General features: G+C 33.3%; 8 protein-coding genes and 1 pseudogene across 11 annotated transcripts; 7 read left to right on the forward strand and 2 right to left on the reverse strand.

The window, feature by feature from the left end:
* Positions 1-18747: 18747 nt before the first annotated feature.
* Positions 18748-20422, forward strand: PCAP1 (plasma-membrane associated cation-binding protein 1). Its single transcript, XM_086421538.1, has 5 exons — positions 18748-18905; positions 19077-19194; positions 19295-19384; positions 19467-19551; positions 19859-20422. Exons 2-5 carry the CDS (start codon positions 19084-19086, stop codon positions 20194-20196), a joined length of 624 nt encoding a protein of 207 aa, XP_086277664.1. The 5' UTR covers positions 18748-18905; positions 19077-19083; the 3' UTR covers positions 20197-20422.
* A 9036-nt stretch (positions 20423-29458) lies between these two features.
* On the reverse strand, positions 29459-31599 carry NANA (Eukaryotic aspartyl protease family protein). Its single transcript, XM_086421288.1, has 2 exons — positions 30898-31599; positions 29459-30365 (listed from the first exon to the last, which is right to left on the reverse strand). The coding sequence occupies exons 1-2, from the start codon at positions 31473-31475 to the stop codon at positions 29558-29560; spliced, it is 1386 nt and encodes a 461-aa protein (XP_086277414.1). The 5' UTR covers positions 31476-31599; the 3' UTR covers positions 29459-29557.
* Positions 31600-33393: 1794 nt separating this feature from the next.
* LOC147388364 (pentatricopeptide repeat-containing protein At5g06540 pseudogene) lies at positions 33394-36452 on the forward strand (annotated as a pseudogene).
* Positions 36453-41008: 4556 nt separating this feature from the next.
* Positions 41009-47454, forward strand: LOC147388365 (mediator of RNA polymerase II transcription subunit 22a-like). Its single transcript, XM_086420165.1, has 3 exons — positions 41009-41186; positions 41955-42020; positions 47099-47454. The coding sequence occupies exons 1-3, from the start codon at positions 41034-41036 to the stop codon at positions 47333-47335; spliced, it is 456 nt and encodes a 151-aa protein (XP_086276291.1). The 5' UTR covers positions 41009-41033; the 3' UTR covers positions 47336-47454.
* Positions 47455-47828: 374 nt separating this feature from the next.
* On the reverse strand, positions 47829-52490 carry BAM3 (Leucine-rich receptor-like protein kinase family protein). Its single transcript, XM_086420164.1, has 2 exons — positions 49616-52490; positions 47829-48564 (listed from the first exon to the last, which is right to left on the reverse strand). Exons 1-2 carry the CDS (start codon positions 52251-52253, stop codon positions 48230-48232), a joined length of 2973 nt encoding a protein of 990 aa, XP_086276290.1. The 5' UTR covers positions 52254-52490; the 3' UTR covers positions 47829-48229.
* A 31141-nt stretch (positions 52491-83631) lies between these two features.
* On the forward strand, positions 83632-88868 carry CYCA1;1 (Cyclin A1;1). Its single transcript, XM_086421714.1, has 11 exons — positions 83632-84105; positions 85453-85834; positions 85936-86072; positions 87093-87185; positions 87268-87401; positions 87493-87568; positions 87658-87734; positions 87820-87853; positions 87934-88083; positions 88170-88304; positions 88443-88868. Exons 1-11 carry the CDS (start codon positions 83926-83928, stop codon positions 88512-88514), a joined length of 1470 nt encoding a protein of 489 aa, XP_086277840.1. The 5' UTR covers positions 83632-83925; the 3' UTR covers positions 88515-88868.
* A 17330-nt stretch (positions 88869-106198) lies between these two features.
* LOC147388368 (Serine/Threonine-kinase, putative (DUF1639)) lies at positions 106199-111682 on the forward strand. 2 transcript variants are annotated; one of them, XM_086420962.1, is made up of 5 exons: positions 106199-106449; positions 108394-109005; positions 110407-110815; positions 110923-111000; positions 111224-111682. In XM_086420962.1, the coding sequence occupies exons 1-5, from the start codon at positions 106442-106444 to the stop codon at positions 111275-111277; spliced, it is 1161 nt and encodes a 386-aa protein (XP_086277088.1). In that variant the 5' UTR covers positions 106199-106441; the 3' UTR covers positions 111278-111682. The 2 variants fall into 2 exon arrangements, with proteins under 2 accessions (XP_086277088.1, XP_086277087.1); XM_086420961.1 differs by lacking the exon at positions 106199-106449 and adding an exon at positions 107245-107291.
* An 11860-nt stretch (positions 111683-123542) lies between these two features.
* Positions 123543-129930, forward strand: LOC147388369 (isocitrate dehydrogenase [NADP]). 3 transcript variants are annotated; one of them, XM_086420539.1, is made up of 16 exons: positions 123543-123701; positions 125923-125966; positions 126083-126192; positions 126546-126583; positions 126697-126774; positions 126866-126919; positions 126997-127098; positions 127289-127380; positions 127487-127590; positions 127763-127831; positions 127928-128043; positions 128195-128229; positions 128325-128467; positions 128600-128722; positions 128812-128901; positions 129624-129930. In XM_086420539.1, the coding sequence occupies exons 1-16, from the start codon at positions 123653-123655 to the stop codon at positions 129631-129633; spliced, it is 1257 nt and encodes a 418-aa protein (XP_086276665.1). In that variant the 5' UTR covers positions 123543-123652; the 3' UTR covers positions 129634-129930. The 3 variants fall into 3 exon arrangements, with proteins under 3 accessions (XP_086276665.1, XP_086276669.1, XP_086276666.1); XM_086420543.1 differs by having other exon boundaries at positions 128812-128893; XM_086420540.1 differs by lacking the exon at positions 129624-129930 and having other exon boundaries at positions 128812-128905.
* Positions 129931-135225: 5295 nt separating this feature from the next.
* LOC147388370 (seed maturation protein) lies at positions 135226-135731 on the forward strand. The gene has a single exon (XM_086421682.1). The coding sequence runs from the start codon at positions 135245-135247 to the stop codon at positions 135503-135505; it is 261 nt and encodes an 86-aa protein (XP_086277808.1). The 5' UTR covers positions 135226-135244; the 3' UTR covers positions 135506-135731.
* The last annotated feature ends 7824 nt before the right edge of the window (positions 135732-143555 follow it).

Raw genomic sequence — 143555 nt, forward strand, 5'->3', positions numbered from 1 at the left:
CAAACACTCTAGCACATGTTACGCATTTAAATGTAGTCACTTTTAACTGGAATCAACACAACAAAGTTACATTTGGATTTTTTGCTTTACACACCACTTTAGCTATATATCATCATCTCTTTATGGGTTAGTTTTTTTCATATTTAATTTTTGGGAAATGTGTGCTTGCCTAATATTATTAATTCGAATTAATTAATATCAATCGCTTACTTATTTTCCAATAAAGATATCACTCAACTCTAATGAAAGTTTTCTTTCAACTAACAAAGAAAAGAAAAGAAAATGGCCCTCCTCCCCTTTCAAATGGTCTTTCAATGTTGTTGGTGGTTAATGATTTTTTAATACCTAGGGAAATGGAAAAAAAAGTTGTTTTTTCGTCATGGTGGATAGTCAAGGAATGACTTGGGATATATTTTGTTCCAATATTTAAGGAAGGACCAAAATTTTGAAAACTTATTTAATCTTAGGGATTTGATCTAATACCACTCTCAACGTTAATCACATGTTTTTGTGATATAAAAAGACAAGGGTGTATTAGTCTTTTACAAAATATAGCATTTAAGTATTTTGAATTAAATATCTTTTTTTTTTTTTTTTTATAGTAAATGCTTTGACAATCAATGCCAACATAATAAATATATTTATTGTATAAAAGATTAATATGTCCTTGTCTTTTTCATTAAAAGATAAAATGAGAAGGGTTATTATTGAAAAAAAAATGTTAGACAATGCTAAAGTCCCCATGAAATCTTAGACATCAGCATTCCCCATATATATATATATATATATGGAAATGTTCAACACCCAACACTTTACCCTACGCTTTACCAATGTGTTTTGTCCTACATGGGTTAGAAGTTTTGGAATGGGCTAATTTTTGGTGAGGATGATCTCTACGATTAGAAGATCATCCTCACCAAAAATCAGCCCATTCCGAAATTTCTAGTCCCTTGTTTACAAGTTGAAAAATCGTAGACCGTCCATTTTTTGTAAATCATTTTTTATGGGGTTAGAAGTTTTGGAATGGGCTGATTTTTTGTGAGGATGATCTCCTCACCATAGAGATCATCCTCACCAAAAATTAGCCTATTCCAAAACTTTTAACCCATGTAGGACAAAACACGTTTGGTAAAGCGTAGGGTGGCGAATGGGACCCATATATATATTTGGATGCATGCATATGGGTTAGGATCGTTACAATGCTTTTTACACCACCAATGGGATGTTGTCCATTTTTTCAATGCTTTCTACTACACTGTCGAATGCTGTTGGATCATGTGAAATGGATGACATTCAAGCAATATAAAAAATGTTGTAACAGATAGTTATCTCTCGAATATATATATTCTTTGGATATATCAGTGATTTTTAAACATATGCATTTGATTGCCTCCAGCGTGATTATATATATCCAAAACTAGAAATCAAACATAAAAATTACTCAACTATAATGATAAATACTTACCTATCAATATGATCTTTTGGATTTTAGTCTAGTAAGAACTTTTGCAAATATTCAAATATTCAAACCTCAAGAGCAAGAGCATGATAGGTTTTTTTGGGAGATGCACAATGTGATTGAATTTTGGGTAAAAAAGATAATGGTTTTCTACAAAAGTTAAAAATAATTTAGCAATAGAAGTTGAAGAATATGAAGATAACAGATTTTGGAAGAAAAAATAATCAAGGTATTGGCGAGATAGAGGTCGAAGATGAGGGCCTTTAATTTAGATCATTTTTTATTAGTTCATATGAAAAGAATGAGGTGTACATGAGCATGCATTTGGTATCAATTTGAAAACCTAGGGATATCTCAAATATTTACGAAACTATGAAGGGTTTTGATAATTAATCACCCTAAATTAATTTGTGGGGATTAGAAGAATATGTAACAAAGTTGATAAAATTATGGATGAAGATATTTTTTTTCTGAACTTGGTGAAGACTTCCAAAATACTCATAAGATTTTTCTACAAAGGACAACAATACAAGCCTTAAGCACCATTGGGGCTTTCCATCAAACCAATAGTTGAGATGGGAGTGTACTACTATTGACAATGGATTCCTAGAAAAATGAAAAATAAATCTCTAGGAAATCTGTGTTTTTCACCACATCCCAATGATATCTTGATGGAGAGCCACAAACCTTGTTTGAGGTTAAAATTTATAAAACAACATTCTCGAAAAATTCAAGTTTCTTTCTATTACTTGTGGGTAACAAAATATAACTATGCATGAGGTTTATAAATGTGTCACCATATCTAAAATCACGAGATGAACATAAAAATCAAAGGATGTCTGCAAACCATCCTATTTACTTCAAAGTGTTGGGATTTGTTGACTCACTGAAAAATACAAAATCACGATAAGCTCAACTTAAACCCACAACCTCAAAGTTGCTTTGCAGTGTGTCAAACCAATTGAGCTATGGGTCTAAGCCCAACATTCAGGATATAATGTTATTCGATAGATACCCGAGAATATAACAAATAAAGATTGATTGAGGGTTGTATTGAACACAAGGTCCTTAAGACAATTTTGTTCCCGCAATTTGGTACCCACGGATCAATGAACAATTTCTCCTAGGATATAACAATCACACGACACTTCAATGTACACGTCTAGCGAACCCAATGCTAAATTTATACTTTCAAGGAATATAGATGAGAAATCAAAAGGCAAGTTAAAATAGGAGAGAAGAGAAAATTTTGAAAAAAATAAAACTAAGGTCGAAATGACCTATTTATAAAATAGTAAGAGACATGGTGTCTCTTGAAAATAAAATATTCTAAGAGACATTATGTCTTTTGGAAAAGGAAAGATGTCTCTTAAGAGACAACCCAAAAAACCAAAAGAAATGTCCTTACTGGATGAACAAGCACCCATGGAAAACGTGATAGGAATTAAGGGTATACCCCTTCAAAACAAAATCCAAAGTAAGCCCAAGCCCAGCAAAAGGGCCTGTCTCACACACACGTGAAGCCAAATTGTCAAAATTTGCAACCTCCCCTTGTGCATGCATCGTTTGCCTGCACACGCATTAATGATTGTTTAGACCAATGATTTAAATCCTTCTTAAGCCCATGCGCCCCCTTGCACGTGTGTGCGCTTATCCAAATCTCTCTCTCATATTCACTTAAGTAATATGAAAAGTTCTATATAAGATCTAGACAAATTTTCTTTTTCCTATCCAATGTGGAACTAAAGAGTTTTACTAATAAACTTAATAGTTCTACAAGCCACATATAACAAACCATGGCTAGTAGGGGTCGTTTGGAGTCGATTTCTCATTCACCCAAAGATGATTTTTGACAACTAAAAAAATGAAATTATTATCTTCAATGAGAAGAATAAGTTCACAAGTGGTCCCGCCTCAAACAAGGTATGTGATCCACTTAAATTATAGCTCAAATAGACCCACTTGGTCACAAAAATCTGAAAAATTCTCAGATTTTTCCAACATACAATATATATGTTAGAGATACATGTTTTATCCTAATAGTTAAATTTTGTATTAACCAACCAACTCCTCCAAAAGACTGATCTATTAAAAAGGGGAGAACTATAAATATAAGAAAATCACAGGGTTTAACTGAGGTATGACACGTCCGATCACAAGAGTATAGGATCATATACATTCAACATTCCCCCTCACCCATAAGTGTGGAAAGAATTGAACCCATGATTTATACGAATCTAGCGCTCTAATACCATGTTAGCCAACCAACTCCTTTGAAAGACCGATCTATTGGAAAGGGGGAGAACTAAGAACATAATTGTGGAGGAAAATATACACTCTTGTATATTAATTGTTAGAATTTCATGTTTTCTACCAGTCATTTTTTGAGGAGTCATGGATCTAATCTTTCACTATAAACAGACCCAAGATGGGTTGGTTACGCACATGGTAAGGCTGACACCACTTTCATTCTATATGGCTCCAGATTGACACTTGACACTATGTATTTGTATACATTTATTGAAAGATGTATTTGTATACATTCACAGTTTTATAGGTGTTAAAACGTATTATGTTCATCCAAAAATTTGCACGATTGTCCTTTCTAACTTCGAGCTGGAATGATATCAATGTCACATCTTTCTCGAACAGAACCTCATATGGGATACTTGCAAGCCTTGGGGTGCCGATGAAAAGATATTTTCCTTTTATAAGATTATTTGGCTCCCAAGTCCCTTCACTTTATCCAATTTAGCTCGATTAGGTATTTTAAGCCCACATATATACCAAAGCCCCTAGTCCTACCAAAGTATCATTGGTCCAAAGAGTCCTTGAATCCACAGTGATGAAGCTCCTTTTGGCCCAAAAAATTTGGACCATACCCACGATCAAGTTTCTTTTTGCTTTTTGAATTGGTCATCCCCCCCAAGATACCCCAAACCTCTGAATCTCCAATAATCAAATTCCCTTTCTATGTTAAGCCTTTTAATCATGTATGATAAAGCTTAACTTGGCTCAAGATTCTTTATTTTATCTTTGAGTACAATTCGACACATTTCGGTCTAACCTAAACCGATCATGGCCAAATTGAGACTTATTTGGCTTGAATTATTTGCTCCTCTTCTTTTATGCATATGGGCATGCAATTCATCATCTTTTTTTTTTTTTTTTTCCTTTTCTTTGATAATTGGGTATCCCTAAAGGCAGCAGACCTGGCTTATATCTGAGCTTTGCCTAGTCCATAACCATGGTCCCGGAGCACGTGCAATGTCCGCACATAACACACACCAAGTAAAGTGATCCGAAATTACCTTTGAGCCAACCCCTCACCATGAGTTTTGAGGGATGGTGTTAGAGTAATGGACTTGCATGTACTTAGAAGATCATTCATCCTATTATTCTCTAAAGTATGTATATGCACACGTTTGTATGATACCTCTTTCATACTTCAATCTATCACGACGAAGTGAAAGTTTGACCCCTAAGATACCCAATTCGTTGTCATCGTGAAGGGAGCAAATAATGTTTAAAGAAAACATTGACTTAAATGTACATAAAAGATCATCCATCGTATTCTTCTCTAAAGTATGTGTGTGCGCACGTTTGAGCAATACTTCTTTCATTCTTTAGCACATCACATCGAAGTGAAAGTTTGACCCAAAGATACCCAATTCGATGATTGTGTACCAACTACAAATCAGCTCGATTGAATCAGTTCGTGATACAGTCAGCATTGGGTTCGTGAAATGAAGCGAACGTTGCCAAATTATCAATTACGTCATTTTTCTTACTTACCCTTCCATGTAATTACAATATCTAAGACATCTCCCTAAGTTTTCCAATTGATGGCCTTGGTCTTTATTGATAGACAATATTAAATGACCAAATACTCTCATCTTCGAGTTATAATTAAAATAACCTTGACTTTTCTTTAAAAGGTCAGTCATCTTCAAACTCTTTTTTGCCTTACCCTTCACTTCAAGCTTCTATCTAACCCTACAAATCGGATGGGTTCAATTAGAGTGGTGAATTGCAAATTGTGAACCCAAATTCAAATTGAGCAAATCGACAAACTTGGTAACATAGGTTTGACCTACACTAAAATTGCGAAGTTGTAATTTTCTATAAATACATTTTTTAAATCGGTAAGCCTGTTTTTAATGAGTTCAATAACTCAGTGCTGGCGGGATTTGAACCCAAGCCTATAGTTTCTTCACCCAAAGACTTTACTAACTAAGCTAACTGGCACCTGCATTCCTATAAACATTACTTCCTAAATATTCCAAAATTTTCACTAATGTTTCTACATGTAAGCCAAAATAAATATTATATAGTAAGTAGTCATCAAAATAAGATAAAATATTATAGTAAGTGGTATTGTACACACTACATCATCTTCTTATAAAGATTAGAATAAGAATTATAATTGCGATTATGATAATTTAACTTATAAATTAGGATTGAATGAGTGTAACATTTCATTAGTTTTCTTCTATTCAGACCTTCTTAGGTCAAGGTATTACATATAACTATTAAAAGAATTATTTCCATATCATACCATGATTACTGCGCTGGCAAGTTGCCATTAATTCCCAGATATAAAATTATTTTGGATTTACATTTTCAAGCATTTGGTGATTAGTTGATAGCAGATAAAATACAAATCACAGATACAAAAGATGGTCACCAATGGGGGTCCAAAATTTTCTATCCAGAAATGATTTACAACTATAATAAAGACTTATCCCAAAGATTAGGTTTTCTACTTTATATTTGTTCTAATTGGAGTTGTAACTGTCTTTCATTGAGCATGCCCATATCATCTTTGCTAACTTTTTCTTAGTTTCGTAACATTCGATTTGTTGTGGATTGGATGTCGAAAAACCAGCAAGTGGGGCTTAGTCAAGTCAAGCAGCGAGCGGTGCTTTCAGAGAGAAGCGAGCCATGTTAGCCTCTTTTATTTGTAATTTTATTCTTTCCTACTATTTTCATTCATCCATCTCAACAGCCTCATCTCTATTACACTCAATTTATTAATATAAATTTTTTTCTTTTAAATCTGATTGTTATGCATCTATTACATAGCAGTAGTCTAGAAGCTTGCGCATTTTTAACGATCTTACTCTGATTTGAACTTCCCCAATGCACAACCATCAATATCATAATTGCTTTCTCAATTGCAGAAAAGATCCCTTCGACCGATCAAGATTGATATACTATAAAGATTAAAATAGAGAAAACAAAGAACACAAAGAGATATACATGATTCAGCAAAATTACCTACGTCCACAGGCGGCGATGATAATTTTTTATTGATGAAAACTGCAAAAATACAATATCACTTTTAGGGCTTCTGAACTTGGAATATATATGGCATCCTAAGGCAAAACACGCATTTTTAATTATGAAAATGTCCCCAGAACCCCGGCTATAAGATTTTCTGACACACCCCCTCTGATGTGGTATGTGCTAGTACCATAGATTCTTTTCCTCAAGATACAATTATATATCCCAAGCGAAAAATCTATGGTTTTAGCACATGCCACATCGGGGTGTATGAGGGTGTGTGTCAGAGGAATCTTCAGAAAATTACGACTCCAATTTACTTACCCTTCCTGTCATCCAGTCCAACATCCAACATAAGGGCATCAATAGGTAAATTCCTTAAACTCTCGATACAATGACCGATAACCATTTTTGTAATAAATAATTATATAGCAATTTTGATAAACATGACTGATTCAATACTTTCAACAAAATACACTGCTAATTTTATAAAATACCCTTTTGACCATTTTCATAAAAATCATTAAAAAGAAATGTAAACAAAAATAGTAGTGTTGAGGTCAGACCAAACAGGGCCTAGATTCAGTCAAGATGTATTAGGGAATCTCATAAACTATCCTTCTTTTCTTTTCTTTATTAAAATGATTTCGTAAACAGATTGAAATGGTTCTTCTAATCAAATAATTTGGATAAGTTTGAAAGTTTTTAAGAAAATTCCTTCACCTCATTTTCAAATGGTCTGGATTCCACTGATAGGTCTCTTTCATATCTATAAGAGTTTTCGTCCACAACGCCATACTACGTCATGTACTCTCTATTGAAAATTGTAATTCACACTTCAAAATCAATTGAGAATGACAACTTGGAATGGAAAGAAAAGATGAACTTTTCAATATTTGCCAGTTATATATTAGACTATCTTTCACTTTCCTTAGTTTGAAGATAATTGGGTAATTTAGATATACACCCTCCATGACTTGGGGAATATTTCAGATGCCCCACTGTGTTTTCAAACTGATGACATATCCCTAACCCCTTGACGTCAGTCTTCAATGAGAAACTAATATGTGGTGACTTAAATTGCCCTCATGTTCAACCTCTCTAGCCAAATTCTTGTGATTTTTCTACCTAAAATCAGTCATTTTCATCCTCTAGGGTAGAACTTTTTACACTCCTCTTCAACCTTAAGATCTATCTCCTTCACAACTTTAATACTTCTCGAACAAGTAGGTAGGGCTGCAACTTGGGCAGGCTAATCAAGTTGCATTGTGTAGAAGATGAGTTGAGCCTAGGCTAGACATCTCAACCCAAACATGATGCTATATATTAACATATAATTTTATTTTATTTTTGAACTTTTTTTAATTATATTTTCTTAAATATATTTGTAAAACTAATAAAAAAAAAAATTTATTTTATTTTTCTTTCTATTTAAATATATTGCTATATATGTTTTTTTACGTGGTTTCTCCGTTGATAGCGGACTAGGCTTGTCCCAGTCATACCCGTCATGACTATTCAATGGTCACATGCACCAACCCACTCAACACATTGCTAAATATGATAGTATAAATTTTTAAAGATGAAAAGCCCAATTTGTCGAAAGTTATTTAACTCGGGCTAACTCGATTTTAGAAGCTCAATCACAGGTTGAATTGAGCTTGGGTCGAGGGTCCTACAACTTGGCTTGAACATGGGTTTAACCTCCAACCTGACCAGGTTGCAGCCCTACGAGCAGGTGTTAATTAGCTTTGGGTGATGATTTCAGAGACCTGGGTTCAAATCTTACCACCTATGAGTTATTGAACTCATTAAAAATAGGTTTACTGGTATAAAAAATAAAAAATAAAATAAATACCTCACGAAAAGATTTGTAAGAGAGGAGGGGGGGGGGGGGGGGTGCTTAGACCCATAGCTAAGTTAATTTGGCATATTGCAAAGCACCTGGGAAGTCGTGGGTTCAAGTTTAACTTACCCGTCAAAAAACAAAGAGAGGATTTTGGGGGAAGTAGAAGACAATTAATATTGGTCTTTCGGATGGAAAAATCAGTGTTTTCTTCAAGAAGTTGAATAGGTAAGGAGTTCAAATATGATGGATTTTTTAAAAGGAAAATCAAGGGTTTTTTTACTAGAGAGTGGGGATAGGGGCATTTAAGTTATTTTAGCATTATTAATCATTACGAGTAGTGAGGTCAAGGGGGTATGTCATATCAATTTGAAAACACAAGGGGTGTCTCAAATATCCACCAAAACGTGGATGGTGTGTCAAATAATCCAAGATAATTATGGTTTAGTGAAAGATTATCTAGCTCAGGTATGTAATGAATTTTGAACCTGATGGGATATTGCCAACCATTTGATATATTGACTTTAGGACTTTCGACAATTTTGTTAGTGTTTTTACGATCATAGTAAGAAAGCTTGTTGTTTTTTAATGATGGTTGTTTCATCGTAAATGACCATTGTTTTTTAATTTTTTCGAAATGTTTGGGCCTTGGTTTGTGATGTTTTTGATGTAGGATCTAAGACGTAACTAAAATTAATCCTCTCAAACCTAAATGAATAAATATATGGAGTTTATCATGTCCAAGTAAAAAAAAAAATGTATAAGAATAAAAAGAACAAGAAAACATAAGTAAATATAATTCACCTATTCTCCAAATAATACATAGAACATCAATTATCTCTATATAGGAATATATCTTACTTACCTTCTTGCTTAGAATTCTTGTATATGAATAATAGTTGTTTTCTTGTTGAACATGCAACAAATCAATCAATCTTTTGGTAACCGAATAAACTTTTGGTTTTCTCTATATAAAGTTTGACTAAAATATCTCCAACTTCTACAAAATAATTGAGGGTATTTTAGGCAGATTTAAAATTATAAAATAATTATTTTCATAGAGAAATTAAACAAAATTGACCCTTCCATCAATCAAAACGCTCTTTGAAATCTTAAAAGAAAAAAATAAAATAAAATAAAATAACCATAAACTTAGGAAATCAAATCATCGAAGGGATTTGTCCTAGAAATTACCTGGTGCATGTGGGGGGAGCGGATTGGATGCCCTGAGGGTTAGTCGAGTGTTCTAAGAAACCCAGATTCCTTTCTTCGAAAAAGAAAAAGAAGAAATTAAACCATCGAGAGCACATACTTTTTTGAAATCTCTGACAAATAATAAGTCTATCTTATGAAAAAATACTTTTGAAAATAATTATTTATTTAGTATGATAAATAAAGTATTTCAAATACAATTTTTGGGATTATGTTACCTATATAGGCTTGACATAAATATATGCTAAGGGACTCCAAAAAAGTGAGATGATTGTGCACTAAGAATCTGAAAATAGAATCCTATGTTGGATTACAACCAACAAAGATGACTTCCTAATGCAATCCATGAGGCTTTAATGTGTTTGGTCATGCAAAGCCAAATATCCATTCAACTATGTTATTGTCCGGCTCTCCAAGTCAAATGTCACATAGCAGTCAAATAAAGTAAATGTTTACACCTCAAATTGTTTGTAAGAATTTTTCAAAATATCTAATCATAGTAATCCACTCATTGTGCATGGATACGGATAAAGTTTATGAGTAGTTTTTTTTTTTTTTTAATTGGAAAATTGATGTGAAGGGGCCTTACTTACTAGGGTTGTCAATGGATCGGATCAAATCCGAAACCTGATCCATTCTAATAACTTCAGGTTCGAATGATGTTTTAGATTTCAATAAGGATTCGATATGATGTCTTATTGGATAGGATTTGGATCAACCATGTCCCGATCTGATAAGGACCCGATCGATAATATGTTACCAAGTACATATATTATATTATATATCTATTGAGATGCATGAAGTTTATTTAGATTTTGTATATAAAATTGGATTTGATTCCATCCAGACCCAACCCCATTGTTAATAGATCGGATTTGGATCTTAATATTGAGTTTCGATAAAAACTCGACCCGATACTCATTGAATCAGTTCTAAATCTAATCCGAGCATTATTGGATCAGTACCAAATCAACCCTGATCCAATCTAGATCTGATCCATTGACAGTCCTAGGCCTTACCCTCTTCTTAAGAGCTCCAAACTTACCAACAAGAAAAATAAGAGAATAGTTTCAAGCATCGTTCTATTTGCACCCATGGGTCGCTTGCAGTCAGTGCACCCACTAAACCACATTTTTTGCGGGGTGTATAGTTGTAAGTAGGTGCATTGATCATAAATAGTGGGTGCAATAGAACACCCCTACTTACAATGGTAGAACATGTGGAAAAAATAATAAAAGAGGTCTTAAAATGAACCTAACATAGGCTGTAGCCTTTTTTTTGAAACTATGAAGTACTTTTCTGTTACTTAGAAACACACTTCAAGCTTTATGGTCTTTGAAACCACATGGCTTGTCCATCAATTTCTCCACCAATTTTTCTATGATGGAATAAATTTTTGTTATCTATATTAATTATCACAACCTTCGTTACGAGTATAATAATGTTGTAGTGATCTCCACAACTACATTAAATATCATTATCAAATCTTTCTTCTTCTTCTCCTTCTTTTTCCCATTTAGACTATTTCACCATATAAATCAAAAGAAATTAATTAATTTAAATACAATATTTATGCATGATAAAGTGGTTTTATCATTAGAAACCTTGTAATGTAATTAATAATCAAATCAATCTTACAAATCCGTTTTGAAATCTTCTGAATCACAATTTTTATGTGGAGAATACTTAATACTTAACCATTAAATGTCGTTGAATTTCTTAATTAGTAACTAGAATTCCTACACAATTATCTAAAACATAGATCATTTGTGATTTACCCTTGACATGAACACCAAGTAAATAACATCCAATGTTCTGAACTAGATAAAGATCTTACACAAAAATAGATTTCCCTAAGAAAATGTAATTTTCAAGCATATGATCATGTACTTTTCATGAAATTTATTTCCCACCACTCTGGGTTGGATAATGTTTTTCCGCCTTATTTCCAGGAAGATGATTTCCGACCTCCTAACAATCTTCTCTCATGATTACCTTCATCCCAAAATTTAAAAATCAACTCTCGTTTGGACATTTTCCTTGGTGTAATTGAACTTTGGAATTCATTTTCCCTGAAAATTCAATCTTCCATGGCCATTAAAAATGAATTTCTTGCAACCATACTAACCCTAAAAGATTTTCAGACCACATGAAAGTTAGTGAAACTCTCAATAAATTTAAATATATAAAGGGGTGGTTTTGCAACCACCACATAATATGGCTTTAGTTGGAGATGTTTTGAGTCCTCATGTAAGTTGACTCCTAGCATTTAAATTTCTTAAGTTGACACTATTTAAGAGAAACTAAACATTCAATATGACATCAGAGGTGGGCTACTATTTAAAGGATTTAAGAAACAGCTAGGCCCATCTGTTTAATACTCTCTCACAACTAATCTTGGTGGTGGCCAACCAAACATACCAATTATTGATAACTATAAGAGTAATAACTTAAGCTAATTGTACCCCTCTATGATGTGCCAACCACTTACCTAGGATCATATAAATTATCTTGCCACACCAACATTTTATTCGACAAACTAAATTTTGAAATTAAATACATGGTGTTTGGTGTTTGATTTATATATGTAGATATCCATTCTACCTATAAAGCATCAAACAAACGCATAGAGCCGTATGCTTGATGCTCTGCCTCAGGTCATTTGACTCAAACATGTCCTAATTTCCGACGACAATGGTACTTTTTCTTTCTAAAAGAAGTTTTTTTTAATCTGGGATTTCTATTCAAGTGGGAAGCTCTACATGTTGGAAGCAAATTGATTGTGAGATTGACAATGATTAAAGAAGATATCAAAGGTTCAATCCACTATTTCTGATGCTGTTATATATAATGTCATTAAATTGGTGTGTTATAAATAAAAGTTGTTGTGGCAATCTAATCTATAAAAACATGACAAAATAAAACAGATTTGGATTCTTGTAATTGTAACTCACGATCAATATTATCATTATATTTGGAGTTATATCCACTCATGAGGATGAGGTGGGTGGTCAACATATACAGCGTCGATCATACCCAAACCCACTATCCTATCCACTACCCACCATTTATCTTCTCTTGGACAAAATTAAGGTTTTTATGGTTATCCAATTGAATCAAAGATCCAAGAACAAAGAAAAGTAAATCAAAATGCACCATACATAAATGGCAGAGATTTTTTACATGATTCCCTCAAGATTGAAGTATGTCAACGGATCACACCCATACCATTATGAAGAGAAAAAAAAACACACACACACACACAATTGCAGATTACACCTTTTCATCGAATATATATATATATATACTCTCATGAAAATCTAACTAGGGTTTTTTCATAAAATCAATGAAATTATGAAAATACCCTTGGAGAAATTTCTTATTGACTAATATTATCAAGTTCGACTGGTGGGGATGCATGGCTTGGTTAACAATACCTCCTTATTGACCAATACTATCAAGCTCCACAATTCATAACAATAACTTCGGATCTTAAGGATTTGATTTGATGACCTATCAAATCAAGGTTTGGATCAATTATGCCCCAATCCAATAGATCTTGATCCAATAAAATGTGAAAAATTATGCAAATTGCAATGCATATTTTGTTTCAATATATGAAGTTTATTTGTATTTTTATACCAAATCGGATTTGATTTGATTTTTATTGGATAGGTCTGGATTCGATCCTTACTAGATTAATTGGTTCTAGATCCACCCCAACTTGATCTGAACCTGATCCAATGATAACCTTAGAAAAAATCAAGGTGCAAGTCAAGCAAATTGGATTGCATGTCATGAAACCAAACTCAACAACTTAATTCGAGCCTAAACCAAGCTATTCATATCTAAGTCCATGTCCTAGTTATTTTGGGTTGGTTGGGTTGTTAAGTGAAAATTTCTTGATAGAAGGCCCTGCTTGGTACATTACAAATGATTTGCAGTTCAAATGGTTTACTATTGCTTGGTAACCATTGGAAAATCTCTTGAGAATATTTTTTGTGATTGGTTGATTTTTGCAATAAAAAATTTCATTATAATTTTGCAAATGATTTGCAGTAAATTTTGTACTGCAAATCATTTGTTGAAATTTCAGAAAATTACTTGCATTTGCAAATGATTTGCAGCATACCAAACAGAGCCTATGTAACATAATCATATAAGGGTGGGGTTCAAGAGCGAATAACGTAGCCAATGTGTTTTTTCCTATGTAGGCTAGAAATTTTGGAATTGACTGATTTGTTTTGTGAGAATGACCTCTATTATAAGAGATCATTCTCACAACAAAAAAAAAAAAAAACCAAGAAAAGATATTTCTTAAACTTCTAATCCTGGTTTAAAAGTTGGAGAATCTTGGACCGTCAAATTTTAGTATTAATTTATAAACCACTTTTGGTGAGGAGATCATCCTCACAAAAAATCAGCCTTGTTTGGTGGGGTTAGTGGTTAACTGGTAGCATTTAGTATAAGAAGGGGTCAATGGGTTTGAACCTAAGGCCTTGGGAACAACCTTCACAAGTGATCCTTCTTAACTTGACCCATTATATACTTATATATAAGTAGAAATCTCTGAGCTATGTGTTACTCCGATTTTTGTTTAGGTTGCAAATGTTGATTATGTGCATTCTCTATTATATACGACATGTTCTTCGAATCATGTCAAGTATCGTTTCGAGTACCCTTAATCAATTGGATTCCACAAGTAATAGTTTGGGTTGCTCTTTACTTTATAATGGATTTACTATGAATTATATTAGATAAACAAATTATTGACTTTGGTTATTTAACATTGGACTTTTGGACCACCGCATCCATTTTCTTCTTTCGCAAACTCTATTCTAGTTCATTTTCCATTACTTGAATCGGATTTGTTGATAGGAGTTGTGTTTAGATAAGCCAATACTTTGGTTGGAGAATAGTCTACATAATTATTGATGGTCAAGAGTTTTTCTCATAATCTTAATATTAAAATTTAAAATTATTTTAAGATTGATTGATTCAGTCAAAATTTTTATATAAATCTAATGTAATTATTAGAGTTTCTTGGGCAGGTATCACACTAATATTAAAATAAATTTTTTTTTATAAATTTAAATTGAAATATCGCAAAGAAAGAGGTGTGAATTTTTACATCAAAATATTTAATAAAAATGTAAAAATAAAAAATATATGAAAAAAAAAAAAACCATTTTTATCTCCCACACAAGCTACCGAAGTCTTAGTTTATCGTAAGATGATCGATAATCATTGCATGTGTAGTGTGTCATGTTGTGTAATTACATCGTCAAACCAAGTAACATGGGATCGAATTGTAGCTATACGGAAGCTTTGGTTTGTAATACAGGAGATTCTCCATAGAATCGGTGGCAGTTTAATAAGTTAGTCCACTCGACAGCGTGTTTCTAAAATCCAGCGAAGCCACGTGAGCCAAGTTAAAATTTGGAAAGACAGACAGACATAAGGTTAGAAGGATGTGGGCCCACTTTCAAATATATCCACCTTGAATGAGGGGATTGCCAGCTGTCCCGGCCCCCACCACTTCTCATCTGAAACCTCAGACTTTCTCTATTTTACGAATCTACCCTTTCTTTGTTATAATTATAATTTAGTACAAACCGACTTACATACGAACCGACTTATGAAGTGAAATAACGAAAGTACCCTTTGGGAAATTTGTATCATGATTTCTTAGGGAGTGTTTGCAACTCGGTTAAATAATTCATTATGATGATTGAAACAATGACCAATTCAAACAATTTCTGAAATTACTTGCTAATACAGCCGAAATTTCATTTATTTGAAAGATTAATTAATGATAATCTTACTCCGTTTGTTGTACTCTCCCTGACCTGGCAGTTCACAGAACCATAAATCTTTGTACTTGGTGTGTATCCCGAAGCAAAGGATCTACAGTTCTGTGAATGGAGTCAGATTATCACGACTCTATTTGAAAATTAGTTTGATGTGAGTTCAACAAATGGAAACATCTATGTGAAGTGAATAGTGATCTACACATCACCAGAGGCACTTCTCATTTTCAAAGCCTTTGATCAAGTTTAAAAAGAATTTTTTTAACATGTTTTTTTTTTTTCTCGAATCTGATCTAAATCATGATCATTACATGGTTGACATGTTAGTTTTTATATTTCAACATTGCCTCTCCATTATTGAAAGAGTACAATAAGGAACAATAGGAAAAAAGTATTATAGAGGATCTGCTCCCCTCTAGATGATGCAACCTTGGGATGAGCGTTGTGCTTCAAAGAAAACCATCCCACCTAAGGAAACTGTCAATCTAAGTATGGACTTTCTTCTAAGCATTTTATGGATTTGGGCAATGTCATCTCAAGGTGATGGCCATTATTTTTATCAATTTTAGCATATGGATGATAATGCATCAAGGTAAGGCCATATTTCTAAGCACATATTTACATTCAAGCAAGGTCCCCTCTGGGCATCGAGGCCACACTTTTTGGCACTTTTCTCTCTATGGGTAATGCTTCCTCAAGGTGGGGGTTGAGCTTTTAGACACTTTTCACCTCTAGCTGATGTTGACTCTAAGCAATGCCATCCTAGGATGAAAGTTACACCTCTATACACTATCACATCTCTAGGAAATGCCGCCTTAGGGTGATGCCCCCACAAGTCGAAGGCCACTCTTTTAAATCCTATTCCACCTAAAGGCGAAACAATCTCATAGTAATATTACCCTAATGCATGGCCAATAACCAATTCATTTGCATCTGAAAAATTGAACGGATTAAAAGGTTTATACCATCAAATATCAAATATGACAAATAATCGTGACACTTATAAGATCTTATAGGCAACGAGGTAGCATCACATATAATATTACTCATTTGATATTTTATCTATCTACAACATGATCAATGTGAGTCCGATTCTAAGGCAATCACATTTCCACAAATGATACTTGGTCGACATAGTTTCACCCTAAGATCACTATCTTGCCACGTGTGGTGTTTTGGTTAACACGTGCCTACCCTTAGTCACTACCATTAGGATACATTAAAAACGAATGCACTTGAGATCAAACCCTATCCATATGTCACCCTTGATCAAAGGTAACACCTAATCACTTACATTCAACATACAAAGTCTTCACACTAACTAGCCCCGGAAGTGTTCACCTCTCTTGCCTTCTCAAGCTCTTATCAGCTCCATAGTGCGGCTCTCATCGTACCAGTTGCCTTTCAAAGTCTTTTCTTTGAAGATAGTTGCTACCCCTTTGTCCTGAATTTACTCTAGCCCAAAAAGATGTCCTCTCAAGACAAGATATGCCAACAAACAAGCAAAAAACAGCGAAGTTTGGAGATGCGCACCAACTTTGCCTAGCTGAAAGAGAAGTACATTTCTCTTTCAGGCTTCCATGTGTACTATAGGATTTTCACACACGAACACAACACCAAAGTAACCATGTAGCCTTGTTGTGTCAACGCTTTTCAAACCCTCCAAACATGAAGGGTACACCTACTATCATAAGCCATAGGCTTGGCATGCACCTTACATATAGTGAAGTAGATAAAACCATTGCCAAAATGGGATAAATTCATGAAACAAGGACTCTCATTTGGAGGCCACGAGGGATGATCACAGGCATCATGGGCTCGACGCACATTGATGGGTATCTAGTGAGTAGGCAATGAGAAAGTTCTTAGCACCTTGAAACACTAGTGTCAAATCACCCTCATGAGATTTACCAAGTAGCTAGCAATAATGTGAGATCACCCCAATGTATGATGTTTTCAACCAACGTCATAGTCTAAAAATGTGGTTTCAGCTGATGGAATGGTCTACGCGATTAATTTGGTGCCACCAATGTGACACTGTGCAAGTCAAAAATATTTCTCCCCCAACAAGAAAGCAATTACGATAAAATTAATCAAGCAAAATGCTAGAGTGACATTAAAATTCACACTGATTCACACATTGCTGATGTGGATGTTTCTATGGTATCGTTTCATCGAGAGATACAAGTGAAAAAGCATCTATGGTTCTGTGCGCATCTCTACGTTAGCAATGTGTGAATTGGTGTGAATTTTAATGTCACTCTAGCATGACTCAATTATAGAACAAACAACTTAATGAGCCTTAGCGGGGACCAACTTCATGTAGAGAGATTGATCCAAGAACAGTACACAAAGAAAAGTAAATCAAGATGCACCACACACAAAAGACAGAGATTTTTACATGGTCCTCTCAACACATCGGTTGGGTGGGACTAGTGTGGTTTAACATCTTCTACCCAATAACCTAATTTGCGGACTATAGATCTAAGTTTAGACCAAACTTATATGCTAAAGTTGAAGTCTAAACTGGTTCCAAGTCCATTAAATTAGGTTAGGACTTAAGTATTATCCTTACAACCGAAAATCAATCCAAAATCAAAAAATTGATCCAATTTGACAGGGAAGAACTATCCCGGACCCAAGCTGCCACACTTGATATAAAACCCAAAAAGGGTCAGTTTACCAAGTTAACTTGGAAACTTGCCGAGTTATATTTCATATGACTTGCCCAAGTCCACTCACGAGTCATGAGCATGAGTTGACTCAACTCCTAGGACATCTAAACTTGTCCTTTGAATTCTATTGTTGGATAAGGAGAGGTTGAGTATGAGAACAAAATCTAAATAACAAGTTGGGATTGCTTGTGCCATAAATTCATGGATAGAATATCAATACCAAGTCAAGGAAGTTCTTAAAAGCAATTATGGATCTCTCATTTGTTTTATTAAAAAAAAGGTATTTTTCTAATAGAAAGATATGAGCCAAACAGTCCCTATCAGTAAAAGTTCTTGTGGCCAACTATTAAGGATAAGTTAAGTCATTTGGAAAAATAAATCTACCTTATTTGAAATTTTGAATGAATGAGTGAGGTTATTTCGTAATTTTGTACAACAATTTGGGTAGATTAATAACAAGAAGCTCTATATCATCTTGCCACGCTCTCTCAACGTCCAAACTTGCTTTGCTCGGTGGACAGACAGTTGGCAGAAATATTTCTTTGAGATCGACTTGAAAAGAAACGACACAATCAGGCAAAGACACAGAGAAAGAAGCATCTGTTCTTCAATTTCTTGTATGGGTTTTTATAATTATAGATTTCTCTGTCAAATTTTGTGAAAAATATCGATACCCATACGTTTGATTTCTTTGTTTTTATAGATTTTTTTGTTTTTGTTTTTGTTTTTTAAAGACCCATATTTTGATTCCTTTTTTTTAATGAAGTTTTGGTGATTGTTGGATTCAGAAACAAGATGGGTTACTGGAAAACAAAGGTTTTTCCCAAGTTCAAGAAGGTTTTTGAGAAAAACAGCACTAAGAAGACTGCTGCAGCTGAAGCATGCAAGTCCTTTGATGATTCTAAGGTGGGTTATTTCTTGTTTCTTATAGTTTTGATCTTCTTAATTATGAAACTAAAAGGAAAAAAAATTGTTTTTTTTTTTTTTTGGCTAATATGTATGACAGGAGGGAATAAACAAGGAATTTGAAGACAAAAAGACTGAGATCCAAGCCAAAGTTGTTGAAATCTATGAAGCTTCTTCGGTTGAAATCAAGGTCTGTTTTTTTTTTTTTTTTTCCTTTGCTTTTGGTCTTACAGTTACAGAGAGACTTATAATTGATTTTATCTTCTAAACAGACTTTGGTGAAGGAAAGAAAGGAATCAGGAATCAAGAAGAGCTCAGCAGAGGTTCACAAATTCCTGAAAGAACTAGCAAAAATCGGTAAAATTCAATCTTTTTTTCTTAATTTTGTTCTATTTTAAATTTTTAATTCCTTGGTGGGTATAATTAAAAATTAAAAATTTAAAGAGAGATTCTATTAACACACCAACTTTTACGTATAACACATCAATATATTGTTAAAAACCATTTCTTGATTGATGTGTTTAACTAAAAAGGAGAGATTATACTTTTATAATGAATAGTTTGTTGTAAGTAAAATCTGGCGTGCCAATAGAATCTGTAAAAAAAATATATATATCCTCTTTTTGATGATTTTTTTTTTTTTTTTTTAAAATTGTATAAACAGAGTTCCCAGGATCGAAAGAAGTCTGTGAAGCATCTTCAAAGTTCGGACCGAGTTTAGTCTCTGGACCGGTTTTCTTTGTGTTCGAGAAAGTCTCAACCTTTGTCATCACAGAAGAGAAACCAGAGACCGAAACCACAACAGAAGAAACAAGTGGGAAAGAGAAAGAGAAGGAAGTAGTGGTGGAAGAAGAGAAGAAGGAGAAAGAGATAGAGAAAGAAGAAGAAATAAAGACTTCGGTTGAAGAGGTGAAAGAGAAAACCGAACCATGTGAACCGGTTCCGGTTCCAACCGAACCGGTCAAAGTTGAAGAATCATGCTCAGAACCAGCAAAGCCATGAACATGAAAGGCTTATCTCATCTCTCTCGCTATCTCTTATCTCTATATATATTTCTTACAGTTTGTGTTATAAAGTTTGTTTGGGTTCAATGATTTGTTATTCTTTATGTGGATTAGCTCTCCTTGTTCCATATGTTCTAATTATGGATTTAAGTTCTGTGGAGATGTTTCATTGTATTTTGTATTTGTCTTATTTTAAGTTTTGAGAGGTGGGGTCCTTAGTTTCATTTCCTCTCCTCTTTAATTCTCTCTCTCTCATTTCTCTTTCATAAAAGAAAAACCTATTTGTGTTTGTCAAATTTGTACTCTAAATTCTTTTATTTAATAAGTTTATTAGATTATGATCAAATCAGGATTGATCTGTTAAATTTTTTATTAGGATGATGAGATTGGGGGTATATAGTAATTTTAAATAAAATGTACAATATTATTTATTTTCACACATTTTGTTTGATGTAATTTCATGATAGGTTTGATTTGAAATTTATATTAAAAAATATATAGTATGGTTCATATATAATTGAAACCCAAAATAATGTAGATGGAGACATTGAAAGCAAATACAAACTCTCAATAATAGAAGACTTGAATTTAAACAGAAGGGAATAGGAAAAGGGCAATACGTGGAGACTATAAGTTATTTGATTGGATTGAATTTTTGTGGTCCTATTGTTTAAATCCATCTTTGAACTTGGTTGAGGGAAAAAAATGTTTTTCGGTTAATTAGCTCCCATGAGAACAAAGCATATTTGCATGCCACCCTCAATTTTAGTAAATGTGAATTAATTGGTTCCTTATATCTTTGATCTAGACTCTTATCAAAGTTTTGTTATTAGGGATTCTATGCTTCTGGGTTTTGGTAGCTATCTTATTCTTTTGCACACTACTTGGTACATCAAAATTTAGACTAATCGGTGATTCAAAATTTTTTTTTTTTTTTTTTGGGAGGGGAGTGGGGGGGTGGGTTGTGAAAAAACAAAATAGCAAAGAGATAAACAAACTCACAAGGATTTACTTGATTCTATAGTGTGCTTACGTCCACGAAAGATATTAAGAACAATCACTATTTTTTCATAAGTTTTATAAGCTTAGAGATCTCTATTTATAAGATCAGAAATTATCAAAACATGTAAAACTCATCAAAATAAAAATCTTTAAAAATGAAAAATCTTTATAAAAAAAAAAAAACACATGATTATCATTTCGTACCTCTTAAAAAAGGTTACACACGATTGCCCTGCACACCGCTACTCTGCGTAGCGCAATAGAATACAAGACATTTACACAATAGAGTTAACTGAGGTGTTTGGGTCTCTCATAGCACTGAACTAATCATTGGCAAATGTTGGAGGAGATAACGCAAATTTATTTAATTAAAGGAGTTATGTTAAATATGTCCCATTATACGGAGAGACAAATCATGGTGAAGTTGATTTTATTGATATGAAGGTCGACCAAGAGGTGGACCTAGCATTCATGACATGGGTTCGATGACCCCCAAAAAAAAATAAATAAATAAATAATTGAGTGGTTTCTAACAAGGGGGCCATGAATATTTGGTTCACATCTTTATGGACCCACACTAAAACATCAGTTATATTGAAGTTTCTCATGAGTTGTTTCTGACTGTTCAATTTAACCATTTTTCCAATACTTGAAGCCTATGTTGTGAGCCAAAATGTTGAATTAAATGTTCTGAATATTGTCACACAAGAATGATTAGCAATTTCATTTTAAATTTTGATATCTAATAAATAAGATTGATCTTCGACTATAAAGCAATATTTGTACTTCGAACACATACAAGAAATGGAGACATTGAGACGTATGAGTGGTACGATTAATAAGGATAAAATAAATGAAAAATGAGTTCATATGAAGGAAAAAAAAAACTCTAATCAAAGAAAGATAATTATTTGAGATGATTTTAATATATGCAAAAGATAAATATTAAATGGGTCTAGGATCCCTCGACTCCTAAGAACAATTCATGAAAAAAAAACATGAACCCAACCCTTTAAGCAAAATCCAATGATTGAGATTTATCCTCAGGATAAGGATCTCTGAGATTTGTATTATCAAGAAAGTCATAATCTCAACCATTGGATTTTGCGTTTAAAAGTTTGGGATCATGTGTTTTTTTTCATGAGTCATTATTAGGATTCAACGGATCCCAACCCACAACAAATTAGTAGGAATGAGTATTTTCGTGCAAGGCCAGTTGTCGGTACAATTGAATTAATAAGAAAATTTATGAAAAACATGCTTTGAAAGAAAATATTTTAATCGTTGTGCTTAGTATATGTTTTGTTATTTTCTTAAAATAAGTGTTTTACATTTACTCAGTTTTCAAAAACAGCGAATTGATTGTTTCTTAGCAACAGTTTTATTTTATAGATTTTTCAAATGCTTATAGTTTTTTATCCACAAATCATCTTAAGTACCGTTTTCATAGATTTCGTTAAATATTATAATTCTGAAAATATTTCTTTAGACATTATTTTCAAAATTAAAATGAACAGTCCTCTCAATTTGGACAATTTTGACCATTTTCATTAAAGAATTTTGTTAACGTGTGCCTATGCTTGTTAAAGTCAATAAATAAACCTTGATAAAACAAATATTTTTTAAGGGTATTTTTGGTACAAAATCCAATTTTCAAAGTGTATTTATTGGACTTTAAAGAGTGCACTAATAAGAGCTTCATTAAATACCCTTAAAAAAATGTATCTAATAGCAAGTCGACAAGCAACACCAACTATTTCACTTTCAATTATAAAACTAACATTTATTCTAGTAAAAATGAAGATACAAGCCATTTTCATCTTAGAGGCTAAAATAAAATGTCCTAAATACTCTCATCTTCAATTCTAAAACAAAACAAAAAAAAGCCTTGATTTTCTCCTAAAAAGAACTTCTTCTTCAACCCACTCTCAACTTTAGAAAAATTATGTTTTTAGGCTTGTTAACCAGGTTTACAATCCATCTTCTTTAATCTCTTGTAGAAAATTCTCAATTTTTCTATCCAAAAATCCATCATTTTGTCTTTGAGATTTAAAATTACAAAAAGATAACATTTTAGAATAATGACTAAGCATGTGATCTTAGTATGTGGTTGGGTACGCAGCTGACATGATAAAGGTATAAAATCGCACATCTTTTTCCCATGTATCCCGAAAAAAACAATCTATAGTTCTGTGCCCTTACCACATCAATCGTGTATCCAGTTGCGTGCATTCATCACGATTCAAAATTTTAAGGTTTAAAAGGGGAGAATTTGTTTATTTAGAGGTGAAGGATGATGGTATTTGCTGAGAAAATAAGGGTTTTATAGATATTAAAATTGAACAAATAGGTTATTTTTCTATTATTCTAGAAAAAAAGACCTAGGTCAAGGAGCCATGTGAAGGGCATGTCTAAATCACCTACTCGGGTTAAAGAAACGTGGTACGTGAGGGTGAGCTGTACGCACGTATGAAGAGAGGTAGAGGACAGGGACATGAGATTAAACTATCAACACTAGTTTCCCCACACGCAACATGTGAAGTGGTTGTTAAGGTTTGAACTAAGAAGGGCAAATTGGGAATTAAATAAAATTTCCCCTACATCAACTTCTCATATGGTATTTTACAACATCCCAAGAGATAGTGTTAATGGGCCGGGCTGGGAATAGTCCAAATTTTACCAAGTTTCAAAATCATAGCTCAAGCCCATTCCTTAATAGTTAGGACTGTGACTAATAAAAAAAGCCCATGTCCAAGCCCAGTCTGCTCCACAAGTATCTGGCCAATTTATGGGTCGGGTCACTCAAATAAACAGGATTAGTACCACATCCCAAATCCAGTTTACGATGGATCAAGTCCTCGTTACTAGATTGGTTTCTACATTACCAAACCGCAAACCAGGAATGCCCTTGGTGTACTACAGAAGGCCGATTATCTTCACGAAAAACCGCTTTAGTGTGGTCTCATAGGTGAGCCTTCTTTAGGATCCACGAGAGGGATTTCGAGATCATCTCCTATTTTCCTACTCGATCTTCGACGGGATCGAATGCTTTCCTGGTCGAGGTTCAGTACATCTATCTTAGGTTAGAACTAAGTTGATAAGATCCCCTTTTAATGTCCATGTCCCTCTCGTGTGGTAATATGGGGGTGCAAAAAGGAAAGAGAGGGACAGATTCTCTATGAAATAATCGAATCAACAAAGAGAAAAAAAAAAATGAACACAAGGATTTACATGGTTTAACAGTGTACCTACATCTCTGGAACAGAACAAAAACATTCATTATTTTCTCTTATTAAATTTTACAGCCCTAGAAATGTCTATTTATAAAATCGGGGTTAACAAAACATGTAAATCTACTCAAAAAAAAAAAAAAAACCCTTAAAAAAATATAAGAACCTTAGCGAACCAAATAAAAGAATTATGTATCCTTGTCTACCTATATGAATCGGGTTTGTTTTAGAGTGGCAAACTACAAATTACAAATCCAAATTCAATTTGATTAACCAAGTAAAACATTGTAGTGTATTAAAGAGAAATCGCAAACCAACTCACAGTCCCCTCTATACACCATATATGACATTGTTTTGTGAATCCACATTCATTTTCCTTTTAGAATCGACTTTAAACCATAATTTTAAAACTCGACGAGTTAACTTTAACCTCTTCCTAAGTCAACTCAACTCAAGGATTCAACTTGACTCAACTTGGTCAAATCAGCTTCAAAATGCTCCGAGATGGATCAAAACTATGCCTATTTATTGAGATGGATATGATACTTTTATATATATAGAACAAAAAATAAATAATTTATGTATTTAAAATATTAATAATTTTTTTTTAAATATAATTAAAAAAAAAAAATTTAATATAGAGTCAAGATCGGGTGATTTATAGAAATAACCCATAGAAAAACGCCATAATCTCAATTCCATTTAAATACAAAATGTAAATAGTTATCAGGATAAGAATAAATCACAACCATTGGATTTTCCATTTTAATGATCGGGATCATGAGTTTTTCAACGAATCACCCTATCCTGACCCTTTAATATATAATTATAGATTATTATTTGACTTGTTCAAGTTAAGTTTTCAAAATCACAAAATTACAATTAGAGTTGGCTATAGAGTCTTTTTCGATTTTTTTCCCATGCTAAGTAAGAAAGAAATATGTATAAAAAAATTATTTAAAAAAAAAAAAAAAAACTTTATTTCCTCAAATATATTAAATGCCTCTTATGATTTTCTCAATTGAACAAGGATTGATAACCCGAATAAACGGAGTTTATTGATGAATAACATTCATTCAACTAATCCAAAAATTTTAAATAAGATTCTAACGATGATGTTGAATTGGCGAATGTGATTTGTCCAACCAAACTTAAATTATTAGAATGATAATTTGACGATGATGTTGTCGATCCACCTAATTTTTTTATTATTTTATTATTTTATTTTTTTGTGTGTGTTTATGGGACCCAACAAACGGACACCTCAGTTCTAAATCAATGAAGAAGATTTCTAGTATCTATGCCAGCCTCACATACATGCATGAAGTAAAAGAAGAAATATAATAGTAATAGAAGATAAGGAAGAGAGAAATACAATAGAATGGATATTAATAAGATTGCTAAACAGATTCAATTATTAGCTTATGGTCCACACGTCAAAGTATTCTCATAAATGTAAATAATGCTTGGTTCCGTTCTATGGGTTGCCAATATTCTATAAATTGTAAATAATGTTTAATGGAAAAATAAATATAAAATTTCATACAATAAATCACTAATCTATTTATAAAAAATCATTAGTTTATCCATAAAAAATCATTAATCTATGTCCTAAGTCCTAAAATAATTCATAATAATTATTATATACATATATATTTATTTATTGCATAAGAGTTCGGTTCTCAATTTGATTCGATTTTATACAAGCTTGATCAGAGAACCAAACCAAATTGATCAGTTCTCCAATTTTGTAATCCAAAACCAAACTACAACTTGTTCTAACCAAAACCAACCCACCCTAAAGCTATCGGTTTGGTTTGATTCTTAGTTTGAACCGGACCAAGTTGCACCCCTAGTTCATGTAACACCCTGTAGCACAAAACCAATGATTGAAAGAGCGCCACAGCAACCATACAATTAGATCCCTCACTTAAAATATTGGGTGTTCAATAACTGCTCATTTTCAAAGATATAGATCAGGAGGAAAACAACTGTTTTTTGAATTTTTTTTTTTAAATCAAATCTAAGTCATTATAACAAGCGGCTGTGATGCTAATTTTTTTTTTTCAAGATAGTTCTCTCTCTTCTGTTGGATCTGTGCTACAGGTTGCTACAAGAATTGTGTGCTATAGAGAATCCGCTTCGTTCGGTTTACACCCCCGATCTCATGTAAATTTTCCAATGTGGAATACAGTAAGTCGATAAGCCACTCAATTTCGAATACATGATTAGAGGGGAACAAATCTATGTTACTAAATTTACAATTGAAATAAACATAATGGTTGGATGGGCAATTGTTACAAGAAATGAAAAAAATTAAAACCATAGTGGTTGAGATATTTTATTTATTTTTGTCCACCTTATCATCAAACTGTTGCCCTTAACTGTTTGATTAAGATTTGTGATCATTATGGTTTTTTGGTGATTGATCATTAAAGTGGTGGCCCACTATTAATTGATTGGTAGTTGAAAAATCAGTCTCGAATATAATACTACCCACTAACTCAATAAATAAAAATAAATAAATAATAATAATAAATGAAAAAAAAAACTGGGAAATAAAAATGTTCTTTGGCTACCACCAGCCTTTCATAAGATTGCAATCAACTGTCACCAACCTTCCAACTTTTGCTGCTTTTGACAATAGTAGGGTTACGACACCTCTCATGAATTGATTTAATATGAGAAACATTTTTCTTGCTAACTTAATAAAGATTTTACTTCTTACTAAGAGTCGTTTTGCTCAAATGGATTACCACAGCCTTCGAAGTTTCTTTGAAAACCACAAATCCAAAAAAAAAAAAAAAAAAATTTAAAAAAAATTCTTTTGAACTTAATCCAAGGTTTTGAAAATGGACGGCTACCCAACTTCCACATAGCTCCCAAACTTAAAACTGAAATTCAACGGTACAAAATAACTTTTTGAATTCATTTTTTTTAAAGTATTGTGTAAATGTCTTGATCGTGTAATATTTTCTTAAAGGATTTTCTATTTTTGAAGTTTCTGTTTTGAGGAGTTTTATAAATAAACATCTCTAGGACTATAAAATTAATGAGATAATAGTGATTGATTTTGTTCTATTCGATCTACGTAGGCATACTGCCGAATCATGTAAATCTTTGTGTTTTGTGTGATTGTGTTACTCTTTACAACCCTGAAGCATTGGATCATGTTTTTGGATGCTAAAAACTTAGCCCAATGACTTTTAGTCAGGGTGAAATCCTTACTAACTTAGTAAGGCTAATCGGACTCATTTAATATTGGACATGTATTAAATGCAATTCTACCACGCCCAATTTTCAAATGTAGGCTGGTGGATTGGGCTGGGCCTAAATTAGCTAATTGTAAAAAGAAAAGAGTGGTTCGGCCCATTGAAAACTCTATATATACAAAACTGTCGTGGGTTGTCAATGGTTGGGTGTCAATTGGGTCCATGGGTCCTTTAACCTGGCCTGGCTCACCCAAAAAAATATAAGGGTTATACCCTTGACCTAAGCCTGCAAAGGTAGGGTCAAGCCCAACGAAACTATGGTCTTTTTTAGAATACATAAATTAGGAAGGCAATTCCAACACTTACGACTAGAATTGATTAATCAAGTCTCTGAAGGATTTAAGCCTATTTTATGAGCACTAAAAACGAGTTTGGATTGGTCGACTGTACAAGCTTTTAGGGAGTCCAATACTTGATAGCATGGTTAATTAATTGGATTCGAATGTAGGTTATGAGGTGTTAACACTTCTGAGAAAATGATCATCTACTTTGTTTCACCGTGATTTTAATGCATTATTTTCCAAGGTGTCGTGTTGACATTTTGTTCCACCAATTGATATCAGAGCACATTTAAATCAATTTTAGCGGTAATAATTGTTGTTGATGTTTACGAACAACAATTTGTTGTATTGGTCAATATGGATGTTTTGTTTTAAGGATTCATTTTTTATTATTTATTATTATTATTATATTTACTAACACAGCCATTTGCCTGATTTCTTTACAGTTACTTATTTTTACAAAATAGTTACGCACCTTACTGTCACATTTTCAGTTTACTTATTTACCCTTCTTGTGAACCTATCAGTCAACTCAAAGGCATAAAGGTATACTGTATATATATATATATATAGGGTAGGGTTTGACAAACAATCTTAGGGGGACAATGTTAGAAGACAATATTTGTCTTATATGGTTTAAGAGTTTTTGATTGATCTGATTTTTTGTGAGGATGACCTCTATGGTAGGAGATCATCCTCACAAAAACTCACTCCAATCTAAAACTTCTACTCCCATCAAAAGCGGTTTACAAATTAACGGTAAAAAATAATAGTTCACAATTTTAAATCACTTTTGATGGGGTTAAAAATTTTAGATTAGGCTGATTTTTCATGATGATGATCTCTTCATCATAGAGATCATCCTCACAAAAAATCAGCTCAATCCAAAACTTTTAAGTCACATGAGACAAATTTTGTCTTCTGACGTTGTCCCTCTAACGTTGTCTACCAAACACTATCATATATATATATATATATATATGAATAATGCTGAAGTGATCTCAAGCTGGAACATCATATCATATATATATATATATATATATATATGAATAATGCTGAAGTGATCTCAACCTGGAACATCATATCACACTTCATGTTGTGAGAGTGGATAGGAATCATAGATGCTTTTCATTGACTCTCTCTCAAACATTTTTCAATATATGATTTAGAAATTTTGGAATGGGCTGATTTTTTGTGAGGATGATCTCTATGGTGATGAGATCATCCTCACAAAAAATCAGCCCATTCTAAAACTTATAATCCCAATTTACATCTTGAAGAATCGTGGAACGTCATTTATTTGTAAATCACTTTTGATGGGGTTAAAATTTCAGAATGGGCTGACTTTTTGTGAGGATAATCTCCTCGCTATAGAGATCCTCCTCACAAAAAATCAGCACATTCTGAAATTTCTAGCCCATATATTAAAAAATGCTTGGCATAATGTTTGGCGCTCACTAAGGCCTCCAAACGCTTCCCATATATATAGATATATATATAAGTGAAAATAAGAAGAAAAAAAATGTTACAAGAGCATCCTCATCACCACCCTCAACAACACTATGATTCAACTTCTAAGTACAGGTTGAAGGTGCATAGCCCAATTTCTCACTGATGAGATCAAAGTTCCATAAGAAATTTTGTTGCAATATATTCCCAATTATGGAAATACCATCCGAATCGCCCGGTACAAGACCGATACACCTCACTCCATCTAGCACTTCGATCACGTAACTCTTCACCGGTGGCTCGAATTGAGCTGCATCAACAAAATGGAATGCTAATTTCGGCACCATAGCCTCATCAAATCCTGAGGTGTTGAAGCAAAACTCAAATGGTGCTACGTCCAATGTCTTGAATCCCTTAAATGCCAACTTCAAAGTGCCCATAACAAGCCGATACGCCGGTTCAGCTAGCACAGTTAAACTTGTACCTGAATCAAGTATAACTCCACCTTTATCGTTCACGTCCCATACGGCCATTGGAATGTCTAGCATTTCACCAGCTATGGAGATGCCGAGAACCTTTACAGCGTAGAAGGATTCGATCACACCAACGACGAGCTCCGTATATTGCATATTTGTTACCTCAATATTTTCATTGGCACCAAAGATAAGGTAATTGGAAGCATTCCTCAGACTCAAGTGATCGACGAGACAATATGAGAATTTTCCACCAAATGTGTCCATGGCCTTAGTGGCGAAGGAATACTTGCTGAAACCCAACCCGAGGACACCATCGGCTGCATGAAAGCTCGATCCCTTGAAAGACTTGCTGCACCCAATTGGGACTTGCTGAAGTTTCATTCTCCGGCCGTTTGTAAGGTCCACCGTCACGGTCTCATTGGCGAAGAATCCATAGGTCCGTGATTGGTCCTCATAACTACTTGCAAGATCAGATACCAAGTTAAAATGCGGATTACTACAATAAAAATTATTAGGCTCAAGAAACGATATACATTAAGACGTGGAAAATATCGAACTGTTCATGTAATAAAACTTAAAACCAATCCAACGTAGGTTCTCATGTGTTACATATCTGAATAATAAATAAAAAAAATTGGGTTTGGTTGCACAAGCCAACTTCCTCCTCTAATCAACTCTAAAGCCATATCTTCACTTAATTCAAGTGTGTCCATATCTTGAGAAGAGGAAAGGGAATAAAATTGGAGGGTATGAAGGAAAAAATAACAAAAGGGGAGAAGAGATCGAAAAGATAATAAAGTAAGAGCTCTTCACAAGATTTGCGGCACAATTAAATTCCAATCACTCTGTGTGTGTGTATGATTGATCCCAACCCTTTCTTCAATTGTTTGTATAAAACTGTTCTCACTATCTCAACCCACGTCCTTTTAAACCATAATTTCAAGTCTATTGTATCAAATGAAAAAAATAGACGGAAAGGCACCAATTACCTGTAATCGTAAGCACACGGGGTCATCGGAGTTGGACACTGAACTAGAGAAAGCGGTAGTTCCTTACACATCTGTGTTAAGCATGGAATTGTTTTAAAAGAATATGACTGATCGGCATGAAATAATCTACGGCGAAGGCGAGCACGACGACCATGGCCCCGACGACTTCTCCGACAATTATGACAACGGTATTGGCAATCCACCCATGTCAGATCACTACCAGTGTCTGCGATGAGTAAGAATGTTTGTGCCGGTGACCCAATTCGAAAGGGAACAAAGTACTGCCCTGTGCCCGTATAGGCCCCAGAAGATAATGTCATCTGTGCCTCGGGCATTCCTAAAACTTTCCTCCTTTCACCCAGTCTTTTGTATATCATTTGTGTACGCTTGTTATCGTCCTCAATGAGCTCGTTTACGCGATCTAAGCGAGTTTTTTGCGGTCCAATGATGTCTTCGAAGATTTCTATGGCTTGTCTGTGAATCAAATTGAACCGCATTGTCTTTGATGGCTTCTCGCCGAATGTGGGAATTGAAATGAACCCATTGATGAAAATCAAGAGTAACAATAGAATTGACATTATTTGGTTTCTGACGTTTTATGAATATTTTCAAGGGAGAAGGAGAGTTTCAAATGGTGATGGTTAAGGGAAAAAGACAAGGAAGAGAAAAAGTGGCTAAGAATAGTCATTCTAAAAACTAAAAAAGATCATGAGCTAAAATGTAAGTGCCTTGCCTTCATTTGTGTCTATTCATATGGCCTTTTTGTAACGGTTTGATTTATGGGTGATTTAGATATACCCTTTCAAGTTTTGGTGAATATTGAATATACCTCCCTATATATTTTCCAACAGATGAGATTCCCAAAATGTAATAGGGTGCATCCAATAAAAACATGTCCAACATCGACAAAAACAATAAAGCACATGTCAAAATTTGAAATATGACTTTGAAAATCGTCCGAGATCAGAATGAGTCACCCGAGTAATCTTGATATCGTTAATGAGCGAGATGAAACTCCCCAACCGAAATCCCCACTTCTACTCCCTCTAATTCAAAGATCTGCAATGGTTATGAGATAGGAAACCAAATATTGAAAACTGTGGTCTGAGGAGACCATAGGACAGTTTAATCAATAAAATGTAAATTTGACAAAACCCAATATGTAATCCCACAATGACTTGCACTTTTAATGATAGGGTGTGCTTATGCATATTTGATTAGAGTTGCGATCCAAAACGGTGTCATATTGCTATATATAGAAACATACGGTTTCTATGTGGCATGTTTTTGTTGGATTTAAAACACATAGGGCTGCGTGCCCGGCTTGTTTAGGAGTCCAATCCATTTACAGCCAAAACTAGCCATGTAAACGCCGTTCCTATTCTATACCAACGGGACACCATTATGGATCATGATTCATTTGATTAATGCAATTTATTCAAATTTAAGTTAGTATAGGGTAGAAGGAGGCATGGGCAAACCCACACTTATCAAAGGTGTTTTTTTGTAATTAAAAATATTGATTAAATGGGTTTTGAAGGTCACATAGAGGTAAAAAGAAATACATTTTTGTAATTTTGAAAATTAAGTAAATTTTTTTTTTTTCATGATGGGGTTTCGAGCCCATAATAAGTCCTACTAGCAAAGGTAAGGCAATTGGCCTCTTAAAACACCATGTCTCACCCAAATCCCCAAAGTACATGCAATACTTAAAAATCACACATACCATATAATAAGTAGGGATAAATCCCAATGCGTGGCCAATGAGGAGTTTGAACTCAAGACCCCTCCTTTTTGGAGGATGTCTTGGCCATTACGGAAAAAAAAAATACTTCCACAATTTTAAAAACTAAGTAACTTGATAGATTGCAATTTTCTTGAATTTTTACTAAAATGACCGTGATTATATTAAATTTGAATATAAAAATAAGGGCATTTATGGCCTCTCAAATTTTGATGTCCTACTACTTATATTATGCCTTCTCTCCTTATAATAGTAAAAAATTATACTTCATCACCATGAGACTAATAATTTTACGTAAAAGATTTCAAAAAAAGAATCAAAATTTATCATGATTTGGACTTCAATGTGTAAATAGGGCGGCAACTTGAGCACGTCAAACCTGAACCCGATGGGTTCAACTTGACATTACGTCAAGTTTGGGCACAATTAGCTAGGGAATGGGCCTAGGTTTAGGCAAAAAACATTTTGACCGAACCAAACTAGGTTGGGTTTGGGGATAGACACCGGGTTGCCCAAACCCGAACTTATTATCATTATAATTTAAAAATATTTTAAAATTTCTTTGTTTCTTTGTGATTCACATTTCAAACTTTAATTAATCATCATAATATTTTCATTGACATTTGCTTATAATTTCATTGCATATGAAATTAGAAATATATTTTTAAGATAAATAATTATAAATTTTATACTTATTTAGATCTCCCTTATCTTTATATGACTCATTTTCATTACTAAATTATCTAGTATTAATGAGCCTACCCGACTTGAGTGGAGCATTTCATGCCCGAGGTCGGGTTGGGCATGGGTTAGTGTTTCTCAAGTGTGGGTTGGATGCGGGTTAATTCCCAACCCAACTCGCCTGAGTTGCAGTCCTACGTGTTACCATCCAATAATTCATCAACTAACCAGGTGGTTCAACTCGTCTGAGTTCCTAACCGACTCACCTTGTTTTCTGAACTAATACCTTTCAGAACTCAGAAGCATCAAAGACTCTTTTTGAAAGGTTTCATATTCAATCTGGCACTTCAACCCAACAACCATCAAAAGCTCACCAATCTCCTGCTAAAATGCGCAGCCCAACTGAGCTTAAAACAGCTCTCACAGATACAAGCCCAGCTCTTAACCTACGCACCTCCCAATCTTGATCCCAATCTCATTGCAGTTAAACTCATAGGCATCTGCGCCACTCACTCTAAACTAACCCACGCCGCTCTCATCTTCTCTCATCTCTCCAACCCAAACCTCTTCGCTTGGAACGCCATCCTCAAAGCCTGCGCCCACAACCACCAATGGGCCCACACCCTCCATTACTTCAACTACCAACTGTCATCTCCAATTGCCCCAGACCCAGACGAATACACCTTCACCTCCATCATCAAGGCTTGTTCTGGCCTTGTTTCCGTCATCGATGGTGGAAAAATTCATTCTCTTATTGTCAAAAAAGGTCACCAATCCAACATTTTTATTCGAAATTCTCTTATAGATATGTATTTTAAATTTGGTTTTCCGGTTATTGCCCGCCAACTGTTTGATGAAATGCTGGTTAGAGATGTTGTTTCATGGAACACATTGATTTCTGGGTATTTTTTGTGTGGAGAAATTGATTCTGCGAGATGGGTTTTCGATGAAATTGTCAATAAGAATTTGGTCTCTTGGTCGACTATGATTACGGGTTATGCTCGATGTGGCAACCTTGATGCTGCTCGTCGGCTTTTTGATGAAATGCCCGAGAGGAATGTGGTTTCTTGGAATGCTATGATCGCTGGGTATGCGCAGAATGAGAAGTACTCCGATGTGATTGATCTTTTTCGGGAAATGCAGCAAGTGGGTGGTGTATTGCCCAATGATGTTACACTTGTGAGTGTGTTGCCGGCTTGTGCGAACTTGGGTGCACTTGATTTGGGGAAATGGATTGATCGGCTTATTAAACGAAGTGGGATGGAGTTGAATCTTTTCTTAGGGAATGCAATAGCAGACATGTTTGCTAAGTGTGGATGTCTAAGAGAGGCTAAGCGGGTATTTGATAAGATGCAGGAGAGAGATGTAATCTCTTGGAGTATAATTATTTCAGGGTTGGCCATGCACGGGCATGCCGAAGAGGCTTTTGGTTACTTCTTTGAAATGCTTAATTGTGGTGTGAGACCAAATGAGATCATTTTCATGGGATTATTATCGGCGTGCACTCATGCAGGGTTGGTCGATAAGGGGCTTAAGTATTTCAACATGATGGACAAAGAATATGGAGTCACTCCCAAGGTTGAGCATTACGGTTGTGTGGTGGATCTTCTCAGTCGTGCTGGACGGCTCAATGAAGCGGAGGATTTGATAAATTCGATGCCGATCAAACCCAATGTTATAGTTTGGGGTGCATTGCTCGGTGGTTGTCGAATCTATAGAGATGTTAAGAGGGGAGAGCGTGTTGTGCAACATATCCTTGAACTTGACTCCGGACACTCTGGAAGTTATGTTTATCTTGCCAATGTTTATGCTTCTATGGGTAGGTTGGATGATGCTGCGAGTTGTAGGCTAAAGATGCGAGAGAATGGGGTGAAGAAAACTCCCGGGTGTAGTTGGATAGAGGTCAACAACACGGTTCATGTATTTGTCATGGGAGACCGATCTCATCCTCAGACTGACAAAATCTACTCGATGATTAATGAATTGGGTTCAAGAATGAAGCTAGCCGGGTATAAACCGAACACAGATCTCGTGGTGCATTGTGTAAATGAGGAAGAGAAGGAGAGTGCACTATCCACTCATAGTGAGAAGTTGGCAATTGCATTTGGTCTCATTAGCACTAGTGAAGGAACCACGATTCGGGTTGTGAAGAATCTGAGAGTTTGTACAGATTGTCATGAAGCCACGAAGATCATCTCAAGAATTGTAGGACGAGAGATTATCGTGCGAGACAGAAGCCGCTTCCATATGTTCAAAGATGGGAGGTGTTCTTGTAATGATTACTGGTAACAAAACTTCTAGTGAGGATGTGAGAAGGAGTTAGGAAGATGTGACAAGCAGAGGAATCACAGCGTTCTCGACTTGTAAATCCTTCAAAATTATTATATACATGAGATTTCTTTTCGACATTCATTTATTTTGTTATGTTATTGTACAGGTATGTATGTATGGAAGTCACAGTCTGTTGGGGAGGACTCATAAAGCATGTCAACTGATTCTTGTTGCACCTCCAGGTCATGTCTGTGGTTACGGTTGTTTTTTTGTTGGTGGGGTTCGCATGGAGATCATTTCAGACAATCTTACAACGCAAATGATTTGTTTGCACAATGTTGATCATCATCACCAAAACTCATTCCATTTGAACTATAGCAACGGTACGAAATATGATTACAAGTAATGGTTTTAATTGACACCATATTTCTTCAATTTCAAATTCTCTCTCCATGAATTGCTTGGCCGAAAGGTCATTAGGGTAAGTCTGAAATGTGGCAATTGGAAAGTTATGCTACTTGAACTGAACGCCTTGGAATTTTGATCACAAGCAACATTCTAGTCATTTTAACTCCTAAAAGTTTGGATGTTTGGTTTTGCAACCCCAAAAGCTACACTATGTTTGAGCTATTATACATGATTCTAGCTCACTATTCTGTATTGGATCAGCTTCTACGAACTTTTGGTTCTTCCATAAGTTTCGCTTACACAAATTGTTTAATAGGTTTTGCTCACTGCTGACACCAAAAAAGTCGGCTCTTTGGAGGATCAAATTTACTTGTAAAACTTGGCTGTAAACAGGTTAACATACATTCCTTACAGCTCTTTTATTGGAATACAAATGTATTGTTAGCTGCTAGTTCTATTTTTCAGACATCATTTCAATTATATGATTTATGCGTTACAAGAAAAATTGATCTGAAAATAGAAATTCTTAAAAATAGAGCCCATTTGAACATTACATAGTAATCTCTTCTTTTTTTTAATTAACTAGAGAAGGTGGAGAGTGCAAACGCACATGTATCAAAAGGATTTATTTATAATTTAAAATGTTTATTAAAAGGTTTTTAAAGATTACATAGTAAAGAAAAAAAAAGGATATGTTTGTAATTTTGATAATTAAGCAAAGCACATGCAGGTTACAATTTTTTCGAATTTTTTTTAATACCGAAACAACCCTAATTATATTAAATTTAAATATAAAAGTGAGGGTATTTATGACCACTCAAATTTTCGTGTAGAACCACTTTCATTATGCCTTATTTCCCTATAATAGCAAGATGTTTGGGGTAGGAGGGGATGAGGGGGTGTCTAGATGGGTTGGCCTTTTTGATTGCCAAAAGAAGGCCTATCTATCAACATTCTTGGATTTGCCAATAGGTGCCGAGTATAGGAAAAAGATTATTTGGGATTTGGTGATCAAGCATATGAAGAAACATTTGAACTCTTGGAAAAGCAAGTATTTATCTAAGGGTGACAAGTTCACTTTGATTAAGAGCACGTTGTCTAACATCCCGGTCTATCATCTATCCTTCTTTTCAATTGTGAGGAGAGTGGAGGATAAATTGAATAAAATTGTGAGGGACTTGTGGAATTATAGAAGCGGGGATATGAAGATTCACCTTGAGAATTGGAAGTTGGTCTGTGAGGCGAAGAAGAATGGGGGTCTCGGGATTAGGGTAGCGAATAAGACTTTGTGAAGATTATTGTGGAGGTACAGAGTTGAGAATTCTAGTTTCTGGAAACAGATTATAAAAGCCAAGTATGGGTAGTATAGAAATAAGTGGGAGAGCAAGGAAGTCAAGACCTTGTACAAGTATAGTATTATCATGAAGGTTGGGTCTGAACTTTGGAAATGGGTGAAGTTTAGGGTGGGGAAGGGTGAAAGGATTAGGTTTTGGGAGGATTGGTAGTGTTAAAACTCGACTCTTTGTCTTCAATTCCCTCACCTATACAACCTTTCGTCAAAAAAGAGGTTACCTTGTGCTACATTCTTGAACTTTAAGGGAAATGAAACTATGTGGGATTTGAGATTCGGAGGATTTTCAATGATTGAGAGTTTCAAGATATGATAAACCTTACGACTCAACTTGATGAGGCTCGTTGGGACCACACGAGAGATGACGAGAGAGAGTGGACTCTCACTAAAAGGAAGATTTTCTTTGTCAAATCCTTTGTCTCAGAAATGGTAAACACAACTACCTCTCACGTTCCCTTCCCGGTTGCTTTCATATGGGGTTCTTCCAAGGTTTGTTTCTTTAATTGGTTGACTCCAAACTTTTGCTTTCTGTGCATTAATGCATCTAGTGAATCGGTGGACCACATCTTATTACATTGCAATTTTTCCTCCACCATTTGGTCCTATATATATTTTTTTTAATCCTTTTAGAGTTTGTTGGGTCCACCCTAATTCGATTTCTTCTCTTTTTCAATGTTGGGATCTTAACTTATTCTCGAGGAGAGTGAAAATCTTGTGGAAGCTTTTAGTTTTTGCAATTACATGGGATTTATGGTTGGAGAGGAATATGAGAGTTTTCAAAGGCGAAGCGATGTATTGTCATGAGCTTGTGATTATCATTCTTGGGTGGTTATTTTTTGGGGCCAAGATAACTCCCGATTTTAAAGAGGTGTGATTTGAAGATTTTGTATTTAGATGGAATTTGTTGTATGGTACTTCGTTTTTGGTTGGTCACTTTGATCAACTCTTTGTATCTCTTTCTTTTGCTCAATAAAGTTTATATTTATCAAAAATATAAAATGGAAAATGAACTATATCCTCTTTCATTTTCTCCCTCTTACATCGTCTCCAACAGAAACTGTTTAAATTAATTTAAATTATCATTAATATTTATTAATAAAAATTCATATTTAAATAATACCATTTTTTTTAATTCTACAATAGATTAGTAGATGATCTAGAAAATAAGTTTTTATATTGGCAATAAAAATTCAAACCATTAAGAAATAAATATTTATTAGGACCAAGTTTCTATATAATTTGATTAATATTTTAATATCAATAAACAATCTTGGATCTCTAGTCAATGTGATGGATGGTTCACATTAGCCATCTCGCCCAAATCATCTTGGTCTCAGATGAGATTTTACTGCTTTATAAACCTTATCTCATCGCAAACCTCATTGAGGTTTTTTTTTTTTTTTTAATTTTTTTTAATTTTTTATGTGCCGATCTTTTAAGAAGAAGCTGATTTATATAGCTATTTATTTTTCTTTTATTATGCTTGGACGGATCACAAGCCACCAATTAAAATGAGATATTTTCTCTATTTTTGTTATAGCTATTGCAGCCATTGATGCAACTATTGACCAGTTATTGTTTCACCAATCGCTTACAATAAAAACATATGACCATCTTTGGTTTTTTTTTTTTTTTTAAATATTTTTGGCTTTGGCGTAGTTGCACATACCAACCACCCTAACATGTGTTCATCAATTAAATATAATCACGTTTAAGTAGAGAGACATGTAAAGATTCGAAAGTGTGACCTGAGTACCAAACCCAATCACTCTTACCATCTCAGCTAACCCCTTAAGATATGTTTGCTAAAACATACAAAATTGACACTTTCTCATGAGTAAATTGAAGTAGATTGATTAGAAAATAATTCTAGTAAATCATTGATTCGTTTAATATTTACAATATATGTTTTATTTTTACGATATCGGAAATGCATCACATTTCAAAAAATTATAAATCCAATGTCATATTTAGTAAAGATTTGCAATACATGTATAGGTTGCTCAACATGTGCGAGCTTATCTCATAAATGTATTAGAAGAATCTTGGGACGGATGTAAGGCAAAGCAAATTACTCATCAGAAGACTATGGAGGATGTAAGAGGTCTCCGAAAAGAGAACAAAAACGATGCTTTTAAGAACGTTGAGCTAAGAAGTTTACTAAAAACATACACCACTTCAAATGAAAAATCGTTTCCTAGGAAAATGATTTACAAGGAGAAACATTTTTTCCTAAAAATTACAATACTACTTCCAAAGTCCAAACTGCCCTTTGGGGTGTTGATATAAAATAGAGTGTTTGTTTTGCTTTAGGAAAAATTACTTAAAAGGACATTGTTGGAGAGCTTTCTTTCTAAGTAATCCCTAAGTTTTGGGCGATGTCTTAATAGTCCATTTAGTTAATTTTTCTCATCACCTTATAATATTTTTGAAATACCCAAATTAATCTTTTCTCATCTTCTTCACATACTTGGGGTTCCCAATGAAGTTTGAGATCAATTTTGACAGATTTTTTTACCACGAATGATGAATGAATACTTCTAATTTTGAACATTTAAATGTTTTTTTTTTTTTTCAATCTATTTCAACAATTTATAACAAAAAATGAATAACAAAATTGAGATTTTATTTATTTATTTTTTTTTTTGAAGATTTTCTTTGTAACTTTTGATCCAAGTGTCCATTTCACAATTATAATATATATATATATTTTAGATATTTCGAGAAGATCTATCTAGTATCATATTCAGGGAAAAAAAATGGATCACATTTACAATGTCGAGCTCACCACTTTTATTATCAAATTCAACATGTTTATTGTCGAGCTCACCACTTTTTATGGTTGTGTGCAACATTTTAATTTATTGTTGAGTTCACCACATGGTGTCTAGTTCAACACTTTTTATAAATTAAAATGTTAAATTCAACAATAAAAAGTAATGAATCTCGACAATGAATTAAAACATTAAACTCAACAATATAAAATGGTAAACTTGGCAATAAATTAAAATGTTGCACTTAACAATAAAAATTGGTAGACTCGACATTAAGTAGTGAGATCGACAATAAAAATGTTGAATTTGACAATAAAAGTGGTGATGTGATCCATTTATTTATTTATTTTATTCTTCTCTTTTTTGACAACAATATTGGATAGATCTTCTCGAAATATCTAAAATGCATAAATTATAATTGTGTAAATGAAGACTCGGATCAAAAGTTACAATGAAAATCTTCAAAATATTTAGAATCTCAATTTTGTTTTGCATTTTTAATTATAAATCATAGAAATAGATAAAATATATATATATATATATATATATATATATATATATTCAAAATTAGAAGTATTCATTCTCCATTCATGAATCGGGTAAAAAAAAAATGTCAAAATTGATCTCAATCCCCATTGTAAAACTAAGTATGTGAAGAAGATGAGAAAAGGGTAGTTTGAGTATTTCGAAAACATTATAAGGTGAGATTAGCTCTATAGAGACTATTTATGAAGAAAAGAAAAGTTTATTTTCTTTTATTAAATGGACTGTTAAGACACCATCCAAAACTTAGGAACTATTTAGAAAGAAGCCCCTCCACTCCACCAGGGTCCTTCAAGTAATTTTCCAATTGGTTTATAAAACTTTGGGATCAGGAAAAGAGGAGGAAGAAGAAGAAGAAGGAAGGATGAACAAAGGCGGCGGAGGAGGAGGAGGTGGTGGACCCACAGCAGCAGCAGTAGCGGCAGCAGCTCAGAAGCAGAAGAATTTGATGCAGAGAGTTGATACAGAAATTAACCACATTCTTGACAACTTCAATCATGTTGTTAACGTCGCTAGGGTATAATCTCTCTCTCTGCTTTGTTATTTTGTTCCATTTTAATGGATTCCAATGCTATGTGATGTATTTTGTATTAGATGTTAATGGGTTACTAACAATTTTAGTTGTTTATGTGATTCTCATTTTTAAAGATGTGATTTTGGGCTTTTAAACTTTCAACTTGTTTATCTTATTTAAAATTCTCATTCAAACTCAGATTAACTAAGAAAGAAATCTTTCTTTTTGTTTTCTAATGTACTGTGTCGATTATTTCTGAGGAACAATCAGATGAGAGAACATGCCCTTCTATTTATTCACCAATTGTTGGAAGAAGTTTTTTTTTTTTTTCTTTTTTTTGGGGGGTGGGGGTTCGTCACCGAGGTGGCATCTTCATTGTCGAAGTTGTGATGGGATCCGGTGCATTAGAAATCCTTTAATTTAGATTCTGATAGTGGTTGGGTAATTTGAACATGAAAAAAGTTATTAAATTAATATGAGAGTTACTTGCAATTGTTCGAAAGAGAATTGATTGCAAATCATGTCTAAATTGCTTATGGACATTTCTTGATGATGCCTAAGCATAACCCATTTTAACCTACATGTCCCGTTGCTGCCCTTAAGTGGTGAGATGTTTCCGTGTTGGTATTACTTGAATTCTAACTCTTGTTATTAATTCAGAAAAGGAATTCGGTAACTTCATGCAATAAAACACTGCTATTTTTATCATCGTTAATACCAATTCACTTCAATACTTAGACATGGAAAGCACTTTGACTTTGCTTCTTGTAGGTGAATGATCCACCAGTTAGGAATTCACAAGAAGCATTCATGATGGAGATGTGTGCAGCTAGAATGGTGAGAGAATTTATTCCTTTTTGAAGTGTTTTATCAGTTGCAACCGCATAGGCTCAAATTTGGATTATTTTCTTTGTGAAAATACTGCCGATTATGTACTTACTTGCATGGGTTTTTTTTTTTTTTTTCTATTTGATTGTTGTTTATGCAACTTATTTATAATTTTGGAGACTTAAAGGTCCATGAACAGAAACATTTAACAATGAAATGTTTTACTGTTTTACAAATACATTTTAGAGAAGATCTATGGTACCCATCAAGTAGACTATGTGTATGGCTCATAATGTAGGTCAGGATAGTGGCTCTATTTTTCTCCCCAAAGAACAAAATAAATCCTAATTTTATAATCTACTGATTCACGATCTTCAATTGTAGCTCAAGTAAGTCTAACTGACAACTTAGGAAGAACAATAATAAGGTTAATCTTTTTTTTTTTGATAAACGAAAACAACTTTTATTAATAATAGTATTAGATGACCTCCAGAGAAAACGACATAGGACTAAGAATTGTCGATGCAAACTGAAGTCTATCTAACAAGAAGATCCTCAAAGATGACATCTTTAAATTCTCTGAAAAAATTTACACCAATAGAACACAAAGACCAAAATGCTAATACTAGATTCTTGAAAGGAATGTTCATTCCCTTGGAAGATTCTCTTGTTCCTTTCTTGCCATATACCCCAACAAATGGGAAAGGGCATAATCTTCCATAGAATCTTTTGTCTACCTATCACCTTCAATTGACCTCTAGCATTGAAATAAAAGAATAACCAAGCAAGGTTGACACCAAGGGGTTTGAAGAAATATAAAGAAAATGAGATCAAACTTTTCTGGAAAAATTATTGTGGATTAGGAAATGGTCCACTGATTCCCCATTGGATTTACACATGGAACAAAAATCGACAGAAATTATACCCGACTCTGAGGTGGTCAAAGATAAGGCAATTATCTAATGCCACATCCCTCGCAAAGTGAGCCACTTTAGAAGGGAGTTTAAGATACCAAATGTCACTCCATTTCATTTAATAACTGTGGTATCATTCAAGGGAAGAGCTCCACTTCAACTAGGGGTAAAAGAAAGAAAAGAATGCTCCAATTCAATTCAATAATACCTAATTCAATGTATGTTATCTTAGATAATACGTTCACAATGTCTAGATATAATCATGCTTATTCTTCTAGAGTAGATACAATGTCACGTCCATAAATGTTTCAATCTTTGACTCATCCAAAATAGGTAGTTGTGTCTAGAGGTCAATACTTTTATATTTGCGCTAATCGGTTTTCACATTCGCGAAACTTTTCTCTAGATTGAGTTATGGATCCACGTTGTCTTTGTTCACTACAATTCTTCGTTGTCCTTTAAAGTTGCGGCTAAAACTATGCTTCTCCAGCGGAGACTCGTATTTAATGAAAACATTATTTAATTCCTCAGTGGACTTTGTGCCTTACTATGGCTCTTAGCGTCACTCAGATTTCATATACAAAATCAAATATCAAATTGCAAGACTCTTTAAGTTTCCTTTTTGATAAAAGAAAATTTTATTAGAAGAGGACAACAAGTCCTCAAAAAGCTACAAGCAACTAACAAAAAACAACTATAATTCAAAACAAATAGACTCCCATCCAAGAACAAAATCTTCAAAGAACAAACCCCTAAACTCCAAGAATTGTTTGCACCAAATCAATTACAAACCAAGAATGCTTAAGATCAACTCTTGAACAGTGGATTCCTTTCTGTCAAAGGTACAACCATTCCTTTCTTTCCTCAAGCCCCAACAAATAGCAAAGGGAACCAACTTGTGCAAAATCATTTCTCTACCAAAACAGTTTGTGGACAACTAGGAAATTATCATAGAAGAAATCAAGAAGGTTGACACCAAGCCAGGTTAAAAAGAGCCAAAAAGTGGAACCACACTTCCAAAGCCAAATTGCAATCTAGGAGAATATGATTAGCTGACTCCCCACTCGCTTTACATAAGGAACAAAAATCCACGAGGTATTGCGCCCTTGTTCTAAGAAAGTCAATTGTGAGGTGTTTATTCAAAGTACCAATCATAAAAAGAAAGAAACTTTAGAAGGGACCGAAGGAGACCAAACCACTGAAGCGAAAGACTGAGTCTGAGACCTCCAAACCAAAGGAGAATAGAGAGAGCTAACAGAAAACATATCGTCTAGGTTACCCTTCTAAATCCTACGATCTTCCAAGATTGGAGACAACACCACTGAAGATAACAGATGAAGAAGAGAGAATACCTCAGGGATTCCCAATCATTCAGTCTTCTTCTAAACCCCAAATCCAAAAGATTGTCGTGTCTGTAGAAATCAAGAAGGCAGAAATTGGCTTCTCCTTCCTGGTGGACAACAAGTACATCTTGAGAAATAACTCCTGAAGAAGGGGACTCACTACACCAACAATCCTCCCAGAATCGAATACGATCACCTTTCCCTGCTCTAAAACTGATACACTTCCCGAACTCAAAGATCACTTTATAAATACTCCTCCACACAGAACAACCAAAGGACAATCTGGCCGGTTTGGTAGCCGACACCCCACAATAAGCTTTCTCCAAAGCCCCTCCTTCTCTAGACCAAACCTACAGAGCCATTTACCTAACAACGCTCTATTAACTTGTTTGATTCTTCTATTAATAGATGTGTATTTTATTCCAAGTTTTAAGAATGATACTTGCTTCATGCATTAATTCTTTACTCAAAGGGCTCTATCATATATTGGAAACCCAATTACCTAATAAAAGAATAATCACTTAATCTCCTTCTTTAACGATGGAATTTTGTAGGGATGTGGTGTATCCAATTTAAGCTTTTCTATCATCTCGGTGGCCGCCATGTTTCACCACTTCCATTATCGATGATAATGCCTGAGTTTGATCACGGCCAATCTTCCACTTAGCTGTCTTTGTGTTATTTGCCATTTGAACCACAAGAGTCTCATTCACCACATCTCCAATGAGATGTCTTTCTTCTACTATTTCATCTGTTTCATTATCATCAGAGCCCATAGTCTTCATGCTTTGCTTGCCTAGTATATCAAGTCATACTTCATCCATCATGCCATCTTCTGTTTTAACCAGCTTTTGTCCATTTAGGTTATTTATTTGATTGGGGTCCCTTCTCAATACACTAAAAGCATTGAATATAACTTATCAAAAAAAAAAGCATTGAATATTGTAGCATTCTTAGTACCCTCCTCATTTGACATTTGTAGGTATGTCTGTTAATGTAAAGGGTTCTACAATATCTGATAGGTTCCTATAAGCAGTCTACCAAGTTGGGTTCTTGATGTTAAGCATCAGTTGTTAGGCATCTAAGAACTTGGATAGGATTTGAGGCCTTAACTAGTCTTGAATAGGCAATTGTACCCTGTCAGAGAGTTGGATGTAAATCCCACTTTTTTTATTTTTGTGTTAATGTTTTTAAGGACTGGACCAATCAATTTTTGTGCCACGGACTTGCTTCTCAATCAGACCTTTCACTAAGATGTCTCCTGCAAACTCTCCCCTTTCATTTGTGGTATCCTTCCAAGTTCCAACTACTATCATTGTTACTTTTTTGTACTCCCTGATCTCTTTTTGCAGCCTGAGCACTGCAGAGTAGTCACTTGATCCTCAATAATTTTTGTTAAGTTGTCTCTTGAAAACTTCCAGAGTAACCATTGTTTTAAGTTTCATACCATCTCGGAATGTTTCAACTGAGACATTCCAGTTTCGGTTGAGGCAGGAAAGAAACATTTAATGTTTCGGGAATTTTTCAAATTGTCTTGTATTGTTTAAGTCAAGACAGTCATTTTTTTCCTGACAAAAACATTGTCTTGAGAAGATATTTTAAACCTTGAGAATAATATTGGTTTTTCACAGCCATCTCTCACCTATGAGTACCACATCTTCCATATCAATCTTACCAAAATCAGTGAGAAATGCCTGAAAATAAAATTCATAGGGAGAGATTTAGATTTATGGTAACAATATAATTTACTTTTATAGGAATCGATGTAGATTGTAATAGCGACACTTTTTGGGGCGTCAAGTGCCATATCATTGCATTTTGCGATACTGTTGTTACAGATTTATTTGGACACGGTGAAATGTAAACATCGATTCTGATGGATTTTCTTTGTTCTACATTCGGGTTTCAAAGTGGACTACTTGAACCATGGATGGATACATTCTACAACCCCCATGCCATGATGTTACTGTTATTATGGCATTGGTTTAATCATATCATTATCTCTACCCAACATCTAGGTTTCCCTGTCACATTATGCTCAATTTGATTATTTTAACTAAATATATCATCGTTCTGAACTTCTTTGTTACTTTTTTTTTTTTGATAAGTATAAAGATTTTATAGATATCAAAAGAAGGAAAATACAAAGGAGGCTGAGAGAGCCCCCGAGACGGAAAGCAAAAACAGATAAGACAAAAACAAGATCTTGCTAGTTACATAAGCTATCCCATCTAAAAACAAAGTCTTCAAAAGAAAATCCGGAGAATTCTTGCTTAACTTCGCCCTAAAAAACAGCAACTCTAAAATCTCCATCTACACCGTATGCGAATTGTTCTCCTTGCTTTGGAACACCCTGTTGTTTCTCTCTTTCCAAAGACCCCAAGGAAGTATAGCCCAAATGTGCCTTTTTCTATGAGAGAATACATTGAAAGTCTAACCTTCTAACATCATAAGAAAGTTCTTTGAGAAAATCTAAAGCATATGAAATAAAGACATGACAGACGACCAAATATCTCGGGAGAAAAAACAATGAAGAAGAGTGTGATCCACATACTCGCCATCACTCTTACAAAGAGGACAAGAATTAGGAATGATTCTCCCACGAGAAATCAACTTATCCCACGTAAGAATCCTCCCTAAGGGGGCAAGCCAAACAAAGAAGAAAATTTAGAAGAGACAAGAGAAGACCAAATGAGAGATATCGGAAAAGAGTTCTTCGACCTTGGAAGAATTGCTTTGTAAAAGGAGCGAACAGTGAATCTCCTATCCTTCGTTACTTTCAAAATATATTTGGATTTAATTAAGCTCAAATATAAATTGCAACAAACAGGTTCAAGCGGCAGACTCGCTTTTAAAATTGGTGTCGGAGTTGAAGCAGACGGCCATCTTTTCAGGGTTTGCGTCTCTGAATGAGCACGTGGAGCAACGCACGATTGAGTTTAACCAACAGGCAGAGAAGACGGACCGCATGTTGGCTAGAATTGGGGAGGAGGCAGCTACTAGTCTAAGAGAACTTGAATCTCATTACTATTCTTCCGTCCTGAGGAGCAACCAATCCGAACCATGAGATTGAGAAAGAAACCAACACAAATTTATCATACTCATTGTAAATTTTGACAAAAGAATGTTATCAAACAGTATCAAAAGATTATATGTAGTCTTTGGTTTTACTTGCCCCGCGGCTCATACGATGTGTTTCAATGGGCACCCTCTTGATTGATTATATTTATCCTGTTTAACAATCATTCTCATATGATGTGCTTCAATGGGTTCCCTTTTGATTGATCGAATTTATCCTGTTAAACAATCATTCTCATACGATGTGTTTCAATGGGTCCCCTCTTGATTGATTGAGAGATTGTATTGACACACCAACTTTTGCTAATGCCACCCCCAATTCATATGTATTTCATTGAAGAATTAGCACACATCTTGGGGTGGTATTAGTAAAAGTTTATGTGGCAATAGAATATCTCAAATTTTTTCATAGGTGATTACTTCTGTCTCTGATGCCAACTAGAAATTAACTACGGATTTAATAAGAATTGAGGACTGAATAATATTTGAAAAATTTATAATTAAAGAACAATACCCATTTTTAACAGTTTAATGGACATTTGATTACAAGTGAACAGATATCCTAAACTCGACTTCCGTTGATGAACTCAATAAAATACTGAATTAAGAAATATATCGAAATAACTAGAATTGACTTGTCCGCTGGTGCACTACAGTTTTTTGGCCTCCATTTACTTGTCCTCGATGTTCAGAATCAACGAGGGTTTGTTGTGACATTGGTGCTCAAGTGGAACCACCCATTCTCACCCGCTCGAGTCATAAATCACCCATCATGATCCAATACTACATTCCACGGAGAGCGTGGAATGATCTGATCTAATGGCTGAAAATAAACGAACGCGCACACTAGATTCAAAAGTAACTTAAACATCACCGTCATCAATCATATATGAAATGTATGTGGTTGTTTAGCTTGTGCGAGCATCTGAACTACTTCTCTCATGGTGGGTCTCTCCACACTTTGCTCCTGGACACATAACATACCCACGAAGAAGACTTGCATTGCTTCGTCCAATGGGACATTGCTTAGTCGTTCATCTAAGATGTTCACGACCCCATCTTTGCTCCAATTGGTCTTCATCTTCGCCCATTGAACGATATCCAACCCCTCTTCTCCGAAATCACCTACTGGCCTTCGACCCGTTATGAGCTCTAACAGAACCACCCCAAAGCTATACACATCACTCTTCTCGTCAACTTTCAAGGTGTACGCGTACTCTGTCACAATAAGAAGAAAAAAATATCAGGCAATGTAGGGGGTATTTGGTAACTTTTCACGGTATAAGTGAAAAGTCAGTTTTGCCCTTATATTTCTTGGATTCTCCCTAGCTCCAAAGTGAATATTCAGTAACATCTGAGGGGCAAATGGATCTTTTCCCCTATGGCCTTGAAACCTTTACAAAGGAAAAGAGACTAAATTTAAATTGAATTTAAAAGGTATTGCTTTGAGTCTGTAATCTTTGTATATATTTTCTTGGTTTTGGGGAAAATTTAAAGCTTAGAAGATCCCAATCAGGATTCTGTAGAGTTTGTGTTGTATATTCTGTGTGTTTGAGTGAATGTGGTTTAGAGTCAAAAAGAGGAGTTTGTGATTGGTTTGAATGTATGTAGTTCAGAGTCTCCAAGACCAACAAAAGTTCACGGCTCACTCACCAATATAGGCTGGTAAAGAATGGGGTGAAAATAGAAAAAGCAAAAGGAGAATTCTCCTTTTCTTTGCTGCTTTGGGAGAAGCAAATAACTAAACTATTGTTTTTTACAGCTTCTATTGTCAGACCAATTTTTACTTGTAACACATCTATCTGCATATGAATAATGGTTTTATTTTAAAAGGATTGGTGTGTCATAAGTAAAATTTGGTGTGCCAATAGAATCTATCGTTTTTTTTTTTTTTCTTTTCTCCTCAGAAAGAAGATGGAGATGATGACCCACTTACTCAGTGAGTCAACTTGTCACTCGAGACCACTTATTTCTTCAGTTGACAAGGTCAAAAAGTCCAATGATTGAAGTAATCCAAAGCTAACTCAGCTGTGGTCATATATTTTTTTTATATGAAAAACTGGAACATAAAGATTACTATACATTATAGGTCAAGGTTTAAATCTCATCTCGAAGCATTGTCTCAGTCAGGAGAAAATTCGGGACCATGCCAAAACCAATTTTTGTTGACTAGTTGAAACGATTTTGAGTTTTGAATTTTGAATTTTGGACCTTGGTTCAACTATGTCCATAATCTCCATGTAAATATATGCAACAAAAAATAAAGTACCTGGCGCAATATAACCATAAGAGCCAGCAATCGCAGACATGCACTCCGATGTCCCAGTGTCTTGCAAGAACTTTGCCAAGCCGAAATCTGCTACATGAGCTTCAAAATCAGAGTCAAGTAGGATATTATTTGACTTCACGTCGCGGTGAAGTATCAATGGAGAGCAATCATGGTGCAAATAGCATAGGCCTTTTGCAGCTTCCATTGCTATTTTCAGCCTTGTATCCCACTTTAGACACCCCCCTCGCTTTCCATGAAGGACTTCACCCAAGCTTCCATTCGGCATATACTCGTAAACAAGCAAATTAGTCTCCTTATTTGAACAAAAAGCTAATAACCTTACTATATTCCGATGTCGGATCCTGCCCAATGTTTGTATTTCAGCGGAGAATCCATTATCATGAGAAGAACCTTTACTTATCCCCAACAATCTCTTTACCGCAACTTCTTCTCCATTTGGCATCGTTCCCTTATAAACAATTCCGGCTCCACCTCTCCCTATTATGTTGTTATCCTTCAAACATTCTAAGATGTCCTCGCTTCCGAATTCTAGCTTTTGAAAAGCTGTGAGCTTCCACGTCTTCGAATTCTTCCTTCTTATTGATCGGGTCTTGATGATTGCTACGACCGTGAGAACCAACGAGCAAGCTATGAGGCCTACTCCAAAAACAAGCTTAAATTTTCCCGGGACTTGAGACTTGGTATCGTGTTCATTCGTAAATTGTAATGATGAGGTTGAAGAAGAGTTACAAGGATTCAGGTAGGATCCACAGAGTTGAGGGTTACCGACAAAGGATGAGGAATTGAAGTACGCGAACTGCCCGGTTTCAGGAATCGAACCCGAGAAGTCGTTGTGTGAGAAATCGACTGAAGTAAGGCTTTTCATGGTCCCAATTTCTTTTGGGAGACTATGGTTTAATTGGTTCCAAGAGATGTTGAGGTAATTGAGTATGTGAATTTGGGCAATTTGAACTGGAATTGGACCTGAGAGTTGGTTTTGGCTCAAATCTAAATAAGTCAACAAGACACAGGTACCAATCTCAGGAGCGATTCCACCCGAAAAGTTGTTTCGACTAAAATCTAATTTCAAAAGATGTTTTAACTGACCCAATTCAGGTGGAATCTCCCCATTGAATTGGTTCCCATTTAGTTCAAGAATTTGTAAAGCCGAGAAATTTCCAATTGAAGAAGGAAGAGATCCAGACAGACGATTATTTGAGAGGTCCAATCGGCCTAGTTTCGAAGGTACCTTGTTAATTTCTTCAGCAAATCTTCCAGTAAGATAATTGTTCTGCAATTCCAAGAGTGATAATTCGGGCAAGTAAAGAAACCCGAATGGGATCGACCCACTCAAATAATTCTGCCCCATTCGAACTTTCACGAGTGTTACACACTCTCCGAGATCATCAGGTAGAGGCCCGAATAGAAAATTATTGAGCAAAATCAGAATCTCTAACTTCCTACCAAAGCAGAGAGATTTAGGAACCAAACCAGTAAGTTTATTAGTGGAGAGATCAAGCTCAGTAAGTCTTCCATTCCTTCCAAGCTTTGATGGAATTGTTCCTGTAAAATTATTCTGCCAAAGTTGCAAGACTTCCAAATTGGGTAACTCGGCAATGAAATGTGGAATTTCCCCATGAAACTTATTGATGAAGAGATTCAATAAGGCAAGCTCACGTAGCTCGGATAACTCCATCGGGATCTCTCCTGTGAGACCATTGTTTGATAAATCAAGAGATTTCAATCTTGTCATATTGCCGAATTGTGATGGAATCGAACCACTTAGTTGATTCGTCTGTAAGAAGAGAGTATCCATCTTATTTAGATTACCCAATTCAGATGGAATCGAGCCCTCCAAGCCACAGCTCGACAAATCGAGATGAAACAGATTAACCATTTTACCGAACTCTGGTGGGATTCCTCCTTCGAATTCGTTGTAGTAACCCAAGTAGAGCTGCTCGAGTTTCGTAAGATTACCAAACTCACTTGGTATAAAGCCACCCAAATCATTTCCTTTGAGTGAGAGAAATTTCAGCTCTTTCAAACCTCCATAACTTGACGGAATCTTCCCCGAAAAGTAATTCCCACCAAAATCCAAGTACTTCAGCTTTGTAAGCTCGGCGACACCCAAAGGAAGAATCCCAGAGAAGTTGTTGTCATAAGCATCCAACACCACGAGTTCCTTCAACCGAGAGAAATCCCAATTCAAGCTTCCATTAAACTGATTGTTAGATATATTAAGAAATCGAAGGTTTTCTAGCTTATGAACCTCGAGCGGGAACATACCCGAGAAATTATTTCCGCAGATTGTAAGATTAAGAAGGGTTCTAAGCTCAGTGATCACAGGGGAGATAAACCCGGAGATGTTCAAATTCGATATATCGAGCGAAACTATGGAACTACTCATGTTGTCACATTGGATGCCAGTCCATGAGCAAAGAGACATATAGTTTGATTCACTCCAACTGTTTAGAGAAGAATCGGGAACGTCGTCGAAAGCTTGTTTAAGAGAAATCAAGATCGAAGCTTGCCTTCCAAGAGATGAATTATGGGAAGAAATTGAATGGGAAGATGAGTAATCAGTGAGAAAGAGAAGAAGATTTGATAGGAAGAGAAATTGGACACCATAAGCGCCCATTTTGAATGGTTTATGGTATAGAGATGGTGGGTTCTACTGAAACCAATCCTTTTATTAGGATTGAAGAGAAGAAGAAAGAGCTTCAAAGAGAAATTTCATGGAGCTTTGGATGCTGTTTTTATGGAATTTTTGGCTTTAAATTTATTTGCTCTTCTGATTTTACTTTCTTCTTTTTCTTTCTAAAGAAAAGCAAAAGCTTTGTTTGTTGTATAAAGTTTTATTGCCACCTTAACAATAACGTTTGATCAAAGAAATTTATAATACCGTTATTTCCTTGTGAAATTACTTAAATGCCCATTTGGATAAATCTCTTTATTGGGTTGGTCCAACATAGTCTTTGGGGAGACATTACTCCTGACCTAACACATTGTGACATACTAACAATAATTAGTTAAGGTAATCCAAAGTTATGCTTTGGATAGAAGTGATTTTATAGAATCATTGTTCATTGAATTACTTTCGTAAGAATTGGGATTGTGACATGGTTGTTTGGTGTAGTGTTGGAGTAAGGGGTGCAACTTGTTAGATTACATTTTAGGGTGGCCTACAAGTTTTGATATTTTAGTTTAATTGGATTCTAAAATTAAGGAATGTCAATATTTGGGAAACCGTAATCTCTTAGAAAATTGGAAAGAATCCTCCTTATAGTTTTATTAAGAAATTTTGATGGAGAGGAATCCTATTAAAAAAAGAATCTTAAGTCCTCTACTCTCATCTATAAAAGAATAGATTGGCACCCCTACTAAGACATTGATAAGAAATCATTGGAGCACTCTTTTAACGTTTTGGTCATTATCCATGGTTTAAAAATTCATCCAAGATAAAAATGACTCGGGCAAGTCCTCTCGTTCTTGGAGGTGATTGGTACAGATTGAATCATCTATCGCATTAACTCGTTTGGGTTCTAAGATGGCTTAGACGATATTTTAAAATATTGCCCAAGTTAATAAATATAAAAAAATCAGTCAAGCCTATTGAATTGGCCATTTTTAATATATATATATAATTTAAAAAAATTTAATTTTATAATGACTTAGGTATTTATTATCGACAGATTTGTAAATAAGTATCTTCTTATCCCTTATTTGAAAAAATTAAAATTATTTAAATATAAATATATATTAAAAAATATTAAAATTAAATTAAATGATTTATCTCATCTAAGACAAGTGAACTTGATATTAGTAGACGAGATACCAAGTTTATAAAGCCATGCTTACACCTAAGGATTTTGAACATGAGATATAGAAGGAAATACGGTGCTCCCACTCTGTTGTTTAGAATTTTCAAGAATCTCTCATTTTCTCTAATTCTTTCTTGAGTCATGTTGGAATAACATTGAAATTGACATCGTTTCATATTTTGATTTGCACAAAATCATAGATACTTCTCACTTATATCTCGATGAAAAGCACTTATGATTTTGTACACACATCACATCAACAATGTGTGAAATGATATCAATTTCAATGGTACTTCAGTATTTTCCTTTATTCTTTCCTTCTCTATGTCCAATCTCTCTCATGTAAAATGCATATTCTCTCTCTCTCTCTCTCTCTCTCTTACTTACTTTGAGTCCATGCTTGTTCATATAGTTGATGCCATATTAGACTCTAATGGGGTCGATTGACAAACAAAAAACCTATAAGATTTTATATTCTATTGTATTCTACTATGAGTATCGATCATTGAAGTTTTATTGAAGCAGACTGTACGATTAATTACAATTTCAATAGTCCTTTACGCACTTTGATTTGTATTAAGTTCAGTATGGTAATGATAGTGACCTTAAGGGTCTTATCTAAAATATAAGATCACATCAATCAACATGTTAGCTAGTAAGTGAACACTGTAGCTTCTGCCCAACACGCAAACAAAGGAAGATTTTAGATTACTTAAACGTACATTTCTTGGATAGATAGGTTCCTCCTTGGGCAGGTCGAGTGAGGGAGGGATAAGAGGGACCATATGTATATATATTCTTTTCTCTCGTTATTTGCATAGAAATAAGTTGTAGTATTTGAGGTGCTTTTACTTTATAGACCACACCAAGGAAAAGCGAAAGCACTCACTCACATTGATTTTAAAGCATGTTAGAGATTCATTCCTTTACGAACTTTATTATTTCCTTGCCTCCCTTCTCTCATGTAGAGACACAGAAAAAGAAAAAAAGCATGGCTTCAAGAACTGGTTTTGAGATTGATTGGCATATTTCATTTTGACTTCAAAAGTAGTGGCTTTTTTCTTATTATTAAAAATTGGATTATTAGATATTAAAATTACAAAATCACTTTGTTTTTAGGTCTTTTTCGGGGATTGTGTAGAGAAGTAGGGCATAAAATGGGTTGGACTTGACCTGAAATCCAAGTGATCTTAAAAACGAATTTAGCAGATTTGGATTATTGGAGTATATCTAAATAAAAAACAACTCACATATGATTTTATGTCTCTTGAACCCAATCAGATTCATTGTGGATACAAATCCATCCCCCAAATTTTGAATAATATAGTGCTTTGGAAATTATATTTTTAGATTTCTCAAAATATCATTTTATACTACTTATCTATAAAATGGAAAGGTCCTAATTGTAAACCAAGGGGAGAAAATGTCAAATCATTCATTAAAATCCGATCATACCCGAATAGAATCAAATAATTTGAATTGGATCAGGTCAGATTTGATTTTAGTGAACACAACATGATTCAAATATTTTTGGTTTATAAGATCATCCAAGTTATATTTGAATTCGGATTTAGATCCTGAATTTTCTATTAACTTGATTATTGGAATGCTTTCGCAGGATACCCTTGATGAAATTTGGGAAATTCCACCCAAATTCAAATACGAAACCAAAAGAAAAGCTACAGTGACTAGAGGCAGGATCATATTTCCTCAAGCACACTAGCATATCACATTATAAGTATTTAAATTCTTAAAAATCATTCAAATATACAAGAAAAATATCTACTAAAATCAATCCAACCTGGCCTACTTGATCGAGTCTTGCAAAAACAAGGGATTCATATCAGAAAGTCTAATTTTTTTAATGGGAGTCCGTTCTGATCCGACCAATATTATTATTACTCGGCCGAGTCAAGTCAAGTCAAGATCCAGTCTTGAAATCATGGAAGGAAAAAAGTTGTATGAATCTAGTTTTTATTTGGGTACTAGTTAATAAGACTGCTTTTAGTCTAAAATTCTTTATAAGGAGCCCTAGTAAAATGGGCCCCATCTTGGTGCCCATTTAGACAACATTTGGAAAAGTAAAATAAAATAGAAAAGAATCCCTAATAACAAATGGGTCCAAGAGGAATCTATCTTTAATGGCATTATAAAGGAAGATGCATTCATTCATCCTCCCACAGTCAATTCCCTTAGAGACTATGTGGGGCTTATAACTTCATATAAAGTGATTAGGGTTTGTTTGGCTGCAGGATTAACGACCCGATTTTCACGGATTGGCTTATCCTTGTCCAAGAAAAGCAGAAAACTAATATTTTTTGATAAGATATGTCTCCTTTCCTGCTCTTTTGCAATCTAAACAGTCAAATTAAGCTCTTATCTTGAAATTAGATTCCCAAAACCGATTCTACATGCATTGATTGCTTAACTACCACCACCAAAAGAATATAAGATGGGGAAAGTACCAAAACAGTCATGTATGAGGCCAAGATTATAGTCCTGCCTATTAAATTATATATAGAAGAGTAGTAGTGAATAATTGTTACTAAGATACAACACTAGACATATTTTTTAAATATTTATCTAAAGTGGGTATACCCCCTTTTCTATTTTTTTACTTTAACCAAAATGGGTGTCTACAGTAAAGTCTGATTTGTGAGTTTACTTTTTTAGCATTCTTGAAAACCTCAAATAAAATACCATGTTCTTTTACAAAATAATGAAAAAATCATAATTAGAGTTAATTTTTGAGTGAAAATTTGGGTATACATGTCAATTCAGCAAAATGGGAAACTTTTAGGAAAAAATAAACATTTCATTTGAATGAAATTAAAAAAAATAAAATTAAAACTGACGGTCTGATCGTCAATTTTTAAAAATCAACGGTTGGACCGTTGATTTTCAACCCGACTCTATTTAATTACCTAAAATACCCGTTGACTCTCCACTCACTCCCTCTAAAGCTCCTATTCTTATGCAATTTTTGACAAAATCGACACTTCAAACACTGGTAACGAAGGTATGTTTTTAATTTTCATTTTATTTTATTATAATTTTACTTATTTATTTAACTAAATTATATTATTTATTTCTATTCATTTTTATAAATATATTTATTTTATACTAAAAATGATAATATATTTTTCAATAAAATAATAGTCTTTGAAATAAATAAAAATCATATTGTTCATTTATTTACTTAAATTATAAAATAAATAACAACCAATAGGACCTTCACTAGGTTCAAAATAGGACTTTTGAAGTAATTTATGTTTTGGTGTGCTTTTAAAAATAGTTTATTGCTAAATTTATATTTTTCACTAGGTTCAAAATGGATGGAAACAGAATTTATGTTTGTTGGTTTTGCAAACAACCTGGTCATTTTCTACCTGAATGTCCTAAGAAGGTTTCATGCCCTAAATGTCATGATGAAACTATTGTTTCCTTTATTGTCAAATCATAAACATGAAATAAAGGTCATCCATATCAAAAAAATACTTAAGAGATTGTGGATAGTTATTGTTTTTTGATCAAATAGAAAAGAGTGAGACATCATCAACAGAGGAAAATAGGGTTGTAGGGGAAGATCAAGCAAAACTATTCAATATTGATAAGTTTTCTCATCTTTTTGGAGAAGCAGCATAAATGATGTTGGAGGAGGATGTGGAGATATAGCTTAAAATCAATTTAACTACAACATTTAGGAGACCTCATGAAGAAAAATAGTTTTTAATATGAAAAATTTAGCCATTTTGTTATTTTTATCAATATTTGAAATGTTTTATTATATAACTTAATTGAATTTGAAAACAATGTGATCTTGGATATTTTGTTAAATTAATATATATATTCTCACTAGATGGTGTATCACATCTCAATATGTTATGGATGTAATTTTGTAAATCTCTTAAATGTTTCCTAGGGAATTTGGAGGAAATTTTGTCAAAATGTAGAGAGAAACAAAAGAGAAAGATTACATTGAAAACAAAGAAGTGTGACTAATACTAATAAAAAACAACAGTTAAACAAGATAAATAGGGTTCCTAACACCAACAAAAAAAAAAAAAAAAAAAACATCACTCATGACAACCGTCTACTAGGATATATAATTTGTATCACTGGTATCACTTTCATTAGCTCATATAGTATGATGAACATAGATTGAAATCATATAGAAATCTTTCTCATTCTTCATTTGTAAAACTAAGGTAGAGACTCAGTTCATCATGTCATAAATCACGTAAACGCATTCTTGCATTCTCTTCTTCAATGCATTCCAGTGCTTGATTAAAAATAGATAATGTATTTTTCGACATGTACTTTGCTCTTTTTAGGGGATTTTTTCTTTGATATCATGCATTTTTATTCTAAAATACGATGTTTCATATAGTAGCTAACAAAATTGTTTATTTCATTCGTTGAAAAACTCTTTAGTTGATTCAATGGTTGCTCTCTATTCTCGCATATAAACATGAGCTACATCCTTCAAACTATCTTTTGAATTTTATGTCCTATCATCCGAGTGGTCATAGTTTTCTTCATTATACCTCTTTCCATCATTGGATAGTTCAATATGTTCTTACAATTCATCACTATTAATATCAATAGGAAAGTTGGAACCAGACATCTTTGTTTCAAGTAAGAAAAATGGAGTGCATTTGAATTATTTATAAATTTTCATTATATAGATCTTCAGTTCATTGAGTGTAATTCAATCAAAATTTGTTGTTATTGTGAAGTCAATTAAGGTTGTTGTATATTGGTAATTTATTAAGTTGTTCATGTTAAGTCATATGTAAAATAGAACTAATCAATCAAAGTACTGTTAAGTCTTATTTGTGTGTTAGTGTTAAGTCATATGTAAAATATGTAATTGGTTGCTTGGTTAAGCTCATTCGGTAAGAACCGTTGGATACTAGAAGCAAGTTGATATCCTATTCATTGACTTAACTACATTAACAACTCCAACCAACATTTTTCTTCAAGGAAAAATATAAATATAAAGGAATAATTAAGAGAGTTGTTATTGGCATCCCAACTTTTACTTCTTACACCCCAATTAAAAATAAAGAAAATAAGTGAATGAGTTATAATTGGTAAAAGTTCGGGTGCAATAACAGCTCTCATCATTAACATGAGTTAAAAAAATATAAAAATAAAATAATTATAATATAAATTATTAATTATTAATTTAAAAGAATATAAATATAAATAAATATTTTAACAATATTATTTTATAATGAAAGTAATTTATAATAAAATTTAATAATTACTTTAACAATATAATAATAGAGAGTTGATATTGGCATCCCAACTTTTACTTACTGCACCCCAATTAAAAATAAAGAAAAAAAAGTAAATGATAAAGAATAAGTAAAAGTTAGGGTGCCAATTGAAACTCTCTCTTTTTCTTTGTAAGATTTCTATTTTTTGGGTTTAAGATTTTATATGAACCCAATAATAATTGTAAATAACTATTGAAATCATTTGGACAATTGTTATAATATTTTGTAATGTTGAGATAATAATTTGAGTTCAATCTTTATAACGTTTGAATGGTGTGTTTTAATCTTTAATTGGGGTGTAACAAATAATTTAAGAAATTGAGGTGTAATAGTTAAAGTTGCGGTGCCAATAAATGACAACTTGAAAATCAGCGATTGGGCTGCCATTTTTTTATGATAACTTGGAAATCGACTGTCCAACCATCGATTTTAGAAGGGTTAATTTCATCCACGTGAAAACTGACGATCAGACCATCAATTTATTATTTTTTTGATAATTTCTCAAAAAGTATAACTTTTTTTAATAATTATAAATAATATTTTTTTTTCACCATTGAATTTCAATTTTAAGTTTGAGAGTTATGTGGAAGTTTGGTAGTCATCCATTTTCAAAACCAAGGATCAAGCTCAAAATATTTTTTTTTTTAAGATCTCAATTTTTCAATTAAACTTGGAGGGTTGTGGTGTGGTAATCCATTTGAGCATAACAACCCTTACTAAAGCTTAAAATCTTTACTAAGGTGTTGTTAGTTAAACTGAAAAAAAAAAAGTGTTGAATAGCATTAAGTGTTGAAAAAGTTGTTTGTTTAGATGCAGAATCATGTTTGTTACACATTGTTGAAACAAGTAAATTATCTTTTTTACCCTTACAATCATATTATACAATGTTTGCATGTTTCAAATGCCTATTTCTTATCAAACACAATAAAATATATTATTTCTTATAAAATTAAAATACACTTAATACTCAAATTTTCAATTTTAAATAATAATTTTCATTTCTAAAACCCCACAAATTTCAAATTAAAAATAATAATATTATACAAGTCACAAAAATTTGAAATCAACATTTAAAGAACTTAATTTTGGATGAATAATTTTAGATGAAAATGAAAGATGTGTAATTATAAAAGCACCCTAATAATTAATAAGGGCAACCCACACCATAGCCAATTTTTTTTCTTATATGGGTTAAAGTTTTTCGAATGAGCAATTTTTTTAAAGATGATCTATATGGTCTAGAGATCATCCTCACAAAAAATCAGCCCATTTTGAAACTTCTACCCATGTCAAAAATGGTTTCCGAAAAAAAAAAAATGAATGATTTATATTCTTGAACTTGTTTTGATGGGGTTAAAAGTTTCAAGATAGGCTAATTTTTTGTGAAGATGATCTCCTCATTGTAGAGATCATCCTCACCAAAAATCAACTCATTACAAAACTTTTAACCCATATAAGACAAAACAATTTGACCATGGTGTGAGTTTATTAATTTGTCAGGTGCTTATATACTTATCCATGGGATATAAGAGGTAATATCATTTTAAGTATAAGGGCATACTTGGCCGTGCCCTAAAAAATAAAGGGCATCCTTATTCATATCGAAAAAAGTGAAGTGTTTACTACTTTAGCACTTATTTTCAGCATCAAAATAGTGCTGAATTTTTTTCACTTATTTTCAATAATAAGCGTTGAAAATATGGAGTAAACAAACTTGCTATTTTAACAAAAAGTACTGAATTTTTTTTTTCAACAATAAGCACTGAAAAATAGTGCAAACAAACACCGCCTAAGTTAGTAAGGAAAATGTTTCTCCTTTAAAAAACCATAGTGTACTTTTTAGGACTGGATGAGAAAGATACAAAAGAAAATTATAGGGGGTCATATACATATATATGGGAAATGTTCAGCACCAAACATTTTGGCAAAATATTTTTCAAAACATGAGTTAGAAGTTTTGGAATGAGCTGATTTTTTGTGAGGATGATCTCTACAGTGAGGAGATCATCATCACCAAAAATTAGCCCATTCCAAAACTTCTAACCCCATCAAAAATGGTTTACAAAAAATGGACAGTCCATGATTTTTCAACTTGTAAACATGGGGCTAGAAGTTGTGGAATGGGCTGATTTTTGGTGAGGATGATCTCCTCACCGTAGAGATCATCCTCACCAAAAATCAGCCCATTCCAAAACTTCTAACCCATGTAGGACAAAAATGGTTGGCTAAAATGTTGGCCAAAATGTTTGGTACTGAACGGACCCTATATATATATATATATATATCTTCAAAGAAGAAAGGAAAAATATATAATATTGAAAGCACCACTGCAACAAACCTAGCTCTTCTTGAAATAATATTTGTTTTTTGAATTGAGAGAGGATGCTCATATAAATCAAAGAATAATCAATAATGTTAAGGTATATTGTCTCTTGTTTAGACTTAAATACATGGGAAATTGCTCTATCATCTATTCAAAGAGAAGAAATGAGTATGGATATAATTCTAATTCCGGGTTATTCTGGCCATCTTGATAAAATACCCATATAAAATTTATACCCACAAACATAAATCCATTTAATACAATAGAATAAAAAGGAAATAAAGTGTATAATTTACACAAAATTCCTTTTTAAATTAACATCCATACTCCATATTTTCAAGATTTGTACATTTGGCATCTTTTATAGTTTTACCTCAGTGATAATATTAAAAAAAATGAGTCGATACTCACCCTGTATTTTACCTTTATTATCAAAACTATATCTTGACAACTATTGCAATCACACTATTTGGAATGGTGTAGACATGAAAATTCCAAGAAAGCCCTTGCAAATTTCATAGATCAAAATAAAGTCTTAAAAATCATAAGTGGGCCCACATATCCAAATTCGGCTCCACTAATTGGTCTTACATCAAAATAGATGAGTTTTGGCCCACCAAAACTCCATAGAGTCCTCAAAATTAAAACATGACCAATTTAACCTTTAGACTAACTACTCAAAACTCATTAAGTCAGGGGCATAGTTGAAAAGTTAAATTATCTTAAATTTATAAATACATAAGCCCTCCTCATTTGGGAGGATCCTTGGATCGTTTACTCTTAGAAGATAGAAGTTCTCCCTCTAGAGAAAAAGAAGCTTTCAAGCCCTCCTCTAAAGATGAAGAAAGATTCTTTAAGAAAGAGACTAAAACTCTTATTCAAAATGAGATCAAGCCTAAAAACTCTTCTTCGAAATTCAAGAAATCATTGTTAGCCAATCAAACTCAAAGCCTAAAGAGAAGAAAATCTTCAATAAACCTCAAGAGAAGATCAAGCCTAAAAGCTTTTCTCAAGAAGTTAAGAAATCATTCTTAGCCAATCAAATACGAAGCCATAAGAGAAGAAATCCACAGAAAATCTCTACAAAAGATCAAACATAAAAAAATAACCATTTATACATCAAGAACCACATTCTCAACTGATCAAATGTGAAGCCTAAGGAAGAAAAAACTATACGTCATCATTATTTTTGTACTTAACAGATAATCAGAGGATATCACTCTGTTGAACTTGTGTGCTGAAATACATAATATCATTTTCATCAAAATAATTTACGATTTTGTTTCACATATCTTGAGATACTTTATAAAAAAAATTTTCAATAAATGGAAAAGGGAAAATGGTGATTGACATTCTCAATTGTGACCAAACAATAATTTTGTTGCTTAGTATTTTTAAGTGATGAATTCGATTTTTTTTTTTTTTTAGATTTTAAAACAATAGATTTTTTTTTTTAATTCTAGAAGCGATGAACCCATTACTACATTTATGCTAAGATCTAAAGTTATGGTGTATTGCACGAGCAATGAGCATATTTATTTATATATTATTTTAGATTTTCAAAAAATTCAACCCAATAAGCATAAATAATAATAGCAAAACAAATGTCAAGATTAAAAAAAACATGGCATTTTTTAGAAATGGAGAACTAGTTGCTTTTAAATTTTTAAAAAAAAATGAGCATTTGTTGATTGGTAACGGTTGAACTAGTTCGTAATATAAATTATCATAGAAATGAAAAATATTTTTAGAAAAAAACTTGATAATAAACTTAAATCTTCAAAAGTGATGCGGATATTAATACTAGTTCACCATCCAGTACCATTACAAATCATTGGAGTATGATCCCAATATAACAATTAAAAATCTTGATTATGGTATGAAAGATCGTCACGAGAAGGTTTTTATGTATATGAATGGGAATTTTGGTAGGGGAGTCCTTAGAAAGAAAATTTTACTTACTAGATTATTAAGTTACCTCCTGCATTAGATAATATCTCTTTGATATTAGTGCTAGGAATTTTCTTTATGTGAATTGTATACGTACCACAATACTATACTCTAGCACCCTCCAATCCTAGAAAGTAGTCACTACCTGAACCATAGAAAATGCTTCACACACACACGCGTGCACGTGCATACATACTTATATAGGATCAAGTTCTAATGACTCCTAAAAAGTGACTCATTGGAAAAACATATGATCATAACCGTTAAAACACAAAATCGAATATTTGATATTTATCCTCCAGGCAAGTATTTCCAAAGACATGTTATTGAGATACATATAAATCAAGATGACTTGTGAAAGCGCCCTCGATTCGCGGGGTGCGCGGATCCGCTTTTGACTCTTGAGGTTTGGGAGTCGCCACCTAGTTATTGTGGTCTAGGAACCAAACTGACTCTAACATGGATAAAAAGAACTAATCTACCATAAAAAATCTGAATTCGGGGATCATGTTACGGGGTTGGAAGGTGTTAGGCACCAACCCCGCCCGGCCAAAGCTGGTCTCTACTAACTTCCCAAATATATCACATTGCTAAAAAACCTAGATAAAAATAAAAAAATTACATACCTTTCCGATAGCAAGGATTTTGTTCCCTCAGATCTGACAAAAAGAGCTCCTTGTACTGTACTCCCTTGTTTCGTTCTATCTTCGGATTTGACTTCGGATCTCCTAGATCAAGGTATCTCCTTGTTTTTGGATCTGAACTCTTCAAGTTTGTTGCGGATTTGGGGGTGTTTTTGGAGGGATTTTAGGTGTTTTCTAAACTAAAATTGAAGGAGGGATGTTAGGTAAGGAGTTGGGGCTCCAAAACTAGGGTTTATGGGGGGCTAGGGGAGCTTCTAGACCTACTTCTCTTAGGGTTTATGATTTGATACGAAAATAGGGTGTGAGCACCTCTATTTATAGAATTTTTTTAAGGTTGATTTGGATAGAGTTAGTGTTTAATTAGAGATCTTTTAATTAGAGTTGTGTTTTAGTTAAAATTGTTTTAGGTAGAATTGTGTTTTAATTAGAATTGTTTTAGGTAGAATTGTTTTTAAGTTAGAACTCTATTAGATAGAGTTATTATTTAATTAGATTTCTATTATGACTTTTGGTCTTATTTGATTGACTTTTAATGTTTTGACTTTAGTCTTAATTGATTGACTTTTAATATTTTGACTTCAGTCTTGCTTAATTGACTTTAATTTTGACTTTAGTCTCACTTGATTGACTTTAATACTTTGACTACAGTCTTGCTTGATTGACTTTAAATTTTGGAGAACCCCCTTCCATTATTTCTTTAATTCTTTGGACCCCCAAATGGAGGGGTCCTTAAAGAAATATCCCACGAACCCTCAACAATTTTGCCTGAGAGTCCGATTAATCGATTTTTTAGGTTCAAAATTTTAAATTAATTTCATTAATGTTTCACTTTAATTATTTAATATTTTATTTATTAATTTCAAATTTTTTAATTATGAAAATTATGAAATTACCATTTTGCCCCCGGAGAGGACTTTTCACGTTTTAAGTCGGTTTTTAATGTTCTAGGATGTTTTAGAATCGATTTTTCGTAAGGAATTCAATGGAAATATTATTTTGTGTCATTTATGAAGTTTTTTGTGTGAAATGGTTGTGAACTTTATGAGGGGCATTTTCGTAATTTTGTCAAATTCTGTTAAAATTGGTGAAATGATTTATTTGGTTCCGATTTGTTATTTTATGTGTTCGAGAGAGTTTTCCTAAGCGTAACGTAGGCTCTAAGGTTGTTTTGAGGTTAGGGGTATTTTGGTAATTTAGTGATTTTTTAGTGATTTTTATCATGAAGTTTTTTTTTGGTATGCAAGATGATGATTTCTATGTTTCTGGGGTCGTATTTTCCTAGCGTAGCATGGTTTCTAAGATTTTGTCAATTCGAGATACCTCATCCGGATTTCTGAAACACATCTGGTAACAAAATAAAGCAATGGAATACACATCCATCATTGGGAATCATTGCAATCAGATTGACGAGTTGATTAATCAGGCGAGTGCAAAAATGGGGTGTCTACAACTTGATTTTTATTCTTTTTTATTTTTATAAAAGAATGGAATTATGGATTTTTGAGAGAAAATCAAGATATTGGGAAAGGTTGAAGAGACAAGGACATTTAAATTATTTTAGTATAAGTCTCCAATGAAAGACCTAAGTCACGAAGAATATCATTAGTTTGAAAACAATTGGTATACCTAATTTTCACCTCAAAATCACTCTACTTCAAATAAATATTGCGGTTATATAACATTAAAGTAAAATGTTCAATAGACTAATGAAAAGTGAACTCATATGTTCACATTATCCGGATCGTGTACATGTAAGATCCACCAGTTGAGGTTTATCTTAAAACTATGTAATGTATTCTTGGGATACATCTTTTATCCTAATCGTTAGATCTCACATCTACAAGATCGGGGTTGTGCGTGAACATATGAGTTCACTTTTCTTTAGTCTACACATCCCAACCCATGATAATTTAACTTATGATGTGGTTGATGTATAGTCATTATAGAGTGAGGTTGGTCCAACTAATACAATCAAACTTTCAAACTTTTCGGTCAACTATAACCATTTTTCCCTCCATGTGTCACAGGAAAAAGCTCTAGTGAAGTTTTAGCTTGACTAATATAATTAAGCTAGAATTTTTCATAATTATATAATTTTTTGTCGCAGAATGACGTAATCTAAAAAGAATAAAATAAATAAATTAAAATCTAATTTGATTTAGCAAGTAAGGTTGTTCTACTGAGAATTAGGGGACTAATTTATTTGAATTAAAGAAAAGAATTTAATACTAATGTTGAAAGAAAAGTAATTTATTAAAATTATAAAAACTCATCAATTGAGAAGACTTAGGAAAGTTAAATCCATTAAAACAATTTAATTAAAACATAATTTTAATCATAAGTTCTTTTGATAACTCAAATTAAGAAACGAACAAAGATTTTTGACTTTGAAGATTTAACAATAAAAACATACGGTTTTGATAAATCTAGATTATTTGTCAAGACTTTCTTTTCTTCAGAGCTTTCATCGTCCAATAATCATCCATCACAATGAACATCCACCATAAGAGAACTTAATCCAATGACGATGGATCATATCGAACATGGGGTATAAAGGGAAATAAATAACATATGATGTATAAACACCCCATTTTTGCCTAGGTCGTGCCTGAGAGCATTAAAAACCTTTCAAAATGGACTTGACCTAAGAAATTTTTCAAAAAAAATTAAAACCTATCAGTCAAGTAGTCAAATAGACCAAAGGCCATTTTTAGAGAAAATTTTAAGCTTGGCTGAACCTTACCTTCGACACCATATTTAATCCTAGAATAACCTCACTAACGCCAAAGACAATTTTTGGTATGGTCAAACCTTAGGTTCAACCAATTCTGCTGGACAATTAAGACTTATGTCTGCTCAAAATTTATTCGGGAAAATGACCCCCTAATCCATCTCCTTAACGATTTTTCCCTCAAGAAATCTTTTTTTTTTTTTTTACATTCTTACCCTTGTTTTACTCTCTCAATATTCCCCCACCAAGGATCCTTTGGTAATCCTATAATTCTCCTAAACTTGATCCTAAGTCTTGCTTGGTCTCCATTCAAAGATGATTACCTACCTAACCCAATTTTGTTAGGATTCATTAGAGTGAATTCCCACTTCTACCCTTATAATTTTCTTCAAAATTCACATGGCTCCCATGACATTCAATGTAAATTGATTATCCTGCAAAGGCTATGACTATTTTGTCCTCCTTAGAGAATTAGCTAAAATTTGTATCAATTGACCTTTCTACCCTTAATTTGTTGGAGATTCTATCAAGAGAAATGACTAAATAAGTCAAAAACCTATCATCTAATTACATGTCATTTGACTTGATTTCCTCATAATTGAAAGCGCCCTCGATCCGCGGGGTGCGCGGATCCGCTTTTGACCCTTGAGGTTTGGGAGTCGCCACCTAGTTATTACGGTCTAGGAACCGATCAATGACTCTAAATGGATAAAAACTAATCTAAAACCAAGAAAACTGAATTCGGGGATCATGTTACGGGATTGGAAGGTGTTAGGCACCAATCCCGCCCGACCAAAGCCGGTCTCTACTAAATTCCCAAGTAAATTACATTGCTAAAACCTAGATAAAAATAAATAAAAAAAAATACCTTTCCGATGCAAGGACTTTATTCCCTCAGATCTGACAAAAAGAGCTCCTTGTACCGTGCTCCCTTGCTTCGTTCTGTTTCCGGATTTGACTTCGGATCTCCGAGGCAAGGTATCTCCTTGTTTTTGAATCTAAACTCTTCAAGTTCGTTGAGGATTTGGGAGTATTTTTAGAAGGCTTTTGGGTGTTTTCTAGACTAAAATTGAATGAGGGATGTTAGCTAAGGAGTTGGGGCTCCAAAACTAGGGTTTATGGGGGGTTAGGGGGGCTTCTAGACCTACTTCTCTTAGGGTTTATGAGTTGATACGAAAATAGGGTGTGAGCACCTCTATTTATAGATGTTTTTAGGGGTTGATTTGGATAGAGTTAGTGTTTAATTAGAGATCTTTTAATTAGAGTTGTGTTTTAATTTGACTTGTTTTAGGTAGAATTGTATTTTAATTAGAATTGTTTTAGGTAGAATTGTGTTTTAATTCAAATTGTTTTAGGTAGAATTATTTTTAAGTTAGAACTCTATTAGATAGAGTTATTATTTAATTAGAATTCTATTATGACTTTTGATCTTATTTGATTGACTTTTAATGTTTTGACTTTAGTCTTAATTGATTGACTTTTAATGTTTTGACTTTAGTCTTAATTGATTGACTTTTAATATCTTGACTTCAGTCTTGCTTAATTGACTTTAATTTTGACTTCAGTCTTACTTGATCGACTTTAATACCTTGACCTTAGTCTTGCTTGATTTACTTTGATTTTTGGAGAACCCTCTTCCATTATTTCTTTAATTCTTTGGACCCCCAAATGGAGGGGTCCTTAAAGAAATATCCCACGAACCCTCAACAATTTTGCCTGAGAGTCCGATTAATCGATTTTTTAGGTTCAAAATTTTAAATTAATTTCATTAATGTTTCACTTTAATTATTTAATATTTATTTATTAATTTCAAATTTTTTAATTATGAAAATTATGAAATTACCATTTTGCCCCCGGAGAGGACTTTTCACGTTTTAAGTCGGTTTTTAATGTTCTAGGATGTTTTAGAATCGATTTTCGTAAGGAATTCAATGGAAATATTATTTTGTGTCATTTATGAAGTTTTTTGTGTGAAATGATTGTGAACTTTATGAGGGGCATTTTCGTAATTTTGTCAAATTTTGTTAAAATTGGTGAAATGATTTATTTGGTTCCGATTTGTTATTTTATGTGTTCGAGAGAGTTTTCCTAAGCGTAACGTAGGCTCTAGAGTTGTTTTGAGGTTTTTGGTAATTTGATCAATTTTTAGTGATTTTTATCGTGAAGCTTCTTTTTGATCTGCAAGATGATGATTTCTATGTTTCTGGGGTTGTGTTTTCCTAGCGAGCGTGGTTTCTAAGTTTTGTCAGTTCGAGATACCTCATCCGGATTTCTGAAACACATCTGGTAACAAAATAAAGCAACGGAATACACATCCATCATTGGGAATCCTTGCGATCGGGTTGACGAGTTGATTAATCAGGCGGATGCAAAAATGGGGTGTCTACAATAATTAACTCAAAGCCAAAGTTTTATGATCACTCTACCCCTCCCAAAGAATTCTCTAAAAATCATTGATTTTTATTAATCTATTCATTGATCACCAAAATTGGTAAAACTCATAAGTAAGTGATAGACCATCAAGGTCAAGGAGAGGAAGAGTAATTATGATTTTTCATACATTCAATGATAAAGATAGAATCTGAAATTTCAATAAGCAAAACCAAAACATGAATTTCAATTAGCAAATCTGAAATATGAATTTCATATGAAAAACCAATATATGGAATTCAAATAACAAAATTTCAATTTTACCAAAATCGAAATCTAAGTTTCAATTAAGAAGATAAAAATATGAATTTCAATTTACCAAAATCAAAATCTGATATTCAAATAACAAAATCGAAATATGAATTTCAATTTTTCAAAAATGAAATATGAATTTCAATTTTTCAAAAATGAAATCTGAGATTCAAATCAAAATATGAATTTCAATTTACCAAAATCGAAATCTAAGATTCAATTAACAATTAAAAAAATCAAAATATGAATTTTAATTTACCAAAATTGAAATCTAACATTCAATTAACAAATCAAAATCAAAGTTTCAATTAACAAAATCGAAATTCAATTATTAAAAACACAATCCCAATTGTATATACAACACAATCAAAGAGAAAAAAATGGAAAAAGAATTTAAGTCATGGCAACCATCATACATAAGTAGTCTATAACTAAGATATGGAGATTCATGAAACCTAAGGCTCTGATACTATATATTAGATTCTTAACATTCAAATCTTTAACATAATCTTTAAACTATAATTCCAAATAGGATCTAAAATCAATTGCATATCTCAAGAATATTATTTATATTACCAAATTAAGTTAGGGTACTTACCTTGTGTCATAACCAAATTATTAATTCAATGATACGTTGGAGGTGTACCTTTGCTATCTACGTGTTTGTCGAAGTGCCCGAATCTCAATCGCTATATTCATTTAGTTTTAGACTCACATTCTCCTTCCTCTCTATATAGATCAACTAATGTTTTAATATTTCAGAACTCTCTATTATATGCGTTTTTCTATCTATCTTATTATGGGATTGTCGATCCTCTTTTATAAATGGAGATAGAGGGTCTGGAGTTCTCTTTTTAGAAAGATTCCTATCCATCAAGATTTTTTACTAACCTTAAAAAAGTACTTTCTAATTCCAACAATATTGAGAATCTCTTTCAATATTTACTTCTATTATTATTATAGAATCGTTGTACAATTAAAACATCAAAACTATAAGGTCAATGAGCCACACAATATTTTGAATTCTAACATTTCACACACCACTATCTAAAAAGTTTATAAGTTGGATTGTGGATCCTTTTGGATCCATATCTAGACTCCTTTGGCTAACAAAAACAGTCTCAAAAAGGGCATAATTCATGCATGAAAGGTCCTTAGTCCTTTAATGGTGGTATTCAATTCTTGGGCATCTCATAAAGGCTAAACCAACAAAAAAAAAGCTCTTAAGTGAGCCCATAAGCTTTTAAAAATGTTTTGGAATTCAAAATGATAGAATCCAAGTGAATTTTCACCAAAATCCTAGGCTCACAAAAATTTTCATCAAGTACCTACTTTCAAGTTTAGTTTGCACATTAACTTGATTTCTCAATTTTCTAAAACTAGATTATAGATGATTTTACCTAAATTTTCTCTACAATTCTCTTTATCTTTAAAAATAAAAAAAGTGAGTTTTTAATCTCACCTTAGGATGGGAGTCGAACTCCCTTACTATAGAATATCTAGGAAAACATTTTCCTTATCTATTTGGACATGAAAATCACTACAAGCCAAGAAAAATATATTTAAAAAAAAAAATCATTTTTATGGTACCCATTCACACCTTAATTGAATGGTGGCAACTCTTTGACCCATGTAGATGAGCTCAAACCCCCAAAGGTTTCGAAGCTCATGTATCTGCATGAAAAAGATCCAAGGTTGGATGAAAAGAACTCTATTAAAAATAATAAACCATTCAAGAACTTAAAGAAATAAAATTAAATTAAACAAAATCATTATGATTTCATCAATCTCCCTATATTGGGAGTTTCACCAAGAAACATCCTAGAAACAATAATAAAGAAATTAGAAAAAAAACACATTTTTTTATTGCTTTTGAATAGTCTTGAAATAAAACTCTTGTTATATTTTTCAATTAGAACAAAAAAGTAAAATCCTAAAAATTAAAAAGAAAGAAGAAGAAGAAAGAATTACTAAAGAGGGGAAGAAAGAGGAGAAAGATGAATTGAAGAAATACTAAAAAACTAGGGACTTAAGGCCTTTTTATAGAAAAAACTAGGGTAACTTTGGCAATATGTTTTCACCCATAGAACGTCTGAATTAGCTCTATTTCATGAAATAGAAATATGTTCTCCTCTCAATTAAGATTCCAACTCAACTGATCTTGCATCATTTCAATACTCGAGTCAAACGTTATTTCCATAATGGTAAAACGTAATAGATTAAGAATCTCTGATTTGTCCTTCGCTTTTTACTAATAAATCCAAATTAGCATTTTTTCTAAAATACAAATTTTTTTTCTCCTCTAAATCAATTTTCTAATCTCATTGACCTCGCCTTAATTCGATAAGTCAAAAATTATGAGCAAAATGGCATGATGTAATAGATTTGGAATGAAAGAAACTTGATTCTGTCAATTTTTCCTTGGATCCGGGACCATCAGATCTCTTAGACTGTGCCTTGATCTTGACTTTGACCTTAGTAGTTTTCTCATTCTTAACTTGTCGACTTCGTCTAATTTATCTACAAAAATATAACATGTAATTAAGATCCGTAAACTTCATGCAATTAACTAATAAAATATAAAATATAATAATTTAAGTGACATGCATGATTTTATGATCAAGATCGATTATATGAATTAGAAAACCTATTAAGTACCTTAGGAAATAATGGGAAAATATGTACCTTTAAGCACTTGATAATAATATAAATTTGGGTTATACTCATATTATATACAATGGATTGTTAATATCACAATCCTAGTATCGTAATGATAAAATGGTGCATATCGTTGATGCAAATTCACAATAATTAATTTTAAAATTACTAAAATGCCCTTACATTACATTAAATGATACAATAAATTATAAAAACCATATTTGAAATTTGAAATGTTAAATAACCTCTAAAATCTTTACTATCATAATAAAAGAAGACAAAGTATAGAAGCAGTTCAAAATCAAAATTTGGTTCTCACAAATGCCCTCATTACATTTAAACGTACTATAATCAAGGTCATTTAGGTCAAAAGCAATAAAATTACAATCCAACGGCCCTATAAACACGTCAGTTAGTTTTCAAAATTACAAAAATATTCATTTTATTATGTAATCTTCATAAACTCCTTTAATTAATATTATAAATTAAGAATAAGCGATTTTGATACAAGTGCGTTTGCACATGCCACCTTTAGTTAATTATAAAGAAAATTCTAATCTTACATAAATACAAATTTTTGCAACTAGTACGTGTGCGCTAACGTGCAAACGTATATGTAGCACACTAGTTATTCATAAAACCTATATTAATCAATAAAAAAATATTAAACAATGCTATTACTTATGTAAACATTTGTATAGATGTGAGAGAGAGGAGGGGTTGATTTGCCTAATTATAATATTTTTTAAAAAAAATATGATCCAAAATCCAAAAGTAAGAAACAAGATCTTATCAAGATTTATCATCATCACCATCATCATGGAGGCTTATCCTAAAAATTATGATACATCCTTATCTATATTTGAGGGTAAGACAAGGGAAAGGATTATTCAGATTCCATTCACTCGATTTAGAAACCAATGAGTTGCTTTTCTTATGCAATGCTGATGATGTTGAGACGGTTATTAGAGTGTGATGGTGCCTAATAATTAAATCTCTTCCAGGAATTCTAAAGTTTCAACAATTGTGGAAGCTCTCTTCATCACTTTATATAAAAGATCATAGATGTGACTTTGCTCCACATCTTAATCACTTTTAAATAATAATTAAAAATCTTTAAACATGGATCATTTAAGTAAATTTTAAAATAAAGGGCAGAACCATTCATCGAGCCATTCATGTTTTTAGAATATTTATTAAAAGAATCATACACTCATTTTGGTTTTTATGTACCAAAACGGTTATTTACTGAATGGTCACATTTGAGATTCTAATTTTTTTTTTAGCCTTTCTTCTAATCTCAAATAAAAGACCAAGTTTTTTCTTCTTTTTTTTTTTTTTAATTATGAAGAAAAAAAATCAGAACTTTATTTAGGCTTTAAAGGTTTATTTCAGGTTGAAAATAGACAGTCTTAAAATACAATTTCATTGGTATGCATTTGTCACATAGAGCTCTAGAAACGCATCTAACAGTGATTTTATGGCCAACATATTCCTTATTCTCTTCATCATTATGTATAATAGACCCAAGGTAGCAAAATTGGTCAATTTAGAGCATTTCTAAACCGAATTTAACTGGACATTGCTCTTCCTTGGTGCCAATGCTAAATTTACATTCCACATACTCGATCATGCATGATTCTACTTATCGGAAAGCCCTTGGACTCTTAACATCTTTTCCCATAATTTTAAATTTGTGTTGATTTCCTTTCTAGTTTCATCAACAAAGACTACATCATCAGCGAATAACAACGTATGGTCAACTACATGCTCTTGGATATTGTTAGGAGACAACTTATGATTCTCCAAACTTGAATCAACAAGTAGCAAAAAATAGAAAATCTTGGAATTAAAGAATTCCATTAATTTGTTAACTTAGAGGTTGTTCTAAAACATTCAGATTCAATTCTAAGTTCATGTCATTTACGATGGATGCAATTTATAGCTTAAGGCCATCCCTCAAAACAAAGAATAATGCTGAAGTGACCTCAAGATTGGACCTCCCATCGCACACCCTAACGTCAAAATGTGTGATATGGGGCCAATTTTAACCCCAAGTGGTTGGCTTAGTGGCAAGCCAAGCCTGGATAAGCTCCTCAACAAAGAGTAGGTCAAGTGTTCAAAACCCCACGAAGCGATGAATTTCTTGGGGCCACCCTCCAGGGTCTTGTTGATCATTGACTCAACATGTTGCACATAGAACTTTACAAGGGGGCGGTGCGTGTGACCGCAGGATTAGTCCCACCGAAGGGTGGGGATAACCAAGATACTAAAAAAAAAAAGTCCAATCTTATTGAGGTCACTCCAGAAAGCAAGGAAACTATAAACTTCAATGTTCAGTTAGAGAAGAGTAAATGGACCAAATCCACGGGGAAGTAAATGAGCTTAGAGAGGAAAAAAGAATTGGGCCTAAATTGGCTTAGATCTTATCATTCTTCCCCCATATAAAGCCAACCTTGTCCCCAAAGTTCATCTTACATTGACGACTATGAGAGAATTTCTCATTGCAGTTGTAGCACAAGCCTCTATTCCTTCTTCGGGTGTTAGTCGATGAATTGGAGGCCACGGCTCACAACTGGTGCCGCCAGGAACTTCGAAGGCTATAAGTTGTTTCTTTCAATTATTCTCGATAGCGGGAACATGTAATGCATATGATGCACAAATGGTGGAATTTCCCTATCAGAAATGATAAAATTACTTTTCTATACTTCATTGTTATAAGTAGTAACCACTTATTATCTGATAGGATAATGCTGAAGTAACATTAAAATGTACATCGATTGTACATTCTGATGTGGTGGTGCACACATAACCATAGATGCTTTTTATCGAGATACAAGTGAAAAGCATCTATGGTTATGTGTGCACAAACACCACATCAGAATGAATGTACATTGCAATGTTACTCCAGCACGATATATTATTCTATCTGATAAGATCAAAGCCCAGTTAGGCCCAGTTCTTTTCTCCTCTGTAAGACCACTTACTTTTGGATTTGGCCCATTAATTCTTCTCTAACCCTAGCTACTTGGAAGTAAGGGTAGTTTCCATGCTTTAAGACAAGTTGTCATATGTTACTAGGCTAGTTTTTGGCGTTTGTTGTAGTTTGTTATAGTCAACCAAGTTGTATCATTTTAATTGGATAGTTGTATGAATTGGTTGCAGCAGTTAGTTATTTTGAGGTAGAGCTGGCAATGATCCGAAGTATACCAGATGTCCAAACTGGTCCGATCCGGAAAAACATGAAAAATCGGATTTTCATATTGAAATCTTTCTTCCAAAATAATTTTGGATCGGATTCAAATGTACCCCAATCCAATCCGAACATATTTCAATAATTTCTTTATTATTCTTAATTTCATTTAAAGACATATAGATAAAATGTTTTAGTCTTTTTTATTTTCCTCTATATTTGTAGTAGAAAAGTAGATTTTTTTAAATTTTATATGATTTTACATTATTTAAATTTTTTGAACATTGATAATTTGAAATAAGGCATGTGTTCGAATTGGTTTAGGATTAAGGATGAAATGAAACGGATCGGATTTGGTTCACATATTCATTAATTCGTTCGGATCAAGTACATCTTTTAAAAAAATGGATTGGTATTAGAGTGGCAATGATCCAATATCTTTTAATGGGAATCTTTGATTCTTTTTCTATTTTTGTTGCTTTCTAATTCAAATTTGGAGAATCATACTTAAAATTTGTTAGCAGAACTTGTTAACGAACCAACTACTCCAAAAGATCAATTTGTTGGAGAAGGGGAGAATTATGAATATAAGATGATCATTGGGTTTAATTGGCGTATGACCTATGTTACCTGATTTGTGGGTTCGCTTAGTTCAAATTCGAGTTTGTGGTTCGCCGGTCAAGAATGAACCTGATTCATAGGGGTAGACAGAGATGAGGGTATTTCAGGTTGTAGTGAAGAGTGAGATAAAAAGATGATGATTGGTTCGGTTCGATTCGATTCAATTCACAGTTTGATCATTTAATAACAAACTAGATAACCCAGAGTATGACACATTCAAGAGTGGAGAAAATATACACTCAACACCCCCCCTCATTCATATTGAGGGTTTCCCTAACATGAGTATTTTTCTAAATTGAGATTGCCTTCAATACATACAACATCCTGTGATTAGTCAATTGAATTATATGAAATCTCATATTGATATTTCTATACGTCAAACATTTCTCGAAAAATGCTAAAAACCTATGGTTTAAAATCACCAATCAAACTCTTTTTATTATGTGGACATTAAGGGGTGCATAAAGCAAGCATCCATGGGTTAGTGGGGCCCAAAGAATATGGCAAATGTTTATACATAACCCATAAAGTAAGACAAAACAGTTTTTATAGAATTTTACATGACACCAACAAAACCATGCGCCACAATATAGATTATTATGGTCGTCACCCACTCTTAAGCAGAGCCAAGGATTTAAAATTGGAACCAAAGACTAAAAATTTCAAGATGAAGCCTTTTTCTAAGTCTTATTCATAAGGGTTCTATATCGACAAAAATAAATAAATACCAAAATGGATTTATAGTTCTTTTGATAAATATTTCCAAATTGAGTTGCGGTAGTAATTTTCAAAAAATACATGACCAATCTTGTACTTTACCTTTTATTTTAAGAGTGATTGTGCTCATGATCGTCAATCTTTGTTCATAGTCTGGTTCACGATCAATAATTTCTTGGACAAGATGGGTTTTTTTTTTTTTTTTTTTTCATGTAAGTTTCTAAACTAAAAAAATGAGAAGAAAAATTGGAGGATCTTGTCTTGTGTTGAACAATTTTTAAAATCATGATTGTGTTTCATTTGGAAGAAGACTCTTTATTTTAATGCTTATTGTAAAATATTAATTTAATAAATTAAATTGTTATGTTTCAATTCAACTTTCTTAGCATGCTGACATAACATGATTTTAGGCTATCGATTGCTTTTCATCTAAGGTGTGTTTGATTGGACATGAAAAATGGATGGAAAATCACATTTTCCATGTGTTTGATTGGTTTTGTTCATGGAAAATGAATTCTCACCCTAATCCGAAATTCCAACAAAACGTGGATTTCTTTTTCTCATTCACTTTATCATCTATATTCATGAGAAAATGAAATTCACTCCAAATAAAATCCTAATATATTCTTCTGCTCTATCACCACTATCGTTGCCATCGTCACCACTGTCATCGTCGAACACCCTCTCTCTCTTCTTCTTTCTCCCCATCTTCCCTTTTCATCTCTCTCTCTCTCTCTTAAGATAATCAAACACAAAATAGATGATTTCCCCACCTACCTATTTTTCTCAATTAGGTTTTTACTAAATTTTATTTTTTATGAAAAATGAAAAATCCATGCAATCAAACAAACCCTTATTTCTTGATGCATTCCTTGGAACCCACGTCAATATTTTAGACAAGGAAATTGTCCATGGATCGAATATCATTATCACAAAATTTTAATCTATTTAAAAATTAACTTGGATTTGAATAATTCATGCTTCCATATTACTTAAACTGTTAATTTGAGTAATTTTTTTAATATAATTAGTAATATTATAATACATTGATATTTGGTGATGATGATCAGCTTATGTACGTAGTTTTCCTCTGGAATATTCCTCAACATGGGCTGAATCGTGGCCTAAAAGGTCAATGAAATGATGGAGAACGTGTGGAGCCCAGATTTTGATTTCAAGACTTACAAGCTTTGTCAGTTTAGCAGGTTAGGAGCGTCCACTCATGACTTACCTAACAAGTGGATTCACATTGTTTTTAAAATATATTCTCTTGTCAAGTAGGTCCCATTCCATAAAAATAAAATAAAAATTCTTAGATGCTTTTCTCACATTTTTTTTTAATTTTGTACTTATTATCAAAGATTTGCCCAACTTTGTTTGAACCTACACATAAAAAATCGATGATTTCTAGGTACAATTGATCAGCCTCACTCCCCCATCTGTGTACCACTCCTCCTTTTTGGTCTATACTAAAAATTAAAGGGTCTTTTTGTTTTAAGTTGAAGTTATTTTACATTAATATGTTAAAAAAGACCAAGGTCACATAGGCATATAGGCATTTTGATCCATATTTGTGATCCCTATCTATGTTTCTAAACTCATTATATTGTACCTTGACTTAGGTCTTCTCTCATAGACTAATGAAAAATGACTTAAATGCTTTTTTCTTCAATCTCTAGAAAAATTCTTCAATTTTCACCTCAAAATCATTGATCTTCAAGTTCTTTTCTTATCAGGCAACTATAATTTGCCCTCTCTACGAGAAAATCCTAGCTCCATCCCCTGGGTAGATTGCTATTGTCCCCACAAAAAATTTCTCTCTTAATTGCTCCCACATGGGCAAAATCTTAGGCCCCGCCCCAAAGAGAGAACTTGGATGGAGAGCGTGGGTAGCAGTTGAGTTGTTGACGACAATGAATGTTCTCAATATTCACCCCTTAAGGTGATTTTTTTTTTTTTTTTTTTTTTGCGTGTGTTTGTGTGCTTATCGTGGGTATCCCCACACTTTGGGTGAGACTAATCCCCACGGTCACACACATTGCCCCCTCAGAAAGTCCTACATGCAACTAGTTGAGTCAAGGGACTCCTCAAGGTGAATGCTGAACTTTGCATACAACAAAATAATTTGAGAGTACATGAGTTGTCAGCATGCGCGAGTTGACCATCAAAATGCAATAAAATTAGAAACCCGAGCGGATTACTAACTCTCCTATGCAACAATCACTTATCAAACACACCTGGATTTAATTTCATTTAAGTTGTTGCTTTTTAGAGGATGTCTTCAATTATGTCTATCAATCCTAAGAGGACCATGAGATCTAAATTGAATCGTTGGCCAAAGTCATAAATCATGTTTATAATTAATAGAACTACGGCTAATAGAGTGGTGGCTAACCAATTGTAAGTTCTTTGATCCCCATTTATTTTGAGAATGGGAAATAATACAAGAAGGGTATACTATAACAGAATTCTTTTTTTTTTTTTTTTTTTTTTTTAAAGGGACAATGACTGTGGGGGACTATTTATTGAGAATATGTATAGATTAGTCCCCTAGAAAAGAATACGGATCATTTAAGTCCCACTTAATAAAATATTCACTTATTAAGAATCTTTTGAAGAATTTTTTATGAAAAATATTTGAAATACCCTTTTAACAACTTTACAAAGTGGTTTAGTCTAAAAATATATCAAGTCAAATAAAAAACTTGATCAATTTATTTGGTAATTAATATTTTTGTGAAAATAAAAAAATAAACATTTGTATTTATTAAAATTTATTTATAAATTCAATATAATTTTATTTGACTCATTTAAGTAGACTTGCTAATTTTTTAGTTGAATCAATTCGATGAAATTCAAGTCGAATTATAAAATAATGTTTTAATTATTTATATTTTTTCATAAATCTAATATACATATATCAAATTAGTTTAATGTTGATGATGATAACCATACTCATCTCCATCATCATCATCATCATCCATGTGAATTAAAAATCACAAGTTTTTGGAAGAAAAAATGAGGATTTTTTTTTTCATTTAAATCTTTTGTTTTTCATATATAAGAGATGACCATAGTCAAGGGACGTGTCATTAATTTTAAAACAAAGGATACGTTTCTTTCAACCTCAAAATACGTTTCTTTCAACCTCAAAATTACAGCATTTTCGCTTCAAAAATCATTTTTAGACTAATATTTGATAAAATGAGTACTAAAGAGTCCATATTTTTCAGAAGAGACTTTTTGATACATATTTTTGAAAAATAGGTCTTTGGGGTAATTGGCCCAAAATAAAACAATAAAAAAACAAAGTGGTGATATTGAAGTTTGTTCATTTGTTGGGCCAAAGCACGTCAGGTTGTTTTGTTTTTGTGTCAAATGTTATTTTAACCATACCATGCAAGCGCCCTCATTTTTTGGCTTCCTCCAACTTGTGCATGGGGTATCTGATAAGTTTTTTGGAGTTGGTGGTGGACTATAGTGTTCTTATAAGTTTTTCTCTAAATAAAAAATTATAGGCCCCATAGACCACACAATGTAGTGTGGGACTCAAATGCATCATACGCTTTAGGTAGACTAGGAAAATTTACGTATTATGATCGGTTGTAATGGTTATTAACGATGAGCGACGTAAGAATAGAACACTTGAACAAAAAATATTCAAGATTAAGGAGGTGAAATCAAGCATACAATGCCTCAACATACATCGAAGGAGGAGGATTTTTAAATTAATATTTTTTTTCTTGATGAGAGTTGTTCTCTTGGTGCTTGTTCCATGACTACACTCCAATATACAAAAGTAAGCTAAGTCAAATCAAGCCAAAGTGCACCAATAAGAAGTCAAGGCATCCGATTAGGGGACCGAAACACTAAGGCCCCGTTTGATACATCTTCCTGAATCTGTTATCAGTTTCTACTATCAGAAGTTGAAACACTAAAAAACTTGTTTGATAGAGCTTTATAAAAGTACTGTGTTGTTTATCAAAATCTGGTAATTATTGTTTGATATAGCTTCTGAAATATGTTGTATTATGGTAAAATGACCAGAATACATTTAAGGTTGATAATGCACCTAAAATGCATTAAAAATTATCAGAATACTCTTATAAATATATAATTACATTAAATATATATATATATATATATATATATATATATAATAAATTTATATTAAAAATTTATAAAAATAATTATTTTAATTTTAAAAAATTTATAATTCTTTAAAATTTTATAAAAACTTTATAATTCTATAGAAATTTCGACAGCATCTCCTCTTAAAAATGGACATATGAAATTTTTGTGATAAACAAAATACTTGCATAATACACAATCCAACATAATACACCTAGAATGCATCAAAATTTATTAAAATACCCCTATTCGTAATTGCATGAAACAACTCCTTAAAATGTCCAAATTATAACTCATCTAATAGTAGAACCGTACAAAGCATGTATCATAACTAGGACCCTAATGACATTGTCAAACAAGAAAGTTTACTAGATTTACAAGACGAAAAATAGCTTAAGTTGTCAATCAAGTAAAGATGAAGAAATAACACAAGAAAGCAAATACTTACGTAAGACGTATTCACCAGCAAATGCAGATTATCCTTCTTTAACAAAGTCAAATCTCAAACACCTTCAAGATTGTATTGAGAATCACATGTTAAAAGTCACTTCAGTCAAATCAGCACTTAAAATTTTATTGCCTTTTCAGATCAACCATTGAACTTTAAACACTATTGCAAGTTAGAAATACATTGGTTGAAAAAATCAAGCAAATTTTTGTGTACATCAACTCTCCTTGTAAGTTTGCAACTATAGAGACTAAAGATTCTCACACCACTCAATGAAGAATCTTTCTTGGCATACAAGGTTTTGAATCGAAAAAAAAAATTCGCATTCAACTACAAAATATAATGAGTACATCCTAATTTATAAACTTATCCATTCCTCCAAAACAAAATTAAAAACTCCTACAAAAATTAACCCACGTGCCTGACTTATTAATAACACCTAATTAAACTCAAAGAAAGTTCTAATTAAACCCTAATTATGCAGATTCTAGGCCCACTGATCAAACTTAGGCTTAAGGCAATTGCACAACTATAAGGGTCTTGGGTTTGGATTGAACCCAACCCAAATTTTACTCCATCAAATAAAATTCAACAAAAATTTGAAAAAACTTCACTATGAACAGATCCCAAACAAAGAACCTGATTGATATATTTATTTTTATTTTTAACAAAGCAACTACAACTACAACAACATTGTGTTAGAACAATTGTGACTTAAAACATCAACACCACCAAGAATCTAGAATACCCAATAATATTCGATTCAATTCAAACTACATTAGGATTTTGATTTTATTTTTATAAATTACATCGAATGTTATCGAGTATTCGATTAGATTATGGAATACCCAATAATATTCGATTATAAATTTATAAATTAGATTATTGAATACCCGATAATATTCGATTCAATTTATTAAATTTGTTTTATAAATTTATAAATTAGATTATCGAATACACAATAACATTCGATTTGATTTCTAAAAAAGCCCCAAGTTCTGTTAAAATTTTTTAAGAAATCCTGAAAAAAATTCCTAAGCATCAAACAATCAACTCTTCAAGAACTCTACAACCCACAGATTCTTTAAAAAAAATAAAAGAATCAAACAAAAAATAGAACTAAAAAATCTTCAAAGATCTGGAAGAGGTAAAAATTTGAAAATCAAAGCTCAAAAACCTTCAAATATCTGGAAAAAAATCATACCTTCATCAACAATCTGGAGTGAATGTTCGACAATGAAAAGCTGGTTCACCTTGCCGTCGATCAGAAATCGTCAATGTTTGTCATTGATTGGAGCTACCAACGAAAATGGTAATAGCTATTGTCGAAGGGTTGTCTGAGTTTGGCGTCGGAGCTACCAACGAAGTTATCAATGTTTATCGTCGATCGCGTGTTTGTCATTGATCAGAAATCGTAACTGCTTGTCGTCGTCGATCGGAGCTACCAACGAAACGGTAATGGCTGCTGTGAGGGTTAGGGTTAGAGTGTGTGAGCCTCTGTCGAGAAGAAATGGGTAAAAACTCGATGAGGATATGACTTGTAAATTCATCGAAGTATGAGGGAAATTTTGGTAATTTTTCACAAGTCGTTTTTTGATAAAAAAAATCTCCCTCAAACGCAGTTTGGAAAAGCGACTGATATCCTTTTTTAATATTTGCGTTTAAAAACACAAAAACATGACACGATTTTTGCAATTTTTTGTATCAAACAGTGATCACGATAAAAAAAAATGCAGATTATTAACGCAAATGCCCGAAACACTGCGTTTTGAAGTAGAAACAAACACCCACTAAGGTTGTTTATTTGGGGGGAGGGGGGGGGGTTGTTTTGAAAGGACCATAGTTTGATCCTACGTTTGCTGATTTAGAGGATAAATCTTCAACTAAGGGTAGGGAATGAGCTTCCGGTTCTTACAGTCGTTGGAATGATAATAAATTGGTTCTGCGCAACGTAAGCATAGCTATGATGAATCTAATGGTATTCCCTTCTTTTTTTTCCAATAGTATCCCCACCTTAGGTGAGACTAGTCTACCTAGGGTTGCACTCACCATCCCACCATGTCATGTGTTACAATAGTAAGTAGATACTCTACGTGGAGAGGCATATAGAGACTTGAAGACACGACTTGAGGAGTGAACCCAATCATGCCTTACCATCTCAACTGACTCTTGGAGATTATTCCTTAATATATTTTTTTTACTAAGATTTGCAATAAGTTTTAGAAATTTCGTGGATGCTTTGGGTACATGTATTGATTATCATTTGATGGGAGTTTAATTCAGATAAATTAAAATTAAAAGAAAATTGGGAGGACGATAGTTTAAAAGAAGGGTCGTAAAACTTTCAACTTAGGTGTCAACCTATATATCAAACCAACGTCGAGGGTCGGAGACTCAATAATCAGTTTGTGGGTCCACCAATCAGTGTGTCAGTTGATGTATAAGATTGTGCCATGTGGCAAAAAATTATTTATTTATTTATTTATTTTTATTGATAGTTTTTTAAAATTTGAAGGTGGGGTCATTCATGAAGTCACCACCTTTTTGTTTGGAAGAAAAAGAATTTTGGATGTATGTGTGGAGGGAGGGACAAGAAGGATTTGTCATATGGTGAGGTTGGTCCATAGAGTTGTTCCATTTCAACGTTACCATTCGAATTCAAAATTCAAACGTGAGAGAGAGACTGACACAGAGAGCGTTGGGTAGACCGCCTTTCTGCGTAAAGATCTCCGAGTTGAATCAATGGTCAGGATCTCTCCAATTCAAATTGTCCGTTTTCCCCCTAAAAAAGTAACTTTAAATAATATAGAAACTCTCTCTCTCTCTCTCTTCCTTTCTCTCCTCTTCTTCCGTTTCTCTGTTCAGGAAAAGCCCCACAAAACCCTCGAAATCTACGAATCATCCGAGAACTCCTTCAAATCTTATTTCTTGAAAGATCTTTTTAGGTTTTTGGTTAACTTTCAATGATCCTCACTGTTGTTCTACTAAGCTTTCTTGCTTGATATTTATGCAAGAAACGGGGGTTTTTTTAAGCAGTGAGGAGCTTACAGGCTGAATTAGGGTTAGGGTTTTTGTGTTTCTTTTCTACTTCTTTCTTCAATCTGCAATGTCGGCCCCAAATCGTCGTTCATCGTTTTCTTCTTCTTCGACAAAGCGGCCTGCTTCGTCGGAGAATACAAGCAAGGTTGTTCCTGTTCAACCACAGCAGGCGAAGAAGAGAGTGGCTCTCTCTAATGTAACAAACCACAACAATGCGGCTCGTAATCATGGAGGATCCGCGAACCAGGTGCGTATTATTTTACACAATGATTTTAGAATTAAAATGTTTAATTGAGATTGTTTTAACTTTATATTTTGTTTCGATTTTATGAATCTTTTTATGGGTTCTTGGTAATTTTCTTTAATTGTTCATGGGTTTGCATTAGATTGTGATTTTATGTGGGTCTCTTTTTTTTCAAATTATATTAAAACTTTGTGTTTCTTGAAGCTAGATGTATTTTGAGTGGTCAGATGCTAGGGTTTTTAATTAGACAATGTGTGTATTTGGGTTAATAACTTAGGGTTTTAATCGTTTCTTTTGAAAATATTGGATGAAAAACAAGAAATAAAAATAAAAATGATTATGTGTTTGAAACTTTATCTTAAAATGAGACCATATTCGCTCTTTTGTCCTCTTAAGCTTCTACATTTTGCTTTGTTCCCATTTAAAAAATTTCATCTTTAGTTTTAGGAGTAAAAAAAACTCCCATAGTTTAAAATAACCAAACCAATCCTTGTGGGTCAAGCCCCTATTCAGGGGTGGAGAGAGGATTTTGCCCATGTGGGGGCAGTCAAGAGTAGAAATTTTTTTGTGGGGACAACTAGGAGTGAAAAAAAATAGTTGTGGGGGCAACTAAGAGTGGAATTTTTGTGTGGGGGCAATAGTGGCAGATTTTTTTATCTGCCTCTAAAATCTGTCGCAATAGCTCACTAATCCATAGACATTGAAAATTCTCGTGGGGGAAAGTGCCCCCACTGTAAATCGGCCCCTGCTCATATTACAAAGTAACAATAAGTTTGAGTTGCTTTGTTTCATTCTCTAAATAGGAGAATTCATGAGCAATTAGAAGAAATATTATCTCTTGTATAAAGAGATAATAGGAAATTTTGCTTTTCTAACAGTGTTAGAGATTTTGACATCCACCCACATCTCAAGCTATATATATATATATATCACATTAAGCAGTCACTCTCAATCGTGAAGTAGAGAAGAAATGTTGTCTTTCATTGGAGGCTTTTGAACCAGAACTAATTTGTGGTAAGAAAAAGAAAGATGTGTCGCTTTTCTGCCATGTAAAATATTTAATTAGATAGAGAATTAAAGTGCTAAATGTGATATTTCACAACAATGGGTGTGCTCCAATTATGAGTCTTTAGTTAAGAGTTTATAATGATACCTCCAAGTATAAATCTCTGTATGGTTCAGGGACTTTGTACTTAATGAGGACCCTACTGATCCTTTGGATCAATATTGATGCAATTTATTATTGATGCTGTTTATTAGGCAGAACTGGTATGCTTTCATTCCAGTTTCCATGGTATGTGTTTTCTAATGTTTACGAGAGTTACTTGAATCTATTTGTTGTATCTGAAGGCACAATCTGCCGCTGCAATTGCCAAAGCAAAGAAGGGTCATTCTGCATACAGTCGAAATACTAGCATGCCTCGGAATTCTGTGCCCATGAGCTCAAATGCGAAATTAAGTACAGTGGTTTCTAATAAGGATGCTTCTCTCCAAAGAAGTGATAGAACTGCTACTAGTGTCATGCCCATTTTCATCCCTTGCAGTATGGACATATCTTACAGTCAATCAGATGAAGGTTCAGTTTCTTTGGATGAAACAATGTCGACTTGTGATTCTTTGAAGAGTCCAGATATCGAATATATCGACAACGCTGATGCTTCTGCGGTCGCTTCTATTGAAAGGAAAGCAAGTAACAATCTCCATATTTCAGAGCGCATGGATGCTGTAGCAAGTATGCTTTCTGTACTCTTTTCTTTGTTTTCTATTCGTGTTTTTATATCAAATTCATTCTTACAGCCCTCATTTTTGTTTTTGCTGGTGTCTTATTTTCAGAAAACATCTGTAAGAGAGATATACTAATGGAGATGGAAATAAATGACAAAATTGTTGATGTTGACAACAATCACAACGATCCTCAATTGTGTGCAACCTTTGCTTGTGATATTTACAAGCACTTACGTGCATCTGAGGTACTACTTATTAACTTAGAGATAAAGTAATTGTCATTGTTGCTCGTTATGTAGTTTATCATGTATTGGTTTCTATACATATTTCATAGTGTTAATTTAATAGGATGATACCTAATATGCCATCTGGACCCGTGCCACATACACCATAGAATATGCTTTCGAACTTCCAACATGTACGTGGTGTGCTGGTGGTACTAAATCTCAATAGCACTCCATTGATTTTAAAGTCAGAGAGAGCTCCCTCTATCTTATAGATGATACAATGTGAATAGTTTTCTAAACCATTATGACCAAATTCTATGGATCAGTGGCTGATTTACAATCTATTGTACATCAATGTTTTTAAAATTCTTTCTCATGATAATGTTAAAGTAATTTAATATGAGAAAAAATTACTGTTCAATCGTGGGAACACATTGAGTTTGGAAGAGATTATTTTTTAGTATAGGACTGAAGTTGTGAAGCTTGAAAGTCTCTGGCTCTGTTGAGCAACTATATTGGATTAGTTGTGTAATTCATTTGTTTGTGTGCACAGATGTCTTCTTGTCATTCCACATTAATAGATAGTAATCTGAAGAAAAAAAAAATATTACACTATTTTTTTTTTGTGTTTAGGAACAATTGGAAGAAAGATGTTAAATCACAGATAGTACAATGCCTATAGTAGGACACCCATATCTAATATTTGCATGCAATCTGAATAAAGAAAAAAAAGGGCATTATAGTTTGAATGTTTTTTCTGCTCTATTTGTTGTACTTGGTCCACACTTTCTATTTCTCATAGTTTCTGGAATAATTGAACACTTCTGGATTCTGTTGTATGGATTCATCTCGAAACAAATTAACACTTCCCTTATATAAGTAGGCAGATTCTTTTGTTTATCTTAGATATGCTTGAAGTTCTAAATGGGAATTTCTCCTCTGTCAGTGATCATCCGTAAATGTTGCATCTTTCATGCTTTGGTTAGATTTTCATTTCTTAATATTGGTTCTCTTTTTTTATTTGGATCTAACTCGCAGAACAAGAAAATGCCTTCCACAGACTTCATGGATGCAGTTCAAAAGGACATCAACCCCAGCATGCGTGCTATACTTATTGACTGGCTTGTAGAGGTAATCAACATCAAGCTTTTCAAGAACGTAATTACTTCTATTGTTTGAATGATAAAGTTATTCAACTCTGCTTCCTCAACAGGTTGCGGAAGAGTACAGGCTTGTACCAGATACGCTATATTTGACTATTAATTACATTGACCGGTATCTTTCTGGCAATGTGATGAACAGACAACGTTTACAATTGCTTGGTGTTGCCTGCATGATGATAGCTGCGTAAGATCAGACTTCTATTCTCTTTAATTTAATTTGATATCAAAGATAAAGGAATAATAAGGATAACAACTATATATTATAATCTTTTCAGCAAATATGAGGAGATTTGTGCACCGCAGGTCGAAGAGTTTTGCTATATAACCGATAACACATATTTCAAGGAGGAGGTTGGGATCTTTATCTCCCTTTGTTGCCTCTTTTTCCCTTTTTTGTTCCCTTCACAAATATATAAAATTTAAGAGTTTAATTGCTGCAGGTCCTACAAATGGAATCTGCTGTTTTGAATTACTTGAAATTTGAAATGACAGCTCCAACGGCTAAGTGTTTTCTGAGGTAACAATTAGATTACTTAACAATTACATTATGTATACGTGTCTCTCTGAGATGTTAACTTGTGATTTGTTGACATAATGACAAGGCGATTCGTCCATGCCGCACAAGGAAGCAACGAGGTTTGTTTCTTGCAAAATAGACCACTTGTAGCACAATTTCTTCATTGAGAGAGATTGTTTAATCTGCTTTCACTATCCAGGTTCCAGCATTGCAGTTCGAATGCCTCACCAACTACATTGCAGAGCTATCACTCCTTGAGTATTCCATGCTTTGTTTTTCACCATCACTTATAGCCGCTTCTGCAATTTTTTTGGCCAAATTTATACTTCTACCTGCAAAGAGACCTTGGGTATGTATCCTTACAAACGATATTGAGATTTAATAATATCTTTTATTTAGAACAATCATCAATCCAATTCTTTTATGGTGGTACAGAATGCTACTTTGGGCCATTACACTCAATATAAGCCATCTGAACTGTATGACTGTGTCAAGGCACTGCATCATCTTTTCTCTGACAGCCATAATACAAGCTTACCTGCTATCCGAGAAAAGTACAGTCAGCATAAGGTAACCAAACCTCTCTCTTGAACTCAAAGTTGTTTTGCAATATTTCAAACCAACTGAGCTACATGGGTCTAAGCCCAATCATAATTTTGATTAGTAAATTACATAAATATCTAAAGAAGGATTTAATTATTTTATCAGTACAAGTTTGTGGCGAAGAAGCACTGCCCATCTTCAATACCTTCGGAGTTTTTCCATGACTTAAGCAACTAGTGTGGTACCTTCGAGAGATTGATTCCAATTCTTTGTTGGAGAGGAGTCTTGGGTGCACTCAAGTTGCTGTGCTGTTCAGCTTCCGTTCCTGGTCTTCCACAACTGGTGCCAGCTTCTTTTTTTCATGGTGTTCGTCGTCAACTACATATTTCAGTTGGATTTCTCTAAATTTTCACATCATGAAAAAAAAAATTTGGCTGTTTCCAATTAGCTTTTTGATGAAACACTCCCCTCAAGATGATAATCTTATGAGGTTTTTTCTTTGGATATTTAGGGAGTTGTACTGTACTGTATTGAGATTTTCATTCTGTATAGAACTTGTCCTTCAATGTTATCTGTTTCTTTTTTGGTTAATTTGCAAGTAGAGTTTTGATAACAATTAGAAAATTAAGATACGACTATTTGAAATGAATGAGTTCTTGAACTCCCATTAGGTGATAAACTAAAGGACCAATGATTGACATGGTTTTATTGCATAATAGTGGCTGATTGCAAACTGAATTAGGAGGAATGTGCAAATTGAAGGTTCTTCTCAATAGAATCAATTAATTGAGAATGTGGTTTTAGAATGATTTGATGAGCAGACTCCAAATTTTTAAGACAAGAACAAAGTATTACCTCAAAGCTTTGAAGTCAGCTTTGTTCCTCCATTCTCTTTTATCTAAAACCAAGTTTTTTGTTACTGAGAGGAGTTCATATTTGCTTTTACATGTCTCAATTCATGATAATGATGACGATGATAGTAAGTTGTTAAATCCCTTGAATTTTGATCCATGATGTTCTTCTTTTCTTAATTCTTTGACCTCTTCCATGTCTTGATCTCCTAGAGAAGGATCCTAGTAGGCTGGTGGCCTCCAAATCTTTCTTTAGGAGGTCACACAACATAAGAAGAGTAAAGGCAAAATGATATTTTAAAAAATAAATCATGTTCATTGGTGTTGAAGATGATTAATTTAAATATTATTGTTCAAATTAGGGTTGCATCCCGGGCGGGCTGGCCTGACCTCAACCTGATTGATGGGGAGCTTTGGTCGACTTATGTAGAAGAAGAGTTGAGCCTGGGTTAGAATATCTCAACCCAGCCTTACTTCGGGTTGAGGGTTCGGGCAACTCAAACCCTATGTTATATACTACATATATAAATATTTTTATGTTAGTTATATATTTCTATTTATTTTTAAAGTATTTTTTTCAATCATTTATTTCTATAACCAAGAATATATATGTATGTATTAGAGTCCATCGTTGTATATGTTCATATATAATATGCATGGATTTCTTGAAGATGAATCATTTCATTAAGGATATTGATATTAAGGACTAAGGATTGAAGGAAAGCGTTAATAAGATTCTTTTTTCAATTTAGTTTTTTGATTTTATTTTATTATTATAGCTTGTGGACAATTGGATATTATAATATGGGCTTTGGATTAGTATAATTGGTCTAAATATTCTTACAATGATTGATTTGGAGGTTATATGTTATTTTATTTACTAATGATTTTGTTTTTTATGTTGTATTTCTAGTTGTTAAATAACTTATTTATTCTGGTGATGGGGGTTTTGATTAGCAAGAGTGAGTGCCTCTTAGAGCACCATATCTCGTCCAAATCCCCTGGATACAACTAATACCCTTACAAACCACACATACCAGTTGTAAATGGGTAAGGTTTCAAAACTTTTTGGAGTTTGATGTCATCTACAAGGGTTTTGGAGTCCCACTATTCAAAGGGTTTGTGTGTGAATGGACACCACAAAGTGAAGACTTTTTTTTATATATTTTAAAGATCATAAAATGAAGCATGAAAACTATTTTTTTTTTTTAAGATGGATGAGATTGTAAAGAAAATTATAGGAAAAATAAACTATAGTTTTGTTTTGCAAATTAGGCAGATTGAAGTAATGAGCAAGCCACTACTAGAAGTAGGTACTTGCTAGAATTTTTTGTGAGTTTGGGACTTCGGTAATCTACTTAGAATCAACCATTTTGAGTCATCAAGTCTTATTTTCTACTTATATGCTAGAGTCTTTTTTTGTTGGTTTAGTCCAAGTGATGTTCATATATTGAACAAGACTATGGCGAGACCAAGACTTTATGCATGAGAGAGTGTTATCCACTTAAGGTTTATTTTTGTTGGCTTTAAGAGTTAGATATAGGTCCATAGGAACCTACACCTTAGTTCATAGTCATTTTAGACTTGTGGGTGTGTGTGCATGAGTGTGTATGCATGTATGATCTTATAAGGAAAATATTACCTCCAAGAAGGCTTACTCTCTAGCTCTTATACCATAAAGAAAGCAACTATTCTAGGAATTGAAATTAGATGTAAATTAAATAAAGTGAATGCATCTATGCTTATAAAATGAAAATGCTCACATGGAACTTATTAAGGACTTATAAGAGGAGATTATCTCATTAGGAGGGATTACTCTCTACCTCCAAGCCTTTAAACTAGGAACTTGAAATAAAAGAGTGCTTAAAAGTAAAGAAGGGGAAATATGAGAATGGGAGAATTAAAAAGGGATTTGCTAGCAATTAAACTCTTCTCACCTTGGTCTCATATTCTTCTTCTTTCTTCTTATATTTGGCTTCTAGGAAGGGTGAGAGACTATTAGGACAGAATTTTGGAAGGATTAGAGATGAGAATGGGGGAATTAGGGGGGGGATTTTCTAGCAATAACTCCTCCCACCTTGATCTCTTATTCTTCTTCTCTCTTTTTGTGTTTGGCTTCTAGAAAGGATGAGGCTATTTGGATAGAATTTTGGAAGGACTAGAGAGCTTAGATAAGGGATTTTGATAGAGTTTTGAAGCTCAAATTATTCTCTCCTCTTATTTTCCTTGAGGATAAATTTGTCCAAAATCCTAAAGTTCTTAATATTCCAAATAAAACCTCACATAAAACCTCAATTGTCCTGGATTGTCTTTTACACTCCTATGAGTCTAAACAATCATAATGATCAAAGAATAAAATTATAAAAGATAATAAATTCTAGAGAATTCTTGATGGAGATTAAAAAAGTTCAAAGACCATAGCTTTGAGACAATCTAGAGAAAAATAGGCTAAGTGACAAGTAAATTTGTGATTGATTTTGGATATTTTGATCACTTAACTTATTTAGGTCTCTAACAAATTGATGATAGATAGGTCTTTGAGCACAAATTCTAGAGCTTTCTCTAAGTAGGATCTCGGTCATGGGCTCTTGAATTGAGTCACATTGCATTGAATGCCATACAATTCTCTTGGATTTGAAGAAGGCGAGAGGGGCATAAGTGTGAACTACATCTAATGAGTCTTAATAAATCAAGGTTAGAGAAATAATTCAACTAAGGTGGGGACTAAACAAGACTTGGGGTCAAGATTAGAAGAATAGGAAGATTACAAGAGAACCTTGATTGGAGTTAAAGAAGTATTAAAGAGATGATTTTTTAAATCTTGGGTTCAAAAAAGAGGGCTTGATTGGAATTAAAAAAGTATTAAAGAGATGATTTGTAATTAAAGTTAAATTATTACATTTTATTATATAATATTATATCATATTATATTATATAAATGTGTTCGAGGAAGATGGCAATTCAGTTATCTAACCATTCATATAATATATTATAATATTAATATTATATATTATATTAATGTGTTCTACCCATTTTTGTTGAGAGAATTGAAACAAAGACGGTTGATTTTGGTTCAAATGTAAGTGGTACATATACATCACCTTTAACTTCAGTCAAGATATGTAGGATACAAATTATGACCTAGCACTGAAAAATAAAATACTCATGACATCGAGATTTACAAATTCACCAACATATTTTATCGATTCACCAAAGAAATTAATTGGAAAAATTATTATAATCTCATAAGGACATGTAAAATCTAACTAGAAAGGTAGAAAACTTACAATTTCAAATTCGTAATACAGTTTTCAATTAAATCTATTTATTTTCCAATTTTGATAATTAATTTTAAATTAAAAAATCATGCATGTAATTTTAAAATAGTTTATTTTATATATATTAGTGTTGTGGAATAAAAAGAAAATGAATTTGAGTGAGTTTAGCTAGAAAATTAATTCGAAACAAATTAATTTTTATAATTTTTTCATAGAGTATTTATTTAAAAAATTATTAAGACGTTTTGTTTTGAAAGTGTATTTTGATTTGATGATAATCTTAAAAAAAAAAAAAAATGAAATGTTTAAGTTTAAATTGGAATCAAGAATAAAAGTCTCGATTAGTTGGAATCGGAAATGAAATTCTCGGTTGTATATGCTAGTATTGATGAATTTCCAAGTTTAAAGTACATTTCAGCATGTCTATTATATGCATGAGATGTAATTAGGTTGTGTACCTACATGATTACTACTTTCCATATACTACTGCATGCTTATAATTCTAAAATACTTAGGAAAATCATTACACTCATAAATTGTTTTAATTTATTTTCAATGAGTTTATATATATATATGGGAAATGTTCAGCACCCAACCATTTACCCCACCATTCGCCCAACCATTTTTGTCTTACATGGATTAGAAGTTTTGGAATGGGCTGATTTTGGTGAGGAGATCATCCTCACCAAAAATCAGCCCATTCCAAAACTTTTAACCCATGTAAGACAAAAATGGTTGGGTAAATTGTTAGGTAAATGGTTAGGTGCCGAACAAGACTCTATATATATATAGTGGCATTCGATAGCCAACATGTTGGTCCTATGTGGCTTACAAGTTTTGGATTGATTTGATTTTTAGTGAGAATGATCTCTATGGTGAGAAGATCACCCTCAAAAAATCAGTCAAAGTTGAAACTTCTTAGTCCAACAAAAGTGGTTTAGAATTGTGAATTGTCAATTTTTTACTAAAAAATTATAAACCACTTTTGATGGAGTAGGAAATTTCATATTCGACTTATTTTTTGTGAGGATGATTTCCTCACCATAAAGATCACCCTCAAAAAAATCAACTCAATTCAAAACTTTTAAGTCACATAGGACAAACGTGTTGGCTCCCTAAGTATTAGGACGGTTCAAAGGACAATAAGTATGACAACAATCATGACAAGAATCTTTTGTAAACCACTTTAGATAGGGTTAGAAGTTTCAGAATGGGCTGATTTTGGTGACGATGATTTCTATAGTAAAAAGATCATTCTCAACAAGAATCAGCCTATTCCGAAACTTCTAACCCTAATTTACAAGTTGAAGAATTGTAGATTATTAATATTTTTGTAAATCATTTTTTATGGAGTTAAAAGTTTCTGAATTTGTTGATTTTTTAAGAGAATGATCTTTATGGTGAGGAGATCATCCTCACAAAAAATCAACCCATTTCGAAACTTTTAACTCATATAGGACAAAAACTGTTGTTAGGATTATTGTCCCTTGAACCGCCCCATATATATATATGAGATGCGGTTATATGGACCGAAGGACCAAGCTTAGCTTGGACCAAGTGAATAAAAAATGACATGTGGACTATAACAAACTATAGTCCAATGACTCTTAATTAACTCTCTCTCTTTCCCTTTTTTTTTTTTCTCTCTCCCTCTATGCATAAATTGCTCCAGATCTAGAAATTGAAAGTTTTTATTTTGAAAATTGTTAGCCTTCTTTGTTCATCCCAAATAAATAGGAAATGTTGTTCTTCTTTTTTTTAATAATATTCACTAAAATTATAACTAACGATTTTAGAATTTTTTTATTGCCTATTGTTTGATTTGAGTAAGGAAAGTTTCATGTTCCAACTTCTATAGGAGACAAAATTTTATAAACTTTGAAAAAAAAAATCTAAGAAAAGAGTGTTAATTTTCCAGCTGAATTTAATTTTAAATTAAATTTAGGAGTTCGAGAATCATCCATTTTCAACACATTAGATAAGCTAAAAATCTTTGTTAATTTGTTTTAAGGCCTGACATTTTTTTGAGAACGGAGATTTTCCATTAAATCTTAAAGGATGTGGTGTTGGATTTCCAAAATCCATGAGAGCCTAACAATCATTAGATTTTAAATTTTACTTTGTAGCAGACTGACTGTAAAATGAGTTTTTGTCTAAGAAAAATCCTTTCCTTACTAACTAAGTAAAATTTTAAGCCTCACTAAAAGTTGCTAAAATGGATTACCACATTTCCAATCCAACACAACACCACTCTAAATTTCATGGAAAACTCTCGTAAAAAAATAACAAACAATTTTTATTTTTTTTTGGACTTCATGTTATGGAAATGGTTGAATACCAAACCTTAAATTTAAAAAGAAAATTCTATAGTGAAAATTAAATTTTATTTCAATTTTTTTTTTTTTTTTACTGAAGTTCATAGGATTTTGTCCTCTATAAACCTGAAGTATGCCATCATGCTTTTGGAAGAAAACAAGGTACACCTAAGGACCCTTAGTAAAGGTGAAATCATTACTATCTTAGTAAGGCTAGTTGGACTCTTTTTGGGTATTCGAAATATAAAAGGATTATAAACGTAGTATACATGCATAAATACTAAATCCACGATTTTGTCTAACTATGATTAGTCGAACTAGCTCGATACAGGCAGATTATTTTTTTTCCCCAAATAGAGTTTCTCTTGAACTTTCTCCCTATATTTAGAAAACAGTTACAAAAGTATATAAAACCCATGATTTTTATTTTGTTAACTAGGGTTGACATTTAGTTAATAAGTGACAACGTGTCACTTTTTCACTCACTCAATCCAAGTTGTGAATGATCCTTCAGTCCATATATAAAAAGGGATGATAAATCCTATATTATTAATTAGTCAAAATCAATCAATTAATCTAAAATAATAAGGATTTGATTATTCTCTACGGTATTATGGGATATCACTTGAGAATATTATTATACCTACAATTCAGGAAAGTTTTATCTTATCTCTATTGAAAAACAATAAATTGTAATGTAAAATTTATTTATAGATGATTAAATTAATTGAAGACACATGTATTCTACAATGATACGATGAATTTAGCTTGTTAAATGATTATTTACAATCTATAGTAGTCAAATAATTGATCTTTGTTAGAGATTAATAGTCGAACAATACGATCACCAAATTATGATAAATTCTCAAACTGACCATAAAATCAAGAATTAACGATGGGTTCTATATTAGTTAAATATTAGATATTTAATATACAAATTGATACTTTTATATCGGTCGTGTACCTCCCCATTTTTATCAAATGCACTACCAGAATTAATATACCTATGATACATTTATGTTTATTTTATTTTATTATAAGATAAGAGATATTTTATTATTATTTTAATAATAATTAGCATGTTTTAAGTTTTATTTTTTTTGTTTACTTATTTAAAAATCTACATTATTTATAATAGATTAATTTATTTAGTCATTCATATTAAAATGATTAATTTGAAATGTGAGTTTTCCATTGGTAACTCCGATTACTCACCCTACCAACCAAACATTACAAATGTCCCAACTATTGCGATACTTGTTCCTAATAAGGAACATTATATAAAGGTATTGTAGAATCAGGATGATGGGCACTATCTTTGTTATATGCAAGTTAAGATTGAGGTTTATGTGAAACTATTTTGTGTACTTTTTGAATTCTTTATATATATATATATATATATTAGCACCATGTGTATTGTGTTTTCTTACATATATATACATCCAAAGAGTGAAAGTTACTATTTATGATGTCAATTACTGACGATCAATGAAGGACTTGTATAATAGTTATATTTGGGTCATATTTATAGTTATATTTATGTTATATTATGATTATAATTAAATAATATTTAATTATTATCTATGTCATAGTATTAAGTGATGTTTAGGGATGATATATATTCAATATGATATAGTGGTTGGATTAGTTGTTGGAATAGAATGAACATATGGATTTTTATTATACAAAAATTTATATATTTGTGAAATTTTTATAAGTCCAATTTTTAGGAGAAATTCTATCGAAATTATTTGAAAAAAGATTCGTGGAAGTGTGCACGGAATCATAGATGCTTTTTAGTGTCATGTGTAGTCACTCTAGCATTACTATTTATTAATAATTAAATATATATTTTTATTATTTTAAAATAAATAAAACTAATTATTTTCAATTCTAAGTGAAAATCTATACAATATAACATAATGGTGGATCCCACTCTATTTCAGTTTTATGAGAGCAAATCCTTTGTAACCCATGTTTCTTGTATCTTCATGTTGCACTCTCTCCACATGTGAGAGAGGCCCATGTTCAAGAAAAATAACAACACTAGCCTCTAATGTTCATGACCTATATATGATTTAAAAAATAATGTTTTTCCCATATCCAAGACTTTTAAAATGGATGGTCCTTAAACTCCTAATTTCAAACGATGAGATTTAATAGTCTTGTTGATGTGGTAATTTTTTGACCGCTAAATCATGCTACAAAGGACTATAGAGAAAAGGCGTTACGAATGATTTATTTTTCAATTTTGTGGGATATAAAAATTGAGACAAAAGAGTAGAGTCCACACAAGTTAACTTTCCTCTTTTTACCCCTTTAACCTTGAAGAATATGCCCATGTCGTAGGCACGAGCAAACTCTCATAAACGTATAATTCAATATAGTTTGTAACTCAACTCAATGTATTTTAGATTTGACTCGATCAAATTGATGAGTTGATTCTATCAAGTCTCGTAGCTGAGTCAAAATGAATACCAATCGAGTTAATTTGACTCGGACGAGTTTCCAGTTTTAAAATCATGGACATTGTAGTAATTGTGGGACCCTCATCTAAGAGAGAGAGAGAGAGAGATTTCATTTTTTGAGTGAGTCGGTGGTCACGTGCATGATATGACATATTTGTTTTAAGAATCGTGCTACACCGTCTGCCTTGCACAGTGGGTTCACCAACACCGAGCTGACCTGATAGTGCACAAATAATCATAGATTTATCTCCTCGAGATACTAGTGATACAAAATCAACGGTTTTTGTGAACTGTCAGGTCAACTAAGTGTTGGACCCAGTGTCCAATGTAGGCAGTAAAGCATTTTCCTTGTTTTAAGTTCTCAAACAAAATTAATTTTGTAGGATAGTATCACCATTGACATTCCTCGAGATGTACATGATTAACAATCTCCACCACAAGGCAGGGACCTCATTGTCGGACCAGGAGAAGAAATGGAATTTAGTCATTTTTGATGGACTCTTTACGAGAATGTTTTAGATGATCTTAGCCATCCAATCCATATGTCCCCAACTCACCAACAGTCTCAAGAAATGTTTTAGAAACCAAATTGATGATTGAATAAAAATTAATAATGATTTTCTTACTCTCACCGCTCTGACATACTCCCCTGTACTCTCCTGACGTGGCATGTGTTAGAATCATAGAATTTTTGAATAATGATTTTCTGACGCCCCCTCTGACATATGCCCCTAACGTGGAATGTGCTAGAATCATAGATATATGTTCTCGGGATTTACAACTTTCAAATATTTATGAGGATGTACAATTGTGTATCCCCAGAGAAAAATCTATGGTTCTAGTCCATGCCACGTTAGGGGGCGTAAAAAAATCACCACTCGGATTTTTTTCATAAGGATAGACAATTGCACATATTTATGGGGATGTGTAGTTATGTATATCGAGAAAAAATATATGGTTCTAGCACATGCCACGTTAAGAGAGTATGTCAAGGGGGTGGGGGGGAGTCAAAAAATCACGACTCAATTTTTTTTATCAAATTGGCTGGATTATGGTCAAACCCTTCTTTAATTTGACTGGATCAATTTATGCATATAAGTCGAGTTATTTTGACAAAATCCTAGACAACATTCTAGATAAAGTTTTGTTTTACATGCCTAAAAAGTTTTGGAATGAGCTAATTTTTTGTGAGGATGATCTTATAGTGAGTAGATCATCCTCCCAAAAAATCAGCAGATTCTGAAACTTTAATCCCATGAAAAGTGATTACAAACTAACGGTAAAAAATTGACAGTTTATGATACTTCAACTCATAAACTAGGGTTAGAAACTTCAGAATTTGCTGATTATTTGTGATGATGTTTTTCTCACCATAGAGATCATCCTCACGAAAAATCGGCCCATTCCAAAACTTTTATGTTGTCTAGGATTTTGTTAAAAGAATACTGTCTTCTAGATGAATAACGCTGAAGTAGCATTGTGAAGGACATGGGGGGGACATTAGTGTGCATAGAAACCATAGATGCTTTCATCTAGATTTCACTCGTATCTCGATGAAAAACATCTATGGTTCTAGCACACATCCACGTCACTCAATGTCCCCGAAACACCAGTTTTGTGCCAAACATTTTTTCAATGTATAGGTTATAAGTTTTAGAATGGGCTGATTTTTGTGAGGATGATCTTTATAATAAAGAAATCACCCTCACAAAAAATCAGCCCATTTTGAAACTTCTAACCCCATCAAAATTGGTTTACAAAAATATAACGATTTACGATTCTTCAACTTGTAAACTAGGTTTAGAAGTTTCGGAATGAACTGATTTTTTGTGAGGATCATCTTCACCATAGAGATCATCCTCACCAAAAATCAGCCCATTCCAAAACTTCTAACCCCTATTTTGAAAAATGTTTGACTCTCTTTAGGGCCTCCGAACACTTTCCCATATATATAATTCACAAAGAGATTTATGTTACGATTTGTAGAACACAATAAATCTTGAACAAGTACTTAAGGATGGAAAAATTGTGAAATAAGTGTTGGATAATTAAAATGGCAAGTGCATATATATCAACCATGGATATACATCTCTAAAGTACATCTCTGAAGTACTAAATGACAAGTGCATATATATCAACCATGGATATACATGGGATGAGGTTGTAACAATATTTTCTTGATTAACTCTATTTGTCAATCCTCGGATGTGGCCAGTTCCTCATCTTTCCCAACTTGGAAAATATGGGATTCTCTACTGTCTTCAATGTGGTTTTATTTTTTTTTTTCTTTTTCTTATTATGAAAAATTACATAAAGGATCCTGACAAAGGGATTTATTTCTAAATAGTCCCTAAGTTTTGGGCGGTAGTTGGATAAGACATTTGGTGAACATTTTATTTCTTAATACTCTCTCATCATTGGCAAACTCATCACTTTTTTTATTTATTTTTGAATTTACCATTTTTTATTTATTGTCGAGTTCACAATTTTTATTGTTTGAGTTCACCACTTTTTATTTATTGTCAAATTCGACAATAAAAAGTGGTGAACTCGACATTGGTAAAACCCATCCATTTTCAATTTTCGAGTTTTTTCGATTAAAATACATGGAAAGATCAACTAAAAACTTGAGATAAAGACTTGTTTAGATGGTTTCAAATCCAAAGACCCATTCTTGATTGATTTTCATTCAAAAAACAAAGAAAAAAAAAACCCTAGTTGTTTTACATGTCTTTAAAATGTTTGAAAAAAACCCTTGAAAATAATTTCTTCTTCCTTCTTAAGTCGTTTCCGATAGAATGGAGTCCCCGAAACTCAATTAAGATGCCAAAAATCTAATTTTTTGGATGAAAATAGAGCTCGAATAGTAGGGACTTAGGGCATTCAAGCGTAAGAAATGCGAGAAATGTGAGAAATGGGGTTTAGGGATTGCTTAGAAATAAAAGTTTTACTAAATGAACTATTAAAAGTGGCCCTACAACTCAGGGAGGAATTCGAAAGAATCTCCTCTATCAGGATGCTCTAAGTAATTTTTCCCATAATTTATCACTTAATATGGTTCGAGGAAAGGGAAACATATGCGCCCAAAAACATGTAGCAAGTAGTCTGGTTTCATCCCAAAGAGGACTTCCTGTAGAGATTTTTCCTGAAGAACAAGCATGGGAAGCATATTTATGAGATATGCTATAATAGAAAATCTTCAAACATGATTGAAATCAACCCTGATGTTACTATGGATGTTATTATTTAATTGACAGTTTTTAGAACGATGTGTTAAATGGGAATTTTGGTGGAGTTTGTGTTGGAGTAAAGTCTTGTTTATGTTGTAGCTACACCTCCGTCACAGAAGGAAAACCATTAATCGAAATTAATCTCTTTTAAGAACAAATCAATTAATTCTAACAACCAAATTCCAAGAATAAGTTGCGAAGTAAATGCAAGAAGAAATAAAGAAATAGAGAAATAATGTATAATCACAACACAAGATATACGTGGTTTACCCATAGTGGAGCTACATCCACATGCAAGTCGACAAGTAGAAATCACCAATCAAGAAAGAGATTACACGAATGGAGGTCAATATTTCCCTCTAATACAAATTAAGAAGGGGTATTATTGAAAAAAAAATATTGGACAATGTTAACGTCCCCATGACGTATTGGGCATTAACATTCCAAATATAATTTTCTAACAAGAAAGTCTTCACTTCGGTCAATACTCGGCTAACATGGCACGAATAGGGTACTATAGATCTATTTTCTCAGGATACATAATTGCAAATCCCCATAAAAGATGTACAGTTGTGCATCATAGGGAAACAGATCTATGGTTTTATGTCCATACCACATCAGCTGAGTATTGATCGAGCGAAGACTTCCTAGTTAGGAAATCATCACTTGGAGAGAAATGCATAGAATCTGAATAATAGAAGAAATGAAAATCAAGGAATGATGTATATAATAGTAACTTAGAAAAAGAAGAATTAAGAGACACGAACGAATTATCTAAGGAAATTCTTTATTACATGGTGTCGGAGAAATTATAGTCGTAACATTAAAATTAACATCGATTCTCACATTGCTAATGTGGAGTGGAGGTGCACACATAGTCATAGATGCTTTTAACTTGTATCTCGTTGAAAAGTATCTATGGTCCCATACATACATTCACATAAGCAATGTGGGAATCAATGTCAATTTTAATGTTGCTTCTTCATTTTCAGAAATATTATATTATGGACATGTATCCTATGGATGTGGTATTACACTTCTTGAAAAAAAAAAAAATAGAAACTTTTTGACTCGTATCTCGATGAAAAGCATTTATGGTTCCTACACACTTTCATGGCAGGATGTGCGATATGAGGTACAATCTTGAGGTCACTTTAGCATTATTCAAAAAAATAAGTACTATGGTTTGCCGACTCCAAAATTTTCACTTGATCTATACTCAATTGATGTGGCAAGGACACAGAACCATAGATCTTTTTCTTCGAGATATACAAGGAAAAGATCAATGGTTTTGTGCCCTTGCCGCGTCAACTAAGTGAAAATGTTCAAGTCAGGAAATCTTTAGCGAAAAAATAAAGATTAATGATACATTGACTCGTAAAAACTAACGCTCTTGATGTGGGAAGAAAAAGATTTATGATTTTGCCCACTACCACATCAAAAGCGTTAGATTTGCATGTCAGTTTATTCGCGACTAATAAATAAAGCATCCTCTATCACCGGTCAACTAATCTTCGTCAAATTTGCCTATTAATCAAGAGAAATTCTACTGGCATGCCAACTTATGCTAACGCCATCCCAATTCATATGGAAATCACCAAAGAACTAGCACACATCTTAGGGTGAACTTAGCTAATGTTGGTGTGGCAATAGAAACTCTCTTCATCAAAACAGTGCAATCCATTGAAAGAATGTAACTAAGATTTCTATAATCACTACATTCATCACAAAAGAATACAAAAAATCGTTTGACACCTTATCTATACTCCCTTGGGAATAGAGGTGTGATCAATGGGTCGGTTCCTAAAGAACTTGGAACAATAACCATTATATTTATTCTAATTCTGGTTCTTGTCAGTTCTCGATCGGATTCTAAAAATACGGATACTCATCGATTTCGATTCTCAAGAGTCAAATGAGAAAATAAGTATTTCAAATCATTATTAAACTTTTTTCTTTTAAAAATTAACATATTATCTCTAAATTTATTAACTTTGTCATAATTTCTTATACCACAAATATAAGTTAATTGTTCTTTTCGAAAAATAAAAATTTATCATATTTAAAAATAATAAAGTTTTAGAAGAAATAGCTAATTTTTAATTATAATCGATAATTTATATGAAAATTTGAAGAACTTTATATAATATGCATTAATTTTGAAATAAAATAATACCTTAAAGAATTTATGGTATAAAAAAATGATAAAATAATTCGATTGCAGGTAGGTACCCATTGGATAGAACCTAACGGTTTAGGTTCTATCATTTCGATTCCATTTTAGACCCGACTCTAATCGATTACAATAAAAAGGGATTTGGAACTGGGGGTTTCAATTCCGATTCCAATTCTAATTCCAATTCAATTTCGAATAAATGAATACCATCCCCTACTTGGGAAGGGATGGGATATGAATTTATTTATTTTTATTATTTATAGTTGCCAACTCAACCTAGCTTTTAGGATGGGGTCAAGTTTCATTTGAGTTAGATTGAATGCTTTTAGAATGGCTGACAATGGATCAGATTAGATTGGGGTCGGTTTGGTCCCAATCCAATATGGATCAGATTGAATCTAGGATTGATCCAATAAAATATCGGAGCAGGCTCTTATCAGATTGGATTTTTATCGGATCTCAATATTGAGATTCAAACTTGATCCGTGATCAATCAGATCGGGTCCGGATCATGTCAAATCCAATTTATTATCATGGTTTTAAATCTCGTTCGAGACTCAGATGACTCGCCCAAGTCGTCTCAGTCCATTGACAGTCCTAGTTTGAAAAACTTGAATCGGGATGGGCTCGATCCTTAATCAAATGCGTACCTTTAAATTTAATTTCATTCAGGCAGCAGGACTTTAATATTCAGAATCTATTATTTCAGAAAAATTACTAAATGGACCCTACGTAGGAACTTTTTTTTTTTTTTTTTCTAAACACACCATGACGTTTGAGCCGTTTGTAAAATCATTTTTTATTAACGTCCCTTCACCCCTATAAGATGTCAAACTCAAATGGTCGATATCAGTCAAATTGTTGAGATCAATCATTTAAATCACCAATCCCAATGATTCATATTCAATCCTCAAGATCGACGATTTATAATTGTGGGTCTCTACTTTGTAAAAAAATCAATCTCAACAATTAGAGAAGGGTGCGGGGGTATTAAGAAAGAAAAAGTTTACTAATTGGACTATCGAATTAAGTTAAATTAAGAGATATTTAGAAAGAAATCCCTTTTATTAGTAATAATTTTCCTTATTATTTATAATGTTTTTGTTTTCTATGGTTCTTCTTTTGGTATGAATCCATGGGACCCGAAATTAAAATAATCAGATTTTGACTTTGGAGCCAATTTGGTATTTTTTGGATGACTACTAAATTTCTAACCGGGTATTAGTCAATTGGAGATGCCCCTTAAAGTCCCCAAATAATAAGAGCTTGTAGGGCAAGAAAATCCCAAACCCCATAAATATGGGCTTTGGCTTGGTCAACCCTGAGGCCATATTAAAATATGGGTTTTTGGATTGGTAAAATTAATCCAAAATTTTGAATTCTCACTTTGTGAGATCTATGTGGGTACATGATTTCAAAACTTGTTCGAGATAGATGTATCATTCAAGTTGTATCTGTATCAGGCCTAAACGAAACGGAGGGAAAAATCATTTTTTTCGAACGACATTCAATACCCCACATTTATTTTTCAAATTTTTGGACAAGACATCTCAAACGTATTGGAAAACTCGTCCGAGACAACTCGACATATAGCATGGACAAGACATGAAACCAAGTTTTAAATCCATGTGTGAATAATATTTTTTATGATTTAACAATGAGGAGTGTTAACGTCTAAGACCTTATGAGGACATTAACATTTTCCAACACTTTACTTTCCAATAATACGAATATCCATTTTGTCTTTTAGTAAAAACAAATTGAGGTGTAATGGTCTTTTATACAATAAATGTTTGTTTGCATTTATAACCAGATCATTTATTGAACAAAATATTTAATTGTAAAAATTAAATGCCCTTAGCATTATTATGAAATAAATAAGTATTAATTAAATAAATAAGTATTTATTATATAAAAAGATTAGTATACACTTGTCTTTTTCACTAAATGATAAAATGAGTAAAGATATTATTAGGAAAAAAAAGTGTTCGAGAATACTAACATCCTCGAGAGGTCTTGGATGTTAGCATTCCCCTTTAATTTAGATTTTTCAACTACAAATCAACTACATTATCGAACATATAGAAAAAATGATCAAAAATAGTAGTCTAAAGTAATAATTTAGATTTTTCAACTACAAATCAACTTTTCGTGAGATTAAGCATGTTAAAGCCGATTAAAAACTATCGTCTCAACATGATGATCAATATTTTGGATAATCTCAATTTAAGTGATTCTTAGCGAGATGATCTTCTATCTGGTTTATAATGGTGTTGATGGATCAAGTCCAAATCAGATCAAGGTTGATTTGGTATTGATCCAATAAGGTTCGAATCAGACCTTTATAGGATCAAATTTTAATCAGATCTCAATATCCGATCCAATAACAATCAGGTTGAGTCTGGTTGATCCATATCCAATCTATTAAGATATCAAATCGAATCTTATCCTTATCGAAATGCAAGACATCAATCCAAATTCCAAACCCAAAATTATCGGATCGGAATGGATTGGATTTCGGGTTAGATTCAATCTGTTGACATTCCTATCAATGGGTACCAATTTAAATAGAACTTAACTGAAATTGAAACCAATAGAATGACTTTCAGGTCCCTTTGTATTCAAACCGATTAGAGTCAGGTCCCTTAGAAATGAATCAATAAATTAGAATCTAAGACATCGAGAATCAAAATCGTTTAAAAAGTAAATTTTCAATGATTCTAATTTGGAGAGTGCTATTGACACCCACTTTTTTTGCTCGCTTCACCCACCATCCCTACCAAATCTCGTTTCTTCCTCAAACTCCTCCTCTTTTTTCTTCTTCTTTTTCTTTCTCCATTGGTATCTCTCTCTCTTTCACATTCTTTTTCTTCTTATTTAAACCTACATAACTTTCAAGTAGGGTTTTTCAATGATTATGGGAACCTCAACTCCTAATATAGTAGTCGTTAGAAAATCTCGATAGCGAAAAAAAAAAAAAATCAAATACAATTTCATTCGATAAATCAAAACCGAATTCATCAATCGTTAAGTTCCTACTGAGTCCTTTTAAGTGGATTCGTTTGAATCCTACTAAGGTGTAATGTAAAGTTTTAGTAACTTCCTACCGAATGAAAAATTAGTCTTATTTTAAGTGGGTATGACAAGTAATTTCATGATTTATTTAAAAAAAAAGTGGGTGTCAATCGCGCGTCGCTTCTAATTTTGGTTCCATTCATTTGAGAATTGGAATAAAAATTTATAAGAACCGAAACCGAGAAAAATGAATGGGTCTGATTTTAGATCGTTTTAGAAGTCATATTTGACACTTATGAAGTTTGATATGGTATAAATATTATGGAGCTGGACCGGGTTAGCAGGCCAACCCACCCGAAGCTGAGGTTGTTTTTGTGAATAGTGAGAAGAAACAAGGGTAGTTTGGTAACAAAAAATGATGTTAAGATGATACAGGCGGATAGTTGCCGTGAAATAATGCAGAAAAATAGAGAGGTGGTGGAAGAGTCACATATATGTGGTACCAAATTCGGATATTTCAACAATATTTTGAGGGTATTTTGGGAAAAGTAAAATTGGTAGCGCTCACTATTTCAACCCATTTTATTTCTGCAACTCTCCCACTCTCTGTCTCTCTTCTTCTTCTTCTTCGTCTCTGTCTCTCTCTGTCGTGAAGTTCGTTGTTACAGAGATCTTTAGACGCCATTAATGAGATTATGCTCTTCTTCGTTTCTTGAGAGGAAGAGAGAGAGACTGATTGTATCTATGGTTCGATTCGAGTTACATTTTGTGGAGATTTTCGAAGGATGAACGGCCTCTGTTTCGCTTCATAAATCCTTAAATCTATTGGATATGATGAGGTTGGGGAGTTATCTTTCTCTCAAGAATCACTTCTAACCTCTCTCTCTCTCTCTCTCTCTCTGTCTCTCTCTCTCTCTCTCTCGCTCTCATTCTGATTCTAAGAAATAAGAACAAACTGATAGTCTTAATAATCTGAAATTAAGATCGTTTGTTTACTTTTGATTTTTCTTGATTCAATGGAGATCCACCAGTTCGGTGTTTGTTTGGTAAAAGGAGAGCCCTTAGTTTGAGATCTTTGTTTTCTGACTCTTTAGATCGATTTATAGTTGTTTTTGTCGATTTATGGCGAAATATTGAATCTGTTCTCTTGTATCCATCTCTGAGATTCCGGCGAAGCAGAGCTTCAACTCGGACGAAGATTTGTTTTTTATTGTGTTTTTTCTGATTTTAATCTTTTTGTAGGAGAGATTTTTAATCTGTTAATGTAGGTGACGGAGAGAGAACAACAGAAATTTATTGATTCTCTGTTGAAATTACCTCCAATTGGGAGAGAGATCGTCTTTAGATTCATGGTTGAATGCCATAGGTTTTTGTTGAAGAAGAACATCTTCAACTCACAGGAGAGAGTGTAGAAAATCTTGATTGGTTTTTGGGAGAGTCGTTCTTGAGTGAAACATTGTTGTTGTTGTTTGATTGTAGAGAATGAGAGTTCTCTTTAATTTGTAGTAAATTTGATTGTTTTATCAAGTCCTCTTTGTGATTCAGGTTTAAAAGATCTGAAGATTGAGGAGTCTTGGTAGGGAAGTTTCGTGGTTCTTAATTGTTTCCTCAAAGTTCTGGTTCTTTGCAGCTGGTGGGTTGGTTTCAGAATGGAAGGAGATGAGACGAAAACTGAGATTCTGTAGTTTTTTTTTTATCGGTTTATTGTGCTATTGAATCCATCTCTTGTTATTTTTGTTTTCTGCTGTGTTTTTTTCCCCTCTGATGAAAGATGAAGCTTATGAGATTCTTATTTGATCTTTCGTCATTACAAACTCATCATTCAAGAATCTAGAGATTTACATAGAAAGGAACGGCCTTTTGGATAGAAATGGCCGAAGTTCTCCTCTTAGATTAAGATACCTTGTTCTTGGTCTGAAGAGAGAAGAGGATTCGCTCTTGTTTTCTTTCTCTCTCTGGTCTATTTTGTGTTTATTTCAAACTGGGATTTCGAAACAACCCATTTTCCTTCTTTGATCTAACTCAGATTCTCAAGTAGAAATATTGGTTTTAGTTGGAGTTGTGACTCTCGATTAATCTATCTCCTGTGATGCAGATATTTTAAATGTGTGATTTTGAGCCATCTTTGTGTTATATCTGTCAAATAGCAAAGATCCCCAATCCTATTCTTGAACGAGGTTCTGAAATTTGTTCTTCCCTCCAAGGTTGAAGCAAGAGCTCTCCTAATGTTTCTATTTGATCTCCTCTTTTCTTTTTTTTTCTCTTTCTTTCTTTAATTTTCTAGTTAGGTGTTGAGATTTATCTATTGTTCCTTAGTGGGATCTCTTTTTGCAAAATTGGGTCACAGATCATCTCATTCCTTAGGGAATTGAGGGTCTTAATTTTCTCTCTTGGAGAGGAAAAATGATTGAGATTCCTTCTGTGAGATGTGTTGATTGATTTGTGGTTAGGATTAAGAACCCCTCTTTTGTAAAATCTATTACTTTTTGTGCAATTTCTTTATCCTTTCTTGGAAGAAAACAAGTCTTTATTCCTCATTTTGTTTCAAGTGGAAGAAGAACAGGCACCTAAGATTACTAGGTTAATTAAGTAATTGTGATTATTTTAGGGTTTCTTTCTCTCTTCAATATCTTGAAAATGAAGGGTGGTTTTCTAAAAAAAATCTCCCTTTTTTTTTCAACTGAACGATTCAATTTCTATCAAAATTTGTTAGAAGGTTTTGTAGCTTTCAATCAGTCTGCTAATACAGCTGCCATTTTTTGGTTTCCTGTTATGTGTCACAGATTCCAGAGAGTAAGCCCAGATTGTCTTCCTTTGAGCAATGGAAGAAAATCGAACGTAAGGACATGTAAGGAAGAAGATGACAATGGTGAGAATGGTAGAATCCCTAATTACAGCAGCACTAGTAGTTTCGAAGGAAAAAGCGTCCTAAGATACAGATCCAGAACAACTCCATCTCCAAGCCGAGACCACAACAACTTCACAGCCCATTTTATTTTTTCAGAATCATCCCCACAATCAGAGAACCATGCGAACATCCAAACCCAGAAGAATCAGAATCGTGAGAGCAGCCCAAGTTCGAGTCCGAGCCCAAGCAGGGGAGGTGATGTTCTGTTGCAGTGGGGACAAAACAAGAGGTCTAGAGGGTCTAGGGCGGAGAATCGAGTGATGGTCATGACAGATGATCAATCAGCTGTTCAGTCAAGACAAGTGATCAAGATCCAGAGGAGAGTGGAGAAGCAACAACAGGGGATTATGAAACAGACGATGCCACCACCACCACCACCACAACCACAACCTTCGTCTTGCACTACTACTACGACATCTTATAGTAGAAGTGGGAATCCCAGATCCTCTCTGTCCATCCGGGAAACCACTGGTTCACATCTCAACAGGTTCATTCTCTCTCTCTCTCACGCTGTATTTCGTGTCTGTTTTGTTGTTTTGTATAATGCTTTGATACTGTTGATCTAGGGTTAAAAAAACAAGAGGGGATCTTTTTTGCTGTTTGACTGCAATTGTTCATTTTTGTGTAATTATGGACAGATGTAGAGGATGCGTGTGTAGGAGAGAGAGAATGGGGGAGGGGGTTCTGTTTTTTCACTCATAGAGAGGGTTCTACTTTTTTTCACCCAGAAAAAAATAAATGGCGTGGATGTGGGTGTGGGTGTTTTTTCTCACTCCCGAAGAAAAAAATAAAAAAACTGGTGTGTGCGTGTGTGTTAGAGAGAGAGAGGGTGTTATGTTTTTATCACCTTAAAAAAAAAAAAAATTTGATGCGTGTGATACAGAGAGAGAAGTGGTAAGGGGGGGGGGGGGGGAAAGTGATCTTTTTTCTTCCATCTAATAAACCCATATTTGTTCTTCTCTCGAGTCATAAATTTCTTGTTTTCATGTATGATCGTTGAGCTTGTAGTATTCATGCTTTTGGGGGTTTCTGGATTCGATGTATGGTTTTGTTCTAGGTGGATATCATCATCATCATCATGATCCTCGTCGTCATCTATGGCTTTATTCTCAAAGATGTTTTAGTTGTTAGATACCGAGATCTGTATACAAGCATCTTTTTTCTGTGTTTTTTTTTTTTTTCGTTACTTGGGTTATTGTGGTGGATCCCCTCTTCTTTATGTTTATTATGACTTTTGGGTGGGTGGCTGTTGTTGCTTGTAAATCTCTCTCTATATCATTTATTTACTTGGCTTAATTTTTATTTTTGCCCTTTTGTTCTTCATCTTCGGTGTGGTACACATGATATGTGATGATGTGGATTGTGGAGACCCTTTTTCCAATAATTTACCTTTCTATCCTTAAAAAATGAGAAATTCTACGACCAAGTCACCCTTTTAAAATCCCCATTCCCTTGAAATAGTCTGAACTTTATTTTTCTCTGACTTTTTTTTGCTTCTTATGTTTCTTTCGTTCTTGTTTATATTTTCATTTTCAATCTCTTATTTCCTTTGCTTTGTGATAATGAGAGATCTTTCCTTTAAATTAAATCCTTCATTTTTCCTTTTTGTATTGAGAGGTTGAAAAAAAAAAAAAAATTCCTTTTTTGCTTTTTTTTTATCGGAATCTGTAATGTTTTATAAATTTCTCTTTTTTACTTGTTGAACCCAGTTTTTTTTCAATATATCTACTGGGTTACTGTGGCTTTTCTTCTTTTAGATCGGTTTAATTTCAAAGCTCTCATCTGATCCTTGTTTGTAAAAGAAAGAACACCATACACTGAAGCTCTCATCATCACCAACACATAGTCTCTGTGGTCTGATCCATCATCGGTTCGTTGCCATGATCAGGAACTTGGAAGATCGATCGGTCCCCAGAAATGGGTCCCCATCAAGGAGCAACGGCGGTGGAATTAGCCGGATTGTGGCCCGATCTAGCGACAAGAGGTCGCCAGACAAAACCGAAAACAAAGTAGGTTCTTGTTCTGTTGTTAGCACCACCAACATGGGTGAGAAACAAAATGGGTCTTCCATGGCACAACAAGCAGACCTGATCATTAGTCATCATGTTGAGTCAACAACACCAGTGCCATCTGATGTGGTTAATGGAGAGAAGGTGAATCTGGACATGTTTGAGTGGCCCAGAATTTACATCTCTCTTTCAAGGAAAGAGAAGGAAGATGATTTCCTTGCAATGAAGGGCACAAAACTTCCCCAAAGACCCAAGAAAAGAGCCAAGAACGTTGATAAGACTCTACAGGTATCTCTCATCTAATCCATATTTTTTATTTTTTATTTTTAAAAAGGGTTATTCTTTATTAATTAATTATTTAATTAATTAATTGTGTTTATTTGGGAAATTGGCAGTATTGCTTTCCGGGGATGTGGTTATCTGATTTGACAAGGGGCCGGTATGAGGTTAGAGAGAAAAAATGCGTGAAGAAGGTAATAATGGGTTGTTTGTTTCCTCCTCTCTTCTCCTCTATTTTAAAGTTTTAATTAATTAACAATAAATGTTTATTTAAGTGTTGAATGAATGGGTGTGTAGGACCCACTAAGTCAAAAGTCAAAAAAATTGACCAGTGAATGAATATCAGATGGTGTTTATTATTATTAGATCATATGTTTTTATTGACTAACAAGTAACATGGGTTTGTTTGTTTTACAGCAAAAGCGAAGAGGATTGAAGGGAATGGAGAGCATGGAGAGTGATTCAGAGTAGCAAACCAAAGGGAGAGAGAGAGAGAGCATTATTTTACTATATATCATAGAAATTTAGGTGAGCTGTTCAAGATTGCTGCTGGGACCCATCCCCATCCCCACCACCGTTACAATTACTGAATCACCCCCCCACCCCATCTTTCTTCCTTTAGCGAGGGGAGGGGAGCAGCGCAGAGGAGGAGAGAGAGAGAGAGAGGAGAGAGAGAGAGAGAGAGAGAGAAAGAAGTTGTGGGGTTGGAATTATGAGATGGTAGAGGCTAACGTGCGCATGGACGGCACAAAGTGAGCAGTGGTATTTGATGATCGATACCCTACCCTTTCCCCTTTATTCCTCCTCTGTACAAGTTGCATCTCAGTTTTTTATTCAATTAGAAATTAGAAATAGAAAAGTTTTTATTTTATTTTATTATTCCTTCCCGTCACCATCATCTCTCTTTAATTTTTAATATTTAATAATTTCCTCCAACAATTTTATTTTATTTTTAATTTTTAATTTTTGTCAATGAGTGATGTGGGGACACACAACGTGCAAGGGTGCGGGAGTAATCACGTGATCTCTCATTATGTCATCTCACGAGATCTAATGTAAACAAATTTATGGACGAATCGATAGACAAGAGACAATCCACGTGTCCAACATCTAGTCAGTGTTGTTGTTGGATGATGGTGGTAGCAAATTTGAGAGAGAATCCAACCACCATCATCTTATAATTGATTACAAATCACTAGTGGGTGGTACCATCTTTTTAGCATATTTTAATATTAATAATCACTCCGTAAAATATGCTGAATCATCTAGTAATACCCACCCCCCACTACTTTTTTCAAATTTAGTATTACCTCCTCGATTGTCCACGTCATTACTATTACTAACCCATTTAAGATCCAAACAAACTTAATCGCCACATCATCATCTCTCTTGGAAGAGAAGGAAACTAGACCTTTGAACCAAGTAATAATGATACATAAAAGTAAGATTTTTTTAAATAATTACAGAAGATATTGAATCATTAACTTGGAATTGAAGTATTTTACTAGAAAATTAAATTTCTTTTATTAATATAATAAAGATTAAAATTGAAAATATTTATAAGAAGCCTCGGAATTAGGATCGCCCAACTTTATTTGACTTGAAATCATCTCTCTCCAGACAGTATTGTAGCCACTACTACTCGGTTCTTCTAACTAAACCCCCAAACGTGGTCATTTCAAACATCTCACAACTTGTTACGCTGGACACTTTTTTTTTGGTTGTTTTCTTAATTTGAATTAACATTAGTAGGTACATAATGATGGTAAAGTGAGACTAGGAATGTCAATGGGTATCCATTTAATCAGAATCGGAATTAAAATTTTAATTCTATTCTGGCTCATTTTTATTCGATTAGACTCGGTTCTCTTGGAACAGTACTGATTGGGAATCAAAATCAATAAAAACCGATAAAATCTAAGAATCAGAATTGTTTAAAGAGAATTGAATTTTTATTCTGATTTTGTTGATTTGAGAATTCAATTGAAATGGAGAAATTTTTTATGGTTTTGGTTCTAGTTCTTATAGGAACCAAGTCGGAATGGACTCATTGACACCCTTGGATCACAGTACCTTGATCCTAAATATATTGATTGATAGCCCCAAGATTGGAATTACGGCTATCAACAAGCCAGTTTTAGTTCCACACATACTCAGATTCGGAATCTAAATAAAACTTGGGTTCCGATTCTGAGTACAAGGCCTCGGAAACAAAACCAACTCTACAGAAAACCAGATATCCGTGTCTCAACAATAAAAATGAAAGACATTTATTGATTCTCCAAAAAAAAAAAAAAATTCAGACTATTGGGTAGGTTTTTCATCGAAGGGGTATTAGTAGCTTCATGACCATTGCTACATTTTCTTCTAAATAAACCCTAAACTGTTGGGATTAATCCTCAATTGGCCTCCTTCCTGTACACCCATTTCCTTGAGAGGATATTGTCCTTTGTGTGTTTGCTGATTCACAAATTGGATCTTAGTTCCTAATAGTAACTAAAATATTAAAGAAAATCAAGGGATAAAGAATAGGGCATTAGATTTGGTCCTTTTAGAGTGCAATCTAACAAAGGTGAGGACAACTATAAAGTTTGCCCACCCAAAAGATAAATCAATAAGTCCAATTATTTAGGCTAAAAAATTAGGATTTTAGACCCACCAAGGTATTATAACTTGGGAGTGCAAGATAAAGTGAGAGAGAAAATTCAATGTGAAACTGAAACATCCAATAAGCAAAACATAAAAGATACTATATTCATGACATTCACCAAAATATCAATCAGCAAGAAAATGGTGAAACAAACCCATAAAAAATGATCATCAATGTCATCATCAAAATTGAGAATATCTCATACAATGTAAGGATGATGAGATATCAGAATGCTATTTAGATAGAAAATGGAGTTGAGTATAGAGAGAAGATATAGTGGTGGATGATGGAAATGAGATAGAAAATGATTGAATTTTGCCTGTTGACATTGAGATATGAAATTTTATTTTAATCTTGAATTTTAGCTAAAGGGATTTTGAATTTTGAATTTCAGAGAGCAATATTTCCAATTTCATGATCTTTATTTCGATTAAAATTTAATTTTAAATTGAACTGAAAAATATTAAAATATTTTGATAACCATTTTAAAAAATGATATCGGAGTGCAAACCCCTTGAAAATTCAAAATAATGATACATAATACTTACATTCTCCATTATAGACTTTCCCCCTTGGAGTTGCTCTTAGATTGGCAATTTTAAGTTCGGGACAAATCCCCAAAAAGTGAGGATTTAGGACACATCACAAATTTAATGTTAAGGAGGTTAAAGAGATAAATCAAGAAGAATAGTCCCATGATGGATAGACTTCTAATTGGATTTTTTTTTATTGACTTTCCTTATTTGGATAATGTTTGAGAGGCGCAAATGAATTAGACAAGATTTTCTAGGTTCATCTATAGATAAAGGCATCAATCACAAAAAAAAAAAAAATGTACACATTCTCCTTGTCCCTAAATTTTATTAAATTATTTTCTCATTGACGGAGGGTCCAGGAGCTTTGGAATAATAGATCTTAAGGAGCATAATACAATTTCTCAAATCAAATTTTTTTCCTATCTTCGTAATTTTTCCAGTAATATTTCAATACCATTCCAACATATTTTTGGCTTCCCAACATCATGTGTTATTTGTAGTACTTACGGGCGATTCTCATCTCACTCAAGATCACATATCGTGTTAAGAAAATAATAAATTCAATCGATTTTATAAAGGTGTATCAAAGGTTGTTAAGCATCTATCAATCAAAATAACTGTTGACAAGCATCTTCTCCATTACAAATAATTGATTGACCATTAGATGTTCAATACTAAGCTCATGAGTGATGTTGATCTAGGTTAGGTCACTATGGATGGTTTTTTAGGCCTTCTACTCATCAAGATGAATATTGTCTCCTAAGGGTGAGTTCAGTTTGGATTTCATGGTCACTTATTCTTCTGATGGTTGTTTAATTTTCTTCAGTTCATTTGTTGGTTTTGACTTGGTTCTCTTTGACTCTCTCTATTGACATCGTCTTAGTCTAAGGTGTCTGAAATCTTTCCCTTGTGAGTTCCCAAGTCAATCCAAAAAAAAAAATTGGCATTCCAAATGTCAGGCGGTATGATACCGACTATTTTGAATAATAGTCCAAAGGTGTCTTTCTTTTGGGTTTGACGGTATGACCAACGTCTTTAACTAGTTGTTCAACTTAAGCTTTTGGTCCTCGATTTTTTCCTTTGGTGGTGACTTGATTCACTTCCAGCCTCTTGGTGGTATTGCCTTTTTTTTTTTTTTTCTAATGATTAGCTTAACCTTCCCCCATTGCTAACGTTGGTTCAGTTGTTTTTTTTTTCCATTGGAAGACTTGAATTTGATATATGATCTCTTGCTTCCTTCATCTGCAGATTGATCATTTTTTCATTCTTGGTGATCTTTGAGATAACAAAAAACGAGATGACATAAAGGATGAGACCCCAGTATGGTACCTTCCAACGTTCCTCTGATTATTTTGTTAATACACAGATAGAGAAAGAATGAACGGAGAGTAAGATGAATAGTGAATTGTTAAAGTGAACTTTCCCATATGGGCCTTTCTTCTTTTTCTCAGCTCCTTACATCATCTTTTATCAACCAACTAGCCAGCCCCTTTTTCAGTTTAGTGTTTTGGTTTATGTAGATGAATATCTAGGGACAGGTGTCACCACACAACTGATCTAAGTGTTACGTAAGTTATTTAGTTTAAGGTGTACTTGAGTGCTTTGGAAGATGAATCCATCATTTGTCAGTAGGATTTGAACTTGATGTGTAAGTATTACATGTATTAATGTGAAGTAAAAAATCTTTGATACATGGTGTCTCATCAATCTAATTCAAATCTTTTTTAAACTTATCCCTGTGAGCAGATGTGTTTGGTGTTAAATACTTGCTCGAGGTTGTTCATGTGTTGTATGTCTAGTCGAGTTGTGAGTTAGGGTTTTGATCTGAGTTCGGTCTCGTGTGGGATGTGTGATTTTATTTGTATGTTTCAAAGGAGTTCAAAAGCTCAGGTTTTGTATGTGTGGCACCCCGCCAAAAGCTAGCACAAAACCCCATGTCAGATCTTGAGGCATTAAGTGGCACCTCGAAATTTCAGCATAATCTCATCTGTTTATGTTAGCATTCCAAAGCGTTCAACCTGCACCTGATAAACGACATATATTAACCTGCATATATATACAAAATATAATAACAGCGGAAGCATATATATATCTAATAACGAACGATAGATCAGAGTGTGGAAGAATAAATTTATATACAAGATTATACAAAAATTCCTCACTCTAACAAAAGTTTTAACGCTCAGCACAAATCTATAACACTCTTGGACAAATCGAGTATAATCTCAATACTCACCAGGTGACGGACTCTGGTTGTCTATCTAACCTACCAGATGATCCTCACTTGTTGGTTCTACGCCCGTCTCGCCAACTGCAGGCTCTGAAGCTAAAAAAATAGGAAAAAGCGGGTGAGTAACAATGGTTACCCAGTAAAGAAACAAACAATTTCTACCAATAACCTCTTCTAGCATGAACGAATAAGCATACTAAATCATTTTAACATATGCAAAGTTTTACAAAATAAACTACGATTAACTGGTACATATAGCCAGGAATGAACAACTAAATATTTTAAAACTGACATTACATCAATCAACAGTACTCACTATATCATTTTCTTTATATACAAATCTAATTGACAAAATAGAAACATTAAACATGCATTTCATTTTATATATCAAAGTAAAGCAACAGATACATAATACACTATGGTGGAGTATTGGAATTAGAGAGTTAGGATTCACGATTGGATCGCTCCTAGTCAGGATATGATGTTACAATTTTCTCTAGCTTTTAGTTCCTGATTTTGTGGTCGATCGCTGCACTTACCACGCTTGGTTGACCATTTATCCGACTCAGGCTGGCCGTTTGACGTGACCGTAAGCAATGGATCTCTTTTCAATGTGTCAGAATGTTCGACTACTATATATTGTTAATGATCACTGACTAATCATCTTCGTCTATGCCTATCAAGCGTGCATGTGATTCCCTAATATATAAACTATTCGTATACGACCACATTTACATTACAAGTTCACTGGTAAAGATAAAGAGAAATAACCCAGATTCCAGTTGTGACTCCACTCTCATATGTGTCTCATATCACGTATAAGCTTAGTGGTCTTTACCATACATCTCATGATAATACATCATTCCAGATGATATGACGCACTATCCCTTCAGGCAATAATAAGCTCTTTAACAACTCACAAAATAACTACATATATTTATTATTTTCCTTAGAAAAAAAAATTAACAATATAATGTTGAGAATGGATATCCAGTTTTCTATCATGCAAGTGTGGTCACCCGATCTAAAATAAACAACAGAACAGAAAAGTAAACAACACCTCGCGCTAACAGAAAGTAAATAAACATGCAACCAGTAACATTATCCCTATATATCCGTTCACCAACCTACACACAACACAACAATGTAAAATGTAGATATCACCCCTCGGATGTGACTCTGACATTTTACTATTTCATACCTTTTTTTTCTTTTTTCATTTTTTCAATTTTTACCATTTTCAATTTTTCAAACAAAATATCCACTTTCTGATATTCATCAACTCAATTTGAGTTCATTGAATATTAAATTATTTTTTCAACTATGAATTCATTTTTATCAATAACATTGAAAAAGTATCAAAGCTTAGATTAAAACGGGGTCCGAGCGGTGCACATGACCCAACTGACGAAAATAACCTAGTGAGATATTCTATCAACGTATATTTTGTTATAAAATACAGTTAAACATATCAAACATGCAAGATCTGAAGTGAATTTGCAAATAACAAAAATAATTCTATATTTTTGGAAACTCACCATAAAATTTTAATTAAATCCTAAATGCAATTTTCACAATCTACGATTACTAATAGAAATTGAGAGTTTCTTACAATCTATAGACGACGGAATTGAAATACGTGCACGAAAATCGAGATGATCGGTGTGAAAATTGAGACGAATCGGACTTTGAAACGACTGATTTTTTTATTTGGCCCTGAAGGTTTCGAAGATCTCGACGCCGTCGTCATTTTTCCCTTCTGCGATGGAGGACGGTTTGATCTCAAAACGGACGAAATTCGAGGTCAAAGTTTCAAAATCTCCATATATAAGTACGGCTGATTTTTGACGATACGGGGTGAAAAAGAAAATGAAATGAAAAGAGGTTGGGTAGGTTTTGTAGAAAACACGGCTGCGAACGTTTCTCCTTTCTACGTCGGTTGAAGACGGCGAGTCGTTTTTTGTAAATCTGAGGTTGAACTTTTAAAAAAAAATTAAAAAAATTCCATTAGTTGTTTTGGACGGGTTGTAGAAGACGAAGAATAAAAAAAATTAAAAATTTTATTTATATAAATTTTGGGACGAAATCGGTATTTCACATATTATTTCGATTAACGATAACTTGATCATCTGGATTTCAAAAGTAACAAATGAATACTCTATTTCACCTTATTTTTCGTTTTAGATCTAATGGTGTAGTCAATTTTTATAAATTCTATCTCTAACAAAAATTTACATTTTTGACTTGAGGTGACCCTTAAAATTAACGTCATTTTCGTTTTTAACGATAATTCAACTTTCTGTGCTCTAAAAATGACAAATAAATAGTTCATGTTCAATAATTTTTTGTTACAAATCCAATGGTGTAATCGAATCTTAATAATTCTTGTTCTAGCAAAAAGTCATTATTTTAGTCTAGTCCGATTTAGTAATCGAGGATTTTACAACTTTTATGTTCAGACTCGCATTTGAGCGTTCTTACAAACTAAAATATTTTTTTTGATCATTTTGAATTCAATGGTAAGGTCAAATTCCATTAAAAATTATCAGAAACATCCTAAATTTTATCCCTAAGTCTCATTTTCAAGATTTTCTCAAAATTTTAATTTTTTCTCGAGATACGAATCAAGAATTCGAGGTTTTACAATATGAAGTAGGTCGAGTGCCTTTGGAATAAATACGTTTAAGGTGTGTCGTATTTTTATTTAATAAATTTTTTATTTTTATATTAAATAAATATGACTCGATTAAGAGAGAATTCTCATTTTTCTTAAATCTATCTTGGTTATAGACCCTAAGTTTGTTCTAAGGCTCGATCGATCTAGTTGATTTCTTTGAACCCGATTGTAGCTTATCATCTTATACTAGTCTACCTAAGGTCCTTTCTTACTCTATTTCTTCTCAGTTAGTACCATGCTCGGTACTTTTCTTGGGAGGGAGCGAACAACAATCTTTCTTCTTAGTGAGATATACATGGCTTCATGATGTACACCTCGGTTACTTACCGTTTCACTCATGGGTTTGACAATTTTGTCTTAAAGCTTTTTGTGGGCCTTTCGTTTTATTTCTACATGGTACGTGTTCTAATCTGGTTGCATGACAAAAATGGTCTCCACAGTCACTCTCAATGGTATCTACCAATTGAATATGCTCCTTTTTTTGCATTTTGACAAGTGTCTGCTCAAATTTGGGGCACATGGAATGAATTGGGAAATTTCTCTTGTATAAAAAATTGCCTATCTTTTGTGAATTTTATGCTTGTGTAAAACAAGTGTGATATATGGCAAGATAAAAAATCATGGGTCATCACTGGTATGATCATATACAAAAATATTGTATAAGGAAATTTCTTAAAAATCATAGATAACTAAAAATATAAAGGTAAAATTTTATTACTTTCAAACATTTAATTCCTCCGCTGTAAATGTAATTTAAGTTCAAAATAAGTTTAGAGAAATTACGTGACTTGACTCAGTAGTACTTTATATTTTCTTATTTGTTTTAGTTAGAGGTGCAATTTGGTCTGGTTCAAACTAAGAATCAAACCAAACCGATAGCTTTGGGATGGCTTGGTTCAATTTGGAACAAGTTACAATTCGGTTCCAAGTTACGAAAATGGAAAACCAATTAATTTGGTTTGGTTCTTAGATTAAGTTTGTATAGAACTGAACTAAATCCCTATGCAATAAATAATTATATATGTATATAATAATTATTATGAATTATTTTAGGAGCTAGGATATAGATTAGTGATCTTTTATGAATAAACTAATGACTTTTTATAGGTAGATTTGTGATTTATTGTATGAAATTTTATGTTTTTTTTCATTAAAACATATTACTTACAATTCATAGAATATTGGCAATCCGTAGAACTGAACCAAACCAAATCGATTTTAATTGGTTTGGGTGAGTTTGGTTTGGTTCTGATTCTTATTTAGCGGAACCAACCTATGTTGGTTTGGTTCCAATTTGACTTCAAACCGAACCAAGTTACATCCCTAGTTTTAGTGTATTTTTGTGCCAATTTGGAGGCCGTCCAGGAATTGGAACGAACCTCACTCCCTACCAAATATATATATTAGAAATAGTACTTGGGATAAATCTTGAAGTAGTATGAACTTTTTCCCCATAAGTACCACTTGGACCTATTAATATTTTTGAAAAGAATTGTGATAATCTACTCTTTTTTTTGCACGCATAACCGCAATCATAGATCCTTTGTTTCGGGATACACAAGGACAAATATTTATGATTTTGTGAATTGTCAGGTCAGAGAGCGTACAAAAAAGAGTCAATTTATCACAACTTTTTTGAAAAATACCTTTATATATATATATATGAACCGTGATAATATGACGCTCCCCTCTAACAAATGCCCCCATCACAGCACAGTAGATCAAATGCCTTAGGATACACAAGAAAAAGATTTAGAGTCGTGTTGGAATAACATTTAAATTGACATCGTGAGGGACATTTATGACATGGATGTGTGTCAGAATCATAAATGTTTTTCATCAAGATACGAGTGAGAAGCATCTATGATTTTGACAGACATCCACGTTAGAAAATGTCCCCCATGATGACAATTTCAATGTTACTTCAACATTTTTCAAAGATTTTATTTTATGTATCCTGATGCAAATGATCTACGATTCTGTGATGGGGAACATAGGGGGTGTTTGTCAAAAGGAGGCGTCGTATTATCACCTCTCAATTTTTTATTTTAATTTTTATCAAAATATAATATTTCAACATGTAATCCAATTTTTATTTGAGAAGTATAACCATCTCCATTAATGCCTCCATCTCCAGTAGAAAGGAGTCTAATAAACCAACGGACCAGATCAGATAGGTGTGTCGGTGGTCCGTACATCATATATCACCAAATCCTAGTTCATGGATTAACGTCAGCACAGCCACTTGGGAGTTGGGATTGGAGACAGACGAGCGCAAATCCATATCCCATGGTGGACCCCATTTCCTACTTTAAGGACGTGGGATCATTAAAGAACTTTCCTCGGTTGCTGTCGTTGAAACGGCTTAACGTTAGGTGAAGGAGAGAATGACCTACAACAACCGGTCACTTTGTTAGCAGTGATTTATAGATGGACAGTCCTTTTAAGTCTTTTTTAATAATCAAGATACCCCTGTGTTTCCAAACTGATCACATACCCCCTTGACCAAGGTCGTTTCTATGAGATGCGCACTTAAATGACCATAATGCCCTCATCTCTACACCCGAAACCCCTTGACTTTCTCTTGAAAACCAGTCATCTTCAACCTTAGTCCTTACGATGGCATCTTCCTCATTCCTCACCTTCAAATCTTACATATAAAGATGGAATTTTGGTTTGAAAATCAAGGGTTAAACAAGAGATTAAAGACACACTAGGGATCGAGGACAAAGTTGAATAAGTTAAAAACGTTTCTTAGAGGATAAATACTTGAAGATAACAAATTTCTAGAATAAAATAAGCTTTTTTACTTATATTCCACCTTAAGATTCTATCTCTTTGAATCATCAAACTTAACAAATAAGATATGCTTCTTGCGATTAGGGGAAAGAGAGGTGGTAACCAATGACCAAGTACTCACATTCTATACAATTGTATTGTACGATTTTTCTAGCACACGATCACTATGTGTTGGCAGATATCGATAGTGTCAATCATCAACTTAGTTAGATGTTGTTGCGGATCTATACGAGATGTTAAAGCAGATAGCCAAGGCAACGCCATATCTCCTTGGCATGTTGGCCTAGAATATCTTGATGGCAAGTGGTGTATATTCAACTATTCTCATAAGAGTCATGATAAATTGACGTTCTTTGTATGCTTTCTGATGTGATAGAGCATAGAACCATAGATCTTTTTTTTTTTTTTTTAAGGATACACAAGGAAAAATATCTATGATTCAAAGAACCATCTGTTTGTTAGTTGTCATTTGCATAAGCACCGTCCAGACCTACATGAAGATGGACATTAATTTTTTGAGTTGAGATCCCATACGGTGGCATGTTTCTATAAGTAGGATAGTGTCTCCGTGGCACAATTTGATTAGGAAACAAATCCATTGGACTGCATGAATGGCTTGGATGCGGTGTCAAATTTTTTCTTTTCCTTTTCCTTTTGGAAGGTGTGAAGTGGTGTAAGGGGAACAACAAATATGCAATTATGTACATTTGTTTAAGCTTTGGATAGTTGTTTAATACTAATTGATGGCATCAAAGCCTAATTCAATTTAATATTCTTACACTCATGGACTTCTAGTGTTTCCATAAATTTGACGACATATGACGCCAATTTTCCCCACTCTACCACTAATTGGACGTCCTAATATAATAATATATAGCAACTAGACATTTAGACATTTAGATTAAACAAATAGAATGATTAAGACATACCACACTACATTTTGGTGAATGTTTGAGATATCTTCATATATTTTCAAACCGATGACATGATCAAGGTTTATCTTTGAAATTGATAAAATAAAATGACATAAATGCCCTCATATTTAATCTTGACTCAAAACTCTTGACTTTTCTCTCTAAAAAAAATGTAGTTTTCAAACTCTTCAACTTCATTATTTTAGAGTCGTGAATCATAGATGATTTTTTCTTTTTTTCTTTTCTTTTATTTTATAAAAAAGGGTATCAGGGCAGCTTGTGTAGATCAAATAATCCCTCCTCCCCGAACAAGACTTATTGAACAAGGCTTTTAACCCTATTGTTCGTGACCGCAAATAATCATAGATGCTTTCACTCGTATCTTGATGAAAAGTATTTATGGTTCTATAGACAAGTCAACATCGGCAATGTCCCAAATCATGTTAATTTCAATGTTACTTCAACATTTTTCTTATTTTTAACCTATTCAACCATCTTTAGTCCAATATTTTCCACCACATTTGTAAAATCTTCAAATTTTCTACTTTCCAAAAATGGCAGCTGTCCTAGACATTGGAATAGAATCTTAAATTAGAAAGAGAAAAAAAAAAAAAATTACCTTAAAAGAAAATTAAGATTTTCTATTTTGCCTCGCCAACTTTTGCTAACAGCACCCCAATTCATGTGTAAATCAAATCACCAAAGAATTAACATAGATCTTAGGGTGCTCTTAGTAAATGTTAACGTGGAAGCTCTTAAAAAAAAAAGATTTGACTTTGGAAATCGATTTCGTGTGCAGGAATCCGTATTCTCTTCTCAAATTTCATTGGTTACTATGAAGAATTTGTCAAGAAAAAGCAGCCAGACCACAGAACTGACACCTGGCAGTCAACCTTCACAATTAGGCCCTATAAAGATGATGTAATGCATGTTCTCGCCCTCGCTCCCTTCTCATCTACCTTAGACCTAGTTTTGCCTAACTTTCCATCGATCAACCAACAACTCCTTTGTTCTTCGATCCGTCCTTCATTTGCAGAGAAATGGCTATCGAGAAGATCAAGGTCGCTAACCCCATCGTCGAGATGGATGGTGAGACACTCTTCGATTCGATGTTTTCCTCTGTTTATATAACTGTAGTTTTGAATCCACGTTTCTAAGTTATTAACTTTTATTTGTTTTTTATTTATTTTTTAATATTAAGGAGGTCTAATGGAGATTTTGATTATATTCTTGCAAAACATATCATTTTTTTTTTCATTTTATTTGATTTTAATGTCTATAAGTCATCAGATTTTATTGAAGTAAGGGATATTTCTGTGTTGTTTATGCGATTGTTCTGTTCTGTTCTGTTATGGATTTTTTTTTCTTCTTGTAAATACTGTTGATCAGTCTCTTTTTACGAAGCATTTGATACAGTTTTAATTAAATCTTCTTACAGATCTGAATCCATGATTCTATATTATGAAAGTTGATTTGATTTCAACATTTTTAATTGAATATTCTTGCTGAAAATTTCAACATTTTTTTTTAATTTGATTTGATTTTTTTTTCCTTACTAATTACTAATACTGCTGATCTGTCACTGTTACTAAGTATTTGATATAATTTTAAGTGAATCTTCTTGCAGATTAAATTTTAATTTTGGCTGGATCTTAATATTGATTTTTTTGTGGTAGTTTATTTATTTATTTATTTTAACATTATTTTGTGGTAGTTTAGCTTCTTGTCTAATTTGATCATCAAGGTTCATCTTCATCATCTGTTTTACTAAACTCTTTCCTAGAGATTGAACTATTGGTTCTTGTGATACTAATTGTCACATCTTACACAAGTCAATTAAAGAGGAGCTGATTCTTTTTCTAATAAATTACTATTAGTAAAAAAAGATGTTTATTTTGATATACAGCTATATAAGTTGGAATTTTTGGTTTGCAAGAGCCTTTTTTTAATAACCCCAATGTCTTGAGTATTTGCTCCTCTTTGATCCATGAATGTTGTTCGAGCATGCGGCTGCAAACAACACCAGTGTCAGGGTGTTCAAATCACTCGTTGCTCACAACCAGCTCAAAAGTCCTTTAATTACATCGGATGAAAATCACATTGTTGCAAATAATGTATCAAAGCCATATGCTTCCTACTAGTATGAAAATATGATTATTGTTATTCTGTTAGCTATCAAGAAAATATTATTGTTATTCTGCCATCAATCCGATCCCCCCCCCCTCCCTCCTCCTCCTCCTCCTTTGGGAGCTACTCTTGCCAATCTGATGTGCTAAATTTGGTTTCCAAGATTTTTCATGACACCACTGTTATTGGCATTATGTAAATGGTCAATGTAGATCACCACAATATTCCATTGAATCATGATTTTCGGACTCGGTCTGTACTCGGCTGATGTGGCAAGGGCACATAACCATAATTCATTTTCTTCGGGATACACAAGGAAAAATATCTATGGTTATGTGCCCTTGCCACATCAGCTGAGTACAATCTGAGTCCGGAAATCATTCACCTATTACATTATATCTTTAGTGTACAGCAGGATATGAGATGCTTTATATATCATTATTCCAAAACACACTTCTGTTATACCTGGACAGAATTTCCCCCTACACTTGGAGGTATACTAGTGTTCAAGTGCCTTCTTTTGATAGTGAGCTGCGTCTTCTGTCCTAACATGATGGAAATTATCATTGCTTAGAAACTAGAAGGGAAACTGAGGAAGGCTAAGATTTTATCAGTTAATAAAAGTGTGCGAAGGAAAACCCAAAAAAAAAAAAAAAAAGATTCATCATCAGTGCCTTAGGTTTCCTTTTCTTTTGGTGCAAAGATATTAAGATTTCCTGTTCAGGTGGAATCTCATTTGTAATGAGGATTTGTAGAGCAGGTTTTTTTTGTAACCCTGTTTTTTTTTTTTTCTTCCTATTAATAAAATTCTATCTATATAAAAAAATTAATAAATAAAAACAATGGCAAATGTCTCCTGATCAACTTCACAATGATGTCATGTGGGAATGACTTCCTCCGAAACCACAAAGAAGGCACTAATCCTATTCGATTTCATCTTTTGAAATGACGCTTCAACCAATATGAAGGTCAACAAGATACACCCTTGACAGAGGATTGGATATTGGGCCTTACAATAACTTTGCGTTCTCAATTCTGTAAATTTCTTTTATCGTCCTTTATTATATTTGCAACTGAGAAGAGAATTCTTGATGGTTGGAGAACTAACAGACTCATACAATTGATCTTTCCTTTCTGTTTCCTCTTTATATTACCTTGAGGTGTTATATTGTTTATGATGTAGGGGATGAAATGACTCGAGTCTTCTGGAAATCGATTAAGGACAAGGTATGATTGCATGGCTTTACTTTTCATGATAAAGTTTCAAATCTCATTTTGGTGTATTTAGTACTAATTTTGGCATTGTTGTTTGTATGAATCAATTGTTTATGTGTTTTTCACAGCTTATTTTCCCCTTTTTGGACTTGGATATTAAGTACTTTGATCTTGGCCTCCCTCATCGTGATGCTACTGATGATAAAGTTACAATTGAAAGTGCTGAAGCTACACTGAAGTGAGTTTCATCTTTTCCTGTAGAAGTTCCTTTAGTCTAATGATTCAGTTTTGTGGACATCATAGTTTTCATTTCTTTTATTTTTCTTTTGCTCAATTGGATTTTTGTCTTAGGTTATGTTGTTATTTACTTTCATTGTCACTGTTTCGAGGTTGCTGAATTTATGTACCTACCTCGTAGGCATTGTTGTTATTCATTGCTGGTCTTGTGTCTCACCATATTGTTCCCTGAAAGCTTAATCTCCATCATCTTTTATTTCATGCTAGTTTATTATTGTAGGTATAATAAACTAAATTGCATACTCTGGATTTACTTTCTGGACCTCCAGAACTCTAACAAACTTATTATTGTAGGTACAACGTAGCAATCAAGTGTGCAACTATAACTCCAGGTATACATAACTGAACTTAATGATATCTTATTTCCATTCTACTTGTTGCTCAATTGACTATTTGGTAGAAATAGAATCACAGTTAAATGTGGATTAAGTTTTGTGATTGACAGATGAAGGTCGTGTTAAGGAGTTTAGCTTGAAAAGTATGTGGAAGAGTCCAAATGGAACAATCAGGAACATTTTGAATGGTCAGTGAATCTACACTAAATGTATTTCAATGTTTCACATAATTTACTGTTTGATTCATTATGGGGTATTTATTATCTGAAATTGTTGCAGGTACGGTTTTCAGAGAACCAATTATCTGCAAAAACGTTCCCCGGCTTGTCCCAGGTATTTAAAATTGTCTTGATTTTTTCATCCAATTCTCAGTATTGATATAGAATAACCCTAATTTCTGTTGTTGCCAGGCTGGACCAAACCCATATGCATTGGAAGGCATGCTTTTGGTGATCAATACCGAGCAACTGATGCAGTTATCAAAGGACCTGGCAAACTCAAATTGGTATATGGTAGGAGCCTTTCTCTAGTAGAGAGCTTACAGATCCTACAATATTTGTTATGATCTTATTTGAAATTCAAATATGCTCTGTAGATATTGGATTTAACATTATAGATGCATGCTTTATTGTTATTTTGCTTTCTATTGTTATTTATCTATTCAGAATGGTCATCAGAAAAGTCTCTTTTTAATGTTTCCAGTACCAGAAGGAAAAGATGAAAAGACAGAATTAGAGGTTTACAATTTTACTGGTGCTGGAGGAGTAGCCATAGCCATGTATAACACTGATGAGGTTTGGATTTTGCAGTCCCCATTTGTGTTACTTTGTGGGTCCCAATATGAAATCAAATTTGTATGTTACCTGGCACTAACGATCCTCTTGTTGTTAACCTGTACAGTCCATACGCGCTTTTGCTGAGGCTTCGATGAATACAGCTTACGAGAAAAAGTGGCCACTTTATCTTAGTACAAAAAACACAATTCTCAAGAAATATGATGGGAGGTATGTGTCTTGCTTGGTTAGCGCTTTTTCTATACTATATTTTTTCCTTCGCTTTGGTTTTCTAGCAAACGCAATCAAAACGTAACTTCATGGAATGCCCATGTTACTCTAAAATTGTGTTAGATGACAATGCTTTATGCATTTGCATGGTTTTTTGTTCTTATTTTTGTAGGTTCAAGGATATCTTTGAAGAGGTATATGAAAGTCAATGGAAATCCAAGTATGAGGCTGCAGGGATATGGTGAGTTATCCCCCCTCCCCCTCTCCCGGGTGTTGGTGTGTCTTTGCTGTTTCAAATGCTTGTGGTTTAACTGAGCCTATGTGATTCACTTGGCAGGTATGAACATCGGCTCATCGATGATATGGTTGCCTACGCAGTTAAGAGTGAAGGGGGATATGTTTGGGCATGCAAGAACTATGATGGAGATGTTCAGAGTGATTTCTTAGCTCAAGGTTTGTATTACTCTTTGTGCATGACCTTTTCAAATCCGTACAATACTACATAATTGTTATATATTGTATCTAAAGATAATTCCATTGCTTTGAGAAACCAAAGCATACAGTGGTCTGTTTTAATCACAAACTTTTGTTTACCCACTTGTAGGTTTCGGATCTCTTGGATTGATGACATCTGTACTGGTATATTTGTTGTAAACACCTTTTATATCATTTTTTTTGTTTCTTTGTACGTACGCAAGTCTCTGAATAAATTGGAGTTTGGATTGGGATTTCAGGTGTGTCCAGATGGGAAGACCATTGAAGCTGAAGCAGCCCATGGCACGGTTACACGCCACTACAGGGTTCATCAGAAAGGAGGTGAAACCAGTACAAATAGCATTGCCTCAATCTTTGCTTGGTCACGTGGGCTTGCACACAGGTATGGAATTAATTTGTTTTTTATTTGATGAGTTGTGAGCACATACATATCTTGTTTATAATTGAAAGATTAAGGCCGTTATTCTGAAAATCATGAAGAACAGTGAACCAAAAATTACTGTGTGGTCAACAGGGCCAAATTGGACAACAATGCTAAACTGTTGGATTTCACTGAGAAACTGGAAGCAGCTTGTGTTGGAACTGTGGAATCTGGAAAGATGACTAAGGATCTTGCACTTCTCATCCATGGACCCAAGTAAGTTCTCTCACAGGTATCCTCTGTATATTTTTGTGTGTTGTTCACAATGTGTGTTTTTTATTGGATTTTCCTTTTCTTCTGTGCAGGGTTACCAGGGGCCAGTATCTGAGTACTGAAGAGTTCATTGATGCTGTTGCAGAGGAGCTGAGAGCAAGACTGTTAGCCAAGGCAAAGTTGTAAAACCCTATCTGATTTACTAATAGACTCAGAAAAATAATGTTTAGAAAGCAATCATTCAAAACGATTGTGGTATCGGCTCTGGAATTAGATATTCCTCTTGTCTTTTTTGTTGAGTGTTTATGACTGAACACCCTAACCCTCTTCTAAATAATGCCATATCCATGTTAGATACTTCTTTCTTTTGGAGTAAATGGCGTATCCATAATGCATCTTGATTAGGTCTTCCATACTTGGGATAACATAGTCACCATAGATTGTAGAATCTAAAGAGTGGACAAAAATTAGTAAATTGATGGGCCTGTCAAATAGAAAAGAGTGGGCAAACTTCAAGGCTTTAATTTAGTCAAGTGTTATAGGGTAATTCTAATCTTCTTTTTTTTCACCAACTAGTGGTGCCATTGTCGAAATAGTTGTTAAATGGTGCAAGTTTAACTTTTTGTTTTTTGTGTTTTTTTTCCACATTTTTATATGTTTTTGTTCAGTGTCATCTGTTTTGTTGTTTTTTCTTCGCATTTCCTGCCCACTTGATGTCTAAAAGCTTGAAGTTGATTAGATTTCTTGTTGTTTTTTGTTTTTTTTTCCACATTTTTTTTATGTTTTTGTTCGGTATCATCTGTTTTGTTGTTTTTTCTTCACATTTCCTGCCCGCATGATGTCTAAAAGCTTGAAGTTGATTAGATTTCTTTTTGGTTGGTTTTGTGTTTTTGATTGGTTGCAGGCCTGAATAGGGTGGATTGGATGAATAATTTGGTTTTTGTGGGTCCGGGGTTCGAATAAACAAGAGAGGGTTGGAGATGTGTTGGTGGCAAATGTTTCTTTTATTAAAAGAGGTTAGTGTCATTGTTGTTGGTTACCTTTTTGTTTCCTTCTCATTCTCTCTGTTGTTATAGACGGTTTTCCTATTGGGATGATTTTAATTTCCTTGATTAGCAACAAAATTACAAATGCGTTACTGTTATGGGGGAAAAGTTGGTACATGGGAATATTTTTATAAGAAAATGGCAAATTTTGATAGTTTGGACAAACATTTGCTAAAAATCATATTAGAATTAGGGCTGTGTAATTTTTCTACTTAGTCTTTGTGGTGGTCTTTTCCTGTTTTTATGATTTTTTTTGGGGGTGTTACAACTGTATGTTTTGTTATTTAAGAAGATTGGAGAGCAAAACAAATGAGGAGACTTTTGAGATAGGATTTGGGTTTGGAAGAATACCCCAAGCCATTTTGCTCGTCTCTCATTCACCCATTTTAGGTAGGGTTTTGAATTCCATTTGCTCTAACAAATTGTTCAATGGGAAATCAAATTACAAATTTAAACTGAACTAAGCCTTATCCTGAGTCTCGAAATTCTTCGATTGTTAAAATTCTCGGAACAAGTGATTAGTCCATTAAATCTTTGAATTAATTGGTGATTTAAACATTTTTTGTGGAATGTGGTAACTCTATCACCACTCACCCTCAAAATTATATTTTCCAAAAGTCAAGAACAAGATATAGGGTTTCTAATGAGGTTGAAGAGGATGGGTTTTGACAGAAACGTCATTTGAATATTCTAACTATATATTTATATGTAGTGTAGTGGACCTTTTAAAACTTGAAGACTGGTTGGAATTGAATTTAGCAAAAGTCTCCTTGAATTTGAAAATAGGAAAGTGTGTTTCAAGAAAATGCCAGGTCTCCCAAGTTGCATCGTCTGTTGGTGCGAACTTCAATTATTCTTGTTTTTTTTTTTTTTTAATTACAATGAACCAATCGAAGAAGCTTATGGGGTGCAATACGAGGAGTTCCATCAGTTGTGAAAGCAGGAAGTTGATCAATGATGGAACTTGAGATGTGGCCTTTTAGAGGAATAAATATCAGGTGCTCGTACATGACTGTTCTTTTTCAATAATCTCATATGATCAAAAACTAAGAATAATGTTTAGGAGTTGCAAAGTACAACCAAAGATTGGCAATAGGGTTGGAGGCAAGTGAAGTTCGTCCTTATATTTCTTAGAGTCGTGGTGGAGTGACCTCAAGCTGGAACCTCAAATTGCACTTCTTCATGTGAAAGTGCATAGGAATCATAGATGCTTTTTCAGCCGTATCTCGATGAAAAGCAGTTATGGTCATTGTTCCCACACACTTTCCATGTCTAGAAGGCCGATATGAGGTTCCAGCCTAAGGTCACTTTAGCATTATTCTATTTCTTATAAATGTATAACTTCATTCTATCTTGTGCTCACTGTAAATTCTTCAAATTCACTCTTAGTAGACTCATGGGAAATGGAGTAATATATTACCGTTCAGCCCAACAGAGAATATACTTTATCGTAAGGCTGTGTTTGGATTGAGAGAAGAGAAACTCGATTTCTCTTCACGAGATAACTTTGGAATTTTAAAATATCTTAACGAGATTTAGGGGTAGACTTGGAATTATAAAATGTTTTAAAAGGATTTCTCTCCACTTTTGGAGAGAGAGAGAGAGAATTTACCTTTTTTTTTTCTTTTTTCTCTTCGTTTCCCCAATTATTTTCTCTTTTCTCACCACTTAACAATCCAACAACAAGAGAAATGGAGAGAAATTCATTTATTTTCTCTTCTCTAATCTTCATTTCTCTTAATTCAAACACAATGTAATTGTTATTGTCTAATTTAAAAGAAATTTCGCAAAAGGTGATCAACACTTTACGAAATTCCCATTCCAAATAACTGTATCCTCAAAATATCAAGAGCGAAATTGCAGTTTTTCCAAATTGACAGTCTCACTAGTTTAAAGCACAAAGATTGCTGATTTTTTTTTTATATTCAAATTGACAATCTCATAAGTTATAAAAGTGACAATCTCGTAGGTTCGCAACAACTTAAAGAAGCGAGATTGCCACTTTGTAATACCTGCCATATAATTTTTCATGTTTTGAGAATTAAAATGAATAGTGAGCCGAAATCAGAACTTTAACATGTTCAATTCACAAAGTGGTAATTGACCCTAATTTAAAAAAAAAAAAACAAAAATATTTACACACTTTTGTTTGTTTTATAGTTTTAAAACTCATCAAATTGACTCAAAACTTGGCCAAGTTCACTTGAGTTGATTGGATTTTGAGGGACCTGGACCCCAAACTTAATGGAACTAGTTTGCTGAGTCAACTTAGGCAAATTATTGGATCCACCCATTAACTGAACCGACCCAGCTTCAAAATGCTAGACTCAGGTAAGAAATTCGACTGAGTTATTAGGTTATATATTAGAAAAATGCTAGAGAGACTTCTAATGACACTGCGTTCAACACCGAGCTGATATGGAGGTGTGCTCAGAAGTCAGAACCATAAATGTACTTTCTCAAGATACGAATAAAAAGTTTCTATGGCTCCAAGCACACCTCCATGTCAGCTCAATGTCGAATGCAGTGTCCTGCATGATCACTCTAGCATTGTTCTACATATTATGAGTCACGATTAACTGACGCTCCTTGATGTGGTAGTACACAAAACCATAGCTCTTTTTCTAGTGTATCCCAAAGAAAAAGTTTTATGATTTTTTGCACTGCCACATCAAGAGCATAAGTTATTGCGAGTTAGCTTAGCATTAGTCATATATTATATGAGGAGTCGAGATGGACGTCCACGGTCTTGGGTTTGTGGCAAAGGTATATAATCATAAATCGTTTTCATCGGGATACACAAGAAAAGGATGTGAGGTTCTGTGCCCTTGACAGCGCTCAACACTTCGTTGATGTGACAGTGTGCAGAGAAGCATTTGTTCTATATCTATAAAGAAATCAGTTTAGCATTTTTCTTTTGAAAATGCTGTACCTAAAATAGCAATGATAACAAGAAGATTTCAAATGAGTCTCAAAATTGGATTTTATTTAAAACAAAGAAATAAATAAACTCATACAACTGATTGCATCTTTTGACCAACAATTATAGTGAAAATTACTTAAAGGACCCTCGCAAAAGAGGTTTTTTCTAATTAGTCACTAAATTTTTGGCGGTAGCTTGGCAAAACATTTATTAAACCTCATCATCCACATTTCTCATGATGGAATGCCCTAATCATTTAAACTCATCCTTTTCACCTAAAAATTGGATTTTTGACATCGCAATCTAGTTTTAGAGACTCCATTCCCTCGGAAAGGATTTAAGAAAGAAGAAGCTATTTTCAAAGGTTTTTCAAATATTTTGAAGATATATATAAAAAAAAAATATGATTTTTTCACTCTTTTTCTAATTTTTTTTTTTTATTATTATAAATTTTATGAAAATCGATCAAGAATGGTTCATTTGAGTTGAAATCATCTAAACGTTGTCTCAAGTTTTTAGTCGAAATTTTCATGTATTTTAGTCGAAAAAACTCGAAAATTGAAAACCCAACACTAACTAAAAAAGCGTCGAGTTCGACAGTAATAAAAATTGGTGGACTCGCAATAAATAGTAGTGAGTTTGACCGTAAAAACTGTGAACTCAACATTAAATAAAAAAGTGTCGAGTTTGACAGTAAGAAAAAGTAGTGAACTTGACAGTAAATAAAAAGCGATGAGTTCTCCAATAAAAAGGGACCATTAAGAAGAAAAAATCTACTAAATATCCTATCAAGCTACCACGCAAATCTTTGGGACCATTTAGAAAGAAAAAAAAAAAAAAAAACCTTTCGCAAGGGTCCTTTAAGTAATTTTTCCTATTTTTAAAGGTAAATTATCATTTCATGAGCTGAATATGATGAAATTAAGATTTTGGCTCACTATTCATTTTAATTTCCAAAACATGAAGAGTGAGATTGTAGGTTTTTTAATGTGAAGATCTTGCTGATGTAAAGTAGCGAAACCACTTATGTTTTGTTTTTTAAGTGACGATCTCACTGAAAAGTTGTGAACCTGAGAGATCATCACTTTTATAACCAGCAAGATTGTCACTTAAAAAAAAATATGAGTAATCTCTATACTTTATATTAGCAAGATTGTCACTTAAAAAAATCTACGATAACCTCGCTTTTCATGTTTTGGGAATTAAAATAAACAATAAGTCAAAATAGGAATTTTGTCATAAGTTGATCATGTTTTAGGAAATCTCTCTATCTTTTAAATTAAGCAAATGATCATCAAATATGAAAAATAATAGAGATAATTACCAAAAGGTGACCAACTTTTGACGTAATTCTTATTCCGGCTCACTATTCATTTTAAATCCAAAAACATGCTTAGCAAGATTGCAAATTGTTTTTTAGTGATGATCTTGGTGATAAAAAGTAATGAGACTGCAAGGTTTTTTTTTATCTAAAAGCAGCATGATCGTCATTTTTTTTTTATTGAGGTGTAACAGGTAAAAGTTGGGGTGCCAATACCAACTTTCTAAAAAATAGTAACATTTTGTAAATTCCATTTTTGTCTTATTGTAAAAAAAATGACAATTATAATATTTCTTTTAGAATTTATAAATCCAAGTAATTTTCAGTAATATTATTGTATTACTTTGATGTAAGATTTTAATTTTAAATATTTTTTTTGGGTAAATTTTTAAATAATTACAAAAGTTTTTGATATTTTCAAAAAGTTGTTAATGTTGACAATTTGATAACATTTTGTTAGCAGTACATGATAATTGTGTCAACATTAGTAATATTTCAAAAATAATGAATATTTTTGTAATTATTTGAGAATTTATCTTCTTTTTTTTATTATTTTTGTTTTATGTAATGACTCGTATTAATGAAATGTAATACGAGTGTAAGTCAAAATTTTAATTTTGATTAGATAAATGGGGGAGTATGAAACAATTTTTTTTAATAACACAAAAATATATTGAATCTCTTGAAATTAAGATCAAATTTTAGATTAGTAAAATAACTTTTGTCACTTATCAGCAAAAGATGCTTTTTTTTTTTTTTAAAAACTAGCATTGGGGTGGAGGTGTTCTAACACTCATCCAAACAATTTCAATAATTATTTACAATTATGATTAGACTCATAGAAATCTAGCAAGAGAAAGATTCTACTGGCACCCCAGTTTTTACTTATTCGTAATTATTCATTTATTTTATTTATTTTTAATTGAAATATAATAAGTAAAAGTTGGAGTGGCAAAAGCAGCTCCTTATTTTAAGCACTGATAGACATAGTAGCTTATTATTGACTTTAACAGCTAAATGCCTTCAGGCTTCATCTATTGACAGCGAACCCTTACTCTCATATAAATTCAACATGTAGACTATTCTCACGACAGAAAACACTGAACGTGTCTTTCATTCTTTGCATGATTGCCACGTATATTCATGAGATAACACGTGTCTTTCTCATCTCACACTGAGTACTGAGATATGAGATATTCAATCAACTATAAATAAATTCGAAGAGAAGAGAGAGAATGTCAGGAGCACAAGGAGCACTGCCACCAGGGTATGTTACAGCAACGACATACGAATCAGTGGAAGGAAGAGGAGAGAAGAAGACGAAGACAGATGTATACTCCAAAGAAGATGAGGGAATGATACAGATAGATAAGTTGAAAGATAAAGTAGTTGATGGTGCTGGCAATGGTGGACCTGTCTTTGGTAATCCAGATCAAGATGATAATGATCATCATAACAAAAAGAAAGACTTGGGTATCACTGGTACAGCTGCTTAACCCAACCCAACCCAACCCAACTAACTCCTCATTTATGTCTCATATGTGTATGTATGTGTGCATTGGTTGCATGTAAGAGATGCTTAATAAAAGGTAACTACAGTATTTCTACAGGGTTTTAACATTATGTTATCAAAGATATATACTCGGCACCCAACCATTTACTCAACAATTTGCCCAATCATTTTTGTCTTACATGGATTACAAGTTTTGGAATGGGCTGATTTTTGGTGAAGATGATCTCTATAGTGAGGAGATCATCTTTACCAAAAATCAGTTCATTCCAAAACTTTTAACCCCATGTTTACAAGTTGAAAATCGTAGATCGTCTATTTTTTGTAAATCATTTGTGACGGGGTTAGAAGTTTTGGAATGGGTTGATTTTTGGTGAGGATGATCTCCTCACCACAGAGATCATCCTCACTAAAAATCAGCCCATTTCAAAACTTTTAACCCATGTAAGACAAAAATGGTTGGGCAAATGGTTGGGTAAATGGTTGGGTGCTGAACATTTTCATATATATATATATATATGGGTCGGGTTCCTGCGACACACATATAGACAATGTGTTTGTCTTATATGGGCAAAAATGTTTGAAATGGGCTGATTTTTTGTAAGGATGATCTCTGTGATGAGGGGATCATCCTGCCAAAAAATCATCCCATTCCAAAACTTGTAACCCCATCAAAATTGATTTACAAAAATTGGACGGTCTATAATTTTTCAACAAAAATTGGACGGTCTAGAAGTTTCATAATGAGCTGATTTTTGGCAAGGATGATCTCCTCACCACAGAGATCATCCTCACAAAAAATCAGCCCATTCCAAACATTTTTGCCCATATAAGACAAAACACGTTGTCTATATGTGTGTTGAAATGATTGTCGTTTGAACCTGACCCTATATATATAGGGTAGCGTTCAATGGCCAACAGTTTGGCAAACATTTTGGCAAACACATTTTTCAAAACATGGGTTAGAGGTCTTGGAATGGGCTGATTTTTGGTGAGGATGATCTCTACGGTGAGGAGATCATCATCATCAAAAATCAACCATTCCAAAACTTCTAACCCCATCAAAAATGATTTACAAAAAATGGACGGTCCACGATTTTTCAACTTGTAAACTGGGGCTAGAAGTTTTGGAATGAGCTGATTTTTGGTGAGGATGATCTCCTCACCATAGAGATCATCCTCACCAAAATCAGCCCATTCCAAGACCTCTAACCCATGTTTTGAAAAAGTGTTTGCCAAACTGTTGGCCATTGAACGGGACCCATATATATATCTTATTAATTGAAAAAGCTGCCCTTGTTCTTTCTTTTTCTCTTTCATAGGAAAATGGGGTTTGGGGACCACCATCACCCTTATATTCAATAATAGTGTTCTCTTGGGGCGTAGGTGAGCAGGTTTGGGTCAAGTTGAGTCCTAACCTAGCCCTAAAAAGGGTGGGTTGCACCTTGGACTAGTAGGGAGGTATGACTATAAATAAATAAAAAATTAGGTCCAGTCCAAATGTGTTTATTTTTTGGATTGGTCCAATATAATTTGGATTGGGCTAAGTATTCTATTTTATGTTGTTTCTAAAAGGGGTTTTCTTTTCTCCTCTTCTCTATATGAGAGAGTAGAGTAAATGGAGAAAATCCTCAAGAACATATGGAAGGTTAAGAGAATTTTGATTATAGGTAAAGAAATCGGCACCCTAACTGTGGCGCCCCGCCGAACACTAACACAAATCCCCATGTCAGATCTCGAGGTAGTAGGTGGCACCTCGAAATTTCAGCATGGTTTCCTCTGTTTATGTTAACATTCAAAGGCGAATAACCTGCACCTGATAAACGACATACAATCCTGCATGTATACGCATAAAATAGAATACTAACGGAAGCTTATACACATCTAATATCGTACGATAGATCAGAGTGCGGAAGAGAAAATTTATATACAGGATTATACAGAGATTTTCTCACTCTAACAAAAGTCCTAACACTCAAGACAGAATCCATAAGACTACCTGAGGGAACTGACACCACTAGGGGGTATAGCCCTAGTACTTACCAGGTGACGAACTCTGGTTGTCTATCTGACCAACCAGATGATCCTCATTCGTACTCTATACTTGCCTCGCCAAGCTCTAAATCTGAAACGAAAAAAAATAGAGAAGGAAAGGGTGAGTAACAATGGTTACCCAGTAAGGAAAAACACAATTTCTGCTAATAACCTCTTCTAACATGAACGAATAAGCATACTAGATCATTTTACAGTTTGTAAACTTTTACAAAAGAAACTACGATTAACTGGTATATATAGCCAGGGATGAGTAACTAAACATTTTAAAACTCATATTACATCAATCAACAGTATTCACTATAACATTATCTTTTTATACAAATCTAATTGATCAAATGGAAACATTAAACATGGATTTCATTTTATATATCAAAATAAGGCAACATGTACATAATACACAATGGTGGAGTATTGGAATTAGAGAGTTGGGATTCACGACTGGATCGTTCCCAGTTAGGACATGATGTTACAATTCTTTTATGGCTTTTAGTTCCTGATTTTGTGGCTGGTCGCTGTTTACCACGCTTGGTTGACCATTTATCCGGCTCAGGCTGGCCGTTTGACGTGACCGTAAGCAATGGGTCTCTTTTCGATGTGTCAGAACGTTCGACTACTATAGATTGTTAGTGATCACTAACTAATCATCTTCGTCTATGCCTATCAGGCGTGCATGTGATTCCCAAATATACAAACCATTCGTATACGACCACCTTTACATTACAAGTTCGCTGTTAAAGATAGAGAGGAATAAACCCGGATTCCAGTTGTGACTCCACTCTCATACGCGTCTCATACCACGTATGAGCTTGGTGGTCCCTACCGTTCATCCTAGGATAGTACACCACTCCGGATGATATGACGCACTATCCCTTCAGGCATTCACAAACTCTTTAATAGCTCACAAAATAGCTACATATGTATATTATTTTCATTTGAAAACAAAAGAGAAATTAATAATACAAGGTTGAGAATAGATATCCAGTTTCCTACCATGCAAGTGTGGCCACCCGGTCTAAAATAAATAACATAACGGAAACATAAACAGCGCCTCGCACTAACAGAAAGTAAATAAACATGCAACCAACAATATTACCCATGGATATCTGTTCACCAACCTACACACAACACACCAACAAAAAATGTAGACATCACCCCTCAGGTTTGACTCTGACATTTTACCGTTTCATACCCTTTTTCCCTTTATCCGATTTTTACAATTTTCAATCTTTTCAATAAAACATCCATTTTCTGATATTCATCAACTCAATATGAGTTCATTGAATATTAAATCACATTTTCCAACTAAAGAATTTATTATTATCAATAATATTGAAAAAGAAAATAAATTTTATATCAAAACGGGGTTCGAGCAGCGCATAAGACCCAATTTATGAAAATAACCCGTTAAAATACCCTACCCACGTATAATTTGTTAAAAATACAATTAAACATATCAAACATGCAGTTTCTGGCGTGAATTTTTGAAATAACAAAATAATTCTATATTTTAGAAATACATCCAAATTTTCAGATAAATTCTTAAATGCAATTTTCACAATCTACGATGACTAATAGAAATTGAGAGTTCCTTACAATCTCTAGGCGAAATGATCAAAGCGTGTGCACGGAAATCGAGGCGATCGACACGGAAATCGAGACGCATAGAACTTTGCAGCGGCTGATTTTTAAAATCGACCTGGTGGTTTCGAAGATCTCGATGTGCTCGTCTCTTCTCCCTTCTACGGCGAAAGACGGTTTGACCCCGAAACCGATGAAAATCGAGGTCGAAGGTACGAAATCTCCGTATAAAAATACGGCTGATTTTTGACTATACGGGGTGAAAAAGGCAAGAAAACGGAAGGAATTTGGGTAGATTATGTAGAGAACGAGGCTGCAGACGTTTCTCCCTTCTGCGTCGGAAGACGGTTTGACCCCGAAACAGACGAAATCTGAGGTCAAAGTTTTGAAATTTCCGTATCCAAATACGGCTGATTTTTGACGATATCGGGTGAAATAGAAAGTGAAATGAAGAAAGGTTGGGTGGGTTTTGTAGAGAACGTAGCTGCGGACATTTCTCTCATCTGCGTCGATCGTCGACGGTGAGCCATTTGTGAGAGATCTGAGGTGGAAGATTAAAGAGAAAAAAAAAATTTTGTTTTTATATGTCTCAGCCGTATGGACGCGTTGGGGAAGATGAGTTTATAAAAAAAAATTAAAATATTATTTATATGAAATTTGGGACGAATTTGGTATTTCGCCTATTGTTTTGATCGACGATAACTTGATCATTCGGACTCTAAAACTGACGAATGAATACTCTATTTCACCTAATTTTTCATTCTGGATCTAATGGTATAGTCAATTTCTAAAAATTATGTCTCCATAAAAAATTTACATTTTTGGCCTGAGGTGACCCCTAAACTTGATGTCATTTTCGTTTTTGACGATAATTCGACTTCCTGATCTCCAAAAATGACAAATAAATAATCCATATTCAATAATTTTTCGTTACGAACCCAATGGTATAATCGAATCTTATTAATTCTTTCTCTAACAAAAAGTCACTATTTTAGTCTGGTCCGATCCGGTAATCGAGGATTTTGTAACTTTTATATTCGGACTTGCATTTGAGCGTGCTTACAGGCTAAACTATGTTTTTCGATCATTTTGAATCTAATGATGAGGTTAGATTCCATTAAAAATGATCAGAACAAGGTCCTACAGTTTTACCCTAAGTCCCACTTTCAAGATTTTCTTACAATTCTACTATTTATTTTTTCCTCGAGATACGAATTAAAAATTCGGGGTGTTACACTAACTTCTTAGATTTCCACTTTATATGATTTCATACTCCCATTATATGGTCACCATTTTCTATGAACCTAGCATTTCCAGTTTCAACAATTCTCGTACTATGGCCAGAACAATAAAATCTATACCCTTTAGATTTTTTTAGAAAACCAATGAAGAAACTACTGGTTGTTCTTGAGTCTAGTTTCTTTTCATGTGGATTATAAATATTTACTTCCACCTAGCAACCCCAAACATGTAGGTGCTTTAAACTGGATTTCCTTCCCGTCCATAGTTCAAAATGGGTCTTTGAAACTACCTTACTGGGAATCCTGTTTAACAAATACATAGTGGTTTTCAAAGTATACATCCACAAAGATAAGGATAAAGAAAAATAACTCAACATCCTCCTAACCATGTCCATTAGAGTACGGTTACGCCTTTCTGCAACAGCATTCTGTTGTGGTGTACCTGACATTGTGTAATGAGCATGTATGCCACGCTTTTCAAGGAATTTAGTAAATGGATCAAGGCATTGTCCAGTTTCATCATGTTTTCCATAATATTCATCACCTCTGTCAGACCTGACAATTTTCACTTTTCTGTCTAGTTATCTTTCAACCTCATTAATAAACACTTTGAAGATGTCTATTGATTGAGATTTTTCATGCAACAAATAGACACAACCATAACGTGAAAAATCATAAATAAAGGTAATAAAATATTTTTCTCCACCAAAAGATGGAACATCAAAAGGCCCACATATATCAGTATGTATTAGTTCAATGAGCTATGTGCTTCTTGTGGCTGCTTTCTTAATTGTGTGTTTTGTATGTTTTCTATGATTAATAAAATCCAAATCAGAAAGGATTTCATTCTTTACTAATCTCAACATTCTTTCTTTATATATGTGACCCAAACGTTTATGCCACAAGTAAATTGAACTTTCATCAACTAAACCACGTTTAGTACCAACATTATGATGCAAAGTCAACAAAGTCTCAGCAAAATGATTATCAAGTTTTAATTTGTATAAACCATCACAAAGAACACTGGAATGAATAAAATGATTGTGCTTAAACAAATTGAAACATTCATTTCCAAACTTAAAAAAATAACCAGTTGTATCAAGTTTAGATAAAGAAACTAAATTTCGAAAAACAAAAGGCATATAAAGAGTTTAAAAAAGATCTAAATGATGTTCAGTATCTAAAATCAAATGATACGTTTCAATGGCTTTAATTGGAGCTTTATCTTGATTCCCCATAAAAGTAAATCTTTCATTTGGATTTACGATTTGGGTAATAAGGAATCCCTACATCGTATTTGAAATATGAATGGTACAACAAGAATCAATCAACCAAGTATTATAAGGAATTTCTGTCAAATTTGATTTGAAACATACGAAAGCACTTGGCTTACCTTTCTTTTCGAACCATGCCTTACGTTGCAGGCAATCTTTTTTATAGTGTCCAAGCTTTCCGCAGAAATGACACTTATCATTTTTGTGGATTGGAACAGATGACATATTACTCTTATGTAGTCCTTGCTTACTCTTTCCATTCTTTTTTCCAGGTTTCTTTCTAACTCCTTGCTAACCCCATGAGATTAATTGAATGAATATCTTGTTTCTTTAGCCTGCCTTCCTCTTGAATAAGCATATTATACAATTTATGCACATTTCACTTATCCTTAATAGTATAGCCATTTGAAATTGATCATACTCAGAAGGCAAAGAGTTTAGAATAATATACACAAGGAAGTTTTCATTCATTTTCATTCCCATAAATTTCAGTTTTGCTGCTATATTTATCATCTCGGTGACATGCTCGTGCATGGTACATGAACCATCAAACTTCATGGTGGTTAATGTACCAATTAATGTCCTAGTTGACGACTTATCAATAGAGTCAAATTGAGACCGTTATTTCACAAATTTCATATATTCCTTTGCACTTTCAATCTTGGGAATTGTGGACTTGATGTTTTTTGCTACTGTTATCCGCATAAACATCAGGCTCAGTCTGATTGATCTTTCCCAGACCTTATGGAAAGACTCATTTTCTGTGCTGCTTGAATTAGTAATAACAGTAGGTTTATCAGGTAGGAGTGCTAAATCAAGATCCAGAACACCTAGGTAAAATTGGACTTGTTCACACTACTCAAAGAAATTAAATCCATTATACTTCAAAATAGACGAAGCTTGTGAATGAAGAGAAACATGAACAGATACTGCAAATAAATAAAATGCTCATACATTAATGTTTTGAGTTGTAACTTAAACACATAATACAGATTCATATAACATTTATATAAACATTAAATGTACATTGAGATTGTCATTTAGGTGATACAACAATTAAGACATAATTGATGCTTAAAATTTAATTTTACATAATTGGTAATTATATATTCCAATTAAACATGCTTGTTATCTTTGGATATACTAAACATATCTAACCAAGTATATAAATTAACCACGATTATGTTCATAGTTATAAATTAACCAATCAACCTTTAGACGATCCTTAAATATTTTATAATCAATGAATTTCAAACTATCCATTACAAAGAAAATACATATCATCATGTCATCTTATTAATAACATCACATAATCATGAGTAATTGAATTTTATTTAATTTGACATCTATAATGAATTTTCTAATTTAATCACTTTGGTGATTAACAAATTATACATAATATAGACATCAAATTAAATAATAACAATAATCAATATTTTTCAAAAGAAACAATATATCAACATCATTAATATATGCCTAATTTAGAATTTATATTAAACATGACCATTCTTGATACTTCATGTATATAAATTACAGTGAAAATTACAACAAAAATAATCATCGATATGATAAAACTTGATAATTAACAACAAAAATAAAAATTATTATTATTTTCTCACCAATAAAATTAGGGTTTGTTAATTAAGAAGAAAATTAACAACATTAATGGAAAATCATTAGTTTTTAACCATGGGCTCTGATACCACATGAAAATAATTCTTTATTATGCAAATTAAACACTAATTTTGCATAAATCTTTATAGCCAAGATCTTTGAACAAAATGATTTTCACAGTTCTATAGTTTAGGAGAAGACATACATTGATCCATGAGATTAATCTTGAAGAGAAATTCTTTGCAGAGAAGAAATTCTTATAGAAAATTTGATT

The sequence above is a fragment of the Akebia trifoliata genome, chromosome 13, assembly GCF_017979445.1.
Source record: "Akebia trifoliata isolate Shusen 1 chromosome 13, ASM1797944v1, whole genome shotgun sequence".
Taxonomy (NCBI): Eukaryota; Viridiplantae; Streptophyta; class Magnoliopsida; order Ranunculales; family Lardizabalaceae; genus Akebia; species Akebia trifoliata.

Excerpts from the sequence above, each read along its gene's own strand:
- LOC147388369 (XM_086420539.1), top strand. The coding sequence starts at position 123,653 with ATGGCTATCGAGAAGATCAAGGTCGCTAACCCCATCGTCGAGATGGAT. Across the intron at positions 126,775-126,865 it reads AATCAGGAACATTTTGAATG|GTACGGTTTTCAGAGAACCA; the intron begins GTCAGTGAATCT and ends AAATTGTTGCAG. Across the intron at positions 127,832-127,927 it reads TATGAGGCTGCAGGGATATG|GTATGAACATCGGCTCATCG; the intron begins GTGAGTTATCCC and ends TTCACTTGGCAG.
- LOC147388365 (XM_086420165.1), top strand. The coding sequence starts at position 41,034 with ATGAACAAAGGCGGCGGAGGAGGAGGAGGTGGTGGACCCACAGCAGCA. Across the intron at positions 41,187-41,954 it reads ATGTTGTTAACGTCGCTAGG|GTGAATGATCCACCAGTTAG; the intron begins GTATAATCTCTC and ends TGCTTCTTGTAG. Across the intron at positions 42,021-47,098 it reads AGATGTGTGCAGCTAGAATG|GTTCAAGCGGCAGACTCGCT; the intron begins GTGAGAGAATTT and ends TGCAACAAACAG.
- LOC147388368 (XM_086420961.1), top strand. The coding sequence starts at position 107,260 with ATGGAAGGAGATGAGACGAAAACTGAGATTCT. Across the intron at positions 110,816-110,922 it reads ACGTTGATAAGACTCTACAG|TATTGCTTTCCGGGGATGTG; the intron begins GTATCTCTCATC and ends GGAAATTGGCAG. Across the intron at positions 111,001-111,223 it reads AGAAAAAATGCGTGAAGAAG|CAAAAGCGAAGAGGATTGAA; the intron begins GTAATAATGGGT and ends TTTGTTTTACAG.
- BAM3 (XM_086420164.1), bottom strand. The coding sequence starts at position 52,253 with ATGGGCGCTTATGGTGTCCAATTTCTCTTCCTATCAAATCTTCTTCTC. Across the intron at positions 48,565-49,615 it reads TTATGGTTATATTGCGCCAG|AGTACGCGTACACCTTGAAA; the intron begins GTACTTTATTTT and ends TTATTGTGACAG.
- PCAP1 (XM_086421538.1), top strand. The coding sequence starts at position 19,084 with ATGGGTTACTGGAAAACAAAGGTTTTTCCCAAGTTCAAGAAGGTTTTT. Across the intron at positions 19,385-19,466 it reads CTTCTTCGGTTGAAATCAAG|ACTTTGGTGAAGGAAAGAAA; the intron begins GTCTGTTTTTTT and ends TCTTCTAAACAG. Across the intron at positions 19,552-19,858 it reads GAAAGAACTAGCAAAAATCG|AGTTCCCAGGATCGAAAGAA; the intron begins GTAAAATTCAAT and ends TTGTATAAACAG.
- NANA (XM_086421288.1), bottom strand. The coding sequence starts at position 31,475 with ATGTCAATTCTATTGTTACTCTTGATTTTCATCAATGGGTTCATTTCA. Across the intron at positions 30,366-30,897 it reads CCGTGTGCTTACGATTACAG|TTATGAGGACCAATCACGGA; the intron begins GTAATTGGTGCC and ends TCTTGCAAGTAG.
- LOC147388370 (XM_086421682.1), top strand. The coding sequence starts at position 135,245 with ATGTCAGGAGCACAAGGAGCACTGCCACCAGGGTATGTTACAGCAACG.